The 144179-nt window shown below is 40.9% G+C and overlaps 1 long non-coding RNA gene across 1 annotated transcript; it reads left to right on the top strand.

Moving 5' to 3' along the window:
* The first annotated feature begins 62075 nt into the window (after positions 1–62075).
* Positions 62076–132747, top strand: LOC132394982 (uncharacterized). The gene is made up of 3 exons (XR_009512473.1): positions 62076–62199; positions 63434–63677; positions 132490–132747. It is a non-coding gene; the product is annotated as an uncharacterized LOC132394982 (long non-coding RNA).
* The last annotated feature ends 11432 nt before the right edge of the window (positions 132748–144179 follow it).

Here is a 144179-nt window from a genome sequence, read left to right as displayed (position 1 = left end):
CTCCCTCAACCCGTCCCCGTGGGCGCGGATGCTCCAAAAGACACGTACCCACAAACCCCCGTAGGCTATCTCCCTTAGCCGGAACGGTGGCTAATTGTGAGCCGGTTCGGATGTGCCAGGAAATGGGGTCTCCACAACATTTTATTTAGATTGTACAAGATCACCATAATCTTCAAATTTCGAATTACATTTCAAAAACTAACAAACCACGGAGAGCCGCAGCACAGAGATGAAAGAGCCGCGGGTTGCCGACCCCTGTCCTAGATCATGAGGGTCCTTAATGATGGTTGTCAACTTCTTGATCCATCATCTTTTGAAGATGCCCCACTGGTGAGGAAGGTTGTGTCCATGATGAGCTGGTTGAGACTACAATTATTTCCCTATTTTTGGGCTCGATCTTCATTTAGGAAGAAATTCTGGTTTGGTTTTAGACTTACTTACAATAGCTACAAATCCCTATTGCTAAATTATTAATTTTAAATCAATCATTCAAACATATAAACCATATGGGTGAGAAGTACGTATTGGCTGCTCCAAAATGTCTGACAGGGTCAGATCAGATCTGTCACATTCCAGTGAAGTCAAGTGTGCATTCTGATTCATGGGTTAGATTAGGCTCTTCCCCACTTCCACTGTAAATGTGGAGTTGGTTCAGGTAAGTGGGCTGGGGGAAGGATTTCCTTAGTTTGAATCACTTGTATCTTCTGCTATTGGTCAAGATTTGATGCTTTATTCTCACATAAACACATTCTCAATGTGTCAGATTTGCTATGTCTCCATTGTTGGTCAGGTCACATTGGATAAAAAATAAGTTGTATTCAGGGTCAGATTGCAAATTAGCCTTGGTGGGTCATGTCTGCTTTTCATTTTATGCCCAATAGACCACAAAAATATGGGTATGGGGAATTAAATTACTCAGCCTTCCTCTTCGTAAAGCACAACAAAGAAGGAGGCTACTTGACCCATTTTATCTGTGCCAGCTCACAAACAGAGAAACTCACCTGATCCATTTTTATGCTTCTTTTTAGCTTGAAATTATTCCTCACTATGATTCTGTCCAGTGTTTCCAAAAGGCCACAGAACCTCCCTCCGCCACATCTCCAACAGGGCAGCACAAATTCAAAACTTAATACGTGCAAGAAGAAGTTTATTCTTTTGAACCCCTTGTTACCTTCTTAATTATCTTCCACTTTATTTTATACCCTTGATCTGTTATCTTTAACCCATCCACCAACAGGAATATATTTGCACTATCAGTTCTGGGCAAACCCCTTACCATTTTGTATACTTCTATCTTGCACTCCTCTTAGAAAGATAGGCTTCAATCAATTTTGCCTCTCTCATTTGTCCTAGCTAAGTTAATTTTCTCTTTATTGTTTCCTGTTAAAATTAATCAACCCATTCCACCAGTCTATTTATACCCTATGCAAATTATCAGCATCCTCATAACAATCTTCAACATTCAAAGTAAATTTAATTTCAAAGGTCATATATTTCACCATGTACAATCCTGAGATCCATTTACTTGTGGGTATTCAAAGTAAATACAATAAACACAATAGAATCAATAAAAGGTGCTCCGAACAGGATGGACAAACAATCAATGTGCAAAAAATATTTTTTGGCATCCATAACATTAGAAAATGCATCCATAAGCCTAGATCATTAATATAGACCTTTGCATTAAAAAAACAATAGCCCACCATCCTTTGTGGGAACATCACTTTTCATTTTCTTCAAATTACAGTGAGCGACCTTACAACACAATCCCCTGTCAGCTATTTCTCAGCAAACTTCATTTCCATTCTCTCAGTGTCTTTTATGTCACGTGTTTCAACTCTGCTGCTATAATCTTATCGAAAGCATTCTGTAAGTGCAGGTACACCATGCCACCTGCAAATATCCTCATTAACTCTATCAATAACATCATTAAAAATTCCTACCAAACCAGTTAAGCACAATTTGCCCCAAGCAAATCTGTGCTGATTTGCTTTAATTAATGCATTTCCCTCTGGGTGACTATTAATTCTTTCCAAAATCAATGTATCTAAAAGCTTTCCCACCACTAAATGGCCTGGAGTCACTTGGTTTACCCTTACGTTCTATTTTGAATGAGGGAGTAACATTTGTAATGAACAGGATTTGATAAGCGATCTTGATGTAAAGGAGCCATTAGGAGGTAGTGACCATAATATGATAAGTTTTTATCTGCAATTTGAGAAGGATAAGGGCAGATCGGAGGTGTCAGTGTTGCAGTTGAACAAAGGAGACTATGGAGCCATGAGGGAGGAGCTGGCCAAAGTTAAATGGACGGATATCCTAGCAGAAAAGACAGTGGAACAGCAATGGCAGGTGTTCTTGGGAATAATGCACAAGGTACAAAATCAGTTTATCCCCCGGAGAAGGAAGGATTCAAAGGGGGGGAAAGGGGCCACAGAGGTTGACAAAGGAAGTCAGAGTTTGCAGAGCATTAAAAAAAAGAAGTATGACAGAGCTAAGGTGAATGGGAAGACAGATGATTGGGAAATTTTTAAGGAACAACAGAACTTAACTAAAAAGGCAATACGGGGAGAAAAAATGAGGTACGAATCCAAGCTAGCCAGGAATATAAAGGAGGATAGCAAAAGCTTTTTTAGGTCTGTGAAGAGAAAGAAGATAGTTAAGAACAATGTTGGGCCCTTGAAGAATGAACTGGGTGAAATTGTTATGGGAAACAGAGAAATGGCAGAAGAATTTAATAAGTACTTTAGATCTGTCTTCACTAGGGAAGACACAAGCAATCTCCCAGATGTATGGATGGGCCAAGGACATAGGGTAACAGAGGAAATGAAACAGATTGACATTAGGAAGGAAATGGTGATGAGTAGACTGATGGGACTGAAGGCTAACAAATCCCCAGGTCCAGATGGTCTGCATCCTAGGGTACTAAAGGAGGTGGCTCTGGAAATTGCGAATGCATTGGTAATCATTTTCCAATGTTCCTTAGATTCAGGATCAGTTCCTGAGGATTGGAGAATGGCTAATGTTATCCCATTTTTTTAAGAAAGGAGGGAGGGAGAAAACAGAGAACTATCATCCTGTCAGCCTAACATCAGTAGTGGGGAAGATGCTAGAGTCCATTACTATAGATGAAATAGTGGCATATCTAGATAGCAGTGATAGGATTGGGCTGAGCCAACATGGATTTACCAAGGGCAAATCATGCTTGACTAATCTATTGGAGTTTTTCGAGGATGTAACCAGGAAGTTAGACAAGGGAGATCCAGTGGATGTAGTGTTCCTCGATTTTGAGAAGGCATTTGATAAGGTCCCACATAGGAGATTGGTGGGTAAAATCAGAGCTCATGGCATTGGGGGGAAGATATTGATATGGATAGAAAACTGGTTGGCAGATAAAAAGCAAAGGGTAATGGTCAATGGGTGTTTCTTGGAATGGCAGGTGGTGACTAGCGGGGTGCCACAGGGCTCGGTATTGGGACCACAGCTGTTTACGATTTACATCAACGATTTAGATGAAGGCATTGAGAATAACATCAGCAAGTTTGCTGATTATACTAAGCTGGGTGGCAGTATGACATGTGATGAGGATGTTAGGAGAATTCAGGGTGACTTGGATAGGCTGGGTGAGTGGGCAGATACTTGGCAGATGACGTTTAATGTGAATAAGTGTGAGGTTATCCACTTTGGGAGTAAGAACAGGAAGGCAGATTATTATCTGAACGGTGTAGAGTTAGGTAAGGGAGAAATACAAAGAGATCTAGGAGTCCTTGTTCATCAGTCACTGAAGGTGAATGAGCAAGTGCAGTAGGCAGTGAAGAAGGCTAATGAAATGTTGGCCTTTATTACAAAGGGAATTGAGTACAAGAGCAAGGAAATCCTTTTGCATTTGTACAGGGCCCTGGTGAGGCCACACCTGGAGTATTGTGTACAGTTTTGGTCTCCAGGGTTAAGGAAGGACATCCTGGCTGTAGAGGAAGTGCAGCATAAATTCACAAGGTTAATTCCTGGGATGTCCAGACTGTCTTACGCAGAGAGGTTAGAGAGACTGGGCTTGTACACGCTGGAATTAAGGAGATTGAGAGGAGATCTGATTGCAACATATAAGATTATTAAGGGATTGGACAAGATAGAGGCAGGAAATATGTTCCAGATGCTGGGAGAGTCCAGTACCAGAGGGCATGGTTTGAGAATAAGGGGTAGGTCATTTAGGACAGAGTTAAGGAAAAACTTCTTCTCCCAGAGAGTTGTGGGAGTCTGGAATGCACTGCCTCAGAAGGCAGTAGAGGCCAATTCTCTGGATGCTTTCAAGAAGGAGCTAGATAGGTATCTTATGGATAGGGGAATCAAGGGATATGGGGACAAGGCAGGAACCGGGTATTGATAGTAGATGATCAGCCATGATCTCAGAATGGCGGTGCAGGCTTGAAGGGCCAAATGGTCTACTTCTGCACCTATTGTCTATTGTCTATTTACTACCCTTCAGTCCTCTGGCACTAACTTATATCCAAAGAGCATTGCAAAATAAAGTTGAGTGCCTTCAAGCTTTCCTTCTGTACTGCTTCGAGATTCCTGGGATGAATCTCTTTGTATAGCTTAGTAAGTTTCAGAAACTATACCTGGCTACTTTCTAATATAAATGCCCTGAAACATTGACTCAGTTTCTGTCTGAACAGATCGCGCTTGACCTGCTAAATACTTCCAGCAATTTCTGTTTTTCGTTCAGATTTTAGCACCTGGAGTATTTCACTTGTGAATCACAAGTAGGATTCTGAGTGCATTGCCAAAACAGTAGAACATTCGTATAATATCACAATCCATAAAATAAACCAAGAATGCAGAAGCCTGAGGATACAATGATGAAATAGTGTGGGGTTCTTGTCAGTCAAAATTTGAGTAGACTGTTCAATTTTGATAGAAGAGTGAATCAATCATTTTCTGGAGGCAAAAAGAACATTCACAAGAACAGTCGTGGATGGGAAATGTAAACTCATGGGTGGTGCCTTGGCTGCAGGGCTCAGAACTAGACTGAAAACCTATTTTAACACTTGAGCCTCAATTACTTCCAGCCGTGATTAATGGGGATAAAAATTGTTCCAGTGGCCAAGCAGGCTGTAAACTACAACAAATTATCAAGGCCACGAGAGGATTTGTCCCTGAGGCTGAGGAAACTCAAGGACCCTTTCTGCAGCCCTGAGGCTCCTTCTTCTTTTTTTTTTGTGGTTCATAAAGGTATCAATCAATGTGATTGTAATAATTTGAAACCATTTGTCTTTGTCGGATTAATGATGCCCTGGATTCTGATGTGCTTCAAGCAGCACTCAAAGCATCAAAGCATGGACTAAAGCCAATTCTGACAATTTTTCGTCCATTTACGATCAACCCATGTAGTGTTAAATTACAATTGTTACAGGTGGGATCCTAATGCCAAACACATCTTTACCTCTCCCAAACACTTCACTTTCCACAGGGATCGTTCCCTCCGTGAGTCCTTTGCAAGTTCATCCTTCCCCACTAATCTCCCTCATGGCACATATCCCTGCAAGTGGCAGAAGTGATACTACTGCCCTGTATACAATATACAGTTGTCTATTGTATCCAGTGCTTCCAATATGGCCTCCTCTGCATTGGTGAGGCCCAACTTGGTGGAGAACTTGGTCGAGCACCTCCACTCCATCTGCCAAAAAGTGGAATTTCCCAGTGCCAAACCATTTTAACTGCTATCCCTATACTCGTTCCAACATGTCAGTCCTTGGCCTGCTCTTTTGCCACAATGAGGTGACACTCTCAGGGTGGAGGATGAACACCTCATATTCCATTTAGCAATTCTCCAATCTGATGAGATGAACAGAGGTTTATCTCTTCTCTAATGTCCACTCTGGCCTCTTATCTCTTCTCCTCACCTGCCTGTCACCTCCCACTGGAGTCCCTCTTTCTTCCTTTTCTTATATGGTCCTCTCTGCTTCCTATCAGATTCTTTCTTCTCCAGCCCCTTATCATTCTGTCCCACCTGGTTTAACCTATCACCTTCTAGCTGGTCCTCTTCCCCCAACCCACCTTGTTACTCTGGCAATATTCCCCTTCCTTTCCAGCGTGGAAGAAGGGCCTTGGCCCAAAACTTTGACTCTGAAGTGATGCCCAAAAAAGTGTGTTGCCCTGGATTTCCTGCATTTGTCAAATCTCTCATGCTCAAGGTATTTGTTGTCTGCTTTATCAACATTTCAAATACATGGTTTTGTGAGTAGAAGGAGATAAAAAAAAGGATCAAAGTGTCAGGGAGGAAGCTGTGGATTGCTTAAACCACATATAGTAATCTCTTTAATGGGTGATAAACCATGCCTTTGATTTTCTATATCCTTTTACATGGTTGGTGACCAAATTAATATGGGAAACTGAGACCAGGTGCATTGAGAACATTAAATAATCTTCAAGTGGAGTCAAAATATGGTTGGCTGATTTATGTACCATATGCAGATTTGGTGTAAAACCACCCAGCTCTTTTAGAACATATATACAAATTAATTGCATCTGCTGGAAATCACCATGTAACAAATGAATATCAGAGGTACCCTCAAGGAAATGAAAACAAAACACTCAGCTGAGTTGAATTCCAGGAATCGAAATTGCTGAGTGGAATAATGTAATGTCAATGTTAAATTGATCCCTCTAGCATTATGAAAAGAAAATGGTAGCTTTTTAACATCTAGGGATGCGGGTAACATTATTTTGCTGGGTTTAATTCGTGGATGACTAATAATTCATGAATAACCAAGATGTGAATGCATGATTAAGTTTGTCTCAAGAGTGAAGTAAGTGTTTCTCCACTATTAATGTAATCCCCTTATTTATTACATCCCTGTTATTTAGTTCCAACAGAAAAAAGATGGTTCAAATTATTTCTAAATTTAGCAACATAACGTATTTGCTAAACCATTGTTTAAGGTGCCAAAGAGTAGCAGCAACATTATGTGTTTATGTTGCACTTTACATGTTACAGAATGTCCCAAAGCTCGTCAGAGGAATGCTGCCAAACAAAATATGACCCTGGGGCACAAAACAAAGCCATGACGACCATTAAACAAAAGTCCTTTCAAAGAATTAGCAATCTAAATCAGAATCAGGTTCATTATATGATGTGATATTTGTTGCTTTGCATCTGAAGTATAGTGAAAAATCATACATTTGCTGTAAATTACAGAATAAATAAATAGTGCATTAAAAAGAATAATGAGGTAGCGTTCATGGGTTCATGCACCATTCAGAAATCTGATAGTCAAGGGGAAGATGCTGCTTCCAAATCGTTGAGTGTGGATCCTTAGGAATGAGGGTAATCTCATTGAAACCTTTTGAATGTTGAAAGGCCTCGATAGAGTGGATGTGGAAAGGAAGTTTCCTAAGATGCAGGAGTCTAAAACCGGAGAACACAGTCAGAATAGAGGGATGTTCTTTTAAAACAGAGATGAGGAAAAATTGCTTTAGCCAGAGTCGGGTGAATCTGTGGCATGCATTGCCACAGGCAGCTGTAAGAAGTCAAGTCATTGAATATTGTTAAGGCAGAGGTTAATAGATTTTTCTTTAGTCAGGGCATGAAGGGATACAAGGAGAAGGCAGGAGACTGGGGCTAAGAGGGAAATGGATCAACCATGATGAAATAGCGGAAAATGCTTGATGGGCCAAGTAGCCTGATTCTGCTCCTATATCTTATGGTCTTGACCTCCTTCCTGATGGGGGTAATGAGATGAAGGCATGTCTCAGATGGTGAAGGTCCTTAGTGATGTACGCTGTATTCTTGGGATACCACATCTTGAAGATTTCCTCAATGGTGAGGAGAGATGTGTCCTTGCTGAACTTGGTCTAAAATGCTCTGCAGCCTCTTTTAATTCTGTGCATTGAAGATTCCATACCAGATTGTGATGCAACCAGTCAAAATGCTCTCCACCATACAACTATAGAAATACGCGGGAGTCAAATTTCCACTGAAGTAGAGCTGCTGGTGTGCCTTTCTCGTGACTACATCACAATATTGGGCTCAGGATAGAGCCACTGAGATGATGACACCCAGGAACTTGAGTAGTTCACCCCTCAATGCGGACTGGTGTGTATTCTCCTGACTTCCCATTCCTGATGCCCACAATCAATTCTTTGATTTTGCTGACATTGAGTAAAAGAGGTTGTTGTTGCAATAAACTCTACCAATCTATCTCACTTCTGTACGCCTCGTTCTTCTGCCACTATTCTGCCACTAAGAGTGATATTATAGACAAATTTGTAGATGGCATTTTAGCTACGCTATATTCATGATATGCAAAACCTGACATGGCAATCATATTTCTGATTCTGCCTTGAGCTCCACTTGCAGCTGGCATTACTTCCTATAAGCTGAAGCCTAACAGCACAAGTTATAGTCATGCTTCTCTCCCCAGTGAGCTCAAACATCTAAGGAAGTAGAGGCTCTGCTGGGTGCTTTCTTTGTAATTGTACTTACGTGCTGGGCCCAGGATGCGTTCTCTGAAATGATAATACTGAGGAATTTAAAGTTTCTGACCAGCTCCACCCCTGAACCCTCGATAAGGACTGACTCATGGACCTCTGGTTTCCTCCCGCTGAAGTCAATTATCAGCTGCTTGGTCTTGCTGAAGTTGTTGTTGTGGTACCACTCAGCCAGGTTTTCTATCTCCCTCCTATGTCACCACCTTTGACTAGGCCTATGACTGTGGAGTGTCTCCAGGAAACTTAAAGGTAAGTAACACTACAAACTGTGCAAATCGACACAGCAATTGATCTCTATCTCAGAGGCTGTCATCAGAACATCCTTCGAGAGAGTGAACACTCACAAGACATTAGTTCTCTACATGTACCTGGCCAGGTAATGGAAACTTGTCCCAACCAACAGACAGGAGTGTTCAAGGACATCATTGGCCTCTCACTGCTGCAGCGGAAGATTCCCAACTGCTTCAAAAGGGCAGCAAACCAATTAGGTGCCCAAGAAAAGCAGAGTGAGCCTCCTCAATGACCATTGCTTGGTAGCATGCACATCTACCATAATGAAGTGCTTCCTGACTCTCTACTCGGCTTTGGAGCACCTAAACAAACACAAGCGATATGTCAGGTCACGGTTTGCTGATTACTGCTCAGCATTCAATACCACCAATACCTCAGTACTAACAACCATCTTCAAAATGTGTGCTTCTATAAATCCCTCATCAATGAATCAATGATTTCTTCATTGGGAACCAGACTCAGAGCAGGGAATCAGAATTTACACCTCGTCCTATCAAGACAGGAGCACCTCAAGGATTGCTCTACTTTCTCTACAGCACAACTCAAAAGCCATCTATAATTTCACAAATGACACCACTATTGTTAGTAAAATCTCAGATAATGATGGTGAGGTTTAAACTGATTGAGTAGTGATGCAAAAACAAATTCACACTCAACACACTGATTGTGGACTTCAGGAAAAGGAAGTTGGGATAATACGCACCAGTCCTCATTGAGGGGAAAGCAGTCGAAAAGATAAACAGTTTCAAGTTTCTGTGTGTCAACATCTCAGGTGGAGGATTAATCCTGAACCCAACACATTTATACAAGTGTGAAGGAGGCACATCACCAACTCTACATCATTAGAAATTTGAGATTTGTCTAAATGTACATTGGAGAGCATTCTGAATGGTAATGTTGCAGACTGGTATGAAGCTTTCAAATCCCCATCATTGAGGACATCTTCAAGAAATGCTGCCTCAAGAAAGTGACATACATCGTAAAGGACTCTCAACATCTCATACATGCCTTATGACCATTGGGGATGAGGTACAAGATCCTGGAGACCCAGACTCACTGACTTAGGACAGCTTCTTAGATTTTTAAGTCTCTGAACTGTAGTGTAAAACAACAAAGTTCATGTAGTTTAAGACAGGGATAATAAATTTGATTTGCATTCTGATTCTGCACACTTGATTTGTCTTTTGTTTCTTTTCATCCCAGAGCCTGAGATCTTCTATGCATAATAAATGATTAAAGAGACTCAATTTAGTGGTGAAGTTGGACAGAAACTTTAAGTGATACTGATGAACAGTAAGGAAAGAATAACCTCCGTCACATCCATCACGGCCATCATCTTTTCTTGGGTAAGTCTCTCTCCATTCTTCTTGACTCTAACCTCAGCCTAGTCAACTTTTGCAACTAACAAGCTGCTGTAGGAACTCAGGAGATTGAGCAGATCTGTGGAGAATAAGGAATCTGTCATGATGCAGGATTTTGACCCAAAATTTCAACCCTTTCTTACAACCCATGGATTCTGCTCAACCTGATGATTTCTTCAAGTAAATTATTTGTTGCTCCAGATTCCAGCATTCACAATCTCTTATATCTTTAGGCAACTTTAGGGTGCACAAATATACATTACATTTAACTTATAATGACACAAAATGAACCCATTTAGCCCATTAAATTCTCCTGCATTAATACCATAACCATTATCTTCCACAGTGTCCTGATATTTTCTAATCTCTGTTTTGAATGAACTCAGTAGCTTCATTTACACAACCCTCCAGGATAAAGAACACCAAAGGTTCATTGTCTTCAAGTGAAAAAAAAATTACTCATCTCAGTCCTCTATCTTACCACTTATTCAAACACTATGCCTCCTATTTTTAGATACTTCACCGAGGATGGAAAAAACATAATCCCAGTTTCCAATCTGTTTATGACTCAGTGTTCCTAACTCACTAATTAGTTGATGCATTACAGTGCAAAAAGGAAAAAAAAGCACGTGGGAGAGTTTTGACAATCTTAAATCCGTTCAATTGGAGCATGTGGAAGCCCACCCCAAAGAGCGAAAGGAGAGCACATCTCCGAAAGTAGCCACCTCCTCAAATTCCTCCTTGTCACAGAGTTTGTAAATCCCACCCTGCCACCTCTGAACTCAAAGAACATTTGAAAACGAAGCATTCACTCTGAGAAGAATATGTTTGACTAATTGCCAATTTTTGAGTCAAAGCTGCAAACATTGGCAGATGTTGCATTGTAGGTTAAAAATATTCTTGCCTAATGCCATATGCAGAGAGAATACAATGCAGGCAATTATTTTGATCGGTAGAATAACACAGCATGAATGCAGGTCAATCAACCTAAAATCATCCCTGCCAACCCTTCTGCATTAATCCTAATGTCTAGACTTGTTTCATAGCCTTCTATGCCTTAGCAATTCAAGTGCTCAACGAGGTACTTCTTACCTACAGAATTGTCTATCACTCAACTTTAACCTCTCTCTCGGGCAGTGATACTTAACACTCTCTGGGTTAGGATTAGCATTAGCGAAGAATGGGTCTGGGTGAGGTACATCCACAATATCCACCTCTTCCCCCTTAGCCTAACATATACTTCAACTTTTTATCCCTGATATCCAGATAATATTTACTACAGTCTATCTTATCCTTACTTCTCATAATTTCGTATGCCTTTCGTATGTCCCTCTTAAACTCCTTCATTCTAGGGAGAACTGACTTATTGTTACGTACCCTGTAACTGGGTCACTTACCAGCAAAGATAGAGAGGTCCATTGAAGTCTGATGGTACTATTTTTAACAGTATTTATTGATAAAAATACACAAAAATAATATCAATGCAAACATACATATAATATACATCATCAATACTAAATCTAAAAGTGCAGCTATAATCATAATCAACAAGAAATAGCTCTATTGTTGTCTAGGGGATAATGTATTGTCCGATGGAAATATAAAAGTCACTTTAGTTCATTCAAGCTGCAGCTTTTGGTTGGAGAGAGAGACGGATTAAAACTTGCCCATTCCTTTTATGATGTCGATCCTTCGAGAGTCGTTGGGGCTGATTTATCCTTTGTTATTAGCGAAAGCCGTTCTCCTGTGGCAAGGCCCACCAATTCTGAGGCAAATGGAAGAGGACACACGTGGCTTTCCACCGGCTTTCGCTATTACGCTGTTACAGGATTTCCAGCATTTCTTCTGGTGAATCTGAGGGGCTGTTCCCCAGACCCTCTTTTATCCCCACTCACGGGGTCTCAGATGTCAATCGGGTGGAATGATGCCATCCCCCAACCAGCCCACGTTGCCTCAGGGCTTCCATGAAGTACAGTATTCAGTACACAATTCCGTCTCCAAGATACAATGACCTGTTCATTGGCTTTGTACCGCTGAGGGCCAGGACACTCCAAACATCTCTCTCTCATTTCCTGAGTCTCCTGACCTGACTTAACAGTGATCTTGCGATTCTCAAAAAGGAGGGGGGGCACAGGCTTAACTCTTATCTTCTCCTGTCCCTTCTCATAACTGAACTGCTTCAACACAGCTAACGTTTTCTCTGCAGGGTGACTCCTGCAGATGTAAGCAAAACTCGTGCTTACATGTGACAAAGGGTTTATAAAGGAGGAGGGTAATCTCCCTATTTCTGTTTTTAACGGCCGACTAATAAAGGCCACTGCATGATATTCCTTCCTAAGCGCATCATCTACCAGTGTAGTCGCATTTAAGGATCTCTAGAATTGTACGTCAAGTTTCTTCAGCTCCTCAATCATCCCAGTTCATATATTGGCATCATTAAATGATTACACCATCTCACATTTATCTTTATTGAACTCCATCCGCCGTTTCCCAGCCCCATTCACTGACATTGTTCTCGGCATCCTAAGTCTACCTTCCTTACAATAACAACTGTGTTAATCTTCCAATCATCTCTGAACTTGCTGACCTTGACTTTCACATCTACATTCACATTCAAGTCATTCACCTATATTATAAACATCAATGGTCTCAATACTGATCCTTGTGGGATATCACCAAACACAGACATCAACCCTCTTCTATCACTCTCTGTCTTCTACTGCCAAGCCAGTTTTGGATCCAGTTTGGCTTTCATTGGCCCTAACCCTTCTGAGGCAGGGGGAACATATCAAAGACTTTTCTAAAAGTTCATGACAATCACATCTAATACTCTTCCCTCATTGAAATACATTGTTACTCTTCAAGGAATTCAATTAAAATGTTCACACAGGATCAGCCCTTGATAAAGTTATTAGGGATTATTCAGGTGTTATGGGAACATGCAGATAGTAGGCAATAACACAACCAAGATGGTGGTCCTACTCATGCAACCTATCCCGTTCGTACAAGTACCTGCCCCTGCATAACGTCCATTAAATGGTCTTTCCTGCCATCCTAATTTTGTTGATAAGTATTGAGTCTGTTCCTATGTTAACATTTATTTAAGTTCGATTATTGATATTTGTGCATCTGACTGTTCCGTTAATTCTATCAGAATCAGATTTAGAATCAGTTTTAATGGATCTATGGCATATTTCATGAAATTTGCTAACTTTGCAGCAGCAGTATAATGCATTACATTATTTTTTTAAAAACTGAATTACAGTAAATATATATATATATATATATATATATATATATATATATATATGTACGTAAACAGTTACGTTAATATAAGTAGTGCAAAAACAAAAAAAAATTAAAAGGTAGTGTGGTAATGTCCACTTAGAAATCCGATGGCAAATGGAAAAAGCTGTTCTTGAATCACTGAGTGTTTGCCTTCAGGCTTCTGTACCTCCTTCCTGATGGGAGCAATGAGAAGAGGGCATGGTTGATTGCTCATGTCTGCTTGCATTGTTGTCTTGTAAATTTACAGTTGCTATTGTGTTGTATGGTAATAGTGTTATCCTGTGGTTTATGCTTGGCAATTCTGTTATGTTTTACATACTGAAATATATTTCACTAAATATATTTAAGAAACAGTTAGATAGGTTTTTACATAGAAAAGGAATTAAGGGTTATGGGGAAAAGGCAGGTAGATGGAGCTGACTTTATGGCCAGATCATCCATGATCTTATTGAATGGCAGGGACAGGCTTGATGGGCCGGATGGCCTGCTCCTGCTCCTATTTCTTATGCTGTTATGGCAATAAAGTGACTCTGATTCTGATTCTCTTGCGCCATCTTTTCAGCCAAGCATCCATCAGACCCATCCTTATATTTCTATGCTCACTAGCTCATAGCAGCAGAGATTACACCCCTTGAGACTGCACTCTTAAGGTGGCTACTTATCGCCCTGAACACATGTTGAAGGGCCTCATTCCTTCTCCTATCTATATCATCGATACTCTAAGTTGTTTACCCCCATGCTCCACCCAACTCTTTCAGTATAATCTGCAGCTGCTCCAAGGCACCTTTGAACCGAACACCATGTAGGCAGCATGCCACTTACAGCAATGACCACCAGAAAATAATCAGGAGCCTGAACGCAAAGTTTTTGTTTCTTTCCAGCTGAAACCAATTGCTGTGCACCCTGCTGAGTTGAGAGCATTCTTTTCCATCTGCATTGATTACAATGTGTGTAGCTAAAACCTCGAATGGACAGAATATTCCTTTATCCCCAGTTAGCTTCTCCTTAATTAATCTGGTAAAAATTATCTTCTGATGGTGTTGAAATAAACAGTTACAGAAAGGGCTGATCTACAAACAAAACAATCCAAGAGATGATTAGGGTAACATCCAGAGTTTAATTTCTTTAAAATGATATACAACATGGTTAAGATCAACTTAAGTAAATATTTAATCAATTCTAAGGAGAAATGAAAGGAAATTGAACAGTGTCTATTTCATGGGATAAATTCCCAAAGCATGTTTGCAGATGGCCAGGCTGTGGAATCCTGTCTCTGCTTTTAATTTTGCTTGATGTTGTCATGTTGTACTTTGCTGATGAGCAAGTAACTTAAAAAGACCTTCCCCACTGTGCACTTGGTAGAGATGAAAGGTTTTCCGCTCTTTGCTGAGGTTGTATGAATCATTTCCCTCAAGAATAAGTTTCCTATAAAGAACTGTGACATAGTGGTGAGCCCAGTGTTATTTTCTGGCTTGTGAACACTGTTGAGTATGGGTTTGAATGCAGTCCCATATAAGCCACTCTAAATGCTGCGATTGTAGTCTATTATCTTGATTTGTGAACTGAGTCATAGGTTCTGTTGACTTGCATGGAAAAAATGCAACATTCGGTTGTTTGTCCTGGCAGAAACTGTACAGCCAGCAACATTTCAACAAGTTTAACGTAATTTATATTTTACACTTTTAAACTTATAATTTGTTATTTTGTACTATTTGAAGGGAAATATGTCCGGTTACAGAAAATGTTTGAATAATGCACTATAAAACTGAATGTACAGTCCACCACCTAACCCACACCAGCCGACAAAATGTATGAATGGAATAAAGATCCAACTAAATCTTTGGCTTGGAATTTTCCACAGATCAGCTACTTCTTTTAAGACTGTAACATGGCCGGAAATGGTGTGGAAAATCCCAGTTTTACGGATGAACAAGGCTATTGCCGCATTAGTGCTAAAGATAAAATGTAGAAATGCTTCTGAGAAAACTCTTTGTCCTTGTCCATTATTTTGAAAACTGCTTTCAAGGTTTCCTGTAACCTATTGTAATGAATAAAAGACTGTTTACAGCTACTGTATAGTTCCCACTATGTATAATGAAGCATTTCTGTGACAGCAAAATCACTGTGTGGAACGTTGACTGTGAATGGTTGGTGTGTTTGAAATTTTAACTGAAATGTTAGCATTTTTATAGTTAAGAATTAAAGTTAGATGTATAAATAACCCATGGAAAGATAACAGCATGAGACATACAGTAAATCCAATAGATAGGAACATTGTACTTGCATGGATGACTTAAAATTCAAAATAAAACTATTAAGTTCCTGTGTCTTGTAATTGTAATTGCAAGCAGAACCTGACAACAACAACAATGGTCCATCCACATCAGGATATATTGGAATCGGTCACGGTATTTGGAAGAACGTAGAACAATACGGCACAGGCACAGGCCCTTTGCTCCACAATGTCTGTTCTGATCCCGATCCTGATTTAAAGCTCTTCTACCTGTACATTTATTTATTTATTTATTTATTTAGAGATACAGTGTGGAGCAGGCTCTTCAAGCCTACAAGCTACACTGCCCACTGACCCACCTACTTAACATTAGCTTAATCACAGGAATATTTACATTGACTATTTAACCTACTAATTGGTTTGTCTCTGGACTGTAGGAGAAAACTGGAGTACCTGAAGGAAGCCCACGTTCTCACGCAGAGAGTGTACAAACTTCTTACAGAAGGCAGTGGAACTGAACTCTGAACTCCGATGCCCTGCGTTGCAACATGTCACGCTAAGCACTACACTACCCTTACCTGACGCATATCCCTCCATCGTTTGCACAGTCATGTGTCTAACAAACTGTTTAATCATATCAGCTTCTACCACTACACTTGGCAACTGCTATTCCCTGTGTAATAAACATGTTCCAGACATCTCTTTAAAAATTTCCTCCTCCCACATTAAATGCATGGTCTCTAGTAGTTAACATTTCTACCCTATCAGAAAGATTCCTTCTGTCTGTAAATGCTACTCATAATTTTATGAATTTCCATAAGTTCACCCCTCAATCTCTGATGCTCCAGAGAAAGCAACCCTAGTTTGTCCAATTTCTCCCTATAGCATCCTGGTAAACTTCTTTTGAACCATTTTCAAATCCTTCACATACACAAGACTGAACATAAATTTTAGTACATACCTTTAGAATGTAGGAGGCAGGTTAAAAGATTGCAAGAATTTCTATAGATATGTAAAAAAATAAGAAAAAAATAATGTCAGCTAAAGTTAATGTGGATCCCTTAAGAGAGGAGCTAGAGAAATTATTTTGGACAGTAAGAACATTGGTTTAATTTAGAAGGAAGTGGTTATGGAGATAATGGATCTGTTAGTTGCGATCTTCCAAAATGATTTCTGCTGTATAGAAGGTAATAAATGTAACTCCATAATTTAAGGGAGGAGGAAGAGAGAAAATAGAAGCCAGTTGAGACCAGTTAGCCCAATATCATAAGTAGAGTATACATTGAAATGTTTTTTTAATGAAGTATAATAAAGCACTTAGCAATTAGTAAAGGTTTGGCCATCAATTAACATTAACCAATGAAAGGCAAATAATGCTTGACAACTATGTCAAAATTTTGCTTAAAGTTATAACTAGTCAAATAACGTGTGTGAATTAGCAGATGTGTTATACTTGATTCATTCAGAAGACCTTTGATAAGGTCCCTCAAAAGAGTTTATTTAATGAAACTCAAGCATATTGTATGTGGAGTAATATACTGGCATGGATTGAGGACTGGTGACCTGGCAGAGAAAACAGTTAAAGTTAACAGATAATTTTCAGATTGGAAGGGCGGTGCAATTGAACCCCTTGTCTAAGAATATCCAGAGGACATTCACGAGAATGGTCCCAGAAATGACAGGGTTAACATATGAGGAGCATTTGATGGGTCTGGGCCTGTACTCGCTGAAACTTATAAGGATGGGGAGGGGGATCTCATTGAAATCTATCAAATATTGAAGTGCCTAGATAGAGTGGACATGGAAAGGATGTTTCCAGTGGTGGACCAGTTGGCCCAGTCTCAGAATAGAAGGACAAAACATGGAACAGAGGGGAGGAAAATTTTTTTTAGCCACAACAGTAGTGAATGTGTGGAATTCATGGCCACAGATGGCTGTAGAAGGCATGCATTATAAAAGATGTGTGAGGTGGCATTGTGGTTAAGATCATTAGTTGAAACTTGAGCTCAAACGTGACAGTGCTGGCATCCTCTCAGCATGTCATGACATGTCTGATAGGAGTACTTCTGAAAGTACTCTGAAAGAGCAAGCAGTAACACACTCACCAAAATAGTTCAGCTCACAACCATCAGTTGTCGATTTCTGTGCCATAAGGACTTTGTTCTGTCAAAATGCTTGACTCATAAGTCTAATTTCTTACTGACATCTTCCTGTTGTAACGCAGTCACTGAATTTTTGTAAATATTGAACTTCTGTTTGCTTGTCCTGGCAGCACATTGGTTCAAGAAACCATGAGCAGACACAGGAAGGTATACTATTTCCACAGGAAAGTTCACACAAATCAACCATCTGGTAGATTACAATAGAGTGTCCATGTGATCAACACTGCCAAACCGGATGTGTTGTAAATGGAGTTTAGTTTTTTATTTTATTCCAATAATAATGTTCCACTGTGCATTGTGAATGGAATAAAGTGGAAAACTTAGATTAATGTGATGTTGTGTATAGATATATTTAATTTTGCAAATCAGTTCTTTAATATTAACTGCACTAGTTACATCACTTTGAGACTGATTACTGCTTTGGCAAAGTCAAAAAAAGGTTTTGTTAACTGTAATAAGCATTTTATCTTGAAACATGCAAAAAATTTGGCTCCTGATAAAAAAAAGTTGTTGTCTAGGTGAAGAGTAACAATAAAATATTAATATATCCTGCCTTTCATTAAGGATGAAGGAATCTGCCAAAAATAAGAAGTGATTTTGTGTTCCAAACCATGTGAATAAACTTTTCCATTTCTTATAGTGTTTAACTTGTGACATTTCAGATAAAGAACATTATGACCCTTAGGAGGTTTGGAATATTTAATTAGATCTCAAATAGCACTTATGCCAACATTTAGACGCTTTCAAATCTGTACTATCACATAGAATTTATTGCAGTTTTTGATGAGAGAAAAAAATTTTGTTTATACAAAAAAATTGGCATTTAAACATTATTAAATTTACCTTCCAGCAGTCAGATCAATTGGTTCAGGGTGTAGCAACTCCCACAGAGATCTAGGGATGAAAGGAGAATTGGCAACAGTTCAGGAAACAGGTCATACCATATTCGGGATATTATAGCGACAAGTCTGCTTAGGTATGATATTATTGTAATATCTACTTCTTGCAGGGACGTTTTGACCCCCTGAGGGGATTTGGCTTTTTCCCATACAGATTTATTCCAATAAAAACATCAACAAGTGGCAGTTTCCCATGGAAACTGCAGAACGAATGTAGCCCTTGGAAATCTTGAGCAAACATCACAGCTGCACTGCTTGGAAAGGCAGGTACAATCTACTTCTGTCCAGTTTATTGTCATAGAAATCTTTTATCTGACACCAATTAAACAGCCAAGCAACACACATAAGTATTTTATTTGTCTGAGTGTTATCATTATCCGATTGTATATGCAGTGCAGCAAGATGAGTTGTTTTAAGCTAAGAAGTCACATGTGGAAAACGTATTAACATGCTTGTGAATAGCATGTGATGGATTAACATATAGCAAGTCTCTTACTTTATTAAGAAATATGTGGAATGTGATCACTGACTCTTGGAGTCATAGAACACTATAGCACAGAAACAGGCCTTTCAGCACATCTAGTCTGTGCCAAACTACTAATCCGCCTAGTCCAATCGAACTGCACCCAACTATATCCCTCCAAAACCCGCCCCTCCATGTACCTATTCAAATTTGGTATACTACTTAACTACTTAACACTCTTAACTACTCTTAACAACCCCACATCACCCACTTGTGGTGGTAGCTCACTCCACACTCTCACAACCTTCTGAGTGAAAAAGTCCCTCCGCTATGTTCCCCTTAAACATTTCGTCTTTTACCCTTAACCCATGACCTCTAGTTGTAGTCCCACCCAATCTCAGAGGAGAAAGCCTGCTTACATTTACTATATCTATACCCCTCATAATTTTATAGAGCTCAATCAAATTATTGCTCAACATTCTACATTCCAGGAATAAAATTCTAACATATTCAACCTTTCCCTATAACTCAAGTCCTCAAATCTGGGCAACATCCTTGTAAATTTTCTTTCCACTTATTCAATCTTATTTACATCGTTCCTGAAGGCAGGTGACCAAAATTGATCGATTCAATATAGTGCCTTTGCAGGTTCTGCAGTATGGCTATCTCGAACGGCCACTCGATGGAGTAGTGGTCATATTGGTGAATGTACTTTATGCCTTTTGCACAGCTCAGAGAGAGTGGCGCGTGGCCAAGAGGTAAAGGCGTTTGATTAGCAATCTGAAAGTCGTGAGTTCGAGCCCCAGCCGAGGCAATGTGTTGTGTGCTTGGGTAAGGCACTTAACCACACATTGCTCCAGTCCACCCAGCTGAAAATGGGTATTGGCAAAACTGCTGGGGGTTAACCATGCGATAGGCTGGCGTCCTAGCGGGGGGGGTTGGGGTAGGGGGTTGAGTCTCGTACTTTCAGTCACTTCATGCCACAGAAACCGGCATAAGCACTGTCCTAAAGGCTCGGGACAGACTTTTACAACAGCACAGAGAACTGACCTACCACCAATACTGCAGGGAAAACACAAAGTGCTATCTGCTACTGCTGCCTAAAGTTACGCCTTGCCAATACAATTGCCTGAAACAACTGGCTATCTACCCCTGGTTAGATAAGACTCTCACTGAAGATCTTCCTACGACCCGGAGCAAGCACCTCAAGCTTGTACCTACTCTAATATGCTTCATTGTGATTCCTCACTGCTCAGCTATCTCCTACATTCTGATGGATAATATTTTATTTGTTCTCGTCAGGTTTCTTCTGCTTCTGCTCTTCAGTGGTTTTATGAACGTGAGTTCCATGTGGCATTCTTGAGGTGCTTGCTAGTCTGAGTCAGCGAAGATACTTCCACCTTACTGATGAGATTCATTTCCTTGTGGGCATACTCAATAAATCCCCAATAGAATAATACCAATAGTAAAATCAATGAAAGACCACACCAACTTGAGTGCTCAAACAGTGTGCAACAACAAACTGTACAAATACTAAAAGAAAGAAATGAAAATAAGAAGAAAATGAGATGAAGTGCCATTGTAAGTCAGTCCATAGGTTATGGGAACACTCCAGGAATGGGCAAGTAAAGTTGAGTGAAGGTGTCCCCTTTGATTTAAGACTGAGGGGTAATAACTGTTCCTGAACCTGACAGGCTGAGTCCCAAGCCTCCTGTACCTTCTTCCTCTTGGCAGCAGTGAGAAAAAAGCATGTTCTGGGTTGTCGGGGTCCCTTATGATGGGTGCTGCTTTCCTGTGACAACGTTTCATGTAGATGGTGAGAAGGGCTTTACCCGTGATGGACTGGGCTGTGTCCAGTACTTTTTGTAAGATTTTACATTCAAGGGCATTGGTGCTTCCATACCAGGCTGTGATGCAGCCAATCAACCTATTCTCTAGTACATGTATCAAAGTTTGCCAAAATTTTAGATACCATACCAAATCTTCACAAAGTTCTAGGGAAGTAGAGGTGCTGCTGTGTTTTCTTTGTAATTGCACTAAAATGGCCATAGCTTTTCCACTCCTACTGTCAATCCCATCACCCTCTCAGTTCATTCCTCAGAACAACCTTGGAAGTCAAATCAGATTTGCATGATCAAGTTAAAATTCCTGATTCAGAAGCATCTTCAGAGAGCCCCATAGGACTGTTGCAACATATTTGACCATTGATTCTTTGTTGCATGTTATTAGAGCAATTTCATCAGTTCTTTTCCCAAAGCCCAGCAGTTTATTCTTTCTCAAGTGGGGATCCAAAGTCCTTCTGAAAATCCTGATTGTTGTGTTTCCAGTAGCAACAGTAGTTACAGATCATAATCACGCTTTGTGAAAAAGGCTTTCCTTTACACCTTTTGCACCCTTTAGTCATTGAGTCACCTACTGATGGGAAATGTTTTGTTTCTTTCAATCCTCGGCTGATAATACTCTTGACTGTAACTCTTGTAACTCTCATTGGGCAAGAGGTACAGGGGACTCCAGTCATTACCTCACAACAATCATGAGGCTGCTGAACTAGTATTGATAACTTCACTCGCCCCAATGCTGAGCTGACTCCATAACCTTTAGACCCACTTTCAAGGACTATGCAACCGATGCCTGCTGTGATGAAGCGCTTTGAGAGGTTGCTCATGGCTCAAGCCTAAGCCTAAGCAAGTACCAGGACCTGCTGTAATTTGTCTAGTGGATCCAATTTCTCCGGCTCCATACTTGGACTTGGATCACCTAGACAACTGCAGTAGCTACATCAGGCTGCAGTTTAATATCTGCAGTTCAGTGTTCAACACTATCATATCCTCAGAATGAATCTATAAGCTCCACAACCTAGAACCGTGTACCTCCCTCTGCAACTGGAGCCTTGACTTCCTCACTGAGACACCACAGTTAGTGAGGATCGGAGATAACATCTCATCCTTGTTGACAACCAACACTGGCACACCTCAAGGATGCATACTTAGCCCTCTGCTCTACTCTCACTGTACACTGTTGTAGGCTAGGCACAGCTCCGTGCCATCTATAAGTTTGCTGATGACACAACTATTGTTAGTAGGATTTTAGATGGTGATGAGAAAGGCGTACAGGAGTGAGGTAGATCAGCTGATTGAGTGGTGAGGCAACAATAACTTTGCCCTCAACATCAATAAGACCAAGGAATTGATTGTGGACCTCAGGAAGGAGAAGTAATGGGAACACACACCAGTCTTCGTTGAGGGATCAGCAGTGGAAAGGGTGAACAGTTTTAAATTCTTGGGTGTCAACATCTCTGAAGATCTATTCTGGGCCTAAGATATTGATGTGATTACAGAGAAGGCACGACAATGGCTATATTTCATTAAGAATTTGATGAGAATTGGTATGTCACCAAAGACGCTCGTATTTCTATAGATTGGAGAACATTCTAACTGGCCGCACCACCCTCTGGTATGGGGGTGGGCACTGCACTGGATTTAAATAAACTGAAAGAAGTTGCAAAGTCAGCCAGCTCATCAGCATCAAGGCATTTTCAAAAGGCAATGCTTCAGAAAAGGGGCCATCTGTCTTTAAGCACCCTCATCACCCAGGATGTGGTCTCTTTTCATTGGTACCATCAAAGAGTAGGTATAGGAGCCTAAAGACAGCATCGCAGTGTTTCAGGAATGGCTTAGTCAACACTTCCATCGGATTTCTGAATGTCAATGAATCCATGTTCACAACCTCTCTATTCTGTTTGCTTTTCTCTCTCTCTTTATGCATTACTTATTTAGTTTAATTTTTAAAATGTTCTGTACTGTAATTTCAAAATGCACAGTACTGTACATTATGTCTGCCCGGTTACCAAATAACACTTAATACTACTGAGCTAATACAAAGCTAAGAACTATTATTTCCGTTTCCCATCCACCTTCCAATATGCAGCACTGTGCGAAAGTTTTAGGCACCCAAGCCTAAGACTTCTGCACTGAGGTGAATATTTTATTGGAATTTATATTTTTATTTTATTATGTGTTGCTCTGTACTACTATCACAAAACAACATATTTTACAACAAATGCTGGTATTATTAAACCTGATTCTGATTCTAATTCTGATTTTGATTCGGAATCAAGTTCTCAGTAATATTTATTTGTTTTCATTATTTGCACAATTTGTCTTCTTTTACACTTTTTTGTCAGTGTTTGTTATGAATAGTTTCTCAAAAGTTCCATCATATTTGTTTCTTTTCCTGTAAATGCCTGCAAGAAAATGAATCTCAAGGCAGTATATGGTGACTTATAAACATACTTTGATGATAAATTTACTTTGAACTTTGACTTGTAAAACTACATTCTGCTGTTGTTTTTGATTTATGTATGTATCGAAAGATCTCCCTCTGTGACTTGCAAAACAACAGCTTTTCACCGTATCTTGTACATGTAGCAATTATAACCCAATTACCACTTACCATTTATATGCCTGCTAACATGTGGCACGAGACAGCAGATCATCAAGAGAGCAGAATGACATGAATACCAGTTAAGAGCAAATCTTAGGTTCAAGCAAAACCAAGGTCTCCCAGTCAGAGGCAGTTGACAGTATAAGTGAGCTGGAGCACAGTCCCCTGAGATTACAAACAAGGTGTCGTTAGGTTCTGCGCTCTGCCTCCATAAACAAACCTCTGCTGACATCAAATGTAAAGAGCCACTCGTAGCAATGCAAAATTACTTTTAAACTGTGCAGGCCTGCATTGTATTATGGACATTGTTATGTTGTAAATTGGAGTATGCTCCCTGCAGTTACCCAAGGGACCATTTTACTAATCTGCTTTGACATGAATCTTTATCACGGTGGATAAATGTGACTAGATCCTTAGGTGAACAGTTCAGCAATGTACTGTGGAAGGCTTGGACCGGGCAATTTGCCTCTTGGAACAGTGAGAAACTGGTGAATGCAAATGCCACACGCAGCAGAATGTGGGCAAGAAGTCCCAGTGAAAATTAGAAATAATCAGAGCTAGAGATGAAATCTTTGGAAGAGTTAGCAATAGTGTATTTTTGGAACAAGGAGAGTAAAAAGAGTTGCCAAATAAAATATATTTTGTGAATGCTTCTCTGAGTTGGATGTCAGATTTGTCCTCCATCTGTGTGACCAACCAGTATTTCTCAGAAACTGGCCTCCGCCAAGATTAAAGTCAGGCGTGATGTGAAATAGCTGGGAAGTTAAATTAAAATTCCTCGCCTTTTCAGTTACGGGAATGTACCTGTAGATCATTTACACTTCCCCTTTTCAAATGTCACTGTCTGACAGTCTGGTACCAAGCACTGGAGGTCTGGAGGCAGCCTGTCCTGAGGTTGGAGGCCTGTCTGGGTGTGTATAAGTAGGTGGGGATACAAGTAGATGTGTTGGCTAGGGTGACAGATAGGGTGCCTATAAATAGATAGGGTGGACAGGGTAGATAGATGTCAATGTAATGCCCCCTCAAGTCACCTCTAAACCTTCCATTTCTCACCTTAAACCTAATCCTTTTTGTTTTAAACATACAGCAAACGAAAGCATTTGTTGCCATATATTCTATCTATTCCCCTTATTATTTTGTATACCTCTATCAGGCCTGCCTCACTCCAGGGATAGCATTATCTGCCTATACAGTTTCTCTTTATAATTGAATATTCAGAGGCTTTTTTCCCAGGGCTGAAATAGCTAGCATGAGAAGGCACAGTTTTAAGATACTTGCAAGTAGGTACAGAGGAGATGTCAGGGGTAAGTTTTTTACACAGAGAGAGGTAAGTGCATGGAATGGGCTGCCGGTGACGTTGGTGGAGGCGGATATGATAGGGTCGTTTAAGAGACTCCTGGACAGGTATATGGAGCTCAGAAAAATAGAGGGCTATGGGTAACCCCAGGTAGCTTCTCAGGTAAGGACATGTTCAGCACAGCTTTGTGAGCCGAAGGGCCTGTATTGTATTGCAGGTTTTCTATGTTTCTATGTTTCTACTCCAATCCAGACTATTTCTTTCTCTTTCCCTCTATCACATGTGGGCCTCTTAAAGTCACCTCCATCACCTAACATTCCTGAGGGTAAAAAGAGGTGCCTGTCTACTAAATGCAGAAGAGGCAAAACCATAGCCTTCGCCTTGGCATTTTACCTCCAGTGCTTTTCATTCATGATAGGATGTGATTTAAAATAATATGAGTTACACAGTAAATTAAAGATGAGCTGTATTTGCCACATGCACATTGAAATATACAGTAAAATGCGGCATTTTTATCCACTCAACTCAGTGAGGACAGTGGGAGCATTCTGCAAGTGTTACCACACTTCTGATGCCAACATTGCATGCCCATAACTAACCATACCTCTTTGGAATGTGGGAGAAAACCGCAACACCAGGGAAGAATCCATATGGTCACGGGGAGAACATACAAACTCCTTACAGACAGCAGTGATCGATGATCACTGGCATTGTACAACAATCATACTAACTGCGATGCTATCACACTGCCCACTGTAAATGACGTGGCCCCTGGGGAATGCTGTAGAAGAGAGAGACCTAGGGGGACACGTATACAGTTCCCAAAATGTGGCATGGTGGTGAATGAAGTATATGGTGTACTCATCTTTATTGGGCAGAGTAAGGAGTACAAAAATTGGTACTTTAAGTTCACCCATATAGCATTGAAGCAGGCATTCGGTCCATGATGACAGACAAGAAGAGCTCTTTTATTTCAACTGACAGTTTTATTGCAAAGAGTGCGATAACAGACAGAGCACCAACACTTGATGAGAACTGCTCAGTCTCATACAGACGGGGGAGGCGATTATCACACATGCCAGTTACAGTCAGGGTGACCCACAAAATCACAAGCAAATAACTGCATCACCCAAGCTAAGCTGTGACAATAAATGAACTTGAACATCCCACCAAAATCCCACAAATGTATTTTAAAGCAAGAGCAATACGTAGCGCTGGCCGCCGGGAATGTTGGGTCAAGCTGTCGACAACACCGCCACCCCGCTTCTCTCCCACCAGTGTGCCACAGTATGTTAGCAATACTACACCTGGGATATTGTGTGCAGATCTGGTTGCCACACTATAGGAAGAAGGTGATTAAACTAGAGAGGATAACAAAGAAGAATCATAAGGATCCTGCTGGAACTGAAGAGCTTGAGTTATGAGGAGAGATTGGATGGACTGGGACCATTTTACCAACAGCGAAGGATGGCATTATAGAGGTTCATAAAATCATGGGTTGGTAAGGTTGATGGCTGCAGTCTTTTTTCCCTGGAGTGGGGAGCCTTAGACTATAGGGCATTGGTTTAAGGTGAAAGAGGAAAGATTTAATGGGGTCCGGACGTGCAAGATTTTCACACAGAAGGTGATGAGTATATGGAACAAACTGCCAGAGGAAATGGTAGAGGTGGGTACAAATAATGCATTTAAAATGGATTTTGGACAGATTTAGGGAAATGGGAATCAAATGGGACCAGCTCAGGAAGACACCTTGGTTAGCATGGATGAGTTGGGATGAGAGGTTTGTTTTCACACTAAATAAGTCCATGACTCTAAAAGTTTAGAAGGTTGTAAGTAATATTGACAAGATAAATTAAGAACAGCACCCTTTTAAGACAGAACATGAAGACAAGGAATCATGTTTCAAATTAGCCAGAGGTATTGCATTTGATGACAACCTATTTTTTTCCCACACAAAAAAGAGATTAATATTTTGATGTTTTGACACCAACCTTCAAATCAGAAAGATTTCATTATTCACCAACTAGAAAGTGAAGTCTGAAATCTATAATAACCAGAAAATCCTGGAAAGACATAATAGATTCATTTCAATTATGAGGAAAAAAAGATGGGTGAACATTTTGAACAAAAGGCCCTTGGCAGAAAAAAAAAGAACGATGAAGACATTTTTAAAAAATCATATAATTTAAAATGAGCATATCAAGCAAAGGGACTGGGAAAATATGTAGGACTTTGGTTGAATCCGGAATAAGATTTTAACATACAGTGCATAATTCCATACAAAAACAGAAAGTTAATTTAATAGCAAAGGAAAATTGAATGGGAATTTTATTTCATTCATTATTAAAATACATAGAGAATGAAGAAATGGTATCTTTGCTTGCCATTTCTATAATGTTCTTCAATGTCTGAATGCACAATATAATAATTAATAGGATGGTTTCCATCTATTACTTATCACTTTGTATGGTAATTAAATTACAGTCATTTTCATTATTTTTAGCTTGAATGTACAAGGCATAAACTATCATCACAATTCCTTTTAATTTCATATGAATACGACATCACATTCTTAATTTTTAAGACGCATAATTATAATTTTAAAGCATGTTTTTTTCCTTCCGAGCAACTATACCACATCTTGTTCTGAGTTTTAATTTGAAACAAAAGCAAGTGAACATTTTTTTTTGTTCCCACTGAGGCAACACATACAGTAGACACAGGCAGAGTTAGGACTTCAACCCTGTTAACTTGAGCTCTAAGGGTGCATCCACAGCTTACTGTAAAGAGGGGATGTGACCATTGCATTTTACCTATAAGATCTTGAAAATTATTGTTAAAAGGGTGGACTTGGAAAGCAACCTATTTTTTCCAGCATATTGTTTGGTGCTTCCAGAATAACAATCTTTTCTTTAAATCCAGCCAGCGTATTACTGACCTTTGTCAATTATTGACCTTTGTCATGTCTATAGCCAAACACCGTTGAGCCACCCTGGCAGTTTCTGGAGGTGCACTATTTCCTTATGTGGATATACTGGACCACAATAACAGTATAACAGTATTGTATCCACATAGCAGACGTGGAAAGAGTGGGTTAGCCTCAGAGATGGTTGGACAGGGTAAATTCCTATCCATTAAAGTTCAGAAGAGCGAGAAGGGATTTCACGGGAACATATAAGATCAGGAGGGGTTTTGACAGGGTGAAAATGGAGAGGAAGCTTCCACTTTTAGGAAAATCTAGATCTAAGGGTCATTACTTAAGAATCAGGGGTCATCAACTGCAGAGAGAAAAGAGATTTTTATTCATCTCTCGAGCCTGTTGGCCGATCCATGATCCACAAATCATATTGCAGTGTTGGCAGGTGTAGGTCATTGAAATGGTGGTGGACATAGCTGGTTGGGCCTTTCCCAATCTCCCATCACATTGAATCCATTTCACCTTAGTGGCACAGTGGAGAAAATCTTCAAGCTGTGCATTCCCCTCCTAAACAGTCCTTCTCCACCTTTTCCTATCCTGTGCTAATTTCTCCCATCCATTCAGGTGATGTGGCACTTGCTCAGGTGGTCTTAATATTGCCCTTGAGCCACTTTTTTCTGCCCTCCAGGAGTGCAATTTGCATTCTTGAGTTGACCAAACAGGAGTTTCATAGGGAGGCAAGAGTCAGGCATACAGATGATATGGCCAACCCACTGAAAATGGTGTTGTCACAATTGTGGCTATGGAGTTAATGTTAGTTTCCTCCAGGATGCTGGAGTTATTATGCCCGTTCTTCCAGCTAATTCTCAGAAATTTTCAGAGACATCTTTGATGGTAAGTTTCTAGGGTTTTATGTTGTCCATGACTCTACTCCATATAGCAAGGAGCGGAGGACTATAGCTTTAAGCTTAGTGTTGGTCTTGATATCCTGATCTTCAAAAACTCTCTTTCTCAGCTTGACAAATACACCACTCCCACAGCCTATTCTGCAATTTATTTCAAGGTCAATGTTGGTTCTTGAACAAAGAAGGCTGCCAAGGTGTGGGAAATACTCAGCGTTCTCCAGAGGGATGTTGTCAACTTGGATGGTTGGAGGTTTATGGAGCTTGATCTGGAACAGATTAGTGCAGGACTTGGGCTTGCTTGATGCTGAGCTCAAGTCCCAGGAGTTTGTATGCTCTGGCAAGAGCTCCCATTATGCACTGCAGATTCTCCTCAGAGTGAGCAATGACAGTGTTGTCGTCTTCATATTGGAGCTCCATGATGAAAGTAGTTGACACCTTGCTCATTACTTTGAACCTGCTAAGGTTAAAGAGCCCCCCAACTGTCCTATGAGAATCTGGACTCCTTGTGGGAGGTCTTGGCCTGTGAGGTGAAAAATGATTGCAATGAAAACTGCAAACAGATTTGGGCAACCCTACAACCCTGATGCAATCCTATCTGATCCCAGTCTCAACTTTTAAAGACTCTGTTTCAGAGCCGCTGTTGCTGATGACTGTTGTACTTATATCATTTGTGTAAGAGTTGTAGGATCTTGAGGTGTTCCTCTTGGCACACAAATTGGGACAGAACCTGCCAAAGGGCAGGATAATTTACTGAGTCAAATGCTTTAGTAAGGTTTATGAAGGCCATATAAAGTGGGAGATTTTGTCTCTGGGCTTTCTCTTGTAATTGATGTGCTGTCAAAGTCATGCCAAATGTTTCTCCGGCTGGATGGAAGCCACACTGAGACTTGGGCAAGAGGTCTTCTACCAGAGGTGAAGGCCAGTCACATAAAATTCAGGTAAGTACCTTTCCTGTTGTAGAGAGGAGGGAGATCCCTTTATAATTTCCACAATCAGCTTTGTCGAAGTCCCATTCTTGATCACTATGTATCTGCTTGGGAAGGCCATAATAAACAAAATACTTCTCTCATAACACTTTAGCCACCATAGTTACCCTCTGGTCCTTGGTAGGAAAAGCCTGAGCATATCTGGTGTAGTGATCCCTGATGACTAAGACATTTGCCGTGTTGCTGGCATTGGCTTCTATTAATCAAGAAATCCATACACACCAGGTCCAGGGGCCCTGCAGTCTGCAAATGGGACAAAGGAGCTGCCCGCTTAGGCAGTGTCTTCTGCCGTATGCAACGAATGCACGACTTGCAGTATTCTTTGACCTCTGACTTCATTCGAGGCCAGTAAAACGGTCTCTGAGCAATCCATAGGTCTTGTCACCACCAAATATGTACAATCATCATGAAGTGACTTCAACTCAATCCTCCGATACTTCTTGGGCAGAACCAGCTGGCAATGCAGAGGTCGGTCCGGGGGTGACATGACCCGGTATAGGATCTGGTTCGTCAACTCCAACCGAGGCCATGTTTTCACTAATGGAGGCACTGATGTGTGTTTCGTCTTCTCCGCCTGAGCCATCAACACTGGCGCCTTTTCAACCGTGGACCAAATGGTACCGATGCCCAGGTCATCTCACTGAGCAGCTGCCGCTTCCCCAGAACTCAATTCCGGCAGCTGATTTGTCTTCAGAGCAGTCAGGTTACAGTAAACTTTGGGTATGGTGTCTTTTTTTCTTTCTTTCTTTTTCAATCTTTTTATTAAGTTTCATATATATATAAAGAAAAACATAACATAATAATGAATAGGTTATGAATACAATAGACTTGAAATTACATTGATAATAAGATAATAATATCCTATTAAAACATCAACAGAAAAAAGTACATTAATCAATCAAGTCTGTATAACTACATATGAAAAAAAAAACAAAAATAATCGTCAAAAAAGAAAAAAGAATTAAAAATAAGTAAAAGAAAATGTATATTGATAAAAAAAAACACTAAACTAAACTAACATGGGCAATAGTAACAGTTTATAAGTATGTGATAGTGTCAAAAAAACTCTGGAACTCCATGCCTGAACAAGAATAAGCAGAAAGAAGGTCTGGAAAAGGTCAGATTAATTCATAAGAAAATGTCGAATAAACGGTCCCCAAGTTTCTTCAAATTTGACTGATGAGTCAAAAATAGTGCTTCTGATTTTTTCTAAACTTAGATATGAAATAGTTTGGGAAAGCCACTGAGACGTGGTAGGAGGGTTTACTTCTTTCCAGTTTTGTAATATAGACCTTCTGGCCATTAATGTTGCAAAAGCAATCATTTGTCTGATTGAAGGAGAAAACTGAATACCATCCTCATTTGGTATACCAAAAATTGCAGTAATGAAATGAGGTTGTAAATCAATATTCCAAATAGAAGAAATGGTAACAAATATGTCCTTCCAATAGTTATTTAAAGTGGGACATGACCAAAACATGTGGGTCAATGAAGCCACTTCTAGATGACACCTGTCACATTGAGGGTTAATATAAGAGTAAAATCAAGCAAGCTTATCTTTAGACATATAAGCTCTATGTACAATTTTAAATTGTATTAAAGCATGTTTAGCACATATAGAAGAGGAATTAACCATTTGTAAAATTTTTTCCCATTTATCAGTTGAAATATTATATCAAAGTTCTTTTTCCCATTCTTGTTTAATTCTATCTGATATTTCTGGTTGTATCTTCATAATCATACTATAAATAAAAGCTACTAATCCGTTCTGACAAGGGTTTAAGGTAAAAATCAAATCTGAGAAATCCACTGAAGATGAATTGGGAAAAGATGGTAGAACTTTATGTAAGAAATTTCTGATTTGTAGATATCTGAAAAAATTAGATTTAGGTAGTTTAAATTTGTTGGAAAGTTGGTCAAAGGACATCAAAGTATCTTCAAAAAAAAGATCACGAAAACATTTTATACCTTTCCTTTTCCATATGCTAAAAGCTTGATCTGTCCAGGAAGGTTTGAAAACAAAATTAAGTAAGATAGGGCTATCAAGAACAAAGTTTTTCAGAGTAAAAAACTTACGAAATTGAAACCAAATTCATAATGTATGTTTGATAACAGGTTTAGATATCTGTTTATTGAATTTAACTAAATCAGCAGGAAGAGAAGAACCAAGAACAGAGAATAGAGAATATCCCTTTACCTCGTTACATTCCAAATTTACCCACTGCGGGCGCAGTGGTGAATCCAAATCTAATTTCCAATACATTAAGTTACGAATATTATTTGCCCAATAATAAAATCTAAAGTTAGGTAAAGCTAAACCACCATCTTTTTTAGATTTTTGTAATTGTTTTTTACTTAACCTGGGGTTTTTATTTTGCCACACAAATGAGGAAATTTTTGAATCAATGTTGTCGAAAAAAGATTTGGGAATAAAAATTGGTAAGGCTTGAAATAAGTATAAGAATTTCGGTAAAATCATCATTTTAATAGCATTAATCTGACCAATTAATGATAAGAATAAGGGAGACCATCTTGTAGTAAGTTGTTGAATTTGATGAAGCATAGGTAAAAAATTCAGTCTAAATAAATCTTTATATTTCTTGGTAATTTTTATACCTAAATAGGTAAAGTTATCAGTAACAACTTTAAATGGTATCCTGTCATTCAATAAAGTTTGTGCGTTTAAGGGAAATAATTCACTCTTATCCAAGTTTAGTTTATAACCAGAAAAGCTACCAAATTGAGCCAACAAGAATAAAATAGCAGGAATAGACCTGTCAGGATCAGAAATATATAACAGCAAGTCATCAGCATAAAGTGATAATTTGTATAACTTCTCATTACGGGTAATACCAAAAATATTAGGAGATTCATGAATAGCAATGGCTAAAGGTTCTAATGCGATATTAAATAATAAAGGACTTAAGGGACAACCTTGTCTCGTATCACGAGATAATTGAAAAAAAGAGGATCTATAATTATTTGTAAGAACAGAAGCAACAGGTTTATAATATATTAATTTAATCCATGATATGAAGTTGGGACTAAAATTAAAATTTCTCAATGTATTAAATAAGTATGTCCATTCAACTCTATCAAAAGCTTTTTCAGCATCTAATGAGATAACACATTCTGGGATTGTGGGTGATGAAGTATAAATTATATTAATCAATTTTCTAACATTAAAAAAGGAATACTGATTCCTAATGAAACCAGTTTGATCTACTGAAATAATCTGCGATAGTACCTTTTCTAATCTAATGGCTAAAATTTTTGTAAGAATCTTAGAATCTACATTTAATAATGATATAGGGTGATAAGATGCACTTAAAGTAGGATCTTTATCTTTTTTAAGAATTAGAGAGATAGTAGCTTCATAAAAAGATTGAGGTAATCTCTTCTTAGCAAAAGCATCATTAAAGATTTCACATAACCAAGGGGAAAGCAAAGAAGAAAAAATTTTTAAAAATTCTACAATATAACCATCAGGGCCAGGAGCTTTCCCTGAATTCATTGATGAGATAGCCTCTCCTATTTCGTCCATAGAGATAGGAGCATCAAGCAAGCTACGATCTTCATCTATCAGTTTAGGAATATTCAAATTGTTAAAAAAATTATCCATCATGGACAGGTCACCATCAAATTCTGATTGATATAAAGATTTATAAAAATCTTGAAAAGTATTATTGATTTCTTTATGATCAGTAGTTAAATTACCGTCTTGTTTACAAATTTTAATAATTTGTCGCTTAGTCGAAATAGCTTTTAATTGATTAGCTAACAGTTTACCAGTTCGATCACTGTGAATATAGAATTGAGCCCTGGTCCTAATTAATTGATTTTCAATTGAAGAAGATAATAGTAAACTATGTTCCATTTGAAGCTCAACTCTCTTCTTATAAAGTTCTTTGGTAGTAGTCACGGAATAAATCTTATCAATTTCCTTAATTTTATCCACTAATAAAGCAATATCTAAATATCTTTGTTTTCTTTTACCAACGGAATATGAGATAATTTGTCCACGGATAAAAGCCTTAAAAGAATCCCAAAGTATTCCTCTGTCGATTTCTTCAGTATAGTTTGTTGAGAAAAACAAGTCAATTTGCTGTTTTATGTAGGTGATAAATTCTGTGTCTTGAAGCAAAGTAGCGTTAAGTCTCCAAGATCTAATATTATTGGAAAAGTCCAAAATCTTAATAGATAACTTCAAAGGTGCATGATCCGAAATAGTAATAGAATCATATTTACAATCAATAACATCCGTTAATAACTGATGATCAATAAGAAAATAGTCAATTCTAGAATAGCTATGATATACATGTGAAAAAAATGAAAATTCTTTATCTTTAGGGTTCAAAAACCGCCATATTTCAGTGATTCCCGAATCAACCATAAAAGAATTAATAAGTAAGGCTGATCTATTCGGAAGAGTACGGATAGGTTTAGATCTATCCATCGAAGGATTCAAACAACAATTAAAATCTCCACCCATTATCAACATATATTCATTTAGATTAGGAAGGGAAGTAAATAAATGTTTAAAAAATTCAGGGCAGTCAAAGTTTGGAGCATAAATATTAACTAGAACCACTTTTCGACTAAAAAGTGAACCAGTTATCAACAAAAATCTGCCCTGTGGATCAGAAATAATTTCATGATGTGTAAACGAAATTGAGGGGTCTATAAAAATAGACACACCCCTAATTTTGGCGGTACAATTCGAGTGGAATTGTTGACCCTTCCAGAACCTAAAAAAAATGCTGATTATCCTCCCTCCTAATATGGGTCTCCTGTGCAAAAATAATATTAGCGTTCAATCTATGGAATACTTTAAATATTTTTTTACATTTAATCGGATGATTTAAACCATTAGTATTCCAAGAAATAAAGTTAATAGAATTATCCATCATGCCAATATTTGTTGTGTATATCATAAAAGGTTACAAAGACACATAACCCATAATTCAGGAAGAAGGAAAATTGATTCAGGAGCAACCGGAGAACATGACACCTCAACAATATTAATAATTTAAAGTCGGCCCATAGACTAAAAGCAAAAAAATAAAAATCAAAAGTGTGAAAAAAGATCCCTCCCCCCTCCCCCCACCCTTTGAAAGAAAGCCAAGCGGCAGGTGCATAATCTAATACTAACATTACCCCCATTTCAAGATGGCAGCTCCATAAAAAGATTTTAAAAAAACTATGTAACACCCAGATTTAAATATAGGGTTGCAAAAAAATAGATATATATATATCAGTCAGAATGAAAAAAACTAATATAATAAAACAAACAATCATTAATAAAAAAGTATAAACATTAAAATTTAAAAGTGTAATATACCTTTAAAAAAAATTCCATATTCAAATACAAGAAAGATGACGTTTCATAAGCAAAGGCTTATGGGAAGAAGAAACGACATTTTAAAAAGCCATATTACAAAATACAAATGTAAGTTCAGCAACCTATTAAAAGAAATTTAATTTAAAAAAGTTATCAAAGACACTACAATATATAAAAAAAGACCAAAAAATCCAAAACATTCGTCCCATTTCTAAGTACAGGCAAACAAATAAATGCTTACAGAAAACAAAGTCTTACGGGAAAAAGAAACGACATCTTGAAAAAAAAGTAAATCATTATTACAAAATATAAACGTTTATATCCAAAACAGAGAAAAGAATAAAAAAAAGATATTATAAAAATTAAAAAGAGCATCTATAAACAATGGTGATAGTAAAAAAAACCAGACCCGTAGATCAGGATAAGAAGTTATAACCCAGCTTCATAGGTTAAAACTTAAAATGAAATGGCATCCTCTCTCCGAAAAATCTTCAACGTAACACATAGCTCAGGTTGCACTAGAAGATCGATATTCTTCAACAAATTTCTTCGCTTCTTCCGGAATGTAAAAAAATTGCTGACTGTTGTCGTTCAGCGTAATTCTAAGCTTCGCTGGATACATTAAAGCTTGTTTAAGTCCAATCGAGTGAATCTCTGCCATCACTGGTTTAAAAGCGATTCTCGCTCTCATTACTTTGAACGAATAATCTTCAACAATTCGAAATGTGTTGCTATTGTGAGAAATCATACCTTTTTTATGAGCTAATCGAATTAAAAGCTCTTTCTCCCGAGGATAATGAAGGCGAACAATCACCGCTCGTGGTTTAACACTCGTAGCCGAAAACCTCGCAACTCTGTGAGCGCGGTTGATAACAGGTTTAGCTTGCAACCCTTCACCACAGTAAAATTTCCCACAGTAATTTAGAGAAAAATTCAGTTAAATCACTGGACTCAACTTTTTCGGGAAACCCGATGATTCGCAAGTTCTGTCTGCGAGATCGGTTTTCGAGATCAGTAATTTTAAACTTATACTGATCTACTGTTTTAACAGTCGATTGTATCTTCTTGTCCAGCGCTTCAATTATACGTACTTTTTCACTAATTAATTTTTCAAGAGTCGTAAACTTATCTTCATGCCGCTGAATATCTGATGCCTGCGATTGAAGCTTATTATCAAGCGATCTAACAACTCCTACAAGTTCAGACATTTTCGTGGTAAGCTTGTTTTCCAAACTTGCCAGTTTACTTTCCAAACTAGTTGCTTTACTTTCCATTTTACTTTCCAGCTTGCTTTCCAAACTTCCAAGTTTAGCATCTAGTTTAACGTCCAGAAGATTAGAAATTGCGTCGATAGATAAAGGCTCCTTAGACGATTTCTTGCTTGTAGCCATTTTAAGTTTGACAGAATTAGATCAAATATAGTTTTAGGAAAAAAAAAGTTAATTGAAAGTATCAACTCATATGATTAAATTCGAAAAGATTTGATTAAAGGGTGATTATAGTTGAAAAAATAAAGAGCGCCTAAAAGGCAGATGTTTACGTCGCCATCTTGAAACTCCACCCCCCCGGGTATGGTGTCATCAGAACCCCCAATTGATCCACCACTCAATCCTGCCTCACCTTTTCCTCTGCCTTCACAGTGATGGCAAACTGACACATGGCCTTCACCCCAGGGGCAGGAATGCTCTCCCAGTCCTCGTCTCTGTCCAGTCCCTCATGCACCTATCGGGACAAAGCATCCACATCGATGTTCCTGCTTCCCGGCCGGTACGTCAGGCTGAAATCATAGGTGGACAACGCTGCCGACCACTGATGGCCTGTGGCATCCAATTTCACTGAGGTCAGGATATAAGTTAGGGGATTGTTGTCCATCCTTATCTCAAACTTGGCCCTGTAGAGGTAGTCACTCAGCTTATCCACCACAGGAGTTCCAACTTGTGTGTGGGATAGTTTCTCTCGGAGGGCGACAGATTTCGGATGACAAATGTCACTGGCCTCAACCCAGTGCCCTAATTCTGAATCAGGACGCCCCTAAACCCTCTCAGGTGTCATCTGTGTGCAGTACCTATGGCATTTGGGGGTCTGCAAAAGCCAGCACTGGCGCCTGGGTCAGCAGTTCCTTCAGCAACTGAAAGGCCTCCTCACCTTTTATATCCCACCTCTGTCCAAAGGGCTTTAATGGGTTAAGATACTTTCCACCCTCCTGTCCCTTTTTTCCCCTCCCTTTCTTCCCCAAGGAGGGTAATTACACAGAAGCAGATTTAATAGGTAACTCACTTTGACGTAGCTTCTATCTTAGCCAGGTCTATAACTACCCGATTCTGTGAGATTATGTGATCGACACAGCTAACAGACGTTTTGCAGAACTGGCACTGGTCCAGGGGAAGTTTTAACTCTTTAGCTTTCAGGTGGCCAAGCACCTTCAGCGGCCTCGTTTCATGGTCCTCCAAGATGGATCCAAACACTATGAGGTCATCCAGATACACCAATACCTCCGGCAAGTTCATATCCCCCGTCTTCTCCATGACCTGCCGGAAGGTTCCAGGGGCTGCCGATATGCCCTAGGGCATCCTTTTGAATTGAAAGAATCCCAGTGGACATATAAATGCCGTCTTCTCTTTGTTGGCCTCACTCATAGGGATCTAGTACTATTCACTCTCAAATTCAGCACACTGAACCACTTCGCTCCACTCGGACAGGCCAATGCGTCTTCGACCCTCGGGACCGTATTCTGGTCAGGGACAGTGCACTACTAATGATGACGCTTAGGGGCTTCGGGACTCATTGATGATCCCAGCTTCCTTCAACTTACACAAATGCTGCTGCACATCTTCCACCTCCACAGGGGCCAGTTGCTGCGACCTCTCTCTAAGCAGGGTGTTCTCAGTCACCTGGATAGTGAGACGAGTGCTCTTGGAACAACTCACATTAAATTTGCCTGTGGAAAGGACGCTTTCCAGCTTCAGCATCTTCTCTACCAGCCTCCTTTTCCAATCCAGCGGCACCAGGGAGTGCCCGAAGTTGAATGACTCAGCAGTCAACTTCTCCCCTTTTCCAATAATTTCTCCCAGGTGTGCTTCACAGGGGCACTAGACATTACCGTCACCGGGAACAAATGCGCCAGGGGCATCCTCCACTTGAAGGTGACCTCCCTCTTCATAGTGTTCCTGACAATCACTGCCATCCTTCTCACCTGTACAACCGAGGGCTTCTGCAATTCCGGCCTCACCAGTACCCCAGCAGGAAACCCCAATTCCCCTTTGTGGTCGTCTAGAGTGTCCACTAAGAGGGCTTCGCCCTCAGGCACTCCCGGAAATTTGGGGGTCCCTATCACTCTCGCTACTTCCCCGGGCCGTACCACCATTGGCTTTGACTGGGCAAACCACAAAGTCCCTCGTTTAAATTCGGTATCCAGTTCATTGCTGCCATGCACCTCCTCAAAAGCAGCCCAAAACACTGGGTGCACGGAAAATGTTCCCAGAAAGCTCTCCCCAGCTTTCTCCCTGCAGGCTCCCATGAGCCTCCTCACAAGAGGGGTGTTGGTCCCCACCAGGATTGACACACCGCCCGTCTCAACGGGGTCCGGACAAACCAGCACCAATGCATCAAGAACCTCAGACACTCCCACATCAGTCTCCGAGAACTCCAGCTTCACTGACAAATAACCGTCGTATGGATAATCACCAGCAATGATACCCCAAATCTCAAGTACACTGAATGATGTCAAGGGTAAATGCTTCAGATACCGGTTGTAAAACGAACAGTACAGTAAAGTGACCTGCAGCCCAGTGTCGAGTATAGCTTTAGTGTATATTCCCTCTATCCATATACACTGGAGCACGGTCCCACTAAGCCTTCAGGAATAGGGTCTTTTGCTTTCGGGAGTTCCATGGTACATTCATGAAACGTGTTCCCCCAGAGACACCAGGCCATTCCCTCACTGGGTCTCCTCTAAGTTTCTCGACACCTCTCCCTGCTTAGACACCCGGGGGCTCATTAACCAGGGGCTTCCTGCCGCTCGCAGTCCAGCCGGAAGTGTTCCTCTTCCACACATTTATAGCACATGCTACCAGCCGCCCCTCTTCTCGTGGATCCCCGGCCACCTGCAGCCCCCTGCATAGTCCGTCCCCTTGGGGGAGGGCCCTCTTTACCAGTCCTGTATACGGAGTGTCGACACCCGCTGTTAACACCCGGGACATCTCAGTTCTCAGCTCTGCCACCACCTTCTTTACCGTTCCCCCAGTTGGGCTGGCCGCAGTCACTTCACCATAAGGGGCCACTGCCGAGGACTGTGTACCCTGCTGTCAGAGTCCTCCTGCGCCTCCAACACGTTCTCTTCCTCCTGCACCTCTCTGATCAGCTCAACAAATGAGGGGAGGCGCGTTTTACGGGACTGTTGGAGACCCCAAGCGATCATGTCCTGTGGCTGGGCGACCTAGGCTATCTGGGGGCAAATGAGGGAGGGGGGCCGCACTTTATGGGACTGTCAGAGACCCCAAGTGATCATGTCCTGAGACTGGGTGACCTAGGCTATCTGGGGGCAAATGAGGGAGGGGTGTTGCATTTTACGGGACTGTCGGAGACCCCAAGCGATCATGTCCTGAGACTGGGCTATCTGGTCCAACCTTAACTTAACTTACCCACCTCAGCCGCAAAAATGAGACCCCCCCCCCCCCCACCGGCACCGCAAACGATTTAGCCGCCTCTCGAGCCGAGAAATGTAAATGGAAAGCTTCTCCCCCTCCTCCTGATGCATGTTTTAGAACCCCCCCAATGAGCTCCAGTGGGCTGCCTAATGCGTCTCGATACTCAGCAAGGGTAGCAGAGGGTTGGCTAGTTTTCACAGCTCTCACTACGTCAGCCACCAACCCCTTCAAATTTTCAACAAGTCTCTGTCACTTGACGTCATCAGAGCACTGCAACTCATATAGTATCTGAGAGATCTGCTCTACCCATGTCTCATACTCCTCATACGGGGGTGGGCGTTATTCCAGAGAACATTCTTAGCTTCTGGCGGGGACCCTCTGCCTGTGCACTGGGCTACTTCTTCGCCAGGAAGGTAAGGGCTGATACCGACTCCGAACCCTCACTCTTCACTGGGGGACGGGGACTAATTAAACTTTCCAAATCTGACCACTCTTTTCCCTCACTCCTCAGAAACAATTGAACCCTGTCTCTGAAATCTCAGCCCCCAACTGCAGGCCGCTCAGCTTGTGACCCAGCCTGCTTGGATCCCTTCTCCTCCTCCCTGACAGTGTGGACAGGCCATGGCCCCGCCTCACCTGGGGCACCGATAGATGCTGGCAGTCCCACCGCTGTTACGTCAGTGCTAGTCTGAACTAAAACAAGGTCTGAGCCTGCTATTTTATCAAACCTTCACGCTACAATTCAACAGCTTTAACCATACTCAAAAATCAAAGTAACAATTCATCCGGGGTACGACTATCCACCCCACTCAACATGCACGCATTAATTACCGGCAATCCCACAGCATCCAACTGTAAATCTCAGGCTCGGCCAGCTTGTGCTCGTCTGGGGGAAAGCAGCCTCTAGCCCCGCCAAACTGAGAAATCACGTTTGTGTGGATGCTGTGTAATGTACCGTCCAGTTACAAACCCACAACGCAAAATATCAGACGGTACACCATATGCAATTAAATGATTGAACTTTATGAATCTTAATCTGAATACAGGGTTAGTAGTGAAAATTTTTAAAAGGGCCCAATTTCAAGGAAAAGTCAAAAGTGCATGTTGGAGCTCGCTCAGTCACCAGTGTTCCACCATCGACCTCCTCCAAGTGTTGTCGACCTTCGGACCCTCAGATCCCAGTCCACTTCATCCAGTGGTCTATCTGCTCTCTCCTCACGTCTTCCCTCTTCATCTCTCCTCGAGCAAGACCACGAGAAACCTCCTTCCAGATTCACAAGACAATCTCTGATTGGCTAACATGCATGCCACAGTCGTGTTACCTCCAGACATAACCCAAACATTGCTGCTACAGAGAAACCATTATCCCAGCAGTGAACATTACAGAGAAGCCATTACATTAGCCTTAGCAGTGAAACATTACAAAGAAGTCATTACATTAGCAATGAATCCTTACAGTGCATTACAGGGAGAAGGCAGAAGATTAAGGCTGAGAGGAAAATTATTCTGCCATGATGAAATGGCAGAGCAGATTTGATGGCGTCATTCTGCTCCTATGTCTTGGGGTGTTAAAAAAATACAAGCATAAAAGGACAACGTTGCTATAATCATGGGGGATTTCACTCTGCAGGTAGATTGGGAATATTAGCTTGGTAGTGGCCATGATGACAATTAATTTGTAGAATGCCTACGAGATTGATCAGCTTGTGGTTGAGCCCTCTAGGGGCCCACCATAATTCTGGACTGGATGTTATGAAATTATACAGATTTGATTAGGAAGTTTAAGGTAGAGGAAGTCTTGCAAGGCAGTGATCTTAATATGATAGAATTCACCCTGCAGGTTGAAAAGAGAAGATAAAATCAAATGTATCTGTACTACAGCGGAGTAAAGGTGAATTACAGGAGCAGGAGCAGGTTATGGTCAAAGATCATTGGAAGGGGACACTGGCAGGGAAGATAGCAGAACCCCAATGGCTGGAGCTTCTGGGAAATATTCAGAAGGCACAAGAAAGATGCATCTCAAAGATGAAGAAGTATTTTAAGGAGAGGATGTCAATCATGACTGACAAGGTAAAGAGCTAAAAGTAAAATAGAAGGCATATTGTATAGTAAAAATTAATGGGAAGGTAGAGGATTGGGAAGCTTTTAAATCCAAATGGAAGCAACAAAAAAAGCCATAAAGAGACAAAAAATTACATATGAAGTTATGCTCACCAGTAATGTAAAAGAGGATACAAAAAGTTTTTTGGTGTAAGTAAAGAGTAAGAGAGAGATGATAGTGGATACCAGACCACTGGAAAATGATGCTGGAGAGGTCATCAAGGGGAACAAAGAAATAGTGGACGATCTTAATGAGAATTTTGAATCAGTCTTTACTCTGGAAAACACAAGCAGAATAGCAAAAATGCATGAGTATCTGGGGCAGAAGTGAGTTTCATTGCTACTTCTAAGGAGAAGATGAATGGAAAGCTGAAGAGCCTGAAGGCAGATAAGCCACCTGCTCCAAATGGGCTGCACCCCTTTGTTCTGAAAATATTACCTAAAGAGATTGTGGAGGCGTTAGTGATGATCTCTTAAGAACCACAAGATTCTGGAATAGTTTGGAGGACCGAAAATTTTCAAATGCCACTCCACTCTTTAAGATGGGGAGGAGGCAGACGAAAGGAAATTTTAGGCCAGTTAGCCTGACTTCAATGGCTGGATAGACGTTGGAGTTTCTTTATTCCTTGATGAGGCTTCATGGTACTTGGAGGAACATGATAAAATAAGCTAAAGGAAAAATCTTGCCTGACAAATCTGTTGGAATACTTTGAGAAAACAATAGGCAGGATAGACAAAGGGAATTTGGTGGATGTTGTTTGTTCAGATTTTCAAAAAGCCTTTAACACACTTCTGCACATGAGGCTGCTTAACAAGATAAGAACCCATAGTATTTTAGGAAGGGTACTAATATGGATCAAAAATTGGCAGACTGACAGGAGGCAAAGACTGGGAACCTTTTCTGGTTGTCTGCCAGTGACTAGTGGTGTGCCACAGAGATTGGTGTTGGGACCACACCTTTTCACATCGTATGCCAGTGATTTGGATGAAGATATTATGGCTGAGTTTGTGAATGGTACAGAGATAGGTGGAGGGCAGATAGTGTTTTGGAAGCAGAGTGCCTCCAAAAGCATTTAGGTGGATTCAAATGGTTCAAATGGTTCTGTGTATTATTAGAGAATCGATACAGTATACAACCTGAAATACTTGACTTCACAGACATCACAAAATATCAGAATGAATGACAGAAAAGTATTAGAACCCCAAAGGCCCTCTCCCCCTCTCCCCCATACGAGTGGCAGAAAGCGCCAATGTATCAACCTCCCCCTCCCCACTGCACATTTCAGCAAAACAGCATCAGCACCCACCAGGTCCAAGGAACAGCAAAGCACCCAAAGAGAGACCATGATCAGCAGTCAACAAAAGCTATTGTTTACCCAACAATTGGACATGTCACAGGCTCTCTCTCACTAACAAGGGACAGAGAGATATCACCCATTTTCTCAGTGAAAGGGGAGACCAACAGTCATTGATACATTATTTCAATCAGCCACGTTGCTTTTTATTCCAAGCTGACCAAGTTTTGGAATCGGCAGCAATCTCTCCCATCATCGTGAGAAAGAGAGAGAGAGTGCAGTCGCTTGACTACAAAGTCCTCCGTTCATACATCCACCACAGCGAAATCCTGACATTCCTTCTTCTCCCCCACCTCAGTCGGCAACACCGGCTTGGAATCAGTCATCCACAGGGCCCCACCCCAAAGCGCCATCTTCCAAGCCGTGGCTGGAGAACATTGGAAAACAGTTGACCAGCAAGGTCCAAGAACAGGAACTCATTCACTGTAAAAAAAACACAGTTTGTGTGCACTTGCAGATCGGGACCTTGATAGAACCCCAACCACCTTGGAAAGGAAATAAAGAGAGCTGTTTCCGCAGTTGAGCTCAAAGAGGCTGTCACTCGCTGCATCTAAACTCCACCTTCCAGTGAATAAAAGATTGAGGAAATGGCATAAAAATGGCAGATGAAGTATATGTGATGTTGGGAAGTGTATTATCATACACTGGTAGAAGGAATAGAGGCATGAACTATTTTCTATATGGGGAGAAAATTCAAAACCCAGAGGTGAAAAGGGTCCTGGGAATCCTCAAGCAAGATACCCTAAAGGTTAACTTGCAGGCTGAGTTGGTGGAAGGAAGTCAAATGCAATATTAGCATTCATTTCAAGAGGACTAGAATACAAAAGCGAGAATATACTGCTGAGACTTTATAAGGCATTGGTCAGACCATACTTGGAACATTGTGACCAGCTTTGGGCCCCTTGTCTAAGAAAAGTTGTGCTGGATTTGGAGAGGGTCCAGAGAATGATCCAAGGAACGTAGGGGGTTCATAAATGAGGAGTGCTTAATAGCTCTGGGCCTGTAATCCCCGGTGTTTAGAAGAATGAGGAGGGATCACATTGTAACCTATCAAATATTGAAAGATTTTGATAAAGTGGATGTAGAGAGGATGTTTCCTATAGTGGGGGAGTCTAGGGCCAGAGAGAGAGCTTCAGAATTGAGGAAAGTCCATTTTGAGAAATGAGGAAAGATTCATTTAGCCAGAGTGGTGGTGAATCTGTGGAATTCATTGCCACAGATGGCTGTGCAGGCTATGTCAATGGAGTATATTTAAGGCAGAAGTATTAGGTTCTTGGTTACTCAGGCCAGCAAAGATTAATGGGAGAAGGCAGGATTGATTTGAGAGGGATAATAAACTAGCCGTGATGGAATAGAGGAGCAGACTCAATGGACTGAACGGCCTAATTCCGCTTTTATGTCTTATATTCTTATATTAAGACTTGGGGATTTTCAACAAAAACAGAAATTTTATTGCTTCATATACAGAGCATGAGAGTGTCTTGTATGACTTATAATGTCACAAAGGTCGGTGAAAAATGCAGGAAAAGCAAAAATCCTCACAAGATAATTTGAGAGAGAGAGATGAAAGCAAAGCTCTTCATTAAAATTGAACCAGCAACATAAAACACTATGACCAATTCAGTTACACCTCAGAAAGCAATCAACATGTCCTTCACAGAAGTGGAAAAGAAATTGAAGGAGCACTTGAACTGATAGCTACAAGTTCTGAACACAGAATCAAAAGCATGTTAAGTCCATTAGTAATTATATTGTGACATTGAAGAATTTCTCCTCACATTGTAACTCTGGGAGTATTTTATACAGAGCTCCCAGAAACTGTCTGGTTTGTGAATTAACTGATGAGAAAATTCTATTCAGTGCATCTGTGAAACCCCTTAAATAGCAGCATTAATTGAGATGGCATGGTGAAACAGACAAAACTTCATCTACCCTATACAGTCATTGCTGTACATATTCATAGGGCTATTGTGCAGATACTGTTAAACATTCAGACAGAAAGGAATATGTTTACATCATTTAGTTGTGGGAGATCCTATGGCAATGATCCAATGTAAATTCAAAATAGCCAAGTGTTCTATTTGCTGAGTATAGGGTCAGGTTGCAGCAGCTTATAAGCCAAAGAGCAAACTGAAGATGAAGCCAAGGGTTTACATTAGATTCATTGTGTGGCATTTGACAGGAGCGATGAAGAAACTGAAGCATATGGTATGCATACTGTCAGTAGACTCAAGAGGAGAATCAAGGTTTTAAGACTCAGCCTCTGATTAATAGCAAACACATCAAGATGAAAATCAACACTGCTGTGAAGTAGTCTAATCAGGACCTATGGCGCCTAAGTAGAATAACATTGAGAAAATCATAATCCAAATGAGGATGCGTTAGGAAGAAATTCTAGCAACTGTTGGACAAATGTGTGATTTGGTGAGATATAATGGTCAGTACTTGATGCTCTCTGTTGTAGAGGGGAAGTATAGTGATAGAATGACACTTATGGGTGAGGATTTGATCTGTCACCTGAACATTAATTGGAAAAAGCAAAGATGACAAGACTGTATCTGAACATCCTACTAAACAGGAATGGAGATACAGTATATTTGAAGACTCGTGATTTTATTTAGGGCCAGGTGCAAGAAAGTTGTCATCAACCGTGGCTAACATGCTATGTCCTGAATGTACAACTTGTGCAGGCATTAAATAAACTTGAAAATTATTAACTTTTCATAAGGCAGATCAAAATGGATCCAAAGACTGGATTTATGATAGTATCGATATTTAATAATACAGGGAAGATCTGAAAACTACAAGATCATGCACAGTAAAATTATGCATGATTAACAGTATTACAGTCCTGGGGTGAATGGGCTTGCAAAATTGGACCTTAATCATATGCACAACTCAGCGTTCATTGTGCTAGCCTACAAACCTGAACCATCAATACACGTAAGAGAGTCCACTCTTTCAGTGAGTTCCCTTATATTAATTCACCATCTAAAAATGTTCACTCTACTATTTTAAAGGGAATAGAACACTGAATCTGCAATCATCATAATAGCTTGATCGTTATTCTTGTTGAACAAAAAACTTTCCAACTTCTACCAGAGTGCTGAAATGATACAATTTGAGTTTAAGGAGAAACAAACGCCCTTTCCCACAGTGTGAAGTGGTTTATCTACACTGAAGAACTGCATGGATCTTCCTGTGAAACAGGGAGTACAAGTATTTTAAGGGCTTCAGAACATGAGGACGTGTCTAAATTGAGTTTGTTCTCAGGAGTAGTGCAATAATTCCTAAATTTCCTTTCAGATTTGGCAACTGTACACTGACTGTGAGAATAAAAGCAAGAGCATGCCTGTGATGTGTATAGGGAACAGCTAGGTTGCAAACGTCTCCCTATCCTCCATGCTACTGTTGTAAATTGACGAGAAAATGTGATGCTCAAGTATGACAGAAATGTGAAATCACTACTTATAAACTATGTCAAGTTAATGATGGTTTTCTTGCAATAGTTTATGAAATGGTAGTGCAAGCAAGATCTAGTTATGAGTTGCACTCACTAACAAAACCTTACAGATTAGCCAGAGTCAAGGAAGTTTATATGTAATAATTTTCTGGCAACAGTTTGTGAAATTACAGTATAAATAAGATCTAGTTATGCATTAAACACAACTTTAAAGTTTAGTTGAAAACAAATAATTCTGTACATGAAGATCACATACCCTTGTGTTCCATGAAATAGGACTCATTTTTAAATGGGGTATGCAAGTGATAATGCTTGCAGTTCTAAAATTAAAGATATTGACACAATTACATATAGAATACACAGGAATAGCAGTAATGAAGGCATTTACTAGTTTTGAAAAACATTCAGTTTGGGACTTGATATTGAGAAGCCAGACAGTCACTGAAGCCAGTTTGTCAGCTGTTAAAACCTTACTGGAAGTGTAGGAGTATAAAAATGGCCAAGGAAATCTTATCAATGAATACATAAAACATGACAATGTTCTTCTCTTATTTGCTAATCATTCTGCGTTGATCACACGGGAACACTGTGCGAACAGAATGTGCATTAGATGTTAAGACAAAGGCTAGAAAGACTAAATCAATAGCTCATTGGTTAATTTGGAAGAAAGATGAAATTTATGTTTTCAAAATGTTGAAAGTTCAAAGAAAATTTGTTATCAAAGTATGTATACCATGTACATCCAGATTCTTTATCTTGCAGGTGCTCACAGGAAAAGAAAGACAACAGAATCAATGAGAAACCACACATAACAAAGACAGCTTCCCTGAAAGTGAGTCTATAGATTGTGAAGTCAGTTCAGAGCTGTAGCCATCCAGACTGGTCCAGGAGCCCGATAGCTGTAGGGCATCAACTGTTCTAGACTCTCCTGCATCTCCCACCGGATGGTAGTAACAAAAAAAAGAGGGAGATGGATCAAGCACAAGCAGACAGGAAGGACACACGTGGGTGATCCTGACTGGCATGGGTACTGGGGTTGCACACCGGGTCATTTACAGAGGGCAGAGTGTAATCTATTAACATCTGTCCTGCCACCTCCAATGATTCATGCACCCAAATCCCAATGTCCCTGCATCCCTTTGCAAACAGGATTCTTTAGTCTAGATCATTGTTGAGCAGATTAATCAAACCAATCATTTTTTAAATACAACCACTATCACATGACTAGTCACTAGTCAGGGTGTTTACCTGGCTTTATACCTTAAAACCCCAAATTAACACATTATCTTAATCTAAGTTGCAGGAGGTAGGAAACTGGATGAGTGTCGGGAGCAGCAAAGGTAATAGGCAGAGAGTGCAGAGTGTCCCTCAGTTACAAGTATAATGCTTTGTATACTGTTGAAGGGGATGAGCTACCGGGAGAAATCCACAATGACCGGGTCTCCAGCAATGAGACCAACACTGTGCTTCAGAAGTGGTGATAGGGGATTCAATATTTAAGGGATCTGAGAGGAGATTCTATCAATAAGAAAGTGACTCCCAGGCGTTATGTTGTTTCTCAGGTGCCAAGGTCAAGATTACCTCAAATTGGTCCTGAAGAGTGAATATATGCAGCTAGATAAGAGGCTAAGAAAGCAGGACATCTACCGTAGTAATCTTTGGATCATTGTGATCTCTTCTGGGGAATGTATGACCTGTACAAAAGGGACGTGTTACACATGAACTACAAGGACCAATGTCCTTGTAGACAGGTTTCATGTGTGAGCAGGGGATGGGGGACAGAGTGATGGGTCTGATGATGGAGCAATTGTTGTAAAGTTAGATGCAACATTTAGAGAGACTGTGAAGAATGATCGGTAGTGGATAGAGTATAAATGTGGTCAGTTAGATGGGTTGAAGTGAGTCTACTTCAATGCAAAAAGAATCATAAACAAGAGTGTTAACTTAGAGCATGACACACAAAAAACTGGAGGATCTCAGCAGGCCAGGCACCATCTATGGAAAAGAGTAAATAGTCAACATTTTGGGCCGAAATCTTTCCTCTTGATGAAGTGTCTCGGCTGAAACATTGATGGTTTACTCTTTTCTGCCTTGTGAGGAGATTAAGAAAAACACCAAAGCATTCTACACATATAAGTACAGAAGGATGACTCAAGTGAAGGTAGGAATGATCAGGGATAAAAATGGAAACTTATGCCTGGAGATAGGGGTGGCTCATAATGAATTCTTTGCACTTTGGAAGGTGGACCTGAAAGGAAGATTACAAGGTTAATGGGAGGATTCTTAGAAATGTGGAGGAGCAGAGAAACTTGGGATCTACATCCATAGATCCCACAAAGTTGATACACATGTTGATAGGGTGGTTTAGAAAGCATATGGTGTGCAGGCCTGTGTTAGACAAGGACTGAGTTCAAGTGCTATGAGGTAATATTGAAGCCCTATAAAACTCTGGTTAGACCACACTTGCAGAATTGTGTTCAGTTTTGGTCACATCATTATAGGAAGGATGTGGAAGTGTCAGGGAGGGTGCAGAGGAGATTTGCTGGCATACTGTCTTGATTAAAGGACATGTCCTATGAGGAGAGGATGAAAAACGAAGGCTTTACTCTTTGGAGCAAAGGAAGATGACAGGTGACTTGACATGAATATAAGATAATAAGAGACATAAATACAGTGGACAGTCAGCACCTTTCTTCCAGGGCAGCAATGGCTAATATGAGAGGACATAATTTTAAGGAGATTGGAAGAAATTACAGGGGCAATATCAGAATAGTATTTTTTTTACAGAGTATCCAGGTGCATGGAATTCAATGCTGGGAACACTGATAGAGGCAGATGGATTATGGATATTTTAAAGACTCTTAGATAGGCACATGGATTAAAGAAAAATGGAGGGCCATGTGGGAGGGAAGCATTAGATTGATCTTGGAATAGGTTAAAGGGTCGGGGCCGAAAACCCTGTACTGTGCTATGCTGTTCTATTTTCAATGATCTATCTTGGTCTTGTTACGTACCCCGTAAATGGGTGTCTAACCAGCAGAGAAAGAAGAATCCATTGGAGTCTGGCGGTACCAAACTAAAGGTGTTTATTAATAAAAATAAGCAAAACCATATCACTAATGCAAATATACATAGAAAACAAGTTAGCAGTAATAAACCTAAAAGTGTAAGAATAATGATAATCAATAATAAACAGGCTCTATCGATGTCTAGGGATAAATGAATTGTCATAGAAAAGTATAAAGTTCAGTTCAGTTCATGAGTGCTGATGTAGTTATGGTTGTTGTATTGTAATCGTTGGAGAGAGAGAGAGAGAGAGAGCGAGCGAGTGAGATGTAACAGCTACAGTCAGGCAAACCTTCCTTTGCTTTCTTAATCCGTCGTATTGGTGTGGTCATTCATTTATGACCTCTCCGTCCTTCTGCTAGACTGTTCTTCTGTGGTGGACTCGTCACTCTGGCATGAGTGGACACACACACAAGCCCCCACCGGCCCTGCTTTTACACTGATAGCCTTAATGACCGATCTCCTGGTTCGGTCTCCGAAGCCCCCTCCTTTCCTTGTGGGTTCCAACAGTCAATTAGTGTCCACTGGCGTGTCTGGAGGGTGTCTCTCCAGACCTGTCTTTTTATCCCTGCTAACGGGGACTCAGCTATCCATCACTCCTGAATGACTGTGTCCATCAAGTAAGGCCACTCCTTCAGTCCACTGAGAAATGTTTACGAGCAAACTATTGTCCTTGCAGCGAAACAGTAAATAATTCAAAAAGGAGTCACAATACGGTTAATCAGTAATCTTCCCCTCTCTCTTATCTGTCGCCGATGTTCTTGCTTGTTTTTCGCCTCTTTCTCATGGTCAGCATAGCAACAGTAATAGTTCGTGTTTCTCAGGGGGGGGATGATTAATCCTTCACCCCTTTGTCCATCACTCATAACAGTCTATATTAATTTTTTGTTCATCAGTACCTGCAAGTTTTAGGAGAATCAGTTAAATGATGTAAAGCAGGCTACGTCTTTTCTCATACTTTGGTTATAAAAGTTCTGAGTACGATGAACTGTGAAAACCAGTTCAGATAAGAGTTATTAGACTCTCTAAGTTCCTTAAGGCACTGTGGTTGATGTAACTATCTTCAGCTCTCTCATCAATGATCTTCCATCAAAGATGAGAAGTAAGTATGTTCGCTAATCATTGCATAATGTTGTCATAAGTCTTCCGATAATGAAACAGTTTGCTTCCAAGTGCAGCAAGACCTGAACAATATTGAAGCCTCTGCATATAGGTGGCAATTGACACTTATGCCACACAAGTGAGAGGCAATGATGATATCCAACAAGAGTAAAATCCAGCTATCACCACTTGACATTCAATAAGTCAATGAGTGTAGCTTCAACGACACTCAAGAAGCTTGACACCATGCACAACAGAGCAGCTGGCTTCAGAGAAAGCCCATCCGCAGGCATACTCTCTCTCCACCTTCGATTATCAAAGCAGCTGTACCATTGACAAGATGCACTCACAGGAACCTCATAAGAACTTCATAGGCAGCACCTTTTAAGCCCACAGTCTCTACCAGCTAGAATATATAAAGGAATAAAAAACTTAGGAACACCACCAGCTGAAATTTGCTTTTCAAGCCACACACCATCCTGACTCTGAAATATATCGCTCTTCCATTACCAGACTTGAATCAAAATTCTGGAATCCTCTCCCTAACAGCATTATGGGCATACCTACATCGCAGGCTGTGGATCAAGAAGGCAATTTACCATCACCTTCTCAATGGCAATTAGACATGAGTAATTCAATGCTGACTTAGCCTGTGAAGCCACATCCCTCAAATCAATAAATAAAAATGAAATGCAAATTAATTTATTTTCTACAGATGCTATCTAAACTATTGCATATTTCTTATGTTCTATGGTATGTGGTTCTATTTATTTATTTATTGTTTATTTAGAAATACATAATGGAACAGACCTGTCTAGACCAGCAACCTAGACTAATTAGGGGACAATTTATAAAGATGAATTAACCTACTAACCAGTATGTCTTTAGTCTGTGGGAAGAAACCAGAGTAATGAGAGGAAACCTACGCATTCACAGGGAGAACATACAAACTTGCGCATTATACAGAATAAGGTAGATGAACGTGTAGCACAGTTGGTAATTGGCAGGTATGATATTGTAGGCATCACTGAATCATGGGTGAAAGAAAATTATAGCTGGAAGCTTAATGTCTAAGGATACATATTTTATCTAAAGGACAGGGAGGAAGGCAAAGGGTTGGCATTGCTCTATTAGTAAAAAATGAAACCAAATCATTCGAAAGAGGTGACATAGGGTCCAAAGGTGTTGAATCTCAGTGGATAGAGCTATGGAACTGCAAGAGTAAAAAGACCCTGACGGGAGATATATACAGACCCACAAACAGTAGGAAGGATATGGTCTAAAAATTACAATGGGAGATAGAAAATGTATGCCAGAAGTAAAATATTGCGATGGTCATGGGGGATTTCAGTAGGCAGGTAGATAGGAAAAATCAGGTTGGTGCTGGATTCCGGGGGAATCTCTAATCAAGCCTCAGATCTGGCTTTTTAGAGCTCATGGTTGAGCCCAGTAAGAGATCAGATATTCTGGATTGGGTGTTGTGCAATAAAACAGAATTGATAAGAGATCTTAAGGTAAAAGAACCCTTAGGGGAAAGTGATCATAATATGATTGAATTTACCCTGAAATTCAAGGAGAAGTCAGATGTATCAGTATTAGAATGGAGCAAAGGAAATTACAGAGGTGTGAGAGAGGAGTTGGCCTGAACTGATTGGGAAAGGACACTGGCAGTCGAAGTTTCAAGTGTCAGGGGGAATGAAGTGTGTGACGTTAACACAAATTCATATGAGCCTGAAAGGTCTGAAGCTAGATTAATCACCTGGACTAGATGCTGTACACCCCAGAGTTCAGAAAGAAGTGGCTGAAGAGGTTGAAGAGGCTGAAGAGGTGATTCTTGACCATCATTAGTAATGATCGTCAAGAATCACTGGATTCTGGAATGGTTCTGGAAGACTGGAAAATTGCAAATGTCATTCCACTCTTCAAAATTAGAAAGGCTGAAGAAAGGAAACTATAGGCCAGTTAGTCTGACCTCAGTGGTTAGGAAGATGTTGGAGTTGATTATTGAGGATGGGGTCTCAGGGTACTTGGAGGCACATGATATAATAGGCCATAGTCAGCATGGTTTCCTCAAGGCAAAATCTTGTCTGAAAAATCTGTTGGAATTCTTTGAAGAAACAACAAGCAGGAGAACTGGTTGATGTTCGGTATTTGGCTTTTCAGAAGGCACTTGACAAAGTGCCACACATGAGACTGCTTAACAGGTTACAAGCCCACGATATTACAGGAAAGATTGTAGCAGGAGGCAGAGAGTGGGGATAAAGAGAGCCTTTTCTGGTTGGCTGCCAGTGACTAGTGATGTTCTGCTGATTATTTTTACGTTATATGTTAATGATTTGTATGATGATAAACCATCTCGGTAGATGGGCCAAACCAAGTGAGGGTAGCTGACGGGTCTTCGACCCTTGGTGAGGTAGGAGATCTGTCTGTCCCAGCGTGTGAAGTCTGGCCCTGGCAGATTGAGCGGAGGAGACTGATTAACGGTCCAACGGTCAAGAAGGCAGGCCAGCAGGTGTTGTGGAGCGCTAAGAGCATGACAAGACACTTAGACATCCTGGTCATCCACTGCAGCAGGAGAGGTCTCCGGCCGTAATGGCTCTCCATGCCACTGGATCAAGGTCTCTTCTGCCGAGAGAGTGGGGTTGCCCCGTGCAACAGCTGTTCCACTTAAAACTCCATCACGCACGGGTTACTGGTGTCTTCTTCAAATCCGAAGGACTACCACTACATATGATGGAATTGATGGCTTTGCTGCAAACTTTGCAAGTGGAGGGTCAGGTAGTTTGGAGGAAGAAGAAAGCCTATATGAGGACTTAGGCAGATTAGGAGAATTGACAAAGAAAAGGCAGATGGAATACAGAGTCAGGGGATGCATGGTCATGCACTTTGATAGAAGAAATGAAAGGTTGACTATTTTCTAAATGGAAAGAAAATACAAAAAAAACTGACGGCAGAGGTACTTGGGAGTCCTTGGGGAGAATTCCCTAAGGGTTAATTTGCAGGTTGAGTCTGTGATGAGGAAGGCAAGTACAATGTTTGCATTCATTTCAAAAGGACTAGAATATAAAAGCAAGGTTATAATGTTGAAACTTTATAAGTTTCACTTGGAGAATTGTGAGCAGGTTTGGACCCTTATCTTAGAAAGGATGTTCTGAAACTGGAGAGGGTTCAAAGAACAGTCACAAAAGATATTCCAGGATTGAACGGCTTGTCATATGAAGCACGTTTGATGGCTCAGGGCCTGTATTCATTGGAATTTAGAAGAATGAGTGTTGACCTCATTGAAACCTATCAAATGATGGAAAGCCTTGACAGAGTAGATGTGGAGAGGATATTTCCTTTGGTGGAAGAGATTAAGACCAGACAGCACATCCTCAGAATAGAGGAGCATCCTTTTAAAATGGAAATGAGGAGGAATTCCTTTATCCAGAGAGTGGAGAATCTGTGGAATTCTTTAGCACAAGCAGTTGTGGAGGCCATGTCATTATGTATACTTAAGGCAGAGGTTATAGGTTCTTGATTGGTCAGGGCAGTTTGATATATGGTGAGAAGGCAGGCAATTGGAGCTGAGAGGAAAATGGGATAGGCCATGATAAAATGACTAGATGTGCCAAAAGGCCTAATTCTGCTCTTATATCTTATGGTTTATGGTATTATGTTCAAACTTCTTCCAGAATTGAACTTCAATCACCGGAACACCCCAAACTGTAATAGCATCATGCTAACTGCTATGCTGCAGTGGCACCCAGCTCTTTCTCAAAAAGATGCCCTGTGCATCTCCCACATTTTTTTACTTTTAGAACTGTGCTTGTACATAGATGATTGCAATTCACTTTTTCATTATTTGACGTACTGAGTCAGAGGGAGAACCAATGGCCATCATTCATCTGACTGAATGTTTTCCTTAATCTGATATTACAACTGAAAATCAGTTTCTTGGGTCCTCAATGCCACCTTTTTTTACTATATTTATCACATTCTTGTCCCTCCTCTCATGCAGCTGAACTACTCAAGGCACTTCAGAGAAGTGCAGTCAGATGAATTCCAGCTCCCAGCCATATAAGGAAAATTATTAGAGGTAATTTCAAAGTGCGTACTGAATGACAAAAGAGAGAGAAGAGGTAATATTGCAGGCAGGCCAGGAAATGAAGTCTATCACACGATGAACCATGTACCTGTATGCATTGTTGGTGGTATGTCAATGCAGGAATGATCAAGAGGCCAGAACTGGTAAAGAGTGAATTTCTCTGAGGCCTATAGTGCTGAAGACCACCAGAGAGATGTGGAAATGCAAGACTATGGGTGACTCTAATAACAAACAATTGAGGTTTGTATAATAAGATTTCAGAGCAGATTGACAATTGGTAGAGATGGGCGAATGTTTGCTGCAAAAATATTTACTACATAAGGCAGAAAGAAAGAAATGATTCAATGTTCAACGTGTTGAAAACACACCTTATTATTTGTTAATTTATTTGTGGAAATATTACTTTATCTGTTATGAGTGAGTTATGTGTATTGTGTCGAACACCTTGATCCAGACGAATATTATTTCGTTTGGTGGTATACATGTTCAATGACAATAAACTTGAACTTGATATGTAAATGATAATAAACCTGATTCTAATTCTGATTCATGCATTCAGATGCGCCTCGTTAATAATCATTTGATTTTCATAGGGTATTTTTGAAATGATCATCACCATGGTCTTGTTGCCAAGTATTCAGCATCCTATTGGTCTTCTACCTCTAACTTTTTCACTTGGCTAAAATTTCTTCTTCCTTTCTCAAACTATCGCCTTCTTCAAAAGGCTGGCTCTCTGCCCAATCCTCTTAGACTATCCAAGCTCAGTCGATGAAAAGATGGTATCAACAGTAGAGTTTGGACTTTTACTTGTGTGCAAAATGGTGGATAAGGTAGAAACAGAAATAGAAATATAGAAAACATACATCACAGTACAGGCCCTTCAGCCCACAAAGCTGTGCCGAACATGTCCCTACCTTAGAACTACCTAGGCTTTACCCATACCCCTCTACTTTTCTAAGCTCCATGTAGCCATACAGGAGTCTCTTAAAGGACGCTATCATTTCCAACTCCACCACCATCGCTGTCGGCCCATTCCACACACTCACCATTCTCTGTGTAAAAACCTTACCACTGACATCTCCTCTGTACTTACTTCCAAGCACGTTAAAACTATGCCCTCTCATGCTAGCTATTTCAGCCTTGGGGAAAAGCCTCTGACTATCCACATGAGCAATGCATCTCATTATCTTGTACACCTCTAGCAGGACACCTCTCATCCTCCATTGCTCCAGGGAGAAAAGGCCAAATTCACTCAACCTATTCTCAAAAGACATGCTCCCCAATCCAGGCAACATCCTCGTAAATCTCTTCTGCACCCTTTCTATGGTTTCCACATCCTTCCTATAGTGAGGCGACCAGAATTGAGCACAGAACTCCAAGTGGGGTCTGACAAGGGTCCTATATAGCTGTAACATTACCTCTTGGCTCTTAAACTCAATCCTGTAGCGGTGTGCAACACGCAGCGCTAAAATAATGACACAGAGTCGGTAAACTGCAGTCAAAGATAATTTTATTCGAACTACACAGCCTTGCTTAAAGCCTCCCTCATCCGGCCCTCCCTGGGCGTGGATGTTCCAAGAGACACGTACTCACAAACCCCCGCAGGCTTTTCTCCCTTTGTCACCTTGCCTTTGTGCCTGCACGCTGGCTATTTGTGAGCCAGTTCGAATGTGCTAGGAAGTGAGTCGCCACAATCCCACGATTGATGAAGGCCAATGCACTGTATGCTTTCTTAATCACAGCATCAACCTGTATAGCAGCTTTGAGTGTCCTATAGACTCGGACCCCAAGATCCCTCTGATCTTCCACACTGCCAAGAGTCTTACCATTAATGCCATATTCTGCCATCATATTTGACCAACCAAAATGAACCACCTCACACTTATCTGGGTTGAACTCCATTTGCCACTTCTCAACCCAGTTTTGCATCCTATCAATGTCCTGTTGAAACCTCAGACTGCCCTCCACACTATCCACAACACCCCCAACCTCTGTGTCATTAGCAAATTTACTAACCCATCCCTCCACTTCCTGATCCAGATCAATTTTAAAAATCACAAAGAGTAGGGGTCCCAGAACAGATCCCTGAGGCACACCACTGGTCACCAGTCTCCGTACAGAATATGACCCGTCTACAACTACTCTTTGACCTTCTGTGGGCAAGCCAGTTCCGGATCCACAAAGCAATGTCCTTTTGGATCTCGTGCCTCCTTACCTTCTCAATAAGCCTTGCATGGGGTACCTTATCAAATGCCTTGCTAAAATCCATATATACTAACTATTAAGAATATAAACAGAAGTATGCCTTTCAGTATGATTGCAGCTGATCATAACTTCAGTAGCTTATTCCAGCTTCCTCTGCATATCCCTTGATCCATTTAGCCAGAGGAAAAATATCTAACCCACCCATTAATACATTTAATGACTTTCTCATGTAGAGAATTCCACAGATTCATGTTCTTTGGGAGCAGATAATTCTTCTGATCACACTCTTAAACGTCTTAACTCTTTTCCCTAGATTGTGACCGCTGTGAAACTCTGCTGAGCTCTTGTCACATTTATGAAGTGCTCGGGTGAGTTTGTGAAGAGCTGCAGCCTGTAGGGATGTGAATGTAAAACGGAATGGTGAGACAAGGCCAGAGTGCTCTGTTTCAATGGTGTAGACATAAAATCCTTATGGGGGCACGTGATAAGGATGCCCCCATGTCGGCTACCCCGCAGAGTGTTATACAGCCAGCTACATCATGGTCGACGCTCAGCTGGAGGGCCGAAGAAGCACTATAAGGATCAGATGAAGAATGCTTTAAGGAAGTGCAAGATCAGACCTGAGGACCTGGAGGATGTTGCTGCTGACCATATCACTTGGCGACAGTTGTGTAGGGACAGGGTTCATATTCTGGAGATGGAAACAACAACCAGAAGACAGCAGAAGAGAGCCAGGAGAAATGCAGCCACAGTTGCCATCACTACCGCCACCACTACCACATCTACATGTCCCACATGCAATAGAACTTGTGGGTCCAGGATAGGACTGTATAGTCATCAAAGATCTTACCGTTAAAGGAGTGGACGTCGTCATCGGATTCCGATGGACAACCGAAGAAGACATGAAGTAGGCTGAATGGCCTTTACTCAGATGAAGTAGGGTTGAAGGATGTCCCAAAACATCAGCAGAGAAAATTGGAACCCAAAAGCTTATTGTGAAAATGTAATCTCAATGTTTTTCTCTATATTTAATGTCAGGAGTAATATTATGTACAAATGTGAGTCATAATCATTGGAGTTTCGAAGAAAGCGGGATGACTTTATCGAAACATGTACACATCAAAAAATATTTGACAAGATTAAATTTTGAGAAGATGTTTTCCATTGTTGTGTGTATGAACACATAGGGGGTGGAATCTAGATCTAAAGACACCATTTTTCGGAATAGGAGAACAGCAGTGTAATACAGAAATGGGAGGAATTTCTTTTCCCAAAGGCTCAGGAATCTTTGAACTTCACTAACTCAGAGATATGTGGACAATGAATCATTGAATATACTCAGAACTGAAATTGTTAATTTTTGGAATAGGAGATCAAGAGTTATGATGAAAAATGTGGAGCTGAAGTCATGATCAAATCAGCCAGAAGCTTTTTTAATAATCTGGATCAGAGTCAAGGGGTATAAGGACTGCTCCTACTCTAACTCCGTATATTCTTATGTGAGGCACTCATTGAATGCCCTTGTGAGTGTTTCCACATGCAAATGTACATAGACGAGCCAGTGTTTACTATGGCTCTTAAACTTACCTGAAACTGAGGACACATAGTGCATTATAAATATACATAAATGAATGAAGTATATTTTGTCAGCTGATTACTCAAATGTCATGGTAAATGACTTGTAACCTTTAAAGCAATTCTCAAGAGACAATTCTGAAGTTCTGTTTTGACTATCTTAATGTTGAGTTTTCTTCAGTAGTGAGAGATACACATGGGATTCCTTTGTTCTGCAAATTCCCTCCTACTCTGCCCTGCCCCCTGCTTTCCAGATGCTCTTTTCCAACAGTAGCATAGAGATCAATCACTCGGAGGGATATGCATGAATACTGAACACAGCTTGCCTCTAATCTTTACAGTCAAATTTCACCCAAAAGGAAAATCGCCTATCTATAGAGGCATTATGGTAACATTGCAACAACCGTAGCCCCTGTTCTTGTCTTCTGAGTCCATGCCTCATCATAGCAGCAGAGGAGTTTTAGTTCAGCTAAATCTGAAATTACAAAACAAGTTGGTTTCAGTCCCGGTAACCATGAAACTCCAGGACTGTTGTAAGATTCTACTTGTTCACTTACATCTGAACTACTTTAGAGTCTAGCTGACATGTTACTCCAGGTCTGCCAATTTTGTTAATTTATAATGCTCCCTCAGTTCAAGGGCAATTAGGAATGGACAATAAGCTTCTGTGATATCAACACCCTGCAGAGGAGTAAAGAACCCAAAAAAAATGCTAGCTGACACAATGCACTGTTGCAGATTTGATTGCAAAGTACTCATGACATTTTTTGTTATATGCACAAACACAGGTATGATGAAAAACGTGCTTGCAGTATCACAGCCGTGGAAGAAAAAAACAATAAATATGAGAATAGCTGCAGGTGCACAACATCATCACTACATGCAAGGTTAATTTCCAGTCACATGCAATCTAAATTTGGATACGTATTGTTTTTTCTTTATTATTGTGGGTTTAAATACTGGAACCTCTTGCTAACATCACCATTGTTGTACTGCACCAGCTGGATATCAAGAAGGCACAGCATTACAGTCTTGTCAAGTACAATTTGGGATGAGCGATAAAATTCGTCCTTGCTGACACCCATAAATGAATTCTAAAAAGAGATGCCACAAGTAAATTTTCAACAAGGTCACTGGCGTGCAATTAGGAACAAGGAAATGTGACGTCACAGAAAAATTATCAAGCTAAACCTGGCACTGAAGCCATGTGAAGAATAGATCAATTGACTTGTGCTTGTTCGGGGTCGTCTGATGTGGTGATGTCCTAGTTAAGTTATTGGATTAATATGCAGAAGCTTGACCTGTTGCCTGAGAAACATGAGTTTGAAATCAGCCATGAAAGTTGAGAAATTGAAGCTCATAATTTGGTGGTAGATGGGTCATATTGGCTGTAGACAGGACTTACTGGTTGTAGAGGGGTCATATTGGTTGTGGACGGGTCATATGGTTGTAGAGGGATCATATTGGTTGTAGACAGGTCATATTGGTTGTAGATAGGTCATATTAGTTGTGGACAGGTCACAACAGTTGTGGTCACAACAGTTGTGGTCGGTGACCAGTGGTGTGCCTCCGGGATCTGTTCTGGGACCCTTACTCTTTGTGATTTTTATAAATGACCTGGATGAGGAAGTAGAGGGTTGGACTAGTAAGTTTTCTGATGACACAAAGGTTGGAGGTGTGGATAGTGTGGAGGGCTGTCAGAGGTTGCAGTGGAACATTGATAGGATGCAAAACTGGGCTGAGAAATGGCAGATGGAGTTCAACCCAGATAAGTGTTCATTTTGGTAGATCAAATATGATGGCAGAATATAGTATTAATGGTAAGACTCTTGGCAGTGTGGAGGATCAGAGGGATCTTGGGGTCCGAGTCCATAGGATGCTCAAAGCAGCTGTGGAGGTTGTCTCTGTGGTTAAGAAGGCATACAGTGTATTGGTCTTCATCAATCATGGAAGTGAATTTAGGAGCTGTGAGGTAATGTGGCAACTATATAGAACCCTGGTCAGACCCCACTTGGAGTACTGTTCTCAGGTCTGGTCGCCTCACTACAGGACGGATGTGGAAGCCATAGAAAGGGTGCAGAGGAGATTTACAAGGATGTTGCCTGGATTGAGGAGCATGCCTTATGAGAATACATTGAGTAAACTCAGCCTTTTCTCCTTGGAGCAACAGAGGGTGAGAGGAGACCTGATAGAGGTGAATAAAATGGTGAGAGACAATGGTGAGATAGTTTGGATAGCTTTTTCCCAGGGTTGAAATGGCTGCCACAAGAGGACACAGGTTTAAGGTGCTTGGGAGTAGGCACAGAGGAGATGTCAGGGGTATGTTTTTTATGCATAGAGTGGTGAGTGTGTGGAATGGGCTGCCGGCAATGGTGGTGGAGGCGGATACGATAAAGTCTTTTAAGAGACCTTTGGATAGGTACATGGAGCTAAGAAAAATAGAAGGCTAAGTGAAACCCTAGTAATTTATAGTGTAGGGACATGTTCAACACAACTTTGTGGGCTGAAGGTCCTGTATTGTGCTGTAGGTTTGCTATGTTTCTATAATTAAGTAAGTCTGCAAATATCAAACAAATAGGCAGATCTAATAGTAAGGGTTGTGAATTATTGGGAAAAAAAGGAAGGTTGTTGAAGTCCTTCAAGAAAGAAAATCTGACATCCTCAAGTGCTCTGGTCTCTTCGTGGCCTTTAAGTTCCATCTGAAATATTCTGATTTGCACCTAAATGCAGTGATTAATAGGTTGAAAAATCAATAGAACTGGAACCAAAATTGGCTTATTATTGTCACAAATACAGAGTTACAGTGAAAAACAAATTAAAACAAAAATGAACAACAAATACTGGACTTGAAAGTGATCTTCATATCAGGTGAATAAATAAACAAAAATCAAGTTTAAGCAGCATCTAAAACAAGGGGAAGAGTTTGGAGGAAATCCTGAGCCATTATCCGGCCAAGCTACTTTCTGTCTTCCAATGTGTAGTGCTCATTAGGTGCATGGTTATACTGAATAGAAAATAAACTGTTCTGTTCTCTGTCAATGACATGGGAGAAATTACTAGGCTAGAAAATGCTTTAATTTCAGGAGTCACGACCTTCTCCGAAGGACTATGGTTAAAATACTGTTCTGACCATATTGCAGTTATGCTGTTGAATGTTGGTTCTAATGAAAAGAACTAAATCAATTGTATAGATAATAGCCCTGCATCCCTGTAGCCAACCTCTAACTTGTTGTGCAAGGGAGAAAGGGAAGAGGGAATGGGTGACTGGCACAATTTAAAAATGTCATGGCAACAGCATGTCATGACATGGACCTCAGTGATCCACTGCCAATCATTAACAGAATGAGATGCCTTATGATTCTTGAAGGCAGAAGCGGTGTTTGAAAAGGTTTGCATGGCAACGTGGATGCAGCAGAGATTTAATGAAGGGCCTTCATAGAGCAAATCAGATAAGCTTTTCTAGTGTCAGCAAGGTGTCTAACCAGAGCAGACAGGTTCGAGTTAATTGGAAAAAGGACCAGAAGCAAGGTGAGGATAATAATTTCACGCAGCGAATTGATAACTGGTATGGATGACCTGAAAAGTGGTGGAATTACTGTTTAGGTTCTTTTATACGATCTGAGTATCATTGGGAAAGCCTGCCAATCTTGTCTATTTCTAATTATCATGGAAACGAATAGCCCATTTCAGAGGGCAGCAAACACTAACTACATTACGTTTAAAACATCAGCCAGAAAGCGAAAAGATCATTTACCAAGATCCGGAAACGTGTTTAGCTATTATGACATGTCCAATAATTTCATGGCTCATGCTAGGATGTATTCTGGAGTTAGAGCAAATATTAACTTCAGCAACCAATCTTCAGAACTGAACATCGATAATAGATTAAATTTAAAATGCAGCCCTGAACAGTAGTTTTCTGCATCTGTGGACACCAGTTGATTGAAAACCAGACAATGTTGACTTACATGCACTTTGGGTGTCTGGAGTGTGGGTGCAAAGAAGGAGATGTGCAAATTATATCTAATTCAAAGGAAGAAGAGTAGATACTGTACATTGTAACTATAGAATTACCCTGCAGTTACCTTTGATCTTTAGCATATAAAAATGTCATGTAATATTGCGCCAAACAGGCCTCTTCCTCCAGGGGTATCTCATTTCTGTATGCACTAGCTTCAGTGTTTCTCTGGTGACTATGTTCATGATACAGCAGTTCACAATATTGATACTAGCTTTAAAGTTCCAGATTAATTTCAGTAACTAAGGCTAAATCCTCTGGTTATCATGGTAGGATATGAACTCAAGTGTCCAGGCTTTTTCCATTGAGAGCAGGGGAGATTCAAACAAGAGGACATGTTATGGGGCAAAAGTTAGGGGGCAAAGGTTTAAAGGTAACACGAGGGGGAATTTCTTTACTCAGAGAGTGGTAGCTGTGTGGAACAAGCTTCCAGTAGAAGTGGTAGAGGCAAGTTCGGTATTGTCATTTAAGGTAAAATTGGATAGGTATATGGACAGGAAAGGAATGGAGGGTTATGGGCTGAGTGCGGGTCAGTGGGACTAGGTGAGTGTAAGCGTCGGCATGGACTAGAAGGGCTGAGATGGCCTGTTTCCATGCTGTAATTGTTATATGGTTATATGGTTATTAGCCAGGACGATGCAAAATTTTGATTCTCTACTTAGATTTCCAATTTTACTTTATCACATTTTTCATAATACCTTTATATTTTCATCATGTCTTTCTATCTATTTTACTTCCTGACAGAAAAACGTTATCATTTTAGAGGATCTGTCCTGAGTCCAGCATGTGTCATTACAAAGAAAGCACAGCAGCACCCCTACTTTCTTAAATGCGAAGATTCAGCACGTCACCTGAAACTTTAACGAACTTCTATAGATTCACAGTGGAGAGTATACTGACTGGCTACATCACAGCCGGATATGAAAGCACCAACAACCTTGAATGGAAAACTGACAAGAAGTAATGGGTACAGCCCAGTCCACCCCAGGTAAAGCCCTCCCCATCACTGAGCACATCTGCAAAAAAGGCTGTCACAGAAAAGCAGCATCCATCATCAATGAGCTCCACCATCCAGGCCCATTCTTTCTTCTCACTGCTGTCATCAGGAAGGAGGTATGGGAGTCTCAGATCACACACCACCAGGTTCAGGAACGGTTATTACCCTTCAGCTATCAGGCTCTTGAACCAGACGAGATAACTTCTTTCAACTTCACTCACCTTTTCACTGAACTGTTCTGCATCTTATGGATTCAGTTTCAAGGAGTCTTTAACTCATGTTCTCAATATTTATTGCTTCTTTATTTATTTATTATTATTCCGTTTGTTCTCTTTTTGTAATTGCACAGTTTGTTGTCTTTTGCACATCAGTTGTTTGTCTGTCTTTGTTGTGTGCTGGTTATATATCAATTCTATTGTGTTTCCTTGTAGTTATTGTGAATGCTTGCAAGAAAATAAATCTCAGGTAGCATATGGTGACATGCATGTACTTCGATAATAAGCTTACTTTAAACTTTGATCTTTGAAGCTGTTATAAATAAGCCTTGACTAACGTCAGCTTCCGCTCTATTGATGATAATTAGTCTCCACTGGTCACTACTTCATCTCACACATACTGTTTTCTTCATGCATCTTTCTCTTTTAGGAACTTCATTTGAGGTTTTATCAAGCTGATTGAAAGCTGACAAGCTTGAACATTAATTCTTTTTCTCACTCCACATAGTCTGAACTATTTCCAGTAGCTTGTGTTTTTATTCAGGTTTTCAGTGCCTGCAGTATGTAGCTACTCAAAATTAGATCAAATTGTTAAATTGGTACATGTACTTTGTTTTGCATGATATCTACACAGATCATTTTACCGTGTCAGTACATTGTGGGAGTACATGTGAAAATCAATCACAGAATGTAAAAAAAAATGTTACAGTTATGGAGAATGTGTGAGTATAAGTAGACAATAAGGTGCATGCCACAGCTAGGTAGTTTGTGAAGTTAAGAGTCCTTTTCTTTCAAGGGGCCATTCAGGTCTTATAGCAGTGGGATAGTGGCTGTCTTTGAGCCTGGTGAGGTGTGCTTTCGGGCTTTTGTATTAGCAATATGTAGGGCTCCAGAAAGAGCTTGCAATGTGTTGTCATGCTCTGGCAATTCTGGAAATCACTCTTTGTTTTGCAAGTAACTGGAAAGGGAGATACAAAGGCACAAATAAGTAGTTCTATAAAAGTATTGCACTGTGTTTTCTTTGCTGAAAAGCTTTAACTCTATGACATGATAATACCGTTCTTGGTTTACCAGGGTCACAAAGCCATAGAACCAGTTCCTTCAGCCAACAACCATACAAGTCTATACTAATCACATTCTCTTGCATTAATTCTATATCCCTCTATGCCTTACATGTTTTAATTATCAGTCCAGATGCCTGTTAAATGTTGTTGCCTCTCATGTATCCACTTTCTTCTCTGGAAGTTCATTCCAGATAGCAATGTATAGTTGTGTAAATTATTTACCCCTCAATCCCCTTTAAACTTCCTGCCTCTCTTCTTAAACCTATGCCCACTAGTTTCCAAAACCTCTACAATGATAAACAGACCCAGACGATCTGCCTTCTATAATTTTACATACTTCTATTGTGCCATCTCTCAGTTTCCTTTGCCCCAGGTAAAAGAGGTCCAGGCTATCTAATGCTGAGCTATAACTGAAACCTCACAATTCAGGAAACATCCTTGAGAATTGTTTCTCTACCTTCTCTAGATCATGCACACTACACTCTATGTGTAGCTGAACCAAAAAATTTTAAACAGCTGTAAACATGATGTCCTGACTCTTGTATTAGAAACCAGAACATGGAATGTTACATTATAGTACTGTACTGGCCTTTTAGCGCACAATGATGTGCCGACCTTATAACCTATTCTAAGATCATTCTAACCCTTTCCCCCTACATGACCCTGAGTTTTCTATCACTCATGAGCCAATGCCTTGGATGCTGAAGGCATCGTTGTCAGGTGCCTTTTTCACTTCTCGGTCTCTGCGTACTGCTGTTTTCAGAGAAACATGTGCGTGTATCCCTAAGTCTATTCAACAACATTTCTCAGGACCCTGCCTTTTCCTGTATGCATCCTGCTGTGGTTTAACTTCTCAAGTGCATCGCCGGGCATTTCTCCAAGTAAAGTTCCACCTACCATTCCTTTGTCTACTTCCCCTGCTGTAACCTTAAACAACCTTTTGCACTGTCAGGTCTATGACCAATTTTGTGTCACCTGCAAACTTACTAATCATGAGGCCAGCATTCTCATCCAAGTTATTATTATGCAGTATATGACAAACACAGGATTTTCTGTTCAAAGGCACTGGTGTTTCCAAATCAGGCTGTGATGCAACCAGTCAATATACCCTCTACAGTGTTAGGGTTAACTCCGTACTTGTTGTCCTAGTGCCTGTCGAAACTTGGACAGAGAGCAGCAACACTTTGCTGTCTGTTTTGCTTGTGGCCTTTTCCCTGAGAAATTGGACTTTTGAGTCAACTGACTTCGAAGACTAGCGGTATTCATTTAATATTTAGATTTTCTTTTCAGCTGCAGTATAGGCTTCGGTTCCCATTTGAGCGTTTTAGTTAACAGCCCTATTTGGCTTAGTGGTTATTGTTTATTTTCCCTTAAACACTGTTCGCAATAGAGTCTGTGAACTATCAACCTGCTTCAGTGTCTCTCACTCCGCAATTGGGCCATATCCGAACCTGGTGACAGCAAGTCTCGAACACACCAAAGATGGACCCAGCAGAGAGAGAGAGAGAGAGAGAGAGCGACAGCAGCTGACCTTAGTCATGAGATTCAGTGATCAGGTAGGACTCAAGCTAAAGGCTTGTCTGTTCTCAGTGAAGTTACGGACTGCCAAGCCCAGTCTCACTTGGAAGAACAGGTATCGTCCCTCGCCACAACAGTTCAACAGCTCACCACAGACAATTGGACCCAAGTGTCTGCAATTTCCGCAGTCAAGGCTGCTATCTGCAAACGTACTGTGAACAGCCAGCATCAGCTGACAGCCATTAACATTCTTGCCAGCTCCATTCAGCAGCTTCAGGCTGCCTCAGTCCCACTCCCAGCATCTCGCTGCTGCTCGACAGTCTCTGCTACTAATGCTCCTGCTCCCGCGCCCAGACCAGATCCGACTCCCACAACCGTTCAGGAACTGAGTATTCCACGACCAGGCAGATATTCTGGTGATCCCAATGGCTGCAGGAATTGTATTACCAATGCGAGCTGACCCAAGCCCAGCCTGGTCGTTTTGGTGATGACATATGAAAATTGGCATACATGGTCAATCTTCTTGACGGACCTCCACTCAGCCTGCTCAACGCTTTACGGGAGCAAGGATACCCCACAGCCCAGTTGCTCTGACATTTCGTGGCAGAGTTAAGGAGGATTTTTGACCTTCCAGTATGGGGTCAGAAGGTTGCCCACCAACTCTTGGACCTGCGCCAAGGCAGAGGAACGGTGAGAGCCTATGTAGTCAAATTCCGTACCCTTGCAGTAGAGATGGGATGGAATGAGAGATCTCTCATCACTGCCTTCCAGCGTCGACTGAATGCAGGGGTCCGGCATGAGACCACTGTGTGAGATGAGCAGGGTAGTCCGGATGACCTGATTAATCTGGCTAATAGAGTTGACGACCGGGTAACTGACTAGCATGGGGAAAGAATGTTTCAAACTTCCTACGTGCTGCTAAATCACTGTCTTTCCTCACCCTCTCTCCCTCCCTCACCTGATCACTGTTGTTCCTCACCCTCTCTCCCTCCCTCACCTGATCACTGCTGTTCCTCGCCCTCTCTCCCTCCCTCACCTGATCACTGTCGTTCCTCGCCCTCTCTCCCTCCCTCACCTGATCACTGTTGTTCCTCACCCTCTCTCCCTCCCTCACCCGATCACTGTCTTTCCTCACCCTCTCTCCCTCCCTCATCCGATCACTGTCGTTCCTCACCCTCTCTCCCTCCCTCACCCAATCACTGTCGTTCCTCGCCCTTTCTCCCTCCCTCACCCGATCACTGTCGTTCCTCACCCTCTCCCTCCCTCACCTGATCACTGTCGTTCCTCACCCTCTCTCCCTCCCTCACCCGATCACTGTCGTTCCTCACCCTCTCACCCTCCCTCACCTGATCACCATCTTTCCTCACCCTCTCTCCCTCCCTCACCCGATCACTGTCGTTCCTCACCCTCTCTCCCTCCCTCACCACCCAGCACCCGGCCCACAGAGGAGCCTACGCAAGTAGAGCGCATGCGCCTGTCTCAGGAGGAACGATAGCGGCGCTGGAGAACAGGTTCCTGCCTCTATTCTGATGATCCAGGACACTTCCGGGCAGCACGTTCCAGACGTCCAGTAAAAGAGGATGCCTGTCAGTGGGTAATGGAGTCCAGAAGGGTCAGTTCTCTCTTCAGTCAGCTTCCCCTAATCCTGTAATACTCGCAGCTTCCATGTCATGGAGGTCTCAGACCCATGAACTTAGGGCATTTATTGACTCCGGTGGAGCCAGGAATCTTATGGACATCTCTCTTGCTCAGAGATGGGGAGTTCCAACTCAGTAATTAAGAGAAAAGGTCAACGTCGAGGTGCTGGACAGTCAGCCTCTGGGGACCAACCAAACCCTCCAACTGGTGCTCAAAGGCAACCACCATGAAGAAATATCTTTCTATCTGGTTAATTCACCTGAACTGCTACTGGTACTTGGTCTCCCCTAGTTATCCTGACATAACCCATGGATCGATTGGTCTCTAAACATTCTCCAAGAGTGGGGACCGACATGCCTGTCTACCTGTCTGGGTCCAGCTCAAGCTGTGTTCCATCAACCCCCTCCTCTGTCAGCTAAGGATGCGGACCTATCTGGGATTCCGACTGAATATGTGGATCTCCTTGAGGTTTTCAGTAAAAGAAAGGCCACCACCCTGTCCCCACACCGGCCATATGACTGTGCCATAGATCTCCGACCTGGCAGAAGTCCTCCCTGGGGGCAGCTCTTTTTCCTCTCTCGTCCTGAAACGGTGACCGTGGAGGAATACATGAAGGAGGCATTGAGCATGGGGTTTATCCATCTGTCAACCTCACCGGCAGGAGTGGGCTTCTATTTTGTGGGCAAGAAAGCTGGCAAGCTCCATCCCTGCATCGATCATCGGCCACTGAACAACATCACTGTGAAGAACCCCTACCCTCTTCCCTTGCTGGCGTCTGCGTTTGAACATCTCCAGGGAGCAACAATATTTTCCAAAATTGATCTGCGCAATGTTTACAATCTGATTTACATAAGAGAAGGCGATGAGCGGAAAACGGTTTTCAACACCTCTAATGGTCACTATGAATACCTGCTGATGCCTTTTGGTCTGGCCAATGCCCCGCTGTATTCCAAGCTTTAGTTAACAATATTCTCAGGGACATGTTGAACCATTTTGTGTTTGTGTATTTAGATGACATCGTTATCTATTCCCGCTCTCATCAGGAGCACGTCCAGCATGTTGTAAGAGTACTCAGGCACCTTCTTGAGATAACCTGTGCACCAAGCCTGAAAAATGGGAATTCCATAAAGACCATTTTTGGGCTATATACTTACCCCATCCAGTGTTCAAGTGGATCCTAGTAAAGTTCAGGCAGTTGCAGAGTGGCCCAAGCCGTCTACAGTCAAACAGGTGCGGCGCTTCATGGGGTTTGCAAACTTTTATCGCCGCTTCATCTGGAGTTTCAGCTCTATCACGGCTCTGATTAATGCACTCACCGAGAAGACCTCGGCAGGATTCCTTTGGACGGATGATGCCGACCAAGCATCTTCAGAGCTAAAGCGACGTTCCTCCACTGCTGCAACACCCAGACCCACCTCAGCCATTCATTGTCGAGGTGGATGCATCCAAGGTCGGCATTGGAGCTGTCCTCTCTCAGTGCTCATCTGCAGATAGCCGGCTGCGCCTTTCTTTCCCGTCGCTTAACTCCGGCCGAGAGGAATTATGACGTTGGGAACTGGGAGCTTGTGGCTGTCAAGGAGGCCCTGGAGGAATGGTGACACTGGCTGAAGGGGACAGAGCATCCATTCCTGGTGGTCTGGACAGATCACAAGAACCTCTCCGATATTCAGGATGCTCAGGAACTCAACTTTCGTCAAGCCCTGTAGGCTCTCTTCTTCGCACGGTTCAATTTTGTCCTCACTTATCGTCCCGGCAGCAAGAATACAAAGGCCGACGCTCTCTTCCAGCAGGTTGACGGATCTGAGGGGAATGCCGGTCCAGAGCCCATTCTTCCTCACTCGTGTATCACTGCTCCAGTGATCTGGGAGATAGAGGCAGAGGTGAGGGCCGCTCAACAATTAGATCCAGGCCTGGATGGGGGACCCTTCAACTGTTTTTTTGTCCCTGCTGGTAGATGCAATCTATTGGTCACTCCTCTCAGCTGGCTGGATGTCTGGGAATTCTACAAACTCAAGAATTTATAAAGAGACAATTTTGGTGGTCATCTATGTCCCAGGATGTCCATGACGTTGTATCTGCCTGTCCCACCTGCGCTCGGAACAAGACATCATGCCAGTGTCCTGCAGATCTGTCATGTCCACTGCCTGTGTCCCATCACCCCTGGTCTCACCTCTCAGTAGATTTCATCACTGCTCTGCCCCTGTCTAATGGAAGCACCACCATTTTGGTCGTGGTGGATCGATTTTCCAAGGCTGCCCACTTCATTGCCTTCTCAAGGCTCCCATACTCATGGTTCAACATGTGTTCAGGCTCCATGGCTTTCCTCAAGACATAGTGTCTGATCGTGGACCACAGTTCACTTCCCACTTTTGGAAGGTTTTCTGCTCTCTTGTTGGAGCCACAGCCAGCCTCTCGTCTGGCTTCCACCCACAATCTAATGGCCAGACTCAGAAAGTGAACCAGAAGTTGGAGACAACCCTGCGCTGTCTTCCCTCTTCCAACCCCACGTCCTGGAGCCTCCAATTGGTTTGGGCAGAGATCACCCACGATAATCTCCCGTCATCCACCACCGGTATGTCTCCCTTTGAATGCCAGAAGGGATTCCAGTCACCGCTCTTCCCTGATCGGGAGATCGATGTAGGGGTTCCTGCGGCTGAACAGCTGATCCAGTGTTACCAGTGCACCTGGAGACGAGCCAGGGCTTCTCTGCACCATGTCCAGAAACAGCATTCCCGGCAGGCTGATCGGCTCCGCCGACGGGTAAGGCCATTCAAGCCAGGAGAGGCAGTCTGGCTGGCATCACGGGATCTTCCCCTGAAAGGTGAGAACCGGAAATTGGCACCGCATTACGTGGGACCATCTGTAGTGGAAAAGGCTGTCACCAAGGTGTCCTATAGATTGCGTCTACCAGCATCACTGAAGACCCACCCAGTATTCCATGTTTCCCAGCTCAGGCTGGTTACTACCTCTCCCCTGTCCCCAGTCACGACACCTCCCCACCTGGCAGATGGTTCCCTTGTCTACACTGTGCGGCACCTCCTGGCATCTTCCCGGGTACGTGGTAAGATCCAGTACCTTGTGGACTGGGAAGGGTACGGCCCAGAAGAATGCACTTCGATCCCGGCAAAGGACATATTGGACAAGTCGCTGATCCGGGACTTGCACCGGACACAGGTCTGTGGCGCCTCAGGGGCTGTGCCTGGCGGTGGGGGGGGCTGTCACAACACGGATTCAGTAGCGAGGTAGATATGGCAATTGCGCTTGTGAATTTGAACGTGTCAGCTAATTATTATTTAATCGTGATAGTATTTAACTCCATACTTCTTGTCGTAGTGCATGTCGAAACTTGGACAGAGAACAGCAACACTTCGTTGCCTATTTGCTTTTAGCCTTTTCCCTGAGAAATTGGACTTTTGAGTCAACTGACTTTGAAGACTAGTGGTACTTGTTTAATGTTTGGATTTCCTTTTCAGCCACGGTACAGGCTTCGGTTCCCATTTGAGAGTTTTAGTTAACGGCCCTATTTGGCCTAGCATTTATTGGTTATTTTCCCTTAAACACTGTTCGCAAGAGTTTGTGAACTGTCAACCTGCTTCATTGTCTCTCACTCCGCACTTGGGCCATATCCCAACCTGGTAACATTTCTATGTTCAAGAATGAAATTAGGAGAACCAGAAGGCGCCATAAAGTGGTCTTGCTGAGCAGGATTAAGGAAAACCCCAAGGCATTCTACAAGTAAGTGAAGAGCAAGAGGATGAGCCATCAGAAGCAAAAGTGGAAACGTGTGCATGGAGTCAGAGGAGGTAGCAAAGGTACTAATGAATACTTTGCTTCAGTATCCACCAGTGAAACTGACTTTGGCAATTGTGGGGAGGACTTACTCTGGACTGAAATGCTTGAGTGTATTGTCATTAAGAATGAGGATGTGCTGGAGCTTTGGAAAGGTATTAAGTTAGATAAAGTCGCTGGGACCAGACGAGATAAACCCTAGTCTACTGTGGGAAGTGAGGGAGGATCTTACTGAGCCTCTGGCAATGATATTTACATCATCAATAGGGATAGGGGAAGTACCAGATGATTAGAAGGTCTCAAATATTGTCCCCTTGTTCAAGAAAGGGAGTAGAGATAACCCAGGAAATCATAGACCAGAGAGTCTTACTTCAGTGGTGTGCAAGTAGTTGGAAAGGCAGGATTTATGAGCATGTGAAGAGACATAATCTGACAAAGGATAATCAGCATGGCTTTGTCTAGGGCAGGTCATGCCTTACGAACCTGACTAAATTCTTTGAGGATGTAACAAAACACATAGATGAAAGTAGAGTGGTGAATGTAGTGTATAGTATAGACACCGAATTATAGGAAAGATATCAAAAAAATAGAAAGAGTACAGAGAAGATTTACCAGAATGTAACCTGGGTTTCAGCACATAAGTTACAGGGAAAGGTTGAACAAGTTAGGTCTTTATTCTTTGGAGTGTAGAAGGTTGAGGGGGGACTTGATAGAGGTATTTAAAATTATGAGGGGGATAGACGTTGACGTGGATAGGATTTTTCCATTGAGAGGAGCAGAGATTCAAACAAGAGGACATGAGTTGAGAGTTAGGGGGCAAAAGTTTAAGGGTAACACGAGGGGAAATTTCTTTACTCAGAGAGTGGTAGCTGTGTGGAACGAGCTTCCAGTAGAAGTGGTAGAGGCAGGTTCGGTATTAAAGTAAAATTGGATAGGTATATGGACAGGAAAGGAATGGAGGGTAATAGGCTGAGTGCAGGCCAGTAGGACTAGGTGAGAGTAAGTGTTCAGCACGGACTAGAAGGGCCAAGATGGCCTGTTTCCGTGCTGTAATTGTTATATGGTCATATGGATTTCAGTAAGGTTTTTGATAAGGTTCCCCATGCAAGGTTCATTCGGAAAGTAATGACACATGGGATCCAAGGGGACATTGCTTTGTGGATCCAGAATTAGCTTGCCGACAGAAAGCAAAGGGTGGTTGTGGGTGATACATATTCTGCATGGAGAGCAGTGACTAGTGGTGTCCTGAAGGGATCTGTTCTGGATCAATTCCACTTTGTGACTTTTATAAATAACCTGAATAAGGAAGCAGAAGGGTGGGTTAGTAAGTTTTCTGGTGACACAAAAGTTGGGGGTGTTGTGGATAGGCTGGAGGGTGTCAGAGGTCACAGTGAGACATCGATAGGATGCAGAACTGGGCTGAGAAGTGGCAGATGGAGTTCAACCCAGATAAGTGTGATGTGATTCATTTCAGGAGGTCAAATTTAAAGATAGAAAATAATATTAATAATAAGACACTTGACAGTATGGAGGATCGGCGAGATCTTGGAGTTCATGTTCTTAGGACTCTCAAATTTGCTGCCCAGGTTGATGGTGTTGTTAAGAAGACATATGGTGTGTTAGCCTTCATCAACCATGGGATTGAGTTCAGGAGCTGTGAGGTAATGTTACAGCTCCATAAGAACTTAGTTAGACCCCACTTGGAGTACTGTGTTCAGTTCTGGTCGCCTCATTACAAAAAAGAATGTGGATACTATAGAGAAGGTGCAGGGGAGATTTACGAAAATGTTGCCTGGATTGGAGATCATGCCTTGTGAGAATAGGTAGAGTGAACTTGGCCTTTTCTCCTTGGAGTGACAGAGGATGAGAGGTGACCTGATAGAGGCATATAAGATGCTGAACGGCATTGATCGTGTGGATAGCCAGAGGCTTTTTCCCCAGGGTTGAAATAGCTAACATGAGGGTGCACAGTTTTAAGGTGCTTGTAAGTAGGTACAGAGGGGATGTCAGAAGTATGTGTTTCACACAGCGAGTGACGTGTGCGTGGAATGCACTATCAGCGATGGTGGTAGAGGTGGATACAATAGGTCTTTTAAGAGACTCTTAGACAAGTACATGGAGCTTAGAAAAATAGAGGGGAATGTGGTAACGAAATTCTACGCAGTTTCTAGAGTAAGTTACATGGTCAGCACAACATTGTGGGCTGAAAGGCCTATAATATGTTGTAGATTTTTATGTTTCTATGTTCTTGTTCTACATACGGACCTTTGCATGGTACTGTATTTGTCAAGGTGGAGTGGTGAGCAAGTTTGTAAACCTGATGGGAGCAAAAGATGTTGGGACTGGCGAGGGCCAAGCACTGCCGGGGGATGTATGACGGCAGCAGAGAAGGAGTGCCAGGAGCAGGGGGTGGTGTGGGTACAGACATACCCAGCCCCAAGACACCAACCAAAGTCAGTTGATTCCAAGCAGCTGGCTTATTGATCATTACAAAATGTCTGTCTGGTACGTCGTGCTCCGTCCCCTCTCCCTTCCCCTTTCCCCAACCATGTTTGCCTTCTCCCTGCCTGCTTCCCACTCTCAGTCCACAATAGAAACCCATAGCTGAATCAGGTTTATCATCACTCACATATGTCATGAAATTTGTTTGCTTAATTAGCAGCAGCAGTACAGTGCAATATGTGAAATTACTACAGTACTGTGTAAAAGTCTAAGGCACACAAGCTATATTCATGTGCCTAAGCCTTTTGCACAGTACTATACACATGCTTTCCTCTCCTGTTCCACCATTTTGTCCACTTCAGACCTTTCTTTTATGAAAAACCTGCATGGAATGGACCACTGCAATTGTTTTCCTCATCTTTCCTTCCCTTAGATTTCCCCATTGCGTATTGACCAGTGTAAGTCCTCTCACTCACACAGCTACTCTGGGTATATTATTTCTCCGTAAAGCCAGCATTCATTCTGGCACTTAATTTTTGTGCATGTCATCCAATTATACAATAGCTTATTTTATATTATGACTATTGATAGATTTCATTTTCTCTCCCATCCAATGATTCCCTTCCACTATAAATAACACAGCCTACAAAAGCATTCATTTTCTAACCACAATTATCCCCTTCATAAGAAACAGTGTTCCTGTCCCCCACCCTCCTTTCACTGCTCAAAGTTCAAAGTTGAATGTATCATTTATTCAGATGGGATCCTTTGACTACTGTATTAGTCACGTTTTAGTCAAATCACTTTTTACAAAATATTACCATGAAGCACAGCACCATGATTTTATTTGTTCCTCTCACACTGGCCAGAGTTCCCAAACTGCATTCCAATTGAATTCATGTCCACAAAGTTCATTATGTAACTTATAAATGCAAACACTTAGCAGCTCATGCAACATCAGAGGAGAAGGAAAAATTGAGTTAAAATAACATGTCAATAACTTTTCGTCAAAATTAAATCAGAATCTTGGAAAAGTCATAATCATCATGGTTCAAACACAAACAAGAGAAAATAAGCAGATGCTGGAAATCCAAGAAGGATCCCAGCCCGAAACTTCAACTGTACTCTTTTCTGTAGCTGCTGCCTGGTGTGCTGAGTTTCTCCAGCATTTTGTGTGTGTTGTCATAATCATCGTAGTTGTTAGTTCTTTTGCTAACCTCCGTTGTGGTATGTCACTGTCACTGTGTTCTTTGCCCCTCTGTAAATAAGAATGGTTTCTATCTACATTCTCCTGATCTTCACCAGATCTTCTTGCAAATGTTCCCTGATCCAGGATGAACAACCATAGTTTTGCAGTCTATACATAAAGTAAAAATTCTCATCCTTGTAATGACTAAGTTTATTTTCCTCTGCACCACCTCTAAAGACTTTAAACTTTCTGAAGTATAGCAGCCAGAACTGGACACAGAGCTTCAACTTTGACTGAACCAGTGATTAAAAGGTTCTCATAATCTTCTCACCCTTCCAAGCTGTGTATTATACCTGTTCCCAATTGGGTGGGAGATTTGAATTTCAATATCATTCTTATAGTATTCAGTTTTAAACATCCAACTGATATATGACACTTTACAACGTTGTACATGAACCTCTCTAATGCAATCTCATGGCAATTTAACATTGTAAAGATAGATGCACAATAGTGCTTGGTGTATGAATATTTAATTTGCATTGGAATAGCCACAAGATGCTTTGCATCATTTGTTTGTCCTCATTAAGGAATCTAAAAGCATTCAAACATTCATTTTACTTTGTCTTTGCTCAAGTGATGACCATAAAAGATAAGAAGAAGCTTCCTCTGACCCTGTAATTCAGCTTGAAATTATGTGCCCTTCAATGGGGATTTGTTATTTTAATTGCCTACCAAGCCACAATTCAAAAGCTTCAGCTTTCTGTACTTTAATAAATATATCTGTATCTCATTCATTAGCAGTCATTCACATGACAAAGCTGTTCTTGGAAATGTTGACTGGCAGACCATGCATTCCTGTTGAGTTACATCACACTAGGAAGCAACCAAAAAACAATTCCGCCATTCTGTCCGACGTTGTGAAGGAAACAGTGAGCCCTTCAGTTTCCTTCCACAAAATGCCATCTCGAGCCTGTGATCACCCGATGTCAAGGCGAGAGAAACGTTTAAAGGAACTGAATCATTTTCAAGGGAAGTACTTACAATTGTTCCAAATGAGCAGGACGTTTGAAAAATGCCACAAAAGGAAACTAAATCACAGACTCAGTTGGAAAGAAAGTTGCATTCTCTCAGGATAAGGTGACGCGCCATGTTCATAGCTCTCCGTTCTACTTGGCTGAAAGAAAGAAACCATTCATTTCCTCCAAAATCACTGAACTTTGAACAAATATGTGCCTTGAAATCACAGTATGTTTGACTTGTTATCTGGAATGCTTCAATGGTTCGGAAAGTGCAAATATTTGTGGATATTATTAAGCAAGAGCAGCATTAAGTCCTGGTGTGAAGTGGAGTTTCCATGACCGAGTGACTCTCACTAATCAGCAATCAAGCTCTCTCATGAAGAATAAAAGCATAAGAAATATAATGAGCAGTTATATTTTCAGTGCTTTTATCTTTCAATGGGATCATGGTTCATCTTCAGAATCAGGTTTATTAATTCTGTCTCATATAACATGAAATTTGATGTTTTGCAGCAGCAGTACAGTAAAAGACACAAAATAACTGTAAATTACAAAGTAAATACATAGCATATAGTAGTTCGAGCTGAGATATACTTCCCTGCATTCCCCCCCACCCCCCGTACTTTGATTGCTTTAATGTCCAAAAATCTATTTATTTCTGCTTTGAAAACACTCAAGAGGTGAGCATTCTAAATGTTACTCAATTCTGGCATAATTTATTGGGCTCATTTCTGTAGGACCTCTGATCCTCTCTGACCAGCAGCTGTAGCTAAGCAACAATAATTGACACTTCCCTCTTTCTACTCTCCCTTCTGGCTCCACTCTTACCTCTCTTCTTCACCTCGCCTACTTATCACCTCCTTCTGGTACCCCTCCTCCTTTCCTTCCTCACATGTCTCACTCTCCTCCCTTATCAGATTCCTTCATCTTCAGCCCGTTATCTCTTCCACCTATCTCCTCCCAACTCCTCGCTTCACTCCCCTCCCCAATCACCGTCCTTCCCCCTCACCTGACTTCACCTATCATCAACTGGTTTGTACTTTCTTTCTCCAGCCCCCCCCCCCCCCACCCAGCTTTCTTATTCTGGCTTCTTCTTCCTTCCTTTCCAGTCCTGATGAAGACTCTTGGTCCGAAACATCGACTCTTTACTCCTGTCCTTAGATGCTGCCTGACATGTTGAGTTCCTCCAGCATTTTGTGTGTGTTACTCTGGTTTTCCAGCATCTGTAGAATCACTCTTGCACCAGATTGAAAAACGTACATACCAGTCAGGCTTAATTATGCAGCTACATCAAAGAAGTTAAGGAGGAAAGCAAAGGACGTGCGTTTGATAGGCTAGAGAGCAAATGAAACTGAATGATACTGGTGTTGGTTTAGACAGAGTGTAAAGACTTGTTAAGGACAACTGATTTGTCAGAGGAAATAAAACTAGATTCAGAAATAGAACAGATCCTTCCAGACTTCCCATTCTTGGCAAACTAAACCATGATTGATTTCTAACTTTCCCGAAGTCTAACTAAGAGCCAACAGTCTGAAACAATAAATCTGTCCCCGTCTCAATAGATGCTGCCTAATCTGCTGAATATTTTCATACTTTATTTACATTATTTCAGATTTCCAGAGTGTTTATTTTTAGCTCTGAAAACATAGCATAAGAAATGGATGCAAAAGAATTCCTTTTGGCCCTTATTTCTTCTGCATCTTAAAGGAAGTTCATGATCATCTTTGATCTTAGCACCACTTTCTTGCATCCTTAATCCCTTAATTTCTGAAAACCTATTGATCCTGAATACATTGATTCCTGAATAGATTCAACCTGTACAACCTCACGGGACAGAGGATTCCAAAGACACAGTACCATTTCCCCAAATGGTGACTCCCAATATAACATTTCCCAGCAAGAGGAAACATTAACTCCTTCTCAACACTATCAAACTCCTTAAAATATGAATATATTCAATGCCTTAAAAGTAAAAAAAAAGTACAGAATTAAATAAAAATGAATGCCAGGATAATAGACATTGCTATTTTATTCCTTCATGTGGTTCATGAAAGGCAAATTAATCTCTCCTTATCTTACACATACCATCCTAGGATCTAGTCTGGCGAAGTTTTGTTGAATTCCTTGTATAACAAATACATCCTTATTTAATAGACTAGAATTTAGATAAGCTGGACAACCAGTTCACTTACTGTCAAAGTAGATACACAGCAGACACCATTTCCTTGACCCCACACTCATCTCTGGAGCATCTGGGCAGTTAACGACACCTATGTCAGACAATTGCTTACCTTCTACAATTATGCCTTCAGTATATCATTTCAGGCAAACTCGTCACCAAACTCTGGACTCAGGGATTCAATGCCTCCCTCTGTAGCTCAATCCTTGACTTCCAGACTAAACGATTAAGAATAGATTGCGACACCTCTGCCACGATTACTTTAAACACAGTTGCTCCTTAAGGTTTTGTCCACAACCCCTACTCTACCCCTTGTATACTCATCATTTTGTGACCCAATTCAGCTCTACTTCTATCTGCAAGTTTGCAGATGATCGCCATGGTGGGGGTGTATCATAAATGAAGAGTCAGAGTATATGAAGGAGACAGAAACATGATGTCATGACAACAATCTTTCCATCAATGTCAAAACACAAAAGGGTTATTGCCTTCAAGAAGAGAGTGGGGCAGGGGGTGGTGCATATGTTCTGGCCTCCAGCAATAGTGTTGAAGTGGAGAGCTTCTGGTTTCTTGGAGCAAACATCACCCATAACCTAAAGAAATTTGCCATTCCTCCATCAACCCTGACTGATTTTTAACTATAGAAAGCATTCTGTCTGGATGCATTAGAGCTTGGTGTGGCAGCTACTTTGCTTGCAGTTGCACTGAATTGCAGAGAGTTGTGGACACAGCTCAGCACATCACAGAAGCTAGCCTCCCCACTATGGACTCTGTCTGTGCTTCTCACTGCCCTGCTGAAGCAGTCTGCCTATTCAAAGACCTCACAAGCTCTGGGCATTCTCTCTACTCCCATCAAAAGAAGATGCAAAGGGCTGAAAGCATGTACCACCAAGAACAGCTTCAATCCCACTGTTATCAGACTCTTGAATGGACCACTTGTATGACAATATAGACTCGACCTCACAAGCTACTTTGTTATGGTTTTGCAATATATATAAACACCTCCACTACACTTTCTCTGCAGCTTTTAAGTATTCTGCTGTGTTCTGCTGTGTTCTTATTGTTTTTCTTATGAGGGCATCCCTCAGGAAGATCAACCCATGGAAAGCATCCAGCCCAGATGGGGTGCATTGACGAGGTCTAAAGACGTGTGCTGATCAATTGACTGGAGTGTTCTCCGATCACTCTAACCTCTTGCTTCGGCAGTCTGAGGTACTAACCTCTTTCAAACAAGTTACAATATACCGATGCCCGAGAAGAATGTAGTAATCTTCCTCAATGACTATCGTCTAGTAGCAATTACATCCACTATGATGAAGTGCTTTAAGAGACTGGTGATGAAACATGTCTCATGTTGAGACATGTCAACATGAAACATGTCAATTCTTGCCTGAGAGCTGACTTATATCAACTCATTTGCCTACCATCACAACAGGTCAATAGCAGAGGCTATTTCATTGGCTCTTGGAACATATGGACAGTGAAGATGCATACATCAGGATTCTCTTCATTCACTGCAGCTCGGTACTTAATACTATCATCCCCTCAAAACTAATCAATAAGCATCAAGACCTAGAACTTAATACCTCCTAGTGCAAATGGATCCTTGATTTCCTCACTTTCAGAACCCAATCATTTCAGATTGGTATCTCCCTGATCTCCATCAGCACAGGTGCATCTGTCAGGATGCTGGAGCAGGGATCAAATCACAAACCCAGTACTGTGCACACATTGATACTAATTGATTAACAAATCCCAAGGTGCAAACAAAGTTGGCATCAAAGCTCACTCAGTCAGAGATGAAAACGTCCAGAGAAATCCACAAACCAGAATCAGGAAACAGGCAGAGTCAATATTCAGACAGAGTACAGATACAAATGCTGGAAAGGCTCAAGAAAATTCACTGGCACAATCAGACAACAAACAGGTGAAAACACCAGACTAAAATACACTGAACAATAAGCAGAGAGGCAGATGATAGGTGGAGCACAATGAAACACAGGTGACAGCAAAACAGGTAATAATGAGAAGCAGATGAGAGGCGGAATAGTCAGTAACACAGGGGCTGGAGTAGAGCAGAAGCAGGGACAGGAGCACATGGGGCATGAAAACAAACAAGAGCCCATGGCAATACAAAACCACAGACTGACAGCTAGGGGAAAGCACACAAAAAGACTAAGTTCAACTGGGGATACTGACAGCACCACAAGGGTGTGTGCTTAGCGCCCTGCTCTACTCACTTAACACGTGAGTCTGTGAGGCTAGGCGCAGGTCCAAAGCCATATTCCAGTTTGTCAACAACACCACTGACATTGGCCAAATCAAGTGTGGTGATGGATCAGCATATAGGAGGGAGATTGAAAATCAGGCTGAATGGTGCCACAACAATAACCTCTCACTCGATGTCAGCAAGACCAAGTTGATGGTTATTGATTTCTGGAGGAGGAATCTGATGGTCCATGGGCCAGTCCTCATTAGAGGGATCAGAGGTGCAGAAGGTCAGCAACTTTAAATTCCTCATTGTTATCATTTCAAAGGATCTGTCATGGGTCTACCATGTAAGTGTCATTATAAAGAAAGCACAGCAGTGCCTCTTCTTTCTTAGAACTTTGTGAAGATCTAGCTTGACATCTAAACTTTGACAAACTTCTACAGATGTGTGGTGGAAAGTATTTTGACCAGTTGCATCATCGTCTGGTATGAGAACACCCTTCCCTAATACACAAAAGCCTGTAAAAGGTAATGGATAGGGCTCAGTTCCTCACCAGTAAAACCCTCCCCGCTACTGAGCTCATCTACACGTTGCAGGAAAGCATCATTATTATCAAGGACCCACACCATCCAGGCAATGCTCTGTTCTTGCAGCTGCCATCAGGAAGGAGGTACAGGAGTCTAAGGTCCCACATTACCAGGTTCAGGAACAGTTATGACCCCTCAACCATCAGGCTCTTGAACCAGAGGAGGTATCATCACTCAGGATGTCTCAACTCATCGCTGAACTGTTCCCACAACCTACCGATACGCTTTCAAAGACTCTTCATCTCATATTTTCAATATTTACTGATTAATTATTTTTTTCTTTCTTTTTGCATTTGCAGAGTTTGTTGTTTTTTTTTGCACATCAGTTTTTGTCTGCCCTGTTGGATTTCCATTGACTTTATTCTGGGTTTTTTTGTATTTACTGTGATTGCCTGTAAGAAATGGAATCTCCGGGGTTGTATATAGTGATACATAAGTATTTTGATAATAAATTCACTTTGAAATTTACCTTTACCTCAAGGCATGGTGTAATGATCTTAATCTATGTGAACAGTATGCAAGATGAGCTTCTTACTGGATCTCAAGATCAATTGTGCATAATGCCACAGGTGTAGTCCAGTTTCTGCCTATATAATTATAATCTGACATCCTTTCTCCAAGAGGTTAAATCTTATCTTAGTAAAGGTCAAAGTACCATTTGCCTTTTTAATTATCTGCAGTACCTGTATGCATATTTTGGTCAAGGGCAGTTTCTTTTTCATGGTTATAAAGCTCTTGAATGGGCCTCTTATACAATAAAGATAATCTCTTAATCTCTCAATCTCCCTTGCCATGGCACTTACACTTTATTTGTCTACATGCTTGGTACTTTGCAACTGTAATACCATACACTGCTTTCTTTTTTTGCCTTTTGTACTCCCTCAATGTGATCTCTCCGGATGGTATGGACACAAAAGCTTTTCACTGTACCTCAGTAGCTGTGACTATAATAACCCGGCTAATTAACTCTGCTTTTCATGTGCATGGATTTCTAGTTCACTAAAGCATTATAATTTCTCTATCTTTCATCATATAAACCATACTCAGCATTTCTATCATCATGCTATTAAACTTAACTACATTTTTTCTGCCACCTTTTTGCCCACCCACCCAGTCTGCCTCTTGCATAGTCTGCCTTTGTTTCTTGTTTTCACGCCAACAGCGATGCCCAGCTGCAATGTCCTTCAAGGTCATGGCGAAGAGTTGGTTTTTAGGTTTTGAGGGATGGTTTTGGGGGCAGGTATGAGGGGGAGATAAAAGCCGGGGGCAGTAAGTGAATAGTCAGTGACAGGATCCAGTGGTTAGAGTCCAAGCTGAAGTGGTTGAGGGCCAGTGATCCCTGGGGGATGAGTCAGCAGGTGCTGAAGATCAACGATCCCCATGGTGAAGGACAGTGGTCTGCAGGCCCCAAGGGCTGGTGAACCCTAAGATTGACAAGTTGCAGAGTCAGACGTTCATGGAGGTCAAGGCCAGTGTTCAAAGCCCTGTGATTCATGAGTCTTGGAGTCAATACTGGAGGGTGAAACCTGAATATTAAAGACCAAACTTGGCAAGTCCAGAGGTCGAGGCCCAAACCCGAGTTAGTGTGTCCACAAGTGGGAGGCCTGATGTTTATGAGTCAGCAAGTACACACCATTGACCGAAGGTTGGAGGCCCGATGTCTGCGAGTCTGGGTTCAAGGACTGTGGCCGCAGGCCCGGAGGTGGTCAGTACTGACATTGGAGACTTGTTTGTGTGTATATGAGTGAGTGAGTGAATGAGTGAGTGGGTGGGAGGATGGGAAAGGAACTTGTCTTGCTGCTGTTACTTTGATTTATTGTTGCTGTTGCTGCTGATGTTGTTCTGCTGAGTATTGCGGATAGGCCGTGTTGGCATTGGAATGTGTAGCGACGTTGTGGAACCTGCAGTGGGTTCCATGGTAGCCTAGCAGTTAGCAGGACACTATTACAGCTTGAGGCGTGAGAGTTCAGAGTTGAATCCTGGCATTTTCTGTAAGGAGTTTGTTCACTCTCTCCATAGAATGCACATGTTTTGTCTGGGTTTCCTCCAACAGTCCAAGGACATGCAGGTTGGTAGGTTAATTGGTCATTGTGAATTGCCTCATGACTAGGGTAAGATTAAATCAGGGGTTGTTTGGGGTTACTGGGTGGTGCAACCTGAAGAACCTATTCCGTGCTGTATCTCTAAATAAATAATTCTTGGGTTGGGTTGGTTGTTAATGCAAACGATGCATTTCACTGTACGTTTTGGTGTACATGTGAAAAATAATTGAATCTGAGTATTACTGGTATGTCTAGCATTGACTGGTCATTCCTAATTACAGTTTGGTGAAAGAATAGTGCCATTTTTCTGTTAGGATTCGGATTTAAAAGGGAAGATACAGCTGGCATTCCCATGCATCTCGTGCCTTTCTCTGAGATACTGTTGACGTAAGCAAGGTGAGGAAGTGCAGAGCGTTTTGTAGATAGTACACACTGTGTGCTGCTGGTGGTGATGGTAATGAATATTTAGGGTGGCTGCTTATACCAGATGGTGTCAAGATTGAGAGGTTTTGGAGTTGCATTCGCCCAAGCAAATGGAATTTATATCAACACACACAAAAATACTGGAGCAACTCTGAATAAATGGAATTTATTCTTTCAGTCTTGTGACTTCTGCCTTGTAGATGGCAGGAAAGATTTGAGTGTCAGCAGGCGAGTCATTCATCATAGAATGCTTAGTCTTTGTATCTTGTATTCACAGTAGTTATATGATAAATCCACTTGAATTTCTGATTAAGAGTGACCCTCAGTTGGTGGCGGGCCTATCAAGAGTAAGTGGTCAAACTGACTCTCTTTGGAGATTGCCTCTGCTTAACACTTGTATTAAATAAATCTTACTGCAATCAAGATCTAATTGAAACCTATAGATTCTGAAGTACTCCACACTTCTCTTGATATAATGGGGATGATGATGGGACTCTAAGGGAAATCTCGAGTTATAAAGTCACTCAGCATGAAAACAGTTCCTATTCCCCTTTTTCATACCACATTCAAGGGTCAACCACACTTTGGTTGGCCTGGAGGCTAAATAAGGCAATGTTCGATTTCTTACTATTAAGAACATTACTGACCCACATATACATTTATATATGGTACTATAATTTTCACCTTTATAATAAATCACTAAATTTAATTTCTCCAGTTCTCATGGTGGGGGTGGGGGGAGCATGGAATTAAGTTAGATGATAGTTGAATGGGATGCTGTTATGTCACATAATGGACATCAATTTGTGGGGTCAGAGGTCATCATGAAGGTAGATTTAATGGAAACTCTTAATGAGTTCAGGACAAGTTTAGAGATGTCATTGCAAAGCAAGCAACTGCGGTAGCTGATGGTATAGCTGTCAATGAAAGGGGAAGGCGCAGAGGTGAAGTCGGTGGTAAATGTTGTCCTAGGGATCAGATTCAAAGAAATGCGGAAGAGTTAGGAGAGTAAACTTGGAAAAATTACCAACTTTGGATGGAGTAAAATCAATGAAGTATTAAAGTAAAATACCATACTACTGGCCGCTTTGCATAGCCTGACGTGATCATGGCAAGCTTGGAGCCTGTCTCTGTGCCATTGTCTAGGACAAAAAAAAATTAAGATGCTAGGCATTTTGGGTGTTATCTTCAATGAAACATCATCATTTTTGTAAGATCTGCTGCAGAAGCTTACTTACTACTGAAAATATCTGCATTTTTAAGCTTGAACAACCATCTAAATCTCTCATCCACTTTGAGACACAAGTGAACATGTAGGATACCCAAACTACGAATGCAAAGGTGACTATCTGCTGCTTTGCAGTGAGGCATAACAAGAAGTCACATGCTAGCTATCTGGGTGAGGCATTGCTTTACCTGACAAGCCAAGCCCAGCGCAAGCCCAGTCCAGGCTGCTTGCATTGAGGTACAGGGCTGTTACTTTTACACTGACAATAAACAAAAATTCAAGAGCCAAGGACACATGAAAACCTCTTCCTTTCATCCCATTACAAGACACAACATGTCTGTTTTCTCCTCAAAATGAAGGCAAGTAAATTAGCTCAGTTTTCACATAGTCTCGAACTCGAAATGGCAGGATAGGCAGTAGGTAAAGAATGCATACCTTTGTAGGAGACTGGCTTGCATACTTCAAGTCACCTGGCAAAAGCTTGATTCACCCATGTTTGTGACCCTCAGCCATTAACCAAAGGAGTTGCAAAATGTCCCATAGCAATTACTTCCCCCAAGGTGCCAGGCTGATCAACAGGCCTGCCCATTAACCCAGCCCACAAACCCCACCACCCACCACTACTACGGACACATCAATAGTGTCACATACTTTATGCGTCTAGCAGCTACTTGTACATTGTGTTTTATAGGATGGCTATTTATATTTGTATTTGCATTTTGTTTAATGTTATCGTGTTCTTTGTGCTTGTTGTGTATGTTAAATGTGGCATCGGATCTGGAGAAACAATGATTTTGTTCTCCCTTACACTCCTGTACTGGAGAATGGCTATGAACAATCTTGAACTTGAACATGAAGCCAAGTTTCCAAAACTTCTATTAGGTGGGTGGAAATGCATGCAAGCTCTATTTTCTTTTAAATCTCCTTTAAAACCTATATTTTCACATCTTTTGTCACCAACCCAATAATTATTTTGATGAAGAACTTCTAAATTCTAATTTACTTCATGATAGACTTGTGGGGTGTATTTTATTATGTAAGAAGATTGTTTTAAAATACAAGTAATTTTTATTTGAATTATTACATTGTATTACTGATAAAATATATTTTAAAATTTCAGCAATCACTTCAATAGTCTGTTTCATCTATTCTGACAGGCCTACAATTGTTGATTCTAATCAGAACTGTATTCTAATATATTCCTAGATCCTTCTTTCTGCACTGTTTAAAAATTGTACTTTCGTAATCTCTTTAGAGAGCTAGGTTCTTCAAGGTCAGCAGACACGGATGTGACAGTAGTAATTTGGTATGCTGGTGTGTTCAGACATTTCCATTTTTACATCAGTAAGAAAAAAAATTGGAGGCAACTGCTTTAATTGGGGAACCCGATAATCCAAAACATATGCAAATTCACATCTGAGGAGTGTACAGGGATTTCAGAACGCTCCTACTGTAATAACAAGTAGCCCGTTATATTCCCTGTGGAAACAGAACTGGTAGCACCATCTGAGGCCTGAGAGAAAGAAAAGAGCCTCGATAAATATAAAAATCATTTACATACTACAAACGAGACAGGTACTGAGGAAAGGAAAATGAACAGCTACTGGATCTGGCAAACAGATTCCATAGATCTTTCTCATTCATCGCTCAATTCTATTCTGTATTTAAATTTTAATTAACCAGTTTTTTCTCCTCCTAATTGCAATGTTAGAGAATGTCTGCTTCTCTTTTGATTCTCATTACCTTTCATTTTATTGTGTGTTAACCAAATACTGATCGAGGCAGAGAAGGGTCAAATATAGCTTGGAAAGGGCGCCATGCCTGCACAATTAATACACGTACATTATCCTCAATCTGGTTGCCAGGGACTTTAGGGAGGAGGAGGAACAATAACCTTGACAGTAGGTTTGCTTTCTATAACTGTCAGCATTAACATCTGCAAAATAGTCATTGCAAAAACAAGATCTTTAATAAATTGTGGCAATTTTGTTTTCGCTGTGATCGCAAGCTCCCTGTTTTCTATCAGCTGCACATCTTCAATGGGAAGGCTAACATTTGTGTAATCAGTCCAATTGGACTGAGCACTAAGAGAACAGGACTGTCAGTTCACGAACAAGCCCTTCAGCACATAACGTCTGCACTGACCATGATGCCAATCTAACAAACCCTATCTGCATGCACATAGTTTGTGTCTCTCTATTCTTTGCCTCTTAAATATCGCTCTTGTATCTGCTTCCACCGTCCCAGGCAGCATGTTCCAGATGGCAGCTACTTTGTGTTTAAAAGACCTGACTTACACACATCTCCTTTAAAATATTCCCCTCTCACCACAAATTTATGCCCTCTAATACTTGATATTTCCATCCTGGGGGAAAAGTTCTTAATTATGCCTCATAATTTAATATACCTATCAGGTCATCCCTCAGTCTCTGACACTTCAGAGTAAAAGACTTTTTATCTCTTGATAAGCACAAAAGGATCCAAAAATGCAGACATAAATTTAACGCTAATACATTTCAGCAGTGAATGTGTATTGTTGCTGACATTTGAACACTTTCACATGGAAACAATGCATAAGATCTCCAATTAATATTGAGATATGTGTTTGGTGGAGCCTGAGAGTGTTTATACTTGCTCATTTAAGATATATTTGAGTTCTTAAGTCTGTTCTTCTTTACTCTTCATTAAGTTGCCAGTTGTAATGACAGTAATGGATTTGAGTGAGGTCTTGTTTGATTAACTGTAAGATCCATCAAGTAGTGAGAAGTAATTTTCTGCAGAGAGATAAAAGATTCTCTACTTAACCTATGGATCAATCTGTGTGTTTATTATTCCAGATGGTTTGTTTATTCTTGCTGAATAAACATCAAACTACTTTATCAAAGCTCAGATTACTTTCACAGAGTCACCTGTGAAGTACTTACACTTCTGTAGATCACCTAAAGGTCACTGGGGTTGGAAACTGGAAACCAGGCCCAATCCTGTTGAAGCAACTCAGCCCAAAACACCAACTCTTTATTCCTCTCCATTGATGCTGCCTGGCCTGCTAAGTCCCTCCAATTGTTTTTAGTGTTACTCTGGATTTCCAACATCTGCGGGATCTCTTGTATTTATAGCCACCTACACACCTTCTTCCAACTTGGGATAAAGAATCAATAATGAGGGACAGGGCCACAGCTGAAATATCTGAGCTGCAGTGTCTGACTGCTGATCCTTCCGTCATCATTCCCGGATAAACCAAAGCCTTTGCACCTACCGATGGAAGGTGGATGTTGGAGGAGAGTAGTTGAAGGATCTGTCATAATGTGAGCCATGTGGAAACTGGAGCTGTAGATCGAACATGGACAGCACAAGTGGACATTCTGGAGGAGACCTTGTGGAAGTCTTTGGGAGGAACTCCCTGAAGAATCTCATGGCAATCAAAGTACTTCAAGCACAATGATAGTAAGCAGGTGATTACATACAGTTTCAACATTGGACTGTACAGAAGAGTACCGCACACATTCCATAAAACCATATGACGTGTGAGCAAAATCAGACCATTCAGACCATCAAATCTGCTCCACCATTCTATTGTGTCTGACTTATTATTCCTCTCAACCCCATTTTCCTGCCTTCTCCTTTAATGTCATGACTAATTAAGAACCTATCAACTTCTGCTACAAATAAACCCAATGATATGGCCTCCACAGCAATCTGTGGCAATGAATACCACAGGTTCACCTCCCTCAGGTTAAGGAAATTCCTCTTCATTTCAAATCTAAGTGGACATCCCTATATTCTGAGGCCGTGTCCTCTGGCCGAGATTCCCCCATTATAGGGAACATCCTCCCCGCATCCACTCTATCTTGGTCTTTCAATATTCAATAGATTCAATAATATCCCCCCTTATTCTTCTGAATTCCAGTGAGTCCAGATCCAGGGTCTTTAAACGCTCTTCACGTATTAACCCTTTCGTACCTGGAATCAGTCATGTGAACCATTTCTGGATGCTGTCCAATGCCAGCACATATTTTCTTAGATAAAGGGCCCAAATTTGTTCAGAATACTTCAAATACATTAAGACCAATCGGTTATAAACCCTCAGCATTACATCCTTGTTTTTATATTCTAGTCCTCACAAAATGAATGCCAATAATGAATTTGCCTTTCTTCCCACTGAAAAAATCTTCAAGTTAACCATTGGGGAAAAAGGATCTAGTTCTTTCCCAATATATATGACAACTAAACTCCTCTCTGGCTTCCAGCCGGGTAAAGATATAGATTGTAACTGACACTTCGATGACAAACTCCACCATCAATGAAGATGACAGAGATGTCATCAAAACATCGGTCATAATCGATACCTGTACCCATTTGGAATCCCAAGAAGAGTTTATTAACTGCTTGGGAATCCTGCATGAATAATCCTAAGTCCCATTGTACCTCTGGATTTTGATTTTTCTCCCCATTTAGAAACTAGTTTATGTTATTTCTTCTACCAAAATGCATGACCATGCACATCTCTTACACAATATTCCATCTTCACTTCTCAGCCCAATCTCCCAATCCAATTCCTCCTGAAAACAAACTTGCTTCCTCAACATGACCTACCCTCAACCTATCTTTGTATTGCTAGCAAAATTAGCCACAGCACCATAAATTCTGTCATCCAAATCACTGACATCTTATGTGAAAAGAAGAGGTCCCAACACCAACTTCTGTGAAACACCTCTGGTCAATGGCAGCAAAACAGAGAAGTCCCCCTTTATTTCCACTCCTTGCCTCTTGCCAGTTAGCCAATCTTATTTCCATGTAGTATCTTTCCTATAACATCACAACTCTTATCTTGTTCAGCAGCTTCATATGCAGCACCTTCTCAAAGGCCTTCTGAAAATCCAATTGAACAACATCCACTTTCTCTCCTTTGTCTATCATGCCCATTATTTCCTCAAAGAATTCCAAATGATTTGTCAGGCAAAATTTCCCCTGAAAGAAACCATAATGACTTTGACCTATTTTATCATTTGCCTCCGAGCACCACAAAAACCCATCCTTAAGAATTGACTCCTACATCTTCCCAACCACTAACTTCAAGCTGATTGGTCTATTTCATCTACCTCCCTCCCTTCTAAAAGAGTGGAGTGACATTTGCAATTTTCCAGACTCCTGAAACAATCCAGGATCAAGTGATTCTTGAAAGATCACTGAAAATGCCTCCACAATCACTTCATCTTCCTCTTTAAGAACCCTGGGGTGTTGTCCACCTAGTCCAGGTGAATTATCTATGTATTGTTCAAAATTCTGCTTTCCAAGCATCTTATCCTTAGTAATAACAACCGTGCTCACTTCTGCCCCCTGACACTTTCAAAGCTTTAGCATATTGCTAGTGTCTTCCACAGTGAAGACTGATGCGGAATACTCAGTAAGTTCATTACCATTTCTTTGTCCCTCATTACTACCTCATTACTACAAAGAGTCACTTTGCAGCAGTCCGATTATCTACTCTCACCTTTTTTTAACAATTTAAACAGCCCCTATAAAAAGCATTCACCCCTCCCCCCGGAAGTTTTCATGTTTTACTGTTTTACAACATTGAATAACAGTGGATTTAATTTGTCTTTTTTGACACTCATCAATAGAAAAAGACTGTTTTGTATCAAAGTGAAAACCGATCTCTATAAAGTGATCAATATTAATAACAAACATAAACATAAAATAACTGATAACATAAGTATTCACCCCCGTTGAATATGACACACCAAATCATCACAGGTGTAGCCAAGTTGGGGGTGTTGTGTGTCGTGGATAGTCTGGAGAGTTGTCAGAGGATACAGTGGGACATTGATAGGATGCGGAACTCGGCAGAGAAGTAGCAGATGGAGTTTAACTCAGATAATTGTGAACTGTTTCATTTTGTTAGGTCAAATATGAAGACAGAATATAATATTAATGGTAAGTCTCTTGGGAGTGTGGAGGATCAGCGAGATCCTGGAGTCCATGTCCAAAGGACATTCAAAGCTGTTATGCGGGGTGACAGTGTTGTTAAGAAAGCAGATGGTGTGTTGGTCTTCATCAACCATGGGATTGAGTTCAAAAACCATGAGGTAATGTTACAGCTACATGAGACTTTAGTTAGACCCCACTTGGAGTGTACTGTGTTCGGTTTTGGTCACCTCATTACAGGAAGGATGTGGATTCTATAGAGTGAGTGCAGAGGAGATTTACAAGGATTTTACCTGGATTAGAAAGCATGCTTTAGGAGAATAGGTTGAGTGAACTTGACATTTTCTCATTGGAGTGTCAGAGGTTGAGAGGTACCCTGATGGAGATGTATAAGATGATGAGAGTCATTGATCGTGTAGATAGCCAGAGGCTTTTTCCCAGGGCTGAAATGGCTAACCAGCAGACATATTTTTAAGGATCTTAGAAGTAGGTACAAGGGTCTGTCAGAGGTAAGTTTTTCTGACAGAGTGGTGGGTGCTGGAAATGCACTGCAAACAAAGGTGGTGGGGCAGATACAAAAAGATTTAAATGGGTACATGGAGCTTAGAAAAATAGAGGGCTATTTGGTAGGAAAATTCTAGGTGGCTTCTAGAGTAGGTTACATGGTCAGCACCACATCGTGGGCTGGAGGGCCTGTAGTATGCTGGAGATGTTCTATTTTTATATTTCTAATTGGTTTTAGCAATCACATTATTAGTTAAATGGAGATCACTGAGTGCACTCAAGGGGTTTTAATTAATTGTAGTAAAAATACACCTGTATCTGGAAGGTCCAATTGCTGGTGTCAGTATCCTGACAAAAACTACACCATGAAGGCAAAGGACTCTCCAAGCAACTCCACAAAAAGGTTACTGAAAAGCACAAGTCAGGAGTTGGATACAAGAAAATTTTCAAGTCACTGAATATCCCTTGGAGTACAGTAAAGTCAATCATCGAGAAATCAAAACAATATGGCACAGCTGTAAATCTACCTAGTGCAGGCTGTCCTCAGAAACTGAGTGACCGTGAAAGAAGAGGGCTCGTGAGGGAGGGCATCAGGAGGTCTATTGCAACTCTGAAGGAGTTACTAGTTCACTCGCTGAGATGGGAGAGACAGCGCATACAACAACTATTGCCCGGGTGCTTCACAATTCACAACTGTATGGGAGAGTGGCAAAGAGAAAGCCGCTTTTGAAAAAAAGCACATGAAATCACAACTGGATTTTTCCAGAAGGCATGTGGGAGACTCTGAAGTCAGCTAGAAGAAGGTTCTATGGTCTGATGAAACCGAAATTGAGCTTTTTGGCCATCAGACTAAAAGTTGAGTTTGGCATAAGCCAACACCGCACATCATCAAAAGCACACCATCCCTACCCTGAAATAGGGTGGTGGCTGCATCATGTTGTGGAAATGGTTCACTGCAGAAGGCCCTGGGAGGCTTGTGAAGGTAGAGGGTACAATAAATGCAGTAAAATACAGAGAAATTCTGGAAGAAAACTTAATGCAATCCGAAAGAGAACTGTGACTTGGGAGAAGATTAGTTTTTCAGCAAGACAAAAACCCCAAGCATACAGCCAAAGCTACACAGGAATGGCTTAAAATCAACTAAGTTGATGTCCTGGAGTGGCCAATTCAGTCCAGCCCTCAATCCAAGTGAAAATTTGTGGCTGCCCTTGCAGTCCCCATGTAATCTGACAGTTTGGGCGGTTTTGTAAAGAAGAATGGGGAAAAATTGTAGTATCTAGATGTTCAAAAACCATAGATCCTATCCACACGGACTCAAGGTTGTTGTGGTGTGAAAGGTGCATCTACTAAATACTGACTTGAAGGGGGTGAATACTTATGCAATCAATTATTTTGTGTTTTATATCTGTAATTAATTTAGATCACTGTGCAGAGATCAGTTTGGGATTCAATGTTGTAAGACAATAAATCATGAAGACTTCCAAGGGCAGTGAATACTTTTTATAGGCACTGTATATTTGAAAAATCTATTTGTATCCTCTTTTATATTATTGTCTAGCTTACCATCATATTTCATCTTTCATCTAAGGCATGTTTAGTTGTCTTAGAAACATAGAAAGCCTACAGCACACCACAGACCCTTCAGCCCACAAAGCTGTGCCAAACATGTCATTACCTTAGAAATTACCTAGGGTTACCCATAGCCGGCTATTTTTCTGAGCTCCGTGTATCTGACCAGGAGTCTCTTAAAAGTACATATCGTATCACCTCCACCACTGTCACCAGCAGCCCATTTCACACTCTCACCACTGTGTAAAAAACTTACCCCTGACATCTCCTCTGTACCTACTTCCAAGCACCTTAAAACTGTGCCCTCTTGTGCTAGACATTCCAGCCCTGGGAAAAAGCCTCTGACTATCCACATGATCAATGCCTCATTGATGTCTTCTTGTTAGTTCTTAAAAGCTTCCCAATCCTCTAAAATCCCATTAATTTTTGCTATAGTATATGCCTTCTCTTCTGCTTTCATGCTATCGCTGACTTCCCTTGTCAGCCACAGTGGTCTTATCCTCCCTTTAGAATACTCCTTCATCTTTGAAATGTATCAATTCTGTGCCTTCCGAATTGCTCCCATAAACTCCAGCCATTGTTGTTCTGACATTGTACCAGTTAATGACCCCTTCCAATAGAGTTTGACTAGCTGCTCTCTTTCATGCCTCTGAAATTCCTTTCACTCCACTTTAATTCTGATATATCTCACTCCAGTTTTCCCTCACAAATGGCAGGGTGAATTCTATAATATTATAATTACTGCCTCCTAAGGGTTCTTTACCTTAAGCTCACTTATCAAATCTGGTTCATTACACAACACCCAATCCAGAACTTCCTTTCCCCAGTGGCCTCAACCAGAAGCTGCTCTAAAACGCTATATTGTAAATACTCTAATAATTCCCTCTCTTGGGATCTAGCAACAAACTGTTTTTTCCAATCTGCCTGCATATCGAAATACCCTGTAACTATTGTAACATTCCCCTTTATACATGCACTTTCTATCTCCCATTATAATGTGTACCCCATATCCTGCTACTGTTGGAGGTCTGTAAACAACTCCCACTAGAATCTTTTTATCCTTGCAGCTTCTTATCTCTACCCAGAAAGATTCTACATCTTCCAATCCTGTGTTATCTACCCTCTGATTTGACCTCACTTTTTCACCAACAAAATCACCACACTGCCTTTCCCTACCTGCCTGCCCTTCCAATAAAGTGTGTATCCAATGTTAATCTCCCAACTATGATCTTCTTTCAGTCATGACTCCATGATAACCACAGCATCATACCTGCCCATCTCTAACTACATTAGAAATCAATTTACCTTATTCCATATATTCCATGAACTCAAATATAACATCTTCAGTTCTATATTCATCACCCTTTCAAAAATGACCCTATGTTACACTATAGCCAATTCTCACTGACTATAATTTTACACTATCATCTGCCTGCCCTTCCTCAGAGTCCCACTACATACTGCATCTGCTTGTATACCAACTGCTCCATCCTCAGCCATATCACTCCAGTTCCTGTTCCCCTCTCAATTTAGTTTAAACCCTACAAAAAAGCTCTAGCAAACCTGCCCAGAAGGATAATATTCCCCAATGAATTCGGATGTAACTCGTTCTTTTTGGATAGGTCATACCTTCCCCAGAAGAGATGCTAATAATCCAGAAATCTGAAACCCTACACCAATTCTTCAGTCACACATTCATCTGTCAAATCATCCTCTTCTTACCTACACTGGCACTTAGCACAGGCAACAATCCAGAGATTACAACCTTGGAGATCCTGCCAACTCCCTATATTTTCTCATTAGGTTCTCCCTACTTTTCCTACCTATGTTGTTGGTACCAATATGTATCATGACTTTCAGCTGTTCACTCTTCCCCTTTACAATGCTGCAGACCTAACCAGAGACGTTCCTGACCCTGTGACGTTCCTGTGAGGCAACATACCATCTAGCTGTCTCTTTCATGTCCACAGAATCTCCTTTCCACTCTTCTAACTATGGAATTCCCTATTACTACTGCACTCCCCTTCTCCCTCCTCCCGTTCTGGGCCAAAGAGAACCTGAGAACTGGACACTACACCTTCTCCAGTAGGTCATCCCCCAAAATGTTGTATCTGTATCTATCTCCTCCATCTGCTCCTGCAACTTGTTCCAGATACTCACCATCCTTTGTGTGAAAAAACTTACCCCTTGTATTTCCTTTAAATTTCTCTAAAAATCTTCACTAGTTGCAAATATATTTTTCATTGCAACATATTTGTTTTGGGACAAGCAGTTTGGTAGTATCTGGAATGGGAGTACATGTAAACTGACTTCAGAATATTCAGAGAGACTTCTTTGGCGTATGGCATGCTCGCCATTATTAGTCAAGCCATTGTGCTCAAGAGTCAGGAAGTTACTGTGCACCTTTATAAAAAATTCTGGTTAGGCCACATCAGGAGCATGGCATACAGTTCTGTTTAGCCTGTTATAGGGCGGATGTGAAGTCTTTGGAGAGGGTGCAAAGGAAGTTTACCAGGATGCTGTCTGGATTAGAAGGCATGTACGATTAGGAGAGATTGAATGGGGAAGCGGAAGCTTTGGGTTTCTGACGTTTCTGTCATTTGTTCTTTGGGCTTTTATTCTAGGGCATTCGAGCAGGAGATCTGTGATCAATGGCATTCTGCATAATGACTTGGATAAAAATGTAGATGGGTAGGTTAGTAAAATTGTAGATGACACAAAGATTAGAAAAGTTTTGGGTGGTGTAAAAGACTAGCAAAGAATACAACAGAATATAGACCAGTTGCAGAGATGGGTGGAGAAATGACAGATGTCATTTAACTCAGCCAAAAGGGAAGTGCTGCACTTTGGTAGGTCAAACATAAAGAGACAGTGCACTGTGAAGGGCAAGACTCTTAACAGTGAAGATGAGCAAAGGGATCATGGGGTCCAAGTCATCAGCTCTGATAGGCTGGTTAAGAAGGCAGTTGGCATGCTTACCTTTATTAGTTGAGGCATTCACTTCAAAAGTCAGGAAGTTATGTTGGAGCTTTATAAAACTCTTGTTAAGGTGCACTGCATTATAAGAAGGATGTCGAGGCTTTGGAGAGGGTGCATAATATCTTTGCCAGGATGTTGCCTGGATTAGAGGGGATGTGCTATGAGGGGAGTGAGTGAGTTGTTTTCTCTGGAATGGCAGAGGCTGATGGCAGATCTGGTAGAGGTTTATAAAACTATGAAAGGCAGCGATAGAGTACTGATATCCTTTGCAACACACAGCGTCAAGCAGGATCTATGGGGGGGGGGTAATAAAGTCATAATTTTGGGCAATGACCCTTCAGCAGGATGGAAAGGAATTGGAAGGAGCCTGAATAAAAGGTAGGCAGAGGGGAAGAAGTATTAGCTGGCAGGAGATAGGTGAAACTAGGTTAGGGGAAATGTGAGTGAGTGAGAGAGTGCAGATGAAGTAAGGTTTGATTGGAGCAGGAGGCAGGGATTCAAGTTTCTGGATCATTGGGACCTCTTCTGGGGCAGGTGTGACCTATACAAAAAGGATGGCTTGCACTTGAATCCAAGGGGGACCAATATCCTGGTGGGGAGATTTGGTAAGGCTACTGGGGAGACTTTAAACTAGAATGGATGGGGCGAGGGAATCAAATTGAAGAGTCTAGGAGAGAGGAGGTTAGTTCACAAATAGAGAAAGTTTGTAGACAGTGTGTGAGGGAGGATAGGCAGGTGACAGAGAAGGGAAGTGCTCAGACTGAAGATGTAGGGAAGAAGGAAGAAAAAGAAGATAGTAAAGTTGTTTGCACCATTAGGGATAAACAGAGAGTAAGAGGTGGAGAATTATTTTAATGCATTTATTTTAATGCTAGGAGCATTGTAGGTGGATGAGCTTAGAGCATGGATTGATACCTGGAAATATGACGTTGTAGCCATTAATTTAACATGGTTGCAGGAGAGGTGTGATATTCCAGGATTTCATTGCTTCGGGTGTGATAGAATTGGAGGGGCAAGAGGGTGATGTGTTGCATTGCTTGTCAGAAAAAATATTACAGTGGTACTTTGGCAGGATAGATTAGAGGGCTCATCTAGGGAGACTATTTGGGTGGAATTGAGGAATGGGAATGGTGTAGTAACACTTATAGGGGTGTATTATAGATCACCTAATTGGGAGCGAGAATTGGAGGAGCAAATTTGTAAGGGGATAGCAGATATTTGTAGTAAGCACAGGGTTGTGATTATGGGAGATTTTAATTTTCCACACATGGACTGGGAAGCCCATTCTGTAAAAGGGCTGGATGGTTTGGAGTTTTTAAAATGTGTGCAGGGTAGCTTTTTGCAGCAATACATAGAGGTACCAACTAGAGAAGGGGCAGTGTTGGATCTCTTGTTAGGGAATGAGATAGGTCAGGTGATGGGGATATGTGTTGAGGAGCACTTCAGGTCCAGTGATCACAATGCCATTAGTTTCAATATAATTATGGAGAAGGATAGGTCTGGACCCAGGGTTGAGATTTTTGATTGGAGAAAGGTTAACTTTGAGGAGATGCAAAAGAATTTAGAAGGAGTGGATTGGGACAATTTGTTTTATGGGAAGGATGTAATAGAGAAATGGAGGTAATTTAAAAGTGAAATTTTGAGGGTACAGAATCTTTATGTTCCTGTTAGGTTGAAAGGAAAGGTTAAAAGTTTGAGAGAGCCATGGCTTTCAAGGGTTATTGGAAACTTGGTTCGGAAAAAGAGAGAGATTTACAATAAATATAGGCAGCATGGAGTAAATGAAGTGCTTGATGAATATAAGGAATGTAAAAAAAAATCTTACGAAAGAAAGTAGAAATGCTGAAAGAAGATATGAGGTTGCTTTGGCAAGCAAGGTAAAAATAAATCCAAATGGTTTCTACAGTTATATTAATAGCAAAAGGATAGTAATGGATAAAATTGGGGGAGACTTTCTTTTTTGTAATTTTTTTTATTGAAGCTCATCGTCAAACAAACATTTCCAAAAGATGTATTTCAGACATTGTACATATATATATGTCACAAATCTCCACATAATATTTATCTGGGGTATACACTTATAGAAAAGAGTGGAAAGAAAGAACAAGCAAAAGGAAAAAACTATGTACAAGTAGGGAGTGATCTTTTTTTTTACAACATATTCATTGATTTGTGAAAATAAAATCAGGCCTATGAGGCATTATGTAGTTAAATATTTTTCCCAGTATGAATCAAATTGTTCCAGCTTATGATTAACAGATGCTGTTATCTTCTCCATTTTGTAAATATCCATTGTAATTTCCATCCATGCATTTAAAGTTGGGTTCTCCTATGATAACAATTTCCTTGTAAGAATAATTTTACCAGCCATCAACAGTATATTCATTAACCATTCTTGAGGTATATACCCAAAATATATGGTCTTCCTCTCTAAGGGTATTTCACATTTAAAGATGTCTTGTGTATCCCCCTCCAATAGTCTTTGATAACAGGGCAGTCCCAAAAAATATGATAATGATTTGCATTTTGATTTCCACAATTTCTCCAGCAAAGAGGAATGTTACTAACTCTTTTCTTCAGTATTCACTAAGGAGAAGGATATTAAATTGTGTAAGGTAAGGGAAACAACTAGGGTAGTTATGGAAACTATGATGATTAAAGAAGAGGAAGTACTGGTGCTTTTAAAGAATACAAAACTGGATAAGTCTCTGGGTTCTGACAGGATATTTCTTAGGACCTTGAGGGAAGTTAGTGTAGAAATAGCAGGGACTCTGACAGAAATATTTCAAATGTCATTAGAAACGGGGATGGTGGCGGAGGATTGCTCATGTGGTTCTATTGTTTAAAAAGGGTTTTAAGAGTAAACCTAGCAATTATAGGCCTGTAAGTTTGAAAATTAATGGTAGGAAAATTAATGGAAAGTATTCTTAGAAATGGTATATACAATTACCTGGATAGACAGGGTCTGATTAGGAACAGTCAACATGGATTTGTGTGTGGAAGGTCATGTTTGACAAATCTTATTAAATTTTTTGAAGAGGTTACTAGGAAAGTTCACGAGGGTAAAGCAGTGGATGTGGTCTATATGGACTTCAGTAAGGCCTTTGACAGACAGACAAACATACTTTATTGATCCCGAGGGAAATTGGGTTTCCCTCCATATGGAAGATTAGTTAGGAAGGTTCAATTGTTAGGTATTGATATTGAAGTAGTAAAATGGATTCAACAGTGGCTGAATGGGAGCTGCCAGAGAGTAGTGGTGAATAACTGTTTGTCAGGTTGGAGGCCAGTGACTAGTGGTGTGCCGCAGGGATCTGTACTGGGTCCAATGTTGTTTGACATATACATTAATGATCTGGATGATGGGGTGTTAAATTGGATTAGTAAGAATGCAGATGATACTAAGATAGGTGACGTTGTTGATAATGAAGTAGGTTTTCAAAGCTTGCAGAGAGATTTAGGCCAGTTAGAAGAGTGGGCTGAAAGATGGCAGATAGAGTTTAATACCAATAATGCGAGCTGCTACAAACTGGTAGGAATAATCAAAGTAGGACATAAATGGTAACTGGTAGGGCATTGAAGAATGCAGTAGAACAGAGTGATCTAGGAATAATGGCACATAGTTCCCTGACCGTGGAATCTCATGTGGATAGAGTGGTGAAGAAAGCTTTTGGTATGCTGGCCTTTATAAATCAGAACATTGATAATAGGAGTTGGGATGTAACGTTAAAATTGTACAAGGCATTGGTCAGACCAAGTTTGGAGTATTGTGTACAGTTCTGGTCACCGAATTATAGGAAAGATGTCAACAAAATAGAGAGAGTACAGAGGAGATTTACTAGAATGCTACCTGGGTTTCAGCACCAAAGTTACAGAGAAAGGTTGAACAAATTAGGTCTTTATTCTTTGGAGTGTAGAAGGTTGAAGGGGGACTTGATTGAGGTATTTAAAATTATGAAGGGAACAGATAGAGCTGACATGGATAGGCTTTTTCCATTGAGAGTAGGGGAGATTCAAACAAGAGGACATGAGGTGAGAGTTAAGGGGCAAAAGTTTAGGGGTAACACAAGGGGGAACTTTTTTACTCAGAGAATGGTGGCTGTGTGGAACGAGCTTCCAGTAGAAGTGGTAGAGGCAGGTTTGACATTGTCATTTAAACAAAAATTGGATAGGTATATGGACAGGAAAGGAATGGAGGGTTATGGGCTGAGTGCAGGTCAGTAGGACTAGGTGAGAGTAAGTGTTTGGCACGGACTAGAAGGGCCGAGATGGCCTGTTTCCATACTGTAATTGTTATATGGTTATAAGAAAGAAGCTGAGAGGCGATGGGTAGAAGAGATGATGATCTGAAGGAGGAGGAATCTAACAAGAGTGGTCAGAGAAGGAGGAGGGACCCCAGAAGGAAGTGATGGGCAGGTATCTTTCTCCCAGACTCAAAATGTCTAATACTAGAAGGTATGCATTTAAAATGAGAGGGGCAAGTTCAAAAGATATGTGTGATGAGAGATGTTCACACAGATTGTTAGGTTCCTGGAAAGTGCTGCCGGGTATACTAGTTGAGGCTAGTTCTACAGAAACATTGAAGAGATTTAGAGATAGGTACATGAATGTGAAGAGAATATTGTGATAAGGACATTGTGTGGAAGTGGGGATTAGTTTACTCAGGGATTTAATTACTCTTTTAATAGTTCAGCACAACATTGTTGGCAGAGGTCCTGTTCCTGTGCTGTACAGCTCGATGTTCTATGTTGATCCTTCCCCTGATTTAATTCCAGGGGGCTTTAATATGGTTTGATTACCATACACAGCCGTCTGTTGTTTCGCCTGTGATTTTGCCCTGGCACAAAATCGGGATGTTCTACTGATAATGGTAGGCTTCAGTGTCCTTAAAGCATTGATAGGTCTTACATTATTGAACAGACTATCTTTGCACAAGTCTCAGTAACAGAGATTGCCTTTTCATTTGGGATCTGCTCCCACTGTAAATATGTAACTCTGCACAAGTGCTTGCCAACATCCCAAAACACTGAAGTAAACTATGTAACTGCAGCTATTGCAACAGTAATTATTATCTACTGTTATCTTGTGTACCTAACAACTATAAACCTGGTGTGCTTTGAGTTCAAAGAGATTCTTCTGAAAGACTCCACCAAGAGATTCTGCCACCAGATTTTCTCCTGAATGTCAGCCAGTCGCGGCAATATCTGTTATATCTACAGCTCCAGTCTCCATATGGTTCATTCACAAAATAGCTGTGCTTTTATCCAGCATCTTTCACAGCCATCAGGCTCCTCAAAATCCTCCACTGTCAATGAAGTAATTTGAATCAAGATTACAAGTAGTCAATCATATTCTGACACATAGTAATGCAATAATGACCAAAATTTTGCAGCAAAGGTTGGTTCAGGGATTTTTTAAAAACTGACAAGACACCATGAAAATGCATCTGCTCTTCTTTAGAAAAGTGACCCAGGATTCTTCATGTCAGCCTGAGTGCACAAATGAGGATTCAGTGTAGGGTTTCATCTGAAAGATGGATGGTAAGATGGAGCCAATTAGTGCTGAAGCTAACATGGCAGCCGATAGATCTTAGGCACCGAGCATCTGACAGGACTGAAGTATTGAGTGACATGGATTCATTTTTCTTGATATGCTGCCTGTAAGGAATGGGACCAAGCACATTCAGATAAAAAAGTCTGTTGTGGATGATGGACATCACCGTGCAAAAAATGAATCAGAAAATGAAAATGATGGACATTAAGGTGGACAAAATAATCTGGCACTAAAGGAAAATAGCACTATGTGCAGAAAGCAAGAAAGAACTAATGAAAAGTATTACTATTAAAGTATTGTCACAGAGTCATATAGCACAGGAACTATTATGAACATTCAGTTTTCGCCTATAACTAATCCCATTTACCAGCACTTGTTCCATAATCTTGGTGTTTCCAGTTTCCATTGTTCCTCTAGATACTTCTTAGACGCTGGGAGAATGCTTGTTGGAAGAATGCTTCAGATTCCAACCATACTGGGGGAGAAAATATTCCTCCTCATGTCCCCTTCCAAATTCTTTCTCCCCTGATCCGAATCCTGTGCCCTCTAGTTTTAAACAAGGGGAGGGTCCCTACAAACTAATCGAACAACATCTCTCATATTTTATATACCTCATTCAGATTCCTCCTCGCCCCCATCCATTGCAAAAAAAAAAAAAATCAAGCCTCACGATTTTCTTCTTCCTGTTGGCTCCATATGGATCATAGTGAAGCTCAAGTTCCAATGGTCAGCTAGCAGTTATTTCTCCAGCAAACTTTTCTCAGTATGAGATAGGCAAATGGATTGGGGGTCCAGAAGAGATCAAAGTCCAGATGGAATCTTCTGACCATTGCTTCAGCAGACATTATTGAGAATCCTGGAAGTGACTGGATGACCTCCATTGCTCCAGGTAGGGAGGTTACTTGTGGGGGGGGGGGGGGGGACATCAGGCCAGAATGAAGTAATGGGGAGCAAGAACACTGTTCCCCGTCATCCTCCTTACCAATGTGCATTCATTGGAGAACTAGATAAAGGACCTAAAGGAAAGATTGCTGTACCAAAGGGAAATTGGAGATGCTGCATTTCACTGAGACATCCCCTACACACCAGGAGCAAAGCTCCAGCTAAGGGGTTCTCAGTCGGCTTCATGGCCAATTCATCAATGCAATTGGACATAGCCATCTTGTCTCATTCTTGATCCAGAACATCTACTGATTAATTGTTGACTGTTCTGCTTATTGAGAGAATTCTCCACTGTGACCCTGACCACATTTCATACACCACCAAAGGCAGATGACACAAGCTAGTACTCAATGAATTGGGTGCCTTGATCAACAAACAAGGAATTCCCTACCCTGATGCCTTTCACATCCTTGTCAGGGACTTCAGTCTGGCTAACCTGAGGAAATCACTGCCCACCTACCATTAGCACATCACCACAGGGCCAAATACACTAAATCACTGTTACACTCTCAACAAGAATGCCTGCCAACTGCATTTTCAGAACTCTGATCATTTGGCTGTCCTTCCCCTGCCTACATAATGGTGGGGGCTAAAGAGATAAGGACGATGATAAGGAGGCAGAGGATTGAATCAAGTTGACGAACTGGGCAATGTTCAAAGACTCATCAGAGGACCTGGATCAGTATGCCATAGTTGTCACAGACTTAATAAAGACACACGTAGATGCGACTGTCTCCACGAAGTCATTCAAATTCTTCCCCAACCAGATGCTCTGGATGAACCAAGAAATCAGTAATTTGTTGAGGGCTATATTGGTAGTGTTTAGGACTGGTGATCCGGGAAAGTACAAGAGGTCAGGTATAACCCCTTGAAAGCCATCTCACGAGCAAAGTGCCAATTCCAGACCAAATATGAAACACAGAAGAATGCTTGATGACTGTGGCAGGGCTTGAATGCCATCACTTCCTACAAAAGAAAGCCAAGCAACCTAAATGGCCACCAAATTTCACTTCTCGATTAGCTCAATGCTTTTTATGCTCACTTTGACTTTCACACACCCATATAGCTCCTGAGAACCCTACATTCTCAGACCCTGAGACCAACATTAGAACATCCTTCAGAAGAATGCATTGATAAAAACATCTTGACCCAGATGTCGTACCAGGCTGAGTACTGAAAACCTGTGCTAATTGACTGGCTACTGTTCATGAACATCTTTGACCCCTCAATTTGACAGTCTGAGGTGCTCACCTGCTTCAAGCAGGCATAAATCATACCAGTGTCCAAGAAGAATGTGGTAATCTGCCTCAGTGATTATCATCCACTAGCACTTGCATTCACTGTGATGAAGGGCATTGAGAAATTGTTTGTGATGCATATCAACTCTTGCTTGAGGAGTGATCATGATCCATTCCAGTTTGCCTACCTTCATTAGTAGGCCAACAGCAAATGCCATTTCATTGGCTCCTCATTCAGCGCTGGAACAACTCTAGACAATTGAATTGAATGCTATTTTGTATGAGGCTATTCAGATCTCATTTTCAACTCTCCTGTATTCAGACCCAGGCTATTTTGGTCTTAGTTCCAAATGCATTGAGTTTATTCTCTCAGAATGTCATAAGGATTTATGCCTGGACTCTCTGGGCCTTAAAACCAGATGGCCCTAGGCTCAGGTTTGAGAAAAACTGAGCTTACACTACATGCACACTAGACTGGATAATTTTGAAAATGCCAGTTTCGCGTAAAAACAATAGGCGTCCGCACTATACGTTTTTAAAAATATCTCTGTCTACATTGAAACAGAGATTTCGGCAAATCTCCTCCTACTGCACATGCGCAGGACACATCTACAGAAAACAAGCGACAAGTCTGGTGTTGAATCTCGCTGTGAAAGACCTGATGTGTGTTTGTTCAGTTACAGACTAGAAAAGCTTAAACAATGGTCAGCCTCTTGGCTCTCATGCAGGAGGATTTAAAAGTTAAAAAAAACAAATACTGAAGTGTATGGGGGAGACTGACAGGGAGTTCATGGACTATATGACCCGGCTGACGATGAACATTGAAAAACTGACTAAATCTGTTGCATTAATAAAGCTTGTTAATGTATAAAACATGTTTGCATCAGTATTATCCTATATTTCCATACAATGTTACATTAGGCTGTTGCATATCTATTGTCAGAGAAGTACTTGCATAAATAGGTAAACCACCTTCATATGAGCAAGGACAGAAAACAGGGCAAAGTGAGTATACTTATTTATTCAGTAAGTTATGGGTCAAGTGTTTGGTGAGTACATTTCTAAGTCTTCTGGCTTCAGTCTCGTTGCTGTCTGTTCTGAAATTGTTAGGTTGCATTCAAGAAAACAATGAAATGGCGCGGTGCCGTCTGACAGCGTTTTCAGATTTCTCCGGTTACCCCATCCACACTGATCTGCCCAAGCAGCATTTTCAAAAATACACACCCTGGAAAGCATTTCTGAAAATCTCTGGTTTCGGGAGATGAAAACACCATTTTAGTGTGGAAGGAGGGTAAAAACGTAGCTTCAGTCTGAAGTACTTACAATTTAGTCCTGGGCTAACTTTTGTTTACTCTTGATTGTCCTACGCTATCCTGGATCTCTGGGACTGTTGATTTTCCAAGTGCAAACTGACTTTGAAACCACAAAACACTCGCTGTCTGACCCTTTAGCCTTTGATTACACACAGTGTGTTTTCTTTCTTCGGAACCCTTTAATCTTGTTGGTTGTTTACAGAGAATCAAAGAAAAGATTCTTTTCAAAGATATTAGAAATACATGTTTACCAAAGCAACACTTGCTGGCTTAAGATAATGTTGATGCAAGTTCAAACCTAGTGACTGTCGCAACGAGACCTTAACAGAAAAGCCAAAATCTTTAATTTGTGAGTTAAATGTCAATGAACAGAAGGACAATATAGGTGTGAAATCATACTTGGATCCCTATATGTGCAGAACATAGAAAACTTTGCTCTCTGATGCGTTAATATCTACTAGTTGTCCTATTACATGTCAGCATAAAACTGAGGATTAATTGCCTTCTTCAGTCCCTTGAGTAATACAAAATATGTTAATTTTTATTGATAGTCATAAGACTTGTCATGATACTCTAGGCACTGAGCCAGTTAATCTGGTGATTGGAGCTGCTTCTTTGATTGGCTATCAGGCTTTTGTGCACTAACTTTGTTGTTGCTATATCAATAATGTAGAAGATATTTTATATTGACGGTCCTGCCATACAATTGGCTGATGATTATGTCATCTAGTATCATCCCATCAGTGATACCATTAAACTGGACGAACTGGTTAAACAAAAGCAAAGAGGTTTTTCTTTTGTAAACAAACACTGCCAAACTGAAACACGTGTTGGTTATTGATGACCTTGGAGCCGTACTTGTACATTTCTATGTATGTGTGTGGGTAGTTCTGGTGATAACAGTTGAGCCTCTGCATCAGGTTTACACTGAGAATTCAAACACAAAGTCAAAACCAGCTCTTTGCAGTAATTTCTGAACCACCTTGTCATGAGATGCCCTCTCAGCTCCACTTGGAGGAAGCGCAAGGGAGTTCACAGAAAACTTCTGAGAACAGATTCAAATCACATAGAACATAGAATAGTACTGCACAGTACAGGCCCTATGGCCCACAATGTCGTGCCAACCCTTAAATCCTTCCTCCCATATAACCCCAACCCCACCTTAAATTCCTCCATATACCTGTCTATGGCTGTGTTATTAACTTCAAAAGTTTTGATGAGAGATATACAAATTAAAACATAAACTAAATTCCTCTCTACAAAAATGATGGTCTGACTTGTTGAGAATTTCCTGCATTTTCTGTTTAAATTTCAGAATTCCAATATTTGCATTTTTTATTGGTTCCAAATTATTTCTTTAATTTAATAAACTGATCTGGAATTTTCTGAAAAGTGAAATGCACTGTAAACGTACTTGGCTTTCATTTATTTTTTCCCCCTGTCATCCTTCACCTTTTGCCTTATCAGACAATTTGATAAGTTCTGGTAGCAATGAGCTCATTGTTAATGGAGCTTTTTGGGGCTGGAGGGGGTCCTTAATGTAGTATAGAAACAAATGGAAAAAGGTGCAAAAAGTCTGTATTTGAGAATTGCAAATTTCATCCTAAAATATATTTCTATCATCCTTGAGTTGAAGGTTGGGTCAGTGTAGAGCATGCAGAGAACCTCTTGTGTGCTTCAGAAAAGTCATAGAGACATTGTCATACAGAGATGCACCACATCAAAAGGTCTTTCTGTGTAGCTAGACTGTGTCAAGCACCTATTCTTATACTAATCATTTGCTAATCCCTCCATATTGACATAAATCCCCAACTAGATTACTCCACTCATCTTCATCAGGAACAATTTACCATGAACAATTAGCCTACCAAACCACACTTCCTTGGGAAACCAGAGCATCCAGAGGAAACCCATACAGTCACAGGGAGAATGCGTAAACTCTGGACCAAAAGCACCAGTCAATACAACATGAAACAGTACAGCGTAGGAACAGACCTTCTGACTCACTAGGTTGTACCAAACTAATTAAACTAGTAATAAAATGCCTAACTAAACTAATCACTTCCACCTACACAACGTGAATGTTTCTCCATTCTCTGCCCATTCATGTGGCAATCTAAGAGCCTCTTAAATGTATTTACTGTATTTGCCTGCACCATCACTCTCGGCTGCTGTTCCAGGCATCCATCACTCTCTCTAAAATACTTGACCTACAGATTTCGTTTGAACTTGCTCACTCGTGCTTCCTCTAGCGTTAGACATTTTAACCTAGGGATGAAGATACATGTACTGGCTGTCTATCTGTGCTTCTCATAATCTTATAAAACACTTCTTTGTCAGGCTTTGTTTATGTATAGGTTTTCATAAATTCTATTACAGTATATTTCTTTATTTTCCTGTAAATGCCTGTAAGAAAATTAATCTCAATGTAGTGTATGATAATATGTACATACTTCAATAATAAATCTACTTTGACTTTGACTTTTAACAACTAAATATCTTTCCATTCTCCCCTGACCCTCTGCCACTCGAGCACCCAGAGGAAACCTGCGCAGTCACGGGAGAATGTATAAATTCCTTAGAGGCAGTGGTGGAAATTGAACCTTGGTCACAGGTGCTGTAAAGCATTGAACTAACCCACTAAGCAACCATGATGCCCCTACAGAACACTCCTACTGTTAGTCAATTATACACTCACATTATGAATAGTTAGAAAAAGAAAGGTTTCAGCTATTACAAAAAAAAATATTCACTTTAAAAACCACAGTTTTTCAAATGAATGTATATTAAAATATGAATTACAATTTGCAGGTGATAATTGTTTACTGATTTAATGATTATTGACAAATGAATATATTAGTGGCTTCAACAAGCAATGAAACAGACACCAGTGTGATTATGAACAGGCTTCAACCACATCTACAATTGGAGCCATCATACAATAAAATATCTCAACACTCATTTCTGTGCAATGTTTAAAAGAAATTAATGGGCAATAAAGTTAATCAAAGAAACCTGTGTTCTGCAGTACCTTGTAAAACTTACACCTGCTAACCAGTGTGCTTCTGTCCATGGGCACAATAGATCAGAAGGTTTACTTTGTCCCCTGAGCTAACTCTACCTCACAAAGGTGGCGTGAACAACGTGCTGGAGATCCAACTTACATCATTTTTTTATTTTTTTAATATATGGAAATAAAGAATGAAAAATCTTAATTTTTCAATTCATTTTTTACAGGATTTCAGTTGAAGGCCAGTATATATTGCCCATCACAGATTTCCCTTGAGAAGATGATAGAGAGCTACCGTATTGAGCTGCGATGGTACTCCCATCACACTTTTGGGTGGGGAATTCCAGTACCTACACCCAGCAGTAAGATCATAAGAACATAAGACCATAGAAGCAGAATTAGGCTATCTGGCTCATTGAGTCTGCGCCACCATTCAATCACAGTTGATCGTTTTTTCCATCTCCTCCTCAACCCCAGCTCCCAGCCTTCTCCCTGTAACCTTTGGTGCCATGTCCAATCAAAAACCTATCAATTGCTGTCTTAAATACACCCAACGACCTGGCCTCCACAGCTGCATGTAGCAACAAATTCTGCAAATCCACCACCCTTTGCTTAAGGGAATTTCTCCGCATCTCTGTTTTGAAAGGGGGTCCTTCTATCCTGAGTCTTTGCCCTCTTGTCCTAGACTCTCCCACCATGGGAAACATTCTTACCACATCTACTCTGTCTAGGCCTTTCAACATCAAAAGATCCCCCCTCATCCTTCCGAATTCCAGCAAGTACAGACCCAGAGCCATCAAACCTTCCTTCTATGATAACCCTCTCGTTCCTGGAATCAGCCTTGTGAACCTCCTCTGGACCCTCTCCAATGTCAGCACATCTTTTCTAAGATGAGAGGCCCAAAACTGTTCAAAATTCTCAAGGTGAGGCCTCATCAGTGCCTCATAAAGCCTCAGCATCACATCCTTGTATTCTGGACCACTTGAAATGAATGCTAACTTGGCATTTGCCTTCCTTACCAGCAACTCAAACCTACAAGTTAATCTTCAGGGTGTTCTGCACAAGGACTCCCAAGTCCTTCTGTATCTCCGATTCCTGTATTTTCTTCCCATTTAGAAAATAGTCCGCACATTTATTTCTACTACCAAAGTGCATGACCGTGCATTTTCCAGCATTGTATTTCATTTGCCACTTGGTTGCCCTTTCTTCAAGTCTAAGTCCTTTTGCATCCTACCTGTTTCCTCAACACTACTTGTGCCTCCACCAATCTTTGTATCATTGCATCAATAATGAAGGAACTATTCTATCATTCCAAATCATGATATCTGAGACATGAAGGGTACCATGTTCTCCCATGTACCTACTGGCATTGTTCTCTTTGAAGACAGAGGTTCTAGGCTTTTCAGAAGTATTGTAATGTCTGAATTGTCTCCACTAGTAACTGCTGTGTATTATTGCTTTAAAAGACATCCAGCTTTGAAGAAGGTTAAGCATAAGATGTTCCATAACTGGCAACATTTTAAGTGCTTTGTTAGAGCAGGATGTTATCCTGTGAGGCATAAATGCTCTTTAAGCTTTACAGCTAAATGTAACAGATCAATACATATCAGATGTTTCATTTAAATTTTCACACTGAAACAATGGTATCTAATTATGCTTTTGATTCTTCCTATTTACGTAGAACCTCAGATAATTCTCTTTGTTCCATTTACCCTGGATACAGAGTTCATTTCAGATTTTTAATATTGTGAATCATCTTTTTTTAATCTCCTTGACCAGGCTGAAAGATTATTCCTGATAAAGATTCTTGGCCCAAATCTTTAGTTGTTTCTTTCCATAGATGCTGCCTGACCTGCTGATTTCCTCCAGCATTTTGTGTGTGCTGCACTAGAAGATTGTTCATATTTTTGTTATGTCATAAATAAATATAATGGGAAAACTCTGCAAAAAGCATATTTTATATCCCTCAGGCATCTTTTAAGAGTTTAGTTCTGGAAGAAATTTCCCCATATAACATCTGGTTTGTTGATTTTAAATCTTTATCAGTAGGTTTTCAAATAGATGTACTGTACATTATTGTATAATATTAACATTGAACAATCTCAGATAAATATAATATAATGTTCAGGAAAGTTAAAAATGCACAGTCAGCATCCATGGAGAACAAAAATACCAATCCTATCCCATACTTTGAAATAAAACATGGCTGAAGAAAAATGGCGCCTGTATGCCTGAGAAGGATTACATTGATCTTAGGTTAAATGGTCAACACATTGTGGGCTGAAGGTTGTGTACTGTGCTGTACTATGTTCTATGTTCTAAAGCACTGTCTGCAAAGGTGGAAATGACGCAGAGAATCACCCATGCTCTTACTGAAGGACTTGAAGCCTACGTAGCCTATTTCTGCTTCTATTTCTTAAGCTCTCTCAGAACAGGTCATTTGACCATAAGCAACGTTGCAGATGAGCCTCTGCCCATGTCCTTCAGCTTGCACAGCCGAGGCTGCAGGAATACAAGCTAAATGGGGACCTCTGCTTGATCTCTCTTTAATAACTCCAAGGAGCTGAGGACTGATTGTAACATCTGCAGCAGTGCCAGGGTAAGATTAATGAACTCCGCACAGACTGTAGTAAGCTTCACCTTTATCTAATTTACGCTGTGCCCATTCCAGTAAACCCCTTTTTTATTAGTTCTTTAATAAAAGAAGATACACTACATCAGTGTTTAACTGAGCCTCTTATAGCACATGTAACCAATTCATAATTATAGGGCGCATCCAATATTAATTAAAATAATAAGTGTTGCACTATCCTTGTCATTAAACATTACATCAAAGCCATTGGTCCATCCATAATGCAACATCTAACAAAGTTCCTATTTTCAACTCCCTTGAGTCCAACCAAGCAAGCCTGATTTGCTGGGTGGTTCGTTATAATAACCTGGTGTGCCTGTATCCAGCAATGTGGCAAGAGCTGATGATAATGAAGAATTGTTTAAGAAATATTAATTTGATCACAAGTGGAGCTGTTCAGGTTTGAATAAAACTGCCAACTCAGAAAATGATCTTGTACAATATCAAAGTTCAATTTCATATTATACTTGTTCTACTGATCTTATAGTAGGTCTTCCAAATGTGCATGTGATTTATTTTCCTTCCTCCTGTATAGTGCATCCTCAGAAAGATTTTTGTAAAATCCAGTCTGTGGCCTCTATCGCCCTTGTCAGTCTTTGCTAAAATTCACCCTAAATCATTGAAGACCGATGGATTATCGCGATAAAACCCAGAGAGAAATGTTCTTAAGTCTACACAGATAACATTGGATTCTGACAGGATTCTTCGGTTGAAAACATTTGACAAATCATTCAAAGCTGAGAAAGAACCTAATCGTACTCAGGAACTCATGAAGAAGAGCCAATAAAATAGAATCAGAATCAGGATTATTATCACCGGTATAGTCATAAAATTTTAACTTAGCAGCAGCAGTTCAATGCAATACATAATATTGAAGAAGAGGGAAAAATAATAATAATTAAGTAAATCTGTTACTGTATATTTATATTGAATAGATTAAAATCATGCAAAAAAAACAGAAATAATATATTTTAAAAGTGAGGTAGTGTTCGCGGGTTCATTTAGGAATTGGATGGCAGAGGGGAAGAAGCTGTTCCTGAATCACTGAGTGTGTGCCTTCAGGCTTCTGTACATTCTACCTGATGGTAACAGTGAGAAAAGGGCATGCCCTGGGTGCTGGAGGTCCTTAATAATGGATGCCGCCTGTCTGAGACACTGCTCCTTGAAGATGTCCTAAGTACTTTATAGGCTAGTACCCAAGATGGAGAAGACTAAATTTAAAACCATCTGCAGCTTCTTTTGGTCCTCTGAAGTAGCCGACCCCCCCCCCCACCCCACCCCAATACCAGATGGTGATGCAGCCTGTCAGAATGCTCTCCACAGTATATCTATAGAAGTTTTGAGTGTATTTGTTGATGTGCCAAATCTCTTCAAACTCCTATTGAAGTATAGTTGCTGTCTTGCATTCTTTATAACTGGATTGATATGTTGGGACCAGGTTAGGTCCTCAGACTCTTGACACCCAGGAACTTGAAACTGCTCACTCTCTCCACTTCTGATCCCTCTATGAGGATTTGTATGTGTTCCTTTGTCTCACCCTTCCTGAAGTCCACAATCAGCTCTTTTGTCTTACTGACGTTGAGTGCCAGGTTGTTGCTGCGACACCACTCCACCAGTTGGAATATCTCACTCCTGTACGCCCTCTTGTCACCACCTGAGACTCTACCAACAATGTTTGTATCATCAGCAAATTTATAGATGGTATTTGAGCTATGCCTATCCACACAGTCATGGGTATAGAGAGAGTAGAGCAGTGAGCTAAGCACTCACCCCTGAGGTGCACCAGTGTTGATCATCAGCAAGGAGGAGATATTATCACCAATCCATACAGATTGTGGTTTTACAGTTAAGAAGTCAAGGATCCAATTACAGAGGGAGGAACGGAGGCCCAGGTTCTGCAATTTCTCAATTAGGATTGTGGGAATGATGGTATTAAATGCTGAGCTATAGTCAATGAACAGCATCCTGATGTAGGTGTTTATGTTGTCCAGGTGGTCTAAAGCCATGTGGAGAGCCATTCACATTGCATCTGACATTTACCTACTGTGCTGATAGGCAAATTGTAATGGGTCCAGGTCCTTGCTGAGGCAAGAGTTCAGTCTAGTCATGACCAATGTCTCAAATCATTTTATCACTGTAGATGTGAATGACACTGGGCGATAGTCATTAAGGCAGCCGATATTATTCTTCTTAGGCACTGGTATAATTGTTATCTTTTTGAAGCAAGTGGAAACTTCCGCCCATAGCAGTGAGAGATTGAAAATGTCCTTGAGTACTCTTGCCAGTTGGTTGGCACAGGTTTTCAGAGCCTTAGCAGATACTCCATCGGGACCTTCCACTTTGCGTGTGTTCACCCTCTTTAAAGACAGCCTCGTGAGTCAGAGGTCACAGGGTCACCAGGTCACAGAGGCTAAGATCAGATCATTCACAGACAATAGAGCCAGTTCTAGAGGATACGTGGCCTACTCTTGCTTCTGTTTTTATAGTCATTGAGGATAAAAGCAGATACTTTGGCCCACCATGTCCATATCAACTATTATGTACTTTACTGCCTAACTAAAAGAAAATAGAAACTGTTGGAGGATTATATTAATCTTATGACTCCTTTCATGTTCTTGATTCACTCCACTATATTAAGTTCTAACGTGATACATTATCAGCTCCTTCTGACATCTTAAATAGGATGCGTTTTGACATAATTATGCATGGTATGCTTCTCTGGAGCACATGGGAACACAGATAGGTAGATAGTCACAGTTTTTTCCCCATTGTAGGAGAATCTAAAACTAAAGGGCACACAACATCTGCAGTGTACTTTGTGTTTACTGTTTTAGTTTTAAAGAAACAGCACGGTAACAGGCCCTTCAGCCCAACAAGCCTCTGCCACCTGATTATATCCATATTACCAATCAACCTACTAAGTGGTACATAATTGTACCACTCCAGCCCGTGCTTTGGAAAGTCGCATCACCTGGCTGTACTTCTACTCCCAGTGTATTGGCGGAGACTAAAGACCACAGCACCTATGGCGAGGACCATAGGAGATGGAGCAGCACTTCTAGCACTGCTTTGATCAGTGGACTGGACAATATTCAGAGATTCTTCTTTGAGTATGAATGAATATGGCACAGTTGTCACCAAATTCAAGAATATTCCAGGCAAACCCGAAACAAAGGCTATGTATGAACCAGAAGATTCATAGTCTGCTGGGAACTAGCTCTTTGGTATTCAAGACTCGGTGAGCTAAAACTTTAAAAGAAGTCCAGGAACAACCTATGGAAGGCTATTTCAAGGGCAAAAAAGCAATTTCATTTGAGGTTGGAGATGGAATTGGATGCACATCAACTCTGTCAGGGTTTTAGGCCATGCCTCCTATGAAACAAAACTTAACTTAATGAATGACAGAGATGCTTCTGTCCCAGATGAGCTCAACACCTCTTATGCACACTTTGAAAAGGAGAATAAAACCTCATCTATGCAAATCTCTCCAGCGTCCGATGACCCTGTGATCCCTGTCTCAGAGACCAATGTTAGAACATCTTTCAAGAGTGTGAACACTCACAATGCATAAAGCCCTGATGGTGTACCTGCTAGGGCTCTGAAAACCTGTATCAACGACCTTGCAGGAATATTCAAGGACATCTTCAATCTCTTAAAGCTGCAGTCAGAGGTTACCACCTGCTTCTAAAGGACAACAATCATAACAGGAAGATTAGGGTGAGCCTCCTGAATGACTATCACCCAGTGGCACTCATATCTACTGTGACTGAATTGAATTGACTTTATTAATTATATCCCTTCATATATATGCAAAGTAAAAATCTTTATGTTACCTCTCTGTCTAGATGTGCAAGTGTAATTTATAGTAATTTATAATAATTAATATGTACAACAGGACAGTCAATATAACACAGAAATACAATTGTATCAGCATGATTTGATTAGTCTGATGGCCTGATGGAAGGAGCTGTCCTGGAGCTTGTTGGTCCTGGCTATTATGCTGTGGTACCATTTCCTGGATGGTAGCAGCTAGAACAGTTTGTAGTTGAGGTGACTCGGGTCCCCAAAGATCCTTCGGGCTCTTTTTACATACTTGTCTTTGTAAATGTCCTGAATAGTGGGAAGTTCACATCTACAGGTGTGCAGGGCTGTCCACACCACTCTCAGCAGAGTGATGAAGTGTTTTGAGAGGTTGGTCATGGCTAGGATCAACCCTTGCCTAAGCAAGGATCTGGACCAACAGCGATTTGCCTATTGCCATATCAGGTCTACAGTGAATGCAGTCTCACTGGCTCTTCATTCTGCCTGAGATCACCTGGACAATAGTAATACTTATGTCAGGTTGTATTGAGTACAGCTCAGTGTTCAACTCAATCATATCTCAATTATAATGACCAAGCTCCAAAACCAGGGCCTGTATACCTTCATCTGCAACTGGACTTCCTCACCAGAAGACCACAGTCTGTGCAGATCAGAAATAACATCTCCTCCTGACTGGTGCTATATCAGGAATGAGCTATATCAGTTGGTTGAGTGGTGTGACAGCAACAACATTGCACTTAGTGTCAGTAAGACCAAGGAATTGATTGTAGACTTCAGGAAGGGGAAGCTGAGGGAACATGCACCAGTCTCATCAAGTGAATTAGAAGTGGAAAGGCTGAGAAATTTCAAGTTCCTGGGTGTCAACATCTCTGAGGATCTATCCTGGACCCAGCATATCGATGCAATTACAAAGAAGGCACAGCAGTGGCTACACTTCATCTGGAGTTTGAGTGGAATTGTTACATCACTAAAGACACGTGTGTATTTCTATAATGTACCACAAAGAGCATTCTAACTGGTTGTATCTGATGTTGAGGAGCTATTGCACAGGATCAGAAAAAGCTGCATAAAGTTTTAAACTTAGCCACCTTTATTGTGGGCAATAGCCTCCCCAGGATCTAGGACACGTTGAAAAACCATTCCGTAAAAAGGTGGCATCCATCATTAAGGACCTCCATCACCCAGGACACGCCCTCTTCTCATTGCTACCATCAAGGAGGAGGTACAGAAGACTGAAGACACGCAAGCAACATTTCAGGAACAGCTTCTTCCCCTCCGCCATCAGATTTCATAATGAACAATACAACTATGAACACCACCTCTGTATCTTTTCCCTCTCTTTATGCATCATTTATTTCATTTTGTAATTTAAAGGTTTTGTAATTATCTGTCGCAATGTACTGTTGCTGCAAAACAACAAATTTTCTACATATGCCCGTGATAATAAACCTGAGTGTGATTCTATTTCTGTGGGAGGAAACCAAAGCACTTGGAGGAAACCCACACAGACATGGGAACAATGTAAACACTCAAAAGGTTCAAATTTCATTTTATTATCAAAGTGTGTATCAAGTCAAGTCACTTTTGTTGTCATTTCGACCATAACTGCTGGTACAGTACATAGTAAAAATGAGACAATGTTTTTTCAGGACCATGATTTTACATGACACAGTTCAAAAACTAGACTGCACTAAATAAAAAAGAACACAGAAAACAACTACACTAGACTACAGACCTACCCAAGACTGCATAAAGTGCACAAAACAGTGCAGGCATTACAATAAATAATAAACAAGACAACAGGTACCTTAGAGGGCAGTAAGTTGGTGTCAGTCCAGTCTCTGGGTATTGAGGAGTCTGATAGCTTGGGGGAAGAAACTGTCACACAGTCTTGTCGTGAGAGCCCGAATGCTCTGTTGCCTTTTCCCAGACGGCAGGAGGGAGAAGAGTTTGTATGAGGGGTGCGTGGGATCCTTCATAATGCTGTTTGCTTTGCGGATGCAGCGTGTAGTGTAAGTGTCCATGATGGCGGGAAGAGAGACCTCAATGATCTTCTCAGCTGACCTCACTATCCGCTGCAGGGTCTTGCGATCCGAGATGGTGCAATTTCTGAACCAGGCAGTGATGCAGCTGCTCAGGATGCTCTCAGTACAACCAATGCAATGAGGATGAGGGGGTGGGAGATGGACTTTCCTCAGCCTTCGCAGAAAGTAGAGACGCTGTTGGGCTTTCTTTGCTATGGAGCTGGTGTTGAGGGACCAGGTGAGATTCTCCGCCAGGTGAACACCAAGAAATCTGGTGCTCTTAACCATCTCTACCGAGGAGCTGTCGATGTTCAGCGGGGAGTGGTCGCTCTGTGCCCTCCTGAAGTCAACAACCATCTCTTTTGTTTTGTTCACATTAAGAGACTGGTTGTTGGCTCTGCACCTCCTCTCTGTAAGCTGACTCGTCGTTCTTGCTGATGAGACCCACCACGGTTGTGTCATCAGCAAACTTGATGATGTGGTTCGAGCTGTGTGTTGCAGCACAGTTATGGGTCAGCAGAGTGAACAGCAGTGGACTGAGCACACAGCCAGGGGGGTCTCCATGCTCAGTGTGATGGTGTTGGAGATGCTGCTCCCGATCCGGACTGACTGAGGTTTCCCAGTCAGGAAGTCTAGGATCCAGTTGCAGAGGGAGGTGTTCAGGCCCAGTAGGCTCAGCTTTCCGATCAGTTTCTGAGGGATGATTGTGTTGAATGCTGAACTGAAGTCTATGAACAGCATTCAAACGTAAAGTGTCTTTTTTGTCCAGGTGGGTTAGGGCCAGGTGGAGGATGGTGGCAATGGCGTCATCTGTTGAGTGGTTGGGTTGGTACGCAAACTGTAGGGGGTCCAGTGAGGGGGCAGCAGGGTCTTGATATGCCTCATGACGAGCCTTCCAAAACACTTCATGATGATGGATGTAAGTGCAATGGGATGGTAGTCATTTAGGCAGGACAGTGAAGACTTCTTCAGTACGGGCACGATGGTGGCAGCCTTGAAGCACATTGGAACGGTTGTCCTGTAATTGGTGATATCCTGGATGATCTTCCACATGCGCCGTGTGTCGCCGCTGTCCTGGAAGTGGCTGTGGATTCACTGGGGAAGTGCACGCTTTGCCCCTCTGATGGCCCGGGACAGTTTGGCCCTTGCTGTTGTTAGGGCTGCCTCGTTTCCAGAGCCACGGGTCCTCAGCTGCGCATGCACCTCCGCGGTCTACAGCTCTGAGATTTGTCTTCTCCAGTTAGCCATAAAATACAGAAATTCGTATGTAATTCAAAGAAAGACATCAATCCTCTCCCACACAAAAAGAAATGAAACAAGAATTCACAAACCCCAGCCACACCCTCCTCCCTTGCACAAAAACTAACAGATCAGCCAAATCCCCATCCCACCAATTGGCAACAAGAAAGAAAGGGGGAAAACACAAAAAAAAGCATTGAACTGAACCAGGCCAATCAATAAATATCAGAATTTTAATACATATCCTAGAACATCAGGACCCAGCGTCCCCTCCAAAGGCAGCAACAAGAACTAGCGTTTACAGACAGCACTGAAGTTGAGCCCAAGTCATTGGCACTGTAATAGCATTAAGCTAACTGCTATGTTACTCTGCTGGCTAACTATTATTTAGCTGACTTTTCCATTATCACACCATGTAAAGTGATTGAAAACGATGTATTTATTAGAAAGGCTGCTTACAAGAGAAAATAAAGCAATACCATTGGGTTTGAGCTAGGGAGGGTAAAATGAACTTGGGTTGAAGTTTCTCTGCCTTAGATTCTCTGAAGCACAACAGCACAGAAATACAAGGACTGAAGAAAAATGCCCACATTTACCACTTTCCAGCAACATTAGAACCACATACCATGGTGCCAACACTGCTTCATTCTGCCTTTCAGATAGTTTGCCAAGTATGTTGAAGGAAACTTGAAAGATTCAGTCTTTCCTTTACATTACTCACAATTATCTCCACCTCCTTTCTTTCAATCTTTTGTTTGCTCTTTAGCTAATGCAAATTCTGTCATGAAGGGTGGGTTTTACACAAGAAGCACAAGAGCATATTGACACTGCGAACATGTAGCCCTCCGTGGGAAAGAGGAGCGTCATGGCAACCAGAGCAGACTGACCACTGTGATTAGTAACAGCAGAGAAAAGATCTCAATGAATAGAATGGAGAGGAAGGTGAGTAACGTCATGACAATGGTGATGTCAGATCACAGATTGAATTCCATTATAAAAATAAAGAACTGGAAATGAGATCACCCAATATTTCTAAAAGGATTTCTCTTTTTCGTGTCCATCAGTCTACTGGCCATAATATTGCTATTTCACAAATGGCGAAGAAAGTGGTGAGAAGACAGCCTTGGCTTTGATCTGAATATCTCTATATTAACGCGGAACTTTGTTCACAGTACGAAAGCCAATCTAAATATTATTTAAGATCAAATCTGAGAAATTAAGTCTTCTTTTCCCCGAAAATTGTAGTTTATCAATTTTTATTGTCCCTATTCCCACATTAATGAACAAGAAAGTCATTATGCGAGACTAAAAAAAGTCAAGGGGTGCACACCTTTCATAATGAGACTTTGTTCTGAGCTCCACAAGATTCATCAGCTGCTTATGCTACTGGGGTAAGATTAAACTTGCCAGGAATATCTTTAGCAAACACAAGGAAATCTGCAGATGCTGGAAATTCAAACAACACACACAAAATGCGGGTGGAACACAGCAGGCCAGGCAGCATCTATAAGGAGAAGCACTGTTGACGTTTCGGGCCGAGACCCTTCATCAGGTTAGTCGTCGGCCCAAAACATCGACAGTGCTTCAGGAATATCTTTGCTGTCTTATCCAACAGGTCAAGTCTGCTAAAAGGGTCACGAACAAGGATTGCCAATTGATACCTAACATTACAACTGTAGCATCATCACACCCCTGCAGCTCTCACAGACGCTGAACAGCAACTTGTCCCACAATATCTCTGCCAAGCCATGATGCTAATACAAACTATGCCTGTTTGTGTCCCTGTCTAAGTGCCTTTCCATTTTGCTATTGTTTCTGCCTCCTTCATAACCCTAACAGTGTTTTTCTCACATCTGGCAGAATATCAACAGGTTTTTCTTTCCACAGATGCTGTTTAAGTGGTTGTGTGCTTCCATCCAGCATTTCTGTTTTTGTTTTGGATTTCATCCGTAGTTTTGTTTGTTTATCTGCTCCTCGATCTCCCAGCCTGATGGCCACTTCTATCAGGCCCTGCCAAATCTCTCTTCTGATCCTTTCAGAACACAGAGCTGAGAATATTATAGCACAGTACAGGTACTTTGGCCTGTGATGCGTTCCAAACTTTTAACCTTCTCCAAGATTAATCTAATCCTTCCCTCCTACATAGCCCTCACATTTTTTTATTAACCATGTCCCTATCTAAGAGCTTCTTAAATGTTCTTAATATATCTGCCTCTAACGCCATCTGTAGCGAGCATCCCATGCACCCACCACTCTCTGTAAAGACTTTAACACTGATATCACCCCCATCATATTTTCTTCCAATCACCTTGTTCCCTGCAATTATCTGTTGACACTTTTCTGCTCAGTGACAGTAAACTCATCCAATTCCGGCTGGACAACCATTCCCACTGAATTTTAATCCTTCCTTGTCACTCCCTGCCCCTCCTTGTCCTTGCACGCTGATTCACTATAGATTCAACAACTGACTTGCTTAATTTCCATTGTGTACTCTGCGATGACAAAGAATGGAAATACAAAGCCCTTCCTAGTACAAGGTGAAGAAATACAAGGCACTATGCATTTCTGAATTTTCAGGCCATAGTCCATTCAGCATTTATTTTCCTGTTGCACATTGACAGCTTTACTTATTTAAACAAGAGCTATTACATTTCCAGACACCAATGTTTAGCAGTGATGTAGCCAGCTGGTGGTAGCATCTACACTAGACTTCAAGGCGAGTGATTCTGGATTTGAATCCTGCCAGCTCCTTGCAACTCTCCGTCCATGCTGCGACGAGCATTCGACTAGAAACTCTGCCTTGTTAAAAACAGACAAATGCTGAAGAAATGGAAAGTTTGCCACCCAATGCACCACAAGGCGTGGAAAGGAACAAGAGCAATATGTCTTTTCTGAATCAATTGTCTTATCTTCCAAATTACTTGCCTGTTGGGTAGATGATGCAGTGGAGGGGTTCCCAACCTGGGGTCTATAGACCCCTTGGTTAATTATAGGGGCCCATGGCATAAAAAAGGTTGGGAACCCCTGATGTAGTGTGTGCCGACACCATAAAATAAGATCACATTGGCTTTGAGGGAGTTAAAAATAAGATTTAATTTGATATGGTGAGGGTGGAAATTATGACATTTATCAGTTTATCAAGAGCATAAGAGCACCAAGTGTAATAAATCTCACTGAATTTTTCTGTTGAAATATGTTTTGGGTGAGACATGGATTACTGCATGGAATTTCAGTCCACCTGGAGTCAGAGCAGTGTAGATTCAGCTGAATGAATCCTGTATTAAGAGGATTTTCTTCTAAGGAGAGACTGAGTGAGATTGGACTATTTTAAGAAAGAAAGGTGACCTTAGTGAGGAACGTATTACATTCTGAGACAGACTGACAGTGTAGATGTTTTGAAAATGCTTCTTCAGATGGAATGTCTAGAACAAAGGGCTTAGTCTCTGGATCAACCTGATGCAGAATCATTTCCTCATGTTGGAGGTCGTAAACCATCAGAATACTCTGATTCGGTGAATGCCACGTCACTGAACATATTGAAAGCTTCAAAGCATATTGAAGTATATTTGGACATAGAGGCAATAGTGATCTGGTGATAAAGTAGACTTAAGACATAGGATCAACCAAGATATTGCATTGAGAACAAGGCTCAAATGACATATGGTGTAGTCCTGTTTCTATTTCTTATAACCTAATATTATTAACTTGCAATAAAAAAGGTGTTAGGGATTTAGCTCACCTTGTAAAATATATTACAAGGAGATATTGTGGTTTGGCTATTTATACTTCTTGATGTTTTTTAATCTTATTAAACTCTTATGAATGTCTCTAAAATGCTACTACTGTTCTGGCAATAATTAAAACCACTGACTGAAGCAAAAAAAAGGAAGAAATAGAGATGTAATGCATTGTGATTCAAATAAAACATCAGCAAATTTATTATCTATGTTGAATTGTTGAAATTTGGGGTTTATGTGCAAGCTTTCAGAGATACAGTAAAAGGTCTTTTGGTATTGTGCTAGCTTCTCCAAAAGGCAACGTCTGTTTTCTGCATGACCTTTCATGCTAAAATAAATTCTTTTGTTAAGGTGGAACCAGTACCTTAAATAAATGTCTTTTTTTCCTTAAAGAGTCTTTGTATCTGAGGGGAAGGCTTTATCAAGATGGTTTTAAATGTCACATTCACACATCTGTTGGATTTGAAATTCCCTGTTCACAAAGAAATTATTCAATTGGCAGACCTACTGCTAAGTAAAGAGGTACTGCAAGAGGCCATTCTGCTTCAAATGTTGGAGACAGTAATATAGTTCTGTTTTCTATTATGAAGTAATATAAAAATCAGTATGCACACTTAGGAATAAACTCACTTGAGAACATAAATTAAACCTTTCTTTTATTTTCTTGTAGCTTATATGTCTGCCACTGTAATACTCTTGTATTTACATAATATCTTCCAGACCATTACAAATCACGATGCAAAGAGGAAAAAAAAGTCTCCTCATTTCCTCTTTTATTTTGTCAATTAGCTTAAAGTGTTATTCTCTGGTACCAGTCATTCATGCTTTTCTTAACTACGGAAATGTAAGTACGTAATTGCATTAAGCACTTACACTGAACTGCAAGGAAGAGAGAGGCTCATTCACTGTGACTGTTTCAAAAGCAGATCCAGTTTGCTGAATGTGTAACTCTCTGCGCTGGGAGTGTTTCAATGTCCATGTCTAATTCTCAAAGCCTGTGGCTCTGAAAAATGACTGACAGATCTATCACTCCAAGGAACAGTTTGCATGGTTTGGATTTGTTTAATTGTAAGGCATATCACTCCACTTTTCTTTTTCGTACAAACATGGATCGAATGGAAGTTTGCCTCCTAACAAGAGCAATGGTGCTATGCTTCAGATCTTCCTTCTTATGAATCACAATTTAGGCTGGGGGTTGTGACAGGACATTAATGCATTAATACCTTAAATTTCAGAATCCATGACCCAAAAAATTTCTTCTTTAATGTGTTAAATGGAAGATTGCCATTTGACTTTCTTAAGAAGGTTTGGTATGTCACCAAACATTCTAGCAAGCCTCCATAGATATACTGCTGAATATCCTGACGAGCTGCGTCATGACCTGGTACAGCTGTTCAAATGCACGGGAACATATGAAACCACAGAGAATAGTGGATGCAGCCAAATAAATCATGGGCACATCCCTTCCCACCATCAGAAGTATCTACATGAAGTGCAGCCTCAAGAAGGCAACATCTTTTGTAAAATCTCCCCGCCCTATGGGCCATGCTATCTTCTTGCAGCTATCATTGAGCAGGAGGTACAAAAACCTGAAGTCCTGCACCATTCGTTTGAAGAACAGCAACTTCCCTTCAGCCATCTGGTTCTTGAACCAACCTGTACAATGCTAATCAGAATCTCATTATATCAACACTATGACCACTCTTCACTACAAACAAATTCTTATTTTTATCTAGTTGTGTCCTTTCTTGGATAATTTTGTACAACTTATTTTTCATTTATGTTTTTCTGTCAAATGGTGTTTATCGATGCAATCTGCAAGTGATGTTGTTGCAAATAATGTTTTCATTGTACCTGTTCACAGATGTACTTGTGCAGATGACAATAAATTGAACTTGGATACTGAAAAATCCCTGAAATCTATTGCTTCCAAGGATATGTCACAATTTACTTTATTTTCAGGTACACCAAGGGGATTTGGTGGATGGAGATAATATTTGGCCCCTTCATATTAAAAAGTCTCATCAGTGGTTTCCAATCTCACTGTACGATTAAGGAAGAGCCTTGGCCCCCAACATCAACTATTTATTCCCCTCCATAGATGCTGTTTGACCTACTGAATTCCTCCAGCATTTTTTTTGTGTGTGTGTGTGTCTTTCTCTTGAGTCTGGTCAATAAGTGATCATTTCAGTGTCAACGCCACCTCATTGAAACCAAAAGGAAACTCTTAGCATCGGTCCCAGCTGGACTTAAGTTCCAAGAACCTGCCATTTATTTTAATCTATTTTTCTTAGAAACTTGCATCTTTGTTTACTTGGAATTGCTAGTTTAAGCTCTACAACCTGTCATCACGATGTATTCTGTCACTCAATAAAATTGGTGAAGTGTGTGATTATTTTGTCTGATAGCCAATGTGTAACTCATTGGTAAAATACTTCATTATTCTCCCTGCATCCTTCCATCTCTCTGCACTAGTTTATGTTTCACTTCACAGAAAAGAGAGCTTGCAAGCAAACTTTTTGTATTGGAGTTGAGGAGAATCTATCTGCTATGAACTAACCTTGAAAGTTATCACCTACCATTACTACACTTGCAGTTACAGGCAGCATTCCCTCTAATTTTTTTATACAGCTGCACAGACCAGCCATTGCTCTGAGCAGGAAATTATTACACGGTCTGAAAATGCACGGCGGTTTAAATGTTTTTTGTAGTATGCATATGATGAATATTTTGAATTAAAATTGAAAAATCACATACTTTTGATTGTATTGATTAAGTAAAGAGTACAATGAAATACAGTACAGCAATGAAAACCCTTCATATTTCGTAAACTTTTTCTAACTGCATCCTGTTCCAGTGTGCAGCAACAAGGGCTATGTGTGCAGGGGCATTTCAGTTACTGTGCAGCCATGCATCCATGTAGGTTACAGTGCTTACAGAGGTCCAAGCAGACATAATTTTTTGCTGAGAAGGCTGTCTATATTGTTGGTAAACAAGTAAGTTACTACGGTAAAATCCTGATTGCTTTGAACGTTCGTTAGTTCTCGCTTTATAAATTGTAGTGCTTCAAAGTAATCCGGCCTGACCTCATTGCGCACAAACACTCTCAACTCACATTGGGTGGAACCAATAAGCCCTTATAATTTTAAAACATGACTTCCGTATGAACCGGAAAAATCAAAACCGCCTTACAACTCCCAACTGAAAGTTGCCTTAGTCAAACAAAGTAAGGTCAGGTAAATTATATGCTGCTGTGTTGACAACAGAAGTATGGTGACACTTATGAACTGTCCCCAGCATAGTCCTCAGGCTGAGTTGGTTTTTAATGCATTTCACTGTAGATTTTGATGTTCTGAGGTCTATTGTCAAATAAAGCTAACTGCTAACTCTTCAGTCTGTGCTCTTTGTGTGATACAAGTCTTATAGTTCAGAACTGAATTGAGCCATCTGTTTTGCTCTCCAGCAGTCAGAGGTTTTGTTTGCGAAATGCACTGAAACTCTTGATGAGATTCCTTGAGTGATGACTAAACTTTTCCTTTTATTCAATTACTTCTGTTAAGCAATCTATTTTGAATACATGCTTTGATCTCAGGCATTTGTAATAGATCATTTAAATGCACATAAATTGAAGTAATATTCTCAGATTGGGATGCTGATTCTGCTAATCTTACAAATGGAATTTATCTATTTTTATATAGTGTGTCGCCAGCCTCCCACAGTGCTGCTGTTTGATTGCCATCAGTCACTTCAATCATATGGGCCTCCATAAATGTTTCTTCAGCATATTATAGCACAGCCTTTCATCAGCCATAGAGTAGGCCAAAACTACACTATCTTGTTCCTTGTTGAATTCATGTCTGTGATGATAGCTCATACCTAATTCTGCAAAATAGCCTGCAAATGAAGGCTTAATGGCACTGTGATACAGCTAGTGGAATGGCTGCCTCACAGCTTTGAAGTCCCAGCTTCAGTTCTGACCTCCGCTGCTGTCTGTAAGGAGTTTGCAGGTTCTCCGTGCGACCATGTCAGTCTCTTCTAGGCTGTCCCACATCACGAGGATCTGCAGAGTGGTAGATTAATTAGCCACTGTAAATCTTCCCCAGTTTACAGAATTTGTCAGGAGAATAAAATGTAATTTATGTAGGATCGGTGCAAATAGTAGTCAGTGCAAAAATGATGAGCTGACAGGCCTCCTTCAAAGTTGTATGACCATGACTACCTTGAATCAATGATAAAACAAACTGACACAACTTCACAGAACACATAGGCAATCTTTAATCCACTCTGAGCACTCCATATGTGTAGAGTCAGATCGCTTAAGGTTCTAAGACATAACTAGATGTGTTGTTTGGTGAGAGGGTTGAAAGGTATGTTGCAAAGGAGCATACCATAGGTTTCTAGGGGCTAATGACTTTTTTTCGCTTACATGTAGCTCTACTTTGTATCATTGAGTCACAGAGTCCGCACAGGAATAAGCCTTTCAGCCCGGCGTCTCCATGCTAGCCATCTGGATGCATTCCATTTACCAAATCCTAGCCTTTGCCATTCCAATCCTCATCCAAATATTCTCTTTAATGTCTCAGACCATGCGTTCCAGACCCCAGCCACTCTGTAGGTCCTCTTACTCCTCTCCTTAACCCAATGCCCTCTGTTTTAAACAGCTCCATATGAGAAAACATTCTCACCATCCACAGTGAATATAACTCTCATACATTTGAAGAGTTGTTAGATTTTGTGTGTCTCTTTTTAGAGTTTTTACTTCACTTGCAAATATTGTAATGGTTTCTATTGGTAACATCACAATTTGAAGATTATCTCTACCATAATTCACTGATGGATTCTAAAGTGACTGGACTCATGGATCTGTCTACAGGAATTGTAAATGTGTCTTTCCTGGCAAGTGTGCACTAACTGGGGTTTCTTTCCATTTTTGTTCAACTTCAGGGGGTGCGTTTGTGTTGGATGTCCTTTGTTTCCAATGATGAGGTAAACTGTGCAGGAAGAGTTTTATAACAAAAAAGCCCTTCCACTGGGGTAGTTCCACATTTTCAGCCTCAAAAACCTTGGACCAGTGGTACGAAAAATCATCACGACTGGATATTTCCTTGGCTGCAGTGAATAGCCATGATGCCTTCTGTGCCTTGTCATGCCCTTTACTCTCCACAAAGCACGGCAGCACCACCTTCTTGGCAGTTGGGTCTTGTGGTTGATCTCGTCCACCCAGTCTGCTGGAACTGGCTTCACATACTGGCTTTGGAGGTTCTTAGCTACCCTCACCTAGTTTAACCCACCTGTCGAAGTAGTGTACCAGGGTGTGGCCACTGTCACACGCGAAGAGTTACTTGGAGCCAGGGGTGAGAGCTGGGATGTACGGGACGTCAAGGGAAGGGTAGCACCTCTGGTGGCAGCTTGCCGGGCTCCACTCAGGGGAAGCTCATCTACCTTTGGTCCCCACCTGCCACCCAGACTCACTTCAGGTTAGGGCAACCCTTTTTGAAGTAGGATCCCAACTAAAGGACGTTTTCTCCCACTGAGATTGGTTGTTGACCACGTTCTTCTCAGCTTATCATATGTTTTTCTGTTTCATTGAAATATTGCTTTGGTTTGATTTTATAGTGCTTCATTTTCTCTTAAATCCTATTAAGACTTCCTTGTATTATGACTAAGCTGCTTTAACAAATGACAAAGAATCTTTTGTCATGATTGAGCTAGGAATCTATTTAGGAAATATTTCACTGCTGTGCTCCTTACATTTAAAAATGCTAAGCCCGTTTTCCCATCATAGTTCTGAACAGTTTTGGCAAATTGGAAAGACAGATAAATCTAAGAAATTAAATTAGTATCTCGAACATTACATTCAGTAAAAGAGGTGGCAGAGGGACAATTAAGAGGTTAATGATTCGGTGTAAATAGGCTAGAAGAAGAACTAATTTTAATATGAATCTAATCTTCATTGATAAATAAGACAGCGCAAGAAATGTAATTTGTTTTACAAAATTATAAAGAGGATATGTGTGAAAAGGAATCTCTTTTTAATTTAATGAACTCCAACAAAATGTAGAAATACCAAGTTGCTTAGAGTCAGCCTGATTAAATATAATACATGCTTACTCAATGACTCATTATGTAAGGGACATAATGGGAGTGACAGTCTCGAACAGACATATGTAACCCAAGCAACACAACAAGAGTAGAAATATCTGGAAATTCAACGCTGATCAGCCACATTGCTTGTGTTCTTTGGTCATATGAGTGCATTGTATTCTGCCTCTGTAATACAGTTCTTTGACTGCAATGGAATGAATTCCCGAAAGAGAGCACAATTCACTGACCCTGTTATATTGTTCATTCATCATTTCTAACCTACACTGAAATTCTAGGCAAAGAACAGGCATTTACATTGTGGTTTCATGTCCCTTTCAGGACTTCCTGGAACTCTATGCAATGAATGAAATACCTTTTGATGTGTCATTAATTTTATAATGCGGGGACCATGGCAGTCAATTTGTACTCGACAAGTTCACCCAGATGTAACACTGCTGATAAGACAATCATTTGTTTTATTGATGTTTTACTCACATTTGGAAAAACTTAGATATTGTGGAGAGTTAGCATGCCTTAGTGCAGGGGAAGCCCTGTCTCATAAATTTGATTGAGATTTCTGATGAAGTGACCAAGATGATCAATGAGGGTAGGGTGCTGGATGTTGTCTACATAGACTTCAGTGAAGTACTTGATTAGGCCTCCACATGCTAGGCTGGTTCAGAAAAGTATATCACTTTGGACTGATGGTGATATATTGATATATTGAATCCTAAATTGGCTTGGTCATAGTGGAAAGAGGGCTGCAGTGAAGAGGTATTCCTTGTGACATACGTGACCAGTGGTGCTCCTCTCAGATTGCTGCTGAAACTTCTGTAATTTGTAATACAGTATATACAAATGACTTTGAAGGAAATGTGGGTAGCATTACTAGTAAGCTGGCAGGTGACACCAAGCTTGGCAAAGTTGTAAATGGTAACGAAGTTTGCCAAAAGATACAACATGATATAGATCAGATGAAAATTTTGGCAGACTCATGGCTGATAGAATTTAATCCAGATACGAATGAGGTGATCTACTTTGGGACATAAAATGCAAGAAAAAGTAAACAGTAAATGTCTGGACCCATAGGAACATTGATAGACTAAGGAATCTTGGGGTGAATGCTACAAATTCCTGAAAGTGACAACACAATTGGATGGGGCTGTAAAGGAATCTGACAGCATGCTCACCTTCATTCAAATTGGCACTAAGTATAAAAGTTGGCAAGTCATGTTGCAGCTATATAAAGTTTGGTTGGACTGTATTTGGAGTATTGTGTGCAGCTCTGATCAGCACACAGAATTGAAGGATGCTGAGGCTTTTTGAGAGGGTCCAGAAGAGGTTTACCAGAATGTTCATTGGATTGGAGTAAATTAGTGGTTGGACAGATTTGGACTGCTTTCTCTGGAGCGTTCGAAGCTGAGCAGTGACCTCATTGAAATATATCAAATTATAGGAGATATGATCAATGGAGTTTTTTTTTTCCCCAGGAAATGTCAAACTCTGGGGGAGATAGGTTCAAAGTGAGAGAGGGAAAGTTTAAAGATGTGCAAGGCAAGTTTTCTTTAGACAGAGAGCTGTGGCTTCCTGGAACACCCTGTCAGGGAAGGTGGTAGAAGCAGATTAAAACAGCAACATTTAAAAGGCATTTAGACAGACACTTGGACAGGTAGGAAATAGAATTATATGCATCTTTTGCAGACTGATGAATGGCATCATGGTCAACACAGACATGGCAGGCCAAAAGGCCTGCTCCTGTGCTGCACTGTGCTATGTTCTAATTGGCCAGAAAGCTGGGGACAATTTTCCAGCTCTTCCTGCATCTTCCACATTCACAGAATAATGCAGAGAGGTTCTCAAAAGTCAGCACTGATAACAGATTACCACTCCCTCGGTACGTCACATCACTGTCAGCCCAATTTCTGTGCTCAAATCTCTAGTAAGTGACTTGAGCTACAACCTACTGACTTGATTAACAGAACCAAAAGAGCTCTAAATTAAAAGTATGCCTCCACAAAGACTGATGCTCACACTCAATGAACGAAAATGAGGAGATTCAGTAAAGAATGAGGACTATGACAACCAGTGTCAATATAGCAAAACCAGAGTCATACAACACACATCCACAATAAGTATGCAATTCCTCAGATACATGAACATCTAATTCTCGTTCTCAGAGACATCTTGTTATAGTCATTCAAAACAGTCAAAGCTTCCTGATTCACGTTCCTCAACAGCAACCTTCAGCCAAGTGGCCAAACTTCAGAAGAAAAGTGTATTATTTGAATTCTATCGTCATCTGACACCCACATTCTTGTGCTTGCAACCAGATTCCCTCTAATTTTTTTCTCTCTCTTTAGGAGCATGAAAGCTCCAAAATACTTACACTGATGAAGATCAGCTAAGTCTGACAAGACTGACAAACAAGTTTTTTTTTTAAATAGATTTTTTTTATTGAATTTTCAAATGGTTACAGAAGGAAAAAAAATTATCAACCCTTCCCCCCTCCCCTTAACCCCTCCCCCCTAACATATCCCTGTAGAAAGAGGAAAAAAAAGAGGAAAAAGAAAGAAAGAAAGAAAGAAAGAAAGAAAGAAAGAAAGAAAGAAAGAAAGAAAGAAAGAAAGAAAGAAAGAAAGAAAGAAAGAAAGAAAGAAAGAATGCCTGGATATCGGAAGATCCCCACATGCTCCATGGAGTTCATAATAGCTTTAGTATATATATTTATTTCTTTCCCCAAATAACCAATAATTTTATCTTTGGAGCACCTATATATTTAATTCTATCTTTTGTAAATAAGGGCGCCAAATTTTCAGAAATATTTCATATTTATCTCTTAAATTATAAGTAATTTTTTCAAGTGGAATGCAGCTAAAAGCTATATCTATTTTCATTTTCTTAATGTATGTTAAAATTCTTTTTCTTTTCACCGGTCCATTAAGCCCATTAACATCAAAACTTTAAAAATTCAGTAAATTAGTCATTATTTTTAACAGGGTTACTCCAGTCTATAGTAATACCTAACTTTTCAACTTTCAAAGTACCTTGGGGAATCTTTTTAAAATTCTCTGTGTTGCTATGTGTCTCCCCCCCAATTGTCCAGGCAAAGAAAGAAAGATGAAAGAAAAATAGATTATAAAGAAAAAAATAACAAAATACCCCCCTACTAATGTTGTGACTAAAAGAAAAACACAACATTACTCCCCTCTGTTGTATGGGTCATGGCAATCACCATGATTACACACTTGAATCCGGTAGCAATCAATCTGAAGTTCCCCCAGCTCCCCCTTAACATAAAAAAGTATATATAAGAGAAGAAAAAATAATATCACTACTTTCGATTAATATTTCTCAAATTTTTACCTTTCTCCCCGAGTCATATAATTAAGAATATATTTTAATATTCTTCTGTCCTTAAACATCCATCAGCTCCATTCACTGTCCCTGTCTTCATCTTTAATCCGTTTCACTTTTAAATCTTTGGCTGTGGTTAGCGAATATTTGGGAGTTCTTGTGCAAATTCTTCCGCATCCCGATAATCAGTAAAAGATCTTCTTTCTCAGTCATCCAAAAAAATTATCAGGGTTGCCGGGTGGCGCAATATAAATTTATAACCCTTTTTCCATGAAACTTTTTTCGCCGGGTTAAATTCCTTCTTGCTCTTCAAAAGGTCATAACTTATATCAGGGTAGAAAAGAACTGTTTTCCCTTATCATCAATGGCCCGTTTCTCTTTCTGGCACGTTGGGCACCCACCTTCAGGATCTTTTCTTTATCTTGATATCTTAAGCATTTTATCAAGATTGATCGTGGGTTTTGATTAACTTGAGGTCTTGATCTCAAGGCTCTGTGAGGCCTTTCAATTTCAATTAACTGGGTTCCTTCTTCCATTTCCAAAATTTCCGGAATCCATTTTTGAAAAAAATTTATTGGATCCTCTCCTTCTATACCTTCTTTAAGTCCAACAATCTTAATATTATTTCGTCTGCTAAAATTTTCAAGTACATCCACTTTTTCCAATAACCATTTTCTTTTTGATGTGCAGGCAGAAATATTATCTTCCATTTTATTCACTCTATCAATGGTGTCTCCTGTTGTTTCTTCCAAGTTTTTAATTTTCTTGTCCATTTTGTCCTGTCTTTTCATCATTTTATCAAACATAATCTTCATATTTTTAATATCTTTATTACTTTTAGTGCTTTTAATTCATGCATTATTTGCACCAAAGATTTTTTTATGTCTCCAATATCACCTCCAACCTCTTCCTGTTGCTCTTCTTTGTTTGTCTCTTCATCTTTGTCTGATTTATCCAGAGAATCTGATTCCACCTCATATTCACTTTCCGTTCCGATCATAGCTGGGATTTGTAGTTTGGGTTGCTCGTGTTTGCTCATGCCTCTTCCTTCATGCATGCGCAATTCCTGTTGCTCTTTTTTTTGGAAATGGTTGATGTTGCCGCAGTTTCCTGTTCTGTATCACCGGAGGTAAAATGCACTTGAACCCGAAGCTCTTTCATGGCGGATGGCCTTGATTCTTTTCCAACTTGTGTTGTCTTCAAAGTAGTAGTTTTCTTCTGCTTCTGTTTAGGAGACATATCTTAAGACAATCCTGAGTAGTTTATAAGTAATTTTTTAGAAGTATTTACTAACTTTTCTTCACTTAAACATTATTTTACTGTTTTTTTACAGGACAGCTGGATTTCCACGTTTCGATCCTACGTCATCATGTGACGTCCCCCAACAAACAAGTTTAGAAGCTTTTGGCCTTCATGACAAAGTGATGTACCCTGAGGCTAATTCTGATTGGGCCATTGCCTAACCGAATAATTCCTTTAATTATCTTGCTATTCAAAGATAAACCTTGATCTCTGTACCAGATACACCTTCAAAAGCAATGTATGCCTCAAGTCCATGTAGTATATGCACAGAAATAAATCTTCATATGAGATTAACATCTTAATGAAATTTTCAGCTGCTTTAAATGTGTTCTCCTTTGCATTCTTCATATGTTTCACCGTTTACTTCTGAAATTTGTTGTCCTAGCAGTTTAGGCTATGACAGCAGATTTACTGTGTTACAGGAACTAGATAAAATACATGCTTCTCTTTGAAAAACGAGTGTATCTTTTCAATCCACATACTTTCATTATTCATGTTTGCACACTGCACTTAAAATGTAAATTGCATCTTTATAACAAGTTTAGCCAAGATTTTTAAAGCATCTTCCTTCATTCCATTGCAAGATGGAATTCTAACATTTAAATCATGTTGAGTTGTGCAGTCTCCAGCTGCAGAGACAGTAAAGTACCATCTGATTAAATTACATAACTTGATACAATTTAGCATTGCCAGAAGTATAATTTAACTTCTGGATTTAAATCCATTTCCTTCCTTTGTACAAGCTTTACAATATTTGTGGGTTGTGAGGCTGTAAATCAGCCAGATATTGAGTTATTTTAAAATGAACTGGATGGGAAAGCAAGCTGGAACAACGAGGACCATCACTACCCTTTTCTTCCGGTATCTACTTCTGACCTTACTCAAGGCAGGATAACGCTTACCAGCATAAACTCATTCCTGTCCTCGGTCTGATAACAGAAACACAAATCTCTGCAGATGTTGGAAATCTGACATTAAAAAAGGACTCATCATGTCAGACACTGGCTAGGGAGGGAGAAATAGGAACAATACAAAAAAGGGACCCAGTATAAATGGAGGGAAATACTCAGATGGCATTCTGAGACCCTTCATCTGGACTGGCTGATCTCGACCCTTCAGCTGGTGTAAATAGACAGAAGGAAGAAAAGGGGTTAATGTTTCAGATCGATGAACTGTTATCAGAATTAGGAAAATTTAGAGTAGTAGGTGACAGGAATGAAGAAAACAGAAGGGAGATCAGTGATCAGATGTAGATGAGGAGACATTGTAATACATTTTTTCAGATTAGTGTATTCTGCCTGGTTCTACTCTACACAGCTGAAACCAAACACGAGTTGGTTTTACAGGACACTTTATTTCAGACCACAAGGTAATCCCAGGGTATCCAGTTGCCTGTCACTTTAGTTTTCTGTCTATTCCTTTTTCAACTTTGCCTTTAGCTTCTTAGACTGTTCGAGTGAACATAACCTTGAGAAAAGATATCTCATCTTCCGAATGGGCACATTACAGGTTTCAGGATTGACCATTAAATGTCCATCAGACATTGCATTTCACAGCATAAACACTTACATTTCCTCTTGACATCCCTGGTTGTTTTGCCAGTAACCATTATTCTATGCCATCTAGTTATCACCAACAGCCAATGAATAGTTAATCTCTTCACTTATTCTTTCTAAATCATAATTATATATATTTCAAAGCTCGGTTTAGTTTATTCTGCTCCAATTTATCCTATCCCTCTAAAGAATTGTAATCCAGTACTTCTGTAAGTGCTCTAGTAAATCTATTTTGAATCTTTTCCCTTCTTCCTTTAAGTGTGCAATGAGAAATGGATACAATTTTTCTAAACAAGTAAACAATTTCATGTACCCATCAACCTTCTGGCTTCTTTAAACATATTCTTGGGATGTGAGAATTGTTGTCAGGACCAGCATTTGTTGCTGTTATGTCTTGTAACTCCAGAAATTATTCAAAAGAAAAACACAGGAGACTGGAATAAGTGTACTGCACTCTTCATTTTACTGTAGTAAGACATACACACAAGATGTGGTGGTATAATAACATTTGCCATTCACAGAATTTTACATATAACCCATAATGAATTATCTAAAGAACAAAGAATGCTTAATCAAACAATATATTTACAAGCAACACACACAAAATGCCAGTGAAATGCAGCAGGCCAGGCAGCATTTATAGAGAGAAACGCTGTCGACGTTTCGGGCCGAGACCCTTCGTCAGGACCCAAAACGTCAACGGTCCTTCTCCCTATAGATGCTGCCTGGCCTGCTGCATTCCACCAGCATTTTATGTGTGTTGCTTGAATTTCCAGCATCTGCAGATTTCCTCGTGTTTGCCTTTCAAATATACTTACAATATTACTTAATTATTACTGAAATATTAAATACACAACCCTCCTCCCTGCTTAGATATAAACTCCAACTCAATACAGAATGCATCTCAACACAAATATGCAGATGTACAGGTATTGTTCTCTAGTCATCTATATATGCATACATATACAGTATACTATATAATTGTCAGTAGCTCCAGTTGAACTTCATCTTTTCGTGTGTTTTCCCCCAAGCCATCAGTCTGTGGTTTTGTATTGCCATGTGCTCCTGTCCTCACTCCTGCTTGACTCCAGCCCCTGTATTACTGAGTACTCTGCCTCTCACCTGTCTCTCATTATTACCTGTTTTGCTGCCACTTCTGTCTCATTGTGCTCCACCTATCATCTGCCTCTCTGTTTATTGCTCAGTGTATTTCAGTCCTGTGTTTTCACCTGTTTGTTGTCAGATTGTGTTTGTGAATTTTCCTGAGCCTTTCCAGCATTTTATATCTGAACTCTATCCGTCTGAATATCAACTCTGGTTCCCAATTCTGGTTTTTGGATTTCTCTGGAATTTTTGATCTCTGCCTGAACGTTGACGCCAATTTTGTTGCCCCTTGGGATTTGCTACTCAGTGAATATCACAGTGTGCACAGTACTTGGTGCGCAATTGGACCCCTGCTTCAACGTCCTGACAATAATATAACTAATTAAAAGAATCAAGAACATAGTAAATTTTAAATTATCCCATTCAGGCCTAACCATTTAATTTCTGGGGAGTATTTCTTACTCTTGTGGGATAACAAGACAAGGGGTGGGTTCTTGGCAGGAGAGACATGGCTGTGAAACAATCTCAGGTTCTGGGGCCTCTTCCTTGGTGATTGTAGGAGTTGACTCAGGGACAGCAGAAAGTAGTTCTGACAGCTCTGGACTGCTTTCTTCTCTAACAATTAACTCTGCTCTCATCATCTCAATGTGTTGTTTCCAGATGACACCAGATGCAAACTCCGCTGTGCAGGAGAGTGGTTTGGTTCTGTCCTTTAGCTTTCCAAGTGCTCATTTTTGATCACCTCTGTAGTCCCTTGCCGGGACTGCTTGTCCAGAAGTGAAGCATTGAACCTCCTTGTTTAAGGAGCCCTCAATTTGTCTCAGCTGTTTTGTCCTGCATACTCCTCCTGAGACTGGGTTGGAGGAGATCCAAATGCGAACACAAGGGACAACCCAAGAAGGGCACAGCTGGTGACTGGTTGGTTATGGAGTGATAAAGAAGGAGGAAATCAGCGAGCTCCTGATTCAGAGACAGTGTACTATATTCTGTTGATATTACTCATTTGACTCTGGACAAACCTTCCCACCAAGCCATTTGTAGCTGGGTGGTATGATGCAAATGCAATAGGTCTTATTCCGTTCACTTTCAGGATTAACTGAAACTATTCTGTAACAAACTACAATCCATTGTCACTGACTAAGTGTTCTAGAACATCAGCAATGCCGGCTACTCCCAGGGATGGAGAGATGCTCCTCCTGGTGGCTTATGGGATGTGCTGGCATTCCAAACAATGCATTGCAAGTTGCTTGATCTGCTGATCTATCAAAGGCCACCAGACAAAGCTTCAAACCAAAGCTTTTGTTTTGACCATGCCTAGATGACTAGCTCCTCCAACACCTTAGCTCTCGGCTTGGATGGTACAACATCTCTCAATCCCCACATAAGGCTGTCTACATCAAGGGCATGATCATCCTGCCATGGATAAAATGGGGAAACTGGAATTTCTGCTGCACATTCTCGCCATGTAGACCTCAGACTGTGTTAGATCTTGGGATCATCTTTGCCTTATAGGGAAATATTCAATTTGAATTAGAGAGTATATGAAGATGAGTATGTACCCACAAAATCAATGCAAATCTTCTGCACAGGAAGCCCTCCATGAATCATAAGACTCACATCTGCTGAGGGCAGATCAAATCCAATGAAATTCAAATCAAATCCAAGTTTAATTATCATTCAACCTAACATGAATACAGATGAAAGAAACAGTTTTCCTCTGGGCCCAAGGTTCAAAACAAACACAGCACACACAGAGCATTCATAAACGTGAACACATGTACAATCATGCAAGAAAATTATATATATATATAGCTCAAATCCCTGAGTGACACGTCCCATAAATTGATGGTCTCTTGCTAGATTTCACATTGTAAATCTGAAGTCTACTCAGGCCTCTGCCAGTGTCATCATTAGCAGAATTTTCATCAATAGTATGCAAATTAGTGCTTGTTATGAAACCGCAACTTGACTTTGTTCTTTTTTCTTCTCTGTGTAGTCCATTTATTTTTGCCTGCCTGACATGCTGTTTGTACGTGTCCTACTTTGTTGCACTTTCTGCAAGTTTCAGCTTTAAACCTGCACTGGCCCGATGTATGTGAGCCCCTGCCACAACAGTAACACGATTTGTTCAGCCAGGCCGATTTCTATGCAGTTTCATTCCTGACTGCAGTTCAATTGTGGCTCTGTCTTCTGCTTCCATTGATACAGTGATTTCAACTGCTCTTTTGAATGTGAGTTGTGTTTCAGTTAAGAGCTGTTTTTGGATGCTTTCTTATAGGATTCCACACACTAAACAATCTCTCAGTGAATCATTATGCCTATCACTGAACTCACAATGCTCAGACAACTTCTTGAATTCAGCCTTGTAAGCTGTAATGGACTCTGCTGCCTTTTGACTCCGATTATGAAACCTACAGCATTCAGTAATCAACCATGGCTTGGTCTAAATGTTCCTGCATTATATTCATGACATCAGCAAAGCACATTTTGGCTGGTTTGGTAGAAGCAGTTAAACTTCTGAGTAAAAGATATGCTTTTCAACTTATTACACTGAGCAAACATGGCATTCGTTTCTCATTGGCTATTTAATTTGCTTCAAAACACTGCTCAACCCATTCAGCATATGTCATGTTGTGCAATCGAACATGTTTATGTATCTTTACAATGTATCCAGCCATTTCTGCAGTTTATTTGTTTATTATTTTTATTATCAGTTTATCAGCCAGTGAATTTTGTCCATTTTCTGTCTTTGTTTAATTCAATCTTCTTTCTCTTCCCCCCTTCTAAAAAGAAAAACATGCTTTCTTTTAATTGAAAGGCCTTGCTGCGCTTCAACGAGTAGGTAATCTTCTTGGATGCACTTTACAACTTGCTCAAGTCAAGTCAAGTCAAGTCACTTTTATTGTCATTTCGACCATAACTGCTGGCACAGTACATAGTAAAATGAGATAATATTTTTCAGGACCATGGTGTTACATGACACAGTACAAAAATTAGACTGAACTACATAACATACAACAACACAGAGAAAGCTACGCTAGACTACAGACCTACACAGGACTGCATAAAGTGCACAAAAACAGTGCAGACTTTACAATAAGTAATAAACAGGACAGTAGGGCAAGGTGTCAGTTCAGGCTTCAGGTATTGAGGAGTCTGATAGCTTGGGGGAAGAAACTGTTAGATAGTCTGGTCATGAGAGCCCAAATGCTTCGGAGCCTTTTCCCAGACGGCAGGAGGGAGAAGAGATTGTATGAGGGGTGCATGGGGTCCTTCATAATGCTATTTCCTTTGTGGATACAGCATGTAGTGTAAATGCCCGTGATGGCGGGAAGAGAGACCCCAATGATCTTCTCAGCTGACCTCACTATCCACTGCAGGGTCTTGTGATCCGAGATGGTGCAATTTCCAAACCAGGCAGAGATGCAGCTGCTCAGGATGCTCTCAAAACAACCCCTGTAGAATGTGATGAGGATGGGGGGTGGGAGATGGACATTCCTCAGCTTTCGCAGAAAGTAGAGATGCTGCTGGGCTTTCTTTGCTATGGAGCTGGTGTTGAGGGACCAGGTGAGATTCTCTGTCAGGTGAACACCAAGAAATTTGGTGCTGTTTACGATCTCTACTGAGGAACCGTCGATGTTCGGTGGGGAGTGGTCGCTCTGTGCCCTCATGAAATCAACAACCAAATCTTTTGTTTTCTCACATTAAGAGACAAGTTGTTGGCTCTGCACTAGTCCATTAGCAGCTGCACCCCCCTCTGTAAGCTGACTCGTCGTTCTTGCTGATGAGACCCACCACGGTCGTGTCATCGGCAAACTTGATGATGTGGTTCGAGCTGTGTGTTGCAGCACAGTTATGGGTCAGCAGAGTGAACAGCAGTGGACTGAGCACACAGCCCTGGGGAGTCTCTGTGCTCAGTGTGATGGTGTTGGAGATGCTGCTCCCGATCCTGACTGACTGAGATCTCCCAGTCAGGAAGTCTAGGATCCAGTTGCAGAGGGAGGTGTTCAGGCCCAGTAGGCTCAGCTTTCCAATCAGTTTCTGAGGGATGATTGTGTTGAATGCTGAACTGAAGTCTATGAACAGCATCTGAACGTATGAGTCTTTTTTGTCCCGGTAGGTTAGGGCCAGGTGGAGGGTGGTGGAAATGGCGTCATCTGTTGAGCGGTTGGGACGGTATGCAAACTGCAGGGAGTCCAGTGAGGGGGGCCACTGTTATGTTATGTTTTGTAATTACAAAAAATTAACAAAATTAACAAAAGAAACACACGGAGACTGGGATGAATGTGTACTCTTTGCTTGTGCTGTATTGAGGCACGTACATGAGGCAGAGTGGCATAATGATGTATACCATTCACATACTTTTACACACAACCTGTAATGAATTATGTAAAAAACAAATGATTCTTAATCAAATAATATATTTACAATATTACTCAAACATTACTGAAATATTAAATACACAACAGCTGCGCATTTCAGTTTGCTGTGGTATGGCTAAATAGTTTGCTAGGTGGTTTTGGAGAACACATTACCACCTAGAGAATAGATGAACATCTGTTTTTTACTGCCTGTTCCTGGTTTCTCTTGAGAGGATGAGAGTTTCTTTTCATTTATTCATTTCGCTGGATAAGGGTGTGGTAGGCAACCCAATCTATGACTTATATTCACCAGGGCTCCCCACCATCCAGGTCATTCTCTCATCTCTCTGCTGCCATCTGGAAGGAGGCACAGGAGCCTTAGCTCCCACATCACTAGGTTCAAGGACAGTTATTACCCCTCAAGCATTGGGGTCCTGAAGCAGAGTGGATAACTTCACTGAATAGATTCCATAATTTTCAAGGAGTTTACAACTCACATTCACAATCTTATTTATTTATTTATAAGCACTATTATAATTTTCATTTGCAAAACTTATTGCCTTTTGCACATTTGTTGTCCGTCTTCACTTGTGTGCACCTTTAGCTTGATTCCATTTTGTTTCTTTTTATTTACTGTGAATGCCCGCAAGAATAATTGATCTCTGGATGGTATATGTACTTTTGTGATAAATTTACTTTGAACTTTGAACTATACTCAACACCTATGAGTTCAACGTTGGCAATCTTGGATTTGGGGGGTGCTGGAGGGAAAGCCTCAGCAAACTGCTGTCATATGTCTTTTAAATTTATATATTACAGCTACTTGATGAGTGAGATAATGCTTAAGTCAATGGAGCAAACAAACTGCTTTAGATACATGAATTGTCCATAAGCCTGGGAAGACTTGTTGACTCAGCATAACGTGCCAGTGACAATTTATGCAAAAAGCAACTGAAGTTCCAGAATAACAACACCCATGTGTTTCTCTTTCATCTGTATCAAAACTACTGGAGGTCTTTCTGGCAGAATGCAGTACTATTAGCTTTAACAATCCAAACCAACTTAATTCCTGCATCTTAGGAGAAAGCACACTAAATTCCTTCTTTTAAGCCCAATTTTTGGCTCGATTCAATGGAGTCATTGGTCTACAAGAGAAAGATGTTTGCCAGCATCTTTCTTCAAGAAAACTTCTGCACTTCATCAGGATGTTTGACTTGGACAAGAACTGGTTTAAAAACTACTAATGGCCAACTTAGGCACAGATAGGGTGAATGAACACAGTCCTTTTCCTAGGTTTGTGGAATCGAGAACTAGAGGTTATAGGCTTAAGGTGAGAGCAGAAAGATTGATTAGGAGGTGGCCATCTTTTTCACCCAGAAGCTAGTCTGTACTGGAATGTGTCGCTGGAAGAAGTGGTTGAGGCAGGCACATTAACAATATTTAATCAATATTTGGACAGGTACAAACATGGGAAAGGTTTGGAGTGATACTGACCAAGCATGCATACATGGGTCTAGCTCAGAGGGGCATCTTGGCCAGTCTGGCCAGTTCAGAATCAGAATGAGAATCAGAATCAGATATATTACCACTGATCTATATGATGTGATGTTTATTGCTTTGTGGAAGCAGTTTAGTGCAAAAATGAACAATTGAGCAACTGGTGTGCCTTCTTCATGATTGCATCAACATGCTGGGCCCAGGATAGATCCTCTGAGATGTTGATGCCCGGAAGCTTGAAGCTGCTCATCCTTTCCACTACTGCCCCCTGCATGATCATGTTGACGTTATTGCAACATCACTCAACCAGTCAATCTATCTCACTCCTGTCTTCCTCCTTGTTGCCATCTAAGATTCAGCCAACAACAATGGTGTCGCCGAATTTATGGGTGAAGTTTGAATTGTGCTTAGACACACAGTCATGAATATGAGAGAGTAGAACAATGGCTTAAACAGTTGCTCGTAGGGCCTACTTCCATGTTTTGTGAGTCTATGACACTATGTCCCTTCTTAGATCAGACATTTAGTGAGCTAGTAACACCTCCTAATGTTGCCTAAGTGTTAAGTTAAAATTACTCCTCAAATAGCTTCAGTATCTGTCACTGCACAAAAGGGCTATACACATGCAGTTGGAGTGAAATGGAATTCCAATGCGTCAGTTCAGACCTAACATAACATTCTACACGAGGTTCACTATATTGTAAAGCAATTGCTCCTGCCAAATTTCTAAGAACTTTGTAGAATTAATTAAAATCTTTTGAGACTGCTGTTTTAAATCATTTTGTCAGCAATGGGAAAGAAATCAATGTCAAACCATTTCCCTTAACATAAGGTGGATATCCGTGACTCAGTAGTGTTCAGTTGTCTATCTTTATTTTCAATACTTAGATACAGCAGACTGGTTTAATACTGCCAGTTTTATTCAGCAGCAAAGTGTGACCTCTTTTTGCAAGAGAGTTGAATCATTCACAACTGTTTTTCATTATTATTGAACATTTGCCAGATTTATTGCATTGCTACTGAATAAGTCACTCAATGCAAGCATATAGAAAAACACACAGATACAATAAAGCTGGGAGTACTGTGATAACTTACCAACAAGCAAGGCCACCTTTTTAGACTTTCACATTTTAAGTTCAAAGGACAGGAACAATCAATAATATGCTTGTGCTTATACCAATGATTACTTCATTATTCCAAATCTATTTATATGCTTCCCTGGTTCTGTGGATTCACAATTTCAGAAGTCTATCTCCTTCTCTGACACCATTAAAAAAAGATCTGAATGATATCATTTCTCAGGCATACAAGGTATCAGTCTGCTTACTAAAACAAATGCGTATTGAATTTAAATGGCATTAAGCAAATAAGCATGTGGAGCTACAAATATATCAAAGTAATGGGTAATCACTCATAGAAGTGATTCATAAAACATACTGATCATCAAGCTCCCATTTACACTCATGCCATTTTATTTTCCTAACATTCTCGTCAATCTCCTCACAGATTCTACCACTCACTACATAATAGGGGCAACTTAGAGTGGTCAAGTAACTTAGGAGCTCATATGACTTGTATATGGGAGGAAACTAGAGCTGTCAGCGGACACTCAGTCACAGGAGGAACGTGCCAAACTGCAGACAGACAGCTCCTGAGGTTGGGATGAAACTCAGGTCACTGGAGCTGGTAAGCAGCAACTCATCCAGTAAAGCCAACTCACTTGACATTCAGCTTCAACACTGATGCACCATCAATAACTGTGAGACGTGGGTTAAGGTAGGCTTTTATTGGCTGGAAGAAAGCACAAGCAGCAAGTGACCATCACACGACATCCTGGAGACTGAGGAAGGGTCTGTGCCTCCAATCGCCTTTATACCGGGGTCTGTGGGAGGAGCCACAGGAGCAGTCAGCAGAGGGGCGTGTCCAGACAGGTATCTGTAGTTCACCACATTCACCTCCCCTTTGTTTTAAAAGAGAGTCCCCATTGGGCGAAGTTTCTTACAAGTATATTTGCAGGTTAAGACTATCAGGTGGTCGAATCTGTCGCTGCGATCTGCGTAGCACCGGCTGTGATTGCACAGGTGCCGGTGGTGGTGATTGCACAGGAGCCGGTGGTGATTGCACCGGAGATAGTGGTTGTGCTGGTTCCAGCCTGACTGGCGTCAGTGATCCCTCATGCGTGTGTGAGGCACCCGGTATGGAAGTGTTGTGAGGAGTCTGTGTAGGGTGTGGTGTGCGCGGTGTCACCTCAGGTACGGGGTTCATAGTTACCGTGGAGTGTTCGGGGTAGTGGTCTGCTGCTCCTGCGGGCGCCAGGTCGCGGACGGAGACCGTGTCCTCCCGGCCATCAGGTAAGACCACGTAGGCATACAGGGGGTTCGCATGTAGTAGGTGAACCCTCTCGACCAGTGGGGAGTATTTATTGCTCCGCGCATGTTTCCGGATGTAAAATGCTTTCCATGTTTTAAAACTTTCAGCCAATAAAATTGATGCACCATCAATAATCAATAACTCGTGGATTAAGGTAGGCTTTTATTGGCTGCAAGAAAGCACAAGCAGCAAGTGACCATCACACAACATCCTGGAGACTGAGGAAGGGTCTGTGGCTCCAATCACCTTTATACCGGGGTCAGTGGGAGGAGCCACAGGAGCAGTCAGCGGAGGGGGGAGGGGGGGCGCGTGTCCAGACAGGTATATATAGTTCACCACAAACAGGCAGTAGCGATCAATTCTGTGTCTGTTCATGAGGACTGTTGGTGTGGAAAGGAAATATTTTCAGCTGGATTCGAGAATTATATGAGTAATCTGAAGGTTTATTAAAGGCACATCTTTCAATAATAAAATTAGCAATTAGCACACACAAAAAAGGTAGGAGTTTGGAAATCTTTTACGAACGGTAATAAGTCTGCCTCAATTGTTAATTTTAGATCTATGATTGATAATTTTTACTTGGCCCAGATGTACAGACAAAAATCAGTTTTACAGAGTTTATGCCATTCAGTTATATCTGTTACAGTTCACTCACAATCTCACAGTGGATGGCAGGACAAACTCAAAGAACTAAATAGCACTCTGGGCAATAAACTAACATGGTAATTGTGAAGTAGCAGGACTCCAGTGGTGGAAGTGTCAATGTTCTGTTGATACGTTAAAGCAGATTTCTTTCAAACGTACATAAAAGAATTTCCATGCATTATATCACA

The sequence above is a fragment of the Hypanus sabinus genome, chromosome 6 (assembly GCF_030144855.1).
Source record: "Hypanus sabinus isolate sHypSab1 chromosome 6, sHypSab1.hap1, whole genome shotgun sequence".
Taxonomy (NCBI): Eukaryota; Metazoa; Chordata; class Chondrichthyes; order Myliobatiformes; family Dasyatidae; genus Hypanus; species Hypanus sabinus.
This window is presented reverse-complemented; position numbering and strand designations above follow the sequence as displayed.